Source organism: Mobula birostris, chromosome 2 (genome assembly GCF_030028105.1).
Source record: "Mobula birostris isolate sMobBir1 chromosome 2, sMobBir1.hap1, whole genome shotgun sequence".
Classification (NCBI taxonomy): Eukaryota; Metazoa; Chordata; class Chondrichthyes; order Myliobatiformes; family Myliobatidae; genus Mobula; species Mobula birostris.
The window spans coordinates 78,646,593-78,780,401 of NC_092371.1; the positions used below are offsets into that span (position 1 = coordinate 78,646,593).

General features: G+C 42.6%; 1 protein-coding gene across 4 annotated transcripts; it reads right to left on the bottom strand.

Moving 5' to 3' along the window:
- Positions 1–247: 247 nt before the first annotated feature.
- gss (glutathione synthetase) lies at positions 248–112,984 on the bottom strand. Of its 4 annotated transcripts, XM_072243756.1 has the most exons (13): positions 112,807–112,983; positions 97,430–97,564; positions 92,610–92,755; positions 84,829–84,904; positions 75,049–75,188; positions 53,090–53,206; positions 52,115–52,195; positions 43,464–43,541; positions 35,661–35,730; positions 27,054–27,248; positions 20,775–20,856; positions 12,844–13,033; positions 248–2,874 (listed from the first exon to the last, which is right to left on the bottom strand). In XM_072243756.1, exons 1-13 carry the CDS (start codon positions 112,876–112,878, stop codon positions 2,751–2,753), a joined length of 1,506 nt encoding a protein of 501 aa, XP_072099857.1. In that variant the 5' UTR covers positions 112,879–112,983; the 3' UTR covers positions 248–2,750. The 4 variants fall into 4 exon arrangements, with proteins under 4 accessions (XP_072099857.1, XP_072099866.1, XP_072099876.1 ...); XM_072243765.1 differs by lacking the exon at positions 97,430–97,564 and having other exon boundaries at positions 112,807–112,984; XM_072243775.1 differs by lacking the exon at positions 12,844–13,033 and having other exon boundaries at positions 2,764–2,874; positions 112,807–112,984.
- Positions 112,985–133,809: the final 20,825 nt, after the last annotated feature.

A 133,809-nucleotide genomic window follows, 5' to 3' on the forward strand; every position in this document is an offset into this window, starting at 1 on the left:
GAGGGTATGGTCCGTGTGCAGGTTAAATGGTTTGGCATGGACTAGATGGGCTGAATAGCCTGTTTCTACAAAAATGACTATTAAATTCAATCTGGTTACATCATTTCACAAGTAATTCAATAATTATGTTATGGATTTCTTTCCAGTTCATTTTGCAATGAATTATTCCTAATCAAGGGATTCAGAAGCAAATTCTTTACCGCAGTAGTGATAAGTAGATGAAACAATAACCAAGGAGAGCAACACATGTTGTTAAATAATAAATTTAGATGAATCATAATGGTGGTCAGAACACAAGTACACTTGTACACAGGACATTAGTCTATTACAGAGAATCCAGGTAATCAGATCACAGTACAGTAAATTTAGGTAAATTTGAGACCCACACTCCAAAAAAATTAAACCATTTCAATTCTATGTATACTGAAAAGATCAACTAAGTTTCCTTTATAGTTCAGACTAGAAAAGCAGCCCCTAAATCAGCCAGTGTGCTGGCTAATCTAGCATTGAAGAGCCACAATTGATCTGCTTTTCAGGAAGACGTCTGCCATAGGAGATTAGAGTCAGTTTCAATGCAATATCTTATCAGGCTGCTTGTGCCAGCAGAACAAAATCTCAGGCTGCCAATAACATTAACAATAACAAGAAAAATAAGTGTTAAAAATCTAGAAACAATTTTGAAGGAAAATAATAGTTAAGATTTAAGCTCAATTAGTTGGGCAGAATGGTCTGTTTTTGTTACTGGAGATCCCCATAGTTACATTTCAATATCTTCAGGAGTTTGGTCTGAAATAGGAAGGGTTGTTTAAAAGTCAACTGCCAAAAAGCATTTAAGATGCCAAGAATGAGACTGGAGCTGTGGGACAAAGATGCTAACTGCTTCACTACCATTTCTTAAAATAAGTGAGGTGGCTTGGAGCACAGAAAGCAAATAGAATTAACCAACATTGAAGTAACTGGTTACCAAGTTGGCAGGTGAACATTAGGTAGTCTTTTGTACAAGTTACTTTCCTTTTCATAGACCTGCATTGCCCTTTCACTAAGCTCCAGACCTTCAGATGCAGCTTCAACCCTTTGTGCACTCCAGTACATTCGGTACGTATAATAGCTAAGTGAAGCACATCATGGTATTAAGATCCATGTAGTAACCCACATCAATTAGTTAGATGTACAATTCTGAAAGGGTCAATTGCTTTAAATTTAAAAGGCTCGTGTTCTGTAAGTCTACATACATAGTTGCTAAGTCCTGCTTATCTAATAATACACTTCAATGCGATTCATTTTAAAATCATGTTTTACACAAAAAAATAAATGAACTCCTTCAACACCAGAGAATCAATAGATGCTGAAAATCCAGAGTAAAACACACAAAATACTGGAGGAACTCAGCAGGTCAGACAGCATCTATAGAGAAGAATAACGAGTTAGTATTTCGGGGCAAGAACTCGCACTCTCCACATATGCTGCCTGACCTGTGTTCCTCCAGCATTCTGAATGATCCCTTTGAGATTGGTAACCAGGTTATGGATATGGTCAAAATATTTGGTTAGGTTAGGCAGGGAAGATAAACTTATTGAAAAACAAAACTAATCTGAGGGTAGGCTATGTTATAGAGCACACACAGGGATCAGTGCCATTGGCCACACACAATATTATCAACAAATTGCAAATTAAAAGCTGCTATTTCCTTGCAGGAATAGCAGAAGGCGTTAGAAGGAAAAGGCAATGGTAAATCAGCACACACACAAAATGCTGCAGGAACTCAGCAGGTCAGGCAGCATCTATGGAATTGAAATAGTCAATGTTTTGGGCTGAGACCTTCATCAGGACTGGAAAGGGGGAAGAAGCCAGAATAAGAAAATGTCTATGTGTGTGTGGGGGGGGCGGGGGGGGGGGGTGAAGGAGTATCAGCTGAGAGGTGAAAGGTTAAAGAAAAAGGAATCTGATACGAGAGGGCACTGGACTATGGGAGAAAGGGAAGGAAGAGGGGAACCAGAGGGAAGTCATGGGCAGATGAGGAAAACAGAAGGGGTGAGAGAGGAACCAGAATGGGGAATGGAAAAAAAGAGAAGTGGGAGGGGAAAAATTACCTGAAGTTAGAGAAATCAATGTTCATGCCATCATCCCTCTCTCTCCACCTTGTTAATCTTGATGCTGCCTGACCTGCTGAGTTCCTCCAGCATTGTGTGTGTGTTGCAAACTGTGGAAATCCCAGTGACATACCTGGGGATAATAACTAGCAATTATCAATGCTGCCTGAGTAACATTTCATTTTTTCGGACACTGTCAACCCCGTTAAAAACCAAAGACATCTTACTCTTTACTTCAATGTTTTAGAGTTACAGTACGGTAACAGGCCCTATGAGCGCACACTGTCTAATTACACCCGTATGAGTAATTAACCCACTAACCTGTACCTCTTTAGAATGAGGAAGAAAACTGGGAGAAGCCCACATGATCCCAGGGAGAACATATAAACTGCTTCCAGACAGTGGCGGGAATTGAACACGGCTTGCTGGCACTGTAAAGGTATTAGGCTAATCATTACGCTACTGTGCTGCCCAGCTGTTCTGAATTGTATCGATTTGATTGGTCCATTTTATTTAAAATTAAGATTCTGAATCCTTCAGTAAATTATTAGTTGAAGGGCCATCATCACCTCTGCCCTCCTTCCACCTAGCAGGGAGGGTGGAAAAGTCCTTGCTGAATTTCCACAGCAGTCCGCACACACACTTCAGGACACCTGTGGTTCAGATGAAGTACGGCGTGTCGAGAACTGCCACTCCCGCAGCCACCCCTCCATCCGCAAACTCTGTGCTCTTTGTGCGAAGCAAGTACCCGGGGCATACATTCATAACCATCTTATTACAATTCCTACAAGAGAGAAAAAGAAGATTTAATGTAAATAAGCACAAGAGCTCAAGAATTCACAAGATGCCATTTCGCACTCTTTCCCCAAGTCACCCAGTCTGGTCTTTGAAACACTAACTCATCAGAATCATGCTTATTATGACTGACATACACTCAATAGCCACTTTATGAAGTACCTTCAAAACCTAATGAAATGGCCACTGAGTGTACATTTATGATCTTCTGCTGCTCTAGCCCATCCACTTCAAGTTTTGGCATGTTTTGCATTAGAGATGCTCTTCTGCACATCACTGTGGTAATGCATGGTCATTTGAGTTACTGTCACCTTCCTGTTATCTTGAACCAGTCTGGTCATTCTCCTCTGACACTCAAACCACCCTGTCTAGCATCAACAGTCACTCCACGATCAAAGTCACCTAGATCACATTTCTTCCCCATTCTGATGTTTGGTCTGAACAATAACTGAACCTTTTGACCATATCTACATGCTTATATGCACTGAGTTGCTGCCACATAATTGGCTGATTAGTTATTTGCAGACTAATAAGGTGGTCTGAATGTTTATCATGAAATGTGTTGTTTTTGAGGTAGCAGTACTGTGTACGGCATGAAAATTACTGAAGTTACAATAAAACATGAAAATGCAAAAAAGAAATATTGAAGTAGTATTCATGAGTTAATAGAACATCAGAAATCTGATGGCAGAGGGGAAAGAAGCTGTTTTTAAAATGTTGAGTCTGCATCTTCAAGCATCTGAAGGCAGTAATGAAAAGAGGGCATGTTCTGGATGGTGTGATTGTGGGTCCTTAATATGACCATAAAATATAGGAGCAGAATTAGGCCATTTGACCCATTGAGCCTGCTCCATTTCATCAAGGCTGATCCAATTTTCCTCTCAGTCCCAAATCTCCTGCCTTCTCCCCGTATCCCTTCATGCCCTGACCAATCAAGAATCTATCAACCTCTGCCTTAAACAGTTTCTCTTTCCATAGATGCCAGACCTGCTGGCTTGCTTCATTCTAGCCATCTTCTTCATATCATTTCCATCTTCAAAGAGAGCAAGAAAAAAAAATTGTGATTCCTGTACAGCAAATTTCTAATCTTTTTGTTTATTTGTTCATATCATGTGGGTCTCTCTGGCAAAGCCAATATTTATCATTCATCCCTCTCCTCCCCTTGAACTGAGGAAGCAGTTAAGGATAATTATCGCTAATATCTTTCCCTGAAGGACATTGTGTACTAAATGCAGACGTTTCTAATTTCTTTAGACGACGAGATAACATCCTGATGAAGGGTCTCAGCCCAAAACATTGACTGTTTACTCTTTTTCATAGTTGCTGCCTAACCTGCTGAGTTTCTCCAGCATTTTGTGTGTGTTGCTTTGGATTTCCAGCATCTGCAGATTTTCTTGTGCTCATGATGCATCCTGACCGGTTGCATCACAGCCACAAACAGAAAACTTATAAAAAGTAGTGGATACAGCCCAGCCAATCAAACTCACCAGCACTGAGAACATCTGCAAGGAATGTTGCCACAAGAAAGCAGCATCCATCATCAAGGACCCCCACCATCCAGGCCAAGCTCTCTTCTCGCTACTACCATTAGGCAGAAGGACAGAAGCCTTAGTTCCCATACCACCATGTTTAGGAACAGTTATTACCCCTCAACCATCAGGTTTTTGAACCAGCATGGATATTTTCACTCACTGAACTAATTCTACAACCTATGGACCCACTTTTAAGGACTCTACAACTTATGTTTTTGATATTTATTACCTATTTATTTAATATTATTAAAATATTATTATTTTGGGTCTCGTCCTGAAAAAAAAAATTGACTGTTTACTCTCTTCCATAGATGCTGCCTGGCTTGCTGAGTTCCTTCAGCATTTTGTGTGAATATTATTTATTTTTTGTATTTGTACGGTTTGCCTTTTGCACATTGGTAGTATATGGTGACATACATGTACTTTGAACAGCACTGTGTGAACTGTACCTCCTATACACTGCAGCAGTTCAAGATGGTAAAATAGACCCTTTCTTAGGTTCATTGTCATAGGGTCAGAGGTTCCGAACCTGGGGTCCACAGATCCTTTGGTTAATGGTGGGGATTCATGGCATAAGAAAGGTTGGGAATCCCTGTCATGAGCACAGACACAGACACACACACACAATAAATGCCATGAAAATTAGCTCTTTTGCATTGGCATTGGCAACGTAGTACAGTAGCGACAAGACAAACTTAGACACGGCAACAAAGGATCTGATGAGGTAGTCTTCATTAGTCAGGGGATTGAAAACCAAAAGCCATGAGGTAATGTTGCAGCTCTATAAAACCGTGGATAGACCATACTTGGACTATTGTGTTTAGTTTTGGTCGCCTCATTATAGGAAGAGTGTAGAAGCTTTAGAGAGTATAGAGGAGTACAGGGTGCTACCTGGATTAGAGAGCACATTTTCTGAGGTTCAGTTGAGCAAGCTAGTGTTTTTCCTTATGGAGCGAACGAAGGAGGATGAGAGGTGACTTGATGGAGGTGAACAAGATGACGAGAGGCACAAATTAAGTGGATAGCCAGACTTTTTCACAGGGTGGAAATGACTAATATGAGAGAATATAATTTTAAGGTGATTGGAGGAAAGTGAAAGAGGTGATTTATTTATTTATTTTCACATAGAGAGTGGTGGGTGTGTTGAACACACTGCCAGGGGTGGTGGTAGGTGCAGATACATTAAGGACATTTAAGAGACTCTTAGATAGGCATATGGATAATAGAAAAATGGAGGACTATGTAGGAGGGAAGAGTTAGATTGATCTTAGAGTAGGTTAAAAGGCTGGCACAACATTGTGGGCCATAGGGCCTGTACTGTGCTGTACTGTTCTATATTCTATAAGCAACTCAAATTAACAAATTATACATAACTTGAACAATAAAATAAGAAATATTGTCTGAGATAGTGTTAAGGTTTTTCGGGTCATTTCAAGAACCTGATGGGAGTGGGGAAGAAGTTGTTGAAGACCGGGCTCTTCAGGCTTCTCAAAGGCAGAATGATTTATCACAAACACTGATTGTGCCAGCAATGCCCAAGTCCCATAACTGACTACAGAAAGATTCCGGATTCTTAATATTCATTCAATATGAGTACTGTGTGTGAAAAGTAACAGAAAACTGCAGCAAGTTTTGATGCCTGCAGTAACCTCAAATTCAAAAAAGTCTGTTTATTATTGAAGTTTGTACATGTCACCATATACTACCTTGAGATCCATTTTCTTCCAGGTATTTACGGGAAAGTAAAGGAAAAATAGAATTTATGATGGGTCATATATTCTGGAATGGAGGTCAGTGACCTGTGGTATGCCTCAGGGATCTGTTCTGGGACCCCCTTTCGTGATTTTTATAAATGATCTGGATGAAGAAGTGGAGGGATGGGTTAGTAAATTTGCTGATGACACAATGGTTGGGGGTGTTGTGGATAGTGGGGAGGGCTGTCAGAGGTTACAGATAGGATGCAAAAGTGGGCTGAGAAGTGGCAGATGGAATTCAATCCAGATAAGTGTGAGGTGGTTCATTTTGGTAGGTCAAATATGATGGCAGAATAAAGTATTAATGGTAAGACTCTTCGCAGTGTGGAGGATTAAAGGGATCTTGGGCTCCGAGTCCATAGGACACTCAAAGCTGTTAAGCAGGTTGACTGTGTGGTTAAGAAGGCATACGGTGTATTGGCCTTCATAAATGGAGGATAGAGTTCAAGAGCCAAGAGGTAATGTTACAGCTATATAGGATCCTGGTCAGACCCCACTTGTAGTACTGTGCTCAGTTCTGATCACCTCACTACAGGAAGGATGTGGAAACCATAGAAAGGGCACAGAGGAGATTTACAAGGATGTTGCCTGGATTGGGGAGCATGCCTTATGAGAATAAGTTGAGCGAACACATCCTTTTCTCCTTGAAGCGACAGAGGATGAGAGGTAACCTGATAGAGGTGTATAAGATGATAAGGGGCGTTGATCGTGTGGATAGTCAGAGGCTTTTTCCCCCAGGGCTGAAACACAAGAGGGCACAGCTTTAAGGTGCTTGGAAGTAGGTACAGAGGGAATGACAGGGGTAAATCTATTTATTTATTTATTTTACACAAAGAGTTGTGAGTGTGTGGAATGGGCTGCTAGCGGCTGTGGTGGAGGCGGATATAATAGGGTCTTTTAAGAGGCTCTTGGATAGGTACATGGATCATAGAAAAAGAGGGCTATGGGTAACCTGCGGTAATTTCTAAAATAAGTATATGTTTGGCACAACATTGTGGGCTAAAGGGCCTGTATTGTGCTGTAGGTTTTCTATGCTTCTAAATACAAACAACCAATGTGCAGAAAGAAGGCATAATATTAAAAATATGAGTTGTTATTGTTGTAACCATCTTGCACTTTATGGTGCATTGGGCAGCTTTTTTTTTGCTGTTTCCATAGCATTTGACTTTTTTTGAGGCAGAGCTCAACCCAGCAGAGATAGAAAGTGTACAAGGATCTCCCTCGCTGTGGAATGGTAAAACAGATAGTCACTGTGTGTCCGAACGGCTAACAAGGGCAAAGAAGTGAAAAGTATGCAGGAGCAGCCTGTAGAAAAACCGTCTTGCTGCGTCACGAAACGGCATGGTGACATTCGATAGGTGTGTTTGTCCAAAGGCTGGAATCGCTCAGCACTGTAGTGTGGGGTATTTATTAGGTGTGTCCAAAAACAACCTTAAAAAAATTAGCAAGAATAGTGAAAAGGAAACTGCCAATGCTTATAAAAAGATATCTACCAGAAATTACAATAATAGCTGCATACTTTGTCCAGTGTGAACTCCTGGCAGCTTTGATCTCTCTCTCTTACCGACAGTGATGAGCCCTGGTACCCAGGATGTACCAACTTTAATTACCAATACGGTAAAGTTAACATAAGAATCATAATATGATGCACCCCACAATGTAGTTACAATCACATTTTATTATAAACAGAAGTGTCTACCTTAAATACTGTTTACAAACAACATTAAAAAATGACTTCATTAAAAACTGAGTGGATGAGCGTGTGCCTACAAAGACTTACTGTACATTCCCAAACCAAAAACATGGATGAACCAGGAGGTATGTCATCTGCTGAAGGCTAGATCTGTGGCATTCAAGTCTGGCAACTCAGGTCTGTACTAGAAAACCAGGTATGATTTGCGGAGGGCTATTTCAAGGGTGAAGAGACAATTTTGATCAAGGTTGAGGGCGACATGTGGCAGGGATTGAAGACATTACTTCCTACAAAGCGAAACCCAATAGCATGAATGGCAGTGATGCTTCACTACGAGATGAACTCAACGTCCCCACTTTGAAAGGGAGAATACAACTTCAGCTGTGAAGATCCCTGCTGCACTTGATAACCCTGTGATCTCCGCCTCAGAGGCTGATGTTAGACTGTCTTCAAAGAGGGTGAACCCTCGCAAGGCAGAAGGTCCTGATGGAGTACCCGATAAGGCTCTGAAAACCTGTGCCAACCAACTGGCAGGAGTATCCAAGGATATTTTCAACCTCTCAATGCTATGAGCAGAAATTCCCAGTTGCTTCAAAAATGCAACAATTATACCAGTGCCTAAGAAGAATAACATGAACTGCCTTAATGACTATCGCCTGATAGCACTCACATCTACTGTGATGAAATGCTTTGAGAGATTGGTCATGACTAGACTGCACTCCTGCCTCAGTAAGGACAAGGACCCATTGCAATTTGCCTATCGCCACAACAGGTCAATGGCAGATGCAATCTCAATGGCTTTTTTGACCACCTGGACAACACAAATACCTATGTCAGGATGCAATTCATCGACTATAGCTCAGCATTTAATATCATAATTCCCCCAATCCTGACTGAGAAGGTACAGAGCCTTTGTATCTTCCTCTGCAATTGGATCCTCGACTTGCTACTGCTCTACTCTCTCTATATGACTGTGTGGCTAGGCATAGCTCAAATACCATCTATAAATTTGCTGATGATACAACCATTGTTGGTAGAATCTCAGATGGCGACGAGAAGACGTACAAGAGCGAGATATGCCAACTAGAGGAGTGGTGTCACAGCAACAACCTTGCACTTAATGTCAGTAAGATGAAAGAGCCTTCAGGAAGGGTAAGGTGAAGAAACACATACCATTCCTCATAGAGGGATCAGAAGTGGAGAGAGTGAGCAGTTTCAAGTTCCTGGGTGTCAAGATCTCGGAGGACCCAACCTGGTCCCAACATATCGATGCAGTTATAAGGAAGGCAAGACAGTAACTATACTTCATTAGGAGTCTGAAGAGATTTGATATGTAACCAAATACAGTCAAAAACTTCTATAGATGTACCATGGAGAAGATTCTGACAGGCTGCATCACTGTCTGGTATGGTGGTGGGGGGTTACTGCACAGGACCGAAAGTAGCTGCAGAGGGTTGTAAATTTAGTCGGCTCCATTTTGGGTACTAGCCTACGAAGTACCCAGGACATATTCAAGGAGCAGTGTCTCAGAAAGACAGCATCCAATATTAAGGACCTCCAGCACCCAAGGCATACCCTTTTCACACTGTTACCATCAGGAAGGAGGTACAGAATCCTGAAGGCACACACTCAGCGATTCAGGAACAGCTTCTTCCCCTCTGCCATCCGATTCCTAAATGGGCATTGAACCCGTGAACACTACCTCACTTTTTAAAATATATACTATTTCTGTTTTTTTGCACAATTTTTAATCTATTCAATATACAAAGGCGAGGGAAGAGGACCGGGTCGAGACAACAGAGGCTTTTGGAGAAGAGAAGTTATAAGCCCTGTCTCCCCTCTCTTATCATGGGAAATGTGAGATTGCTGGGGAATAAAATGGACGAACTGACTGTGCTTGTCAGGAGTCAGAGAACATTTCGAGAGAGCAGTGTCATGTGTTTTACTGAAACGTGGCTGCACGAGGACATACCCGATCAAAGCGTTTCCATAGAGGGCTTCCAGACCGTTCGAGCTGACCGGAATTGCACTGAGAGCGGTAAGCGTAAAGGAGGGGGGCTGGTGGTTCCGGTAAATACCAGATGGTGCAATCCTGGGCATATTACGATCAAGGAACGGGTCTGTAGCCTGGATATTGAACTTTTTGCTGTTGGACTCCGGCCATATTACTTGCCAAGGGAAATCTCGCATGCAATTGTGGTTGTTGTGTACATCCCTCCCTCTGCCAACCCGACGTCGGCGTGTAACATCATTTACACCGTCATAGCCAGACTACAAACCCAGCACCCAAGTGCCCTCATTACCATCTCAGGTGACTTCAACCATGCTACCATGGCTAGAACACTGCCCAACTTCACGCAGTATGTGAGCTGTACAACCAGAGGGGAGAGGACTCTGAATTTGATGTACGCTAACGTTAAGGATGCATACAGCTCCTCTCCCCTCCCCCCACTGGGAAGGTCAGATCCCAACCTGGTGCATCTAAAACCCTGCTATGTGCCTCTGGTGAAGAGTAAACCTGCAACCTCGAGGACAGTGAGGAAATGGCCGGTGGAGGCTTATGAGGTGCTCCAGGGTTGTTTTGAGGTGACAGACTGGCAGGCACTCTGTGAGCCACATGGAGAGGATATTGATGGGCTCACAGAGTGCATCACTGATTACATCAACTTCTGTGTGGACTGCAATGTTCCGACAAGAACTGTCCTTTGTTATGCAAATAACAAGCCATGGGTGACAAAGGACATTAAGGACATCCTGAACGCTAAAAAGAGAGTGTTTAGAGATGGAAATAGGGAGGAGCTGAGGGCAATACAGAGGGACATACCACTTCCCCACACGAAACCACCACAGTGGGCTTCACAGCTCTACAGGTGAGAAGACAGCTGAAACGTCTCAACCCAAGCAAGGCTGCAGGACCGGATGGTGTCAGTACTAGGGTGCTCAAAGCCTGTGCCCCTCAGCTATGTGGAGTACTTCGCCATGTATTCAACCCGAGCCCGAGGCTCCGGAGGGTTCCTGTATTGTGGAAGACGTCCTGCCTTGTCCCTGTGCCGAAGACGCCGCGCCCCAGCAGCCTCAATGACTACAGACCGGTGGCATTGACCTCCCACATCATGAAGACCCCGGACAGACTTGTTCTGGAGCTGCTCCGGCCTATGGTCAGGCCACACTTAGATCCTCTCCAGTTCGCCTACCAGCCCCGACTAGGAGTTGAGGATGACATCGTCTTCCTGCTGAACCGTGTCTACACCCACCCGGACAAGCCAGCGAGCACTGTGAGGGTCATGTTTTTTGACTTCTCCAGTGCGTTCAACAACATCTGTCCTGCTCTGCTGGGGGAGAAGCTGACAGCGGTGCAAGTGGATGCTTCCCTGGTATCATGGATTCTTGATTACCTGACTGGCAGACCACAGTACGTGTGCTTGCAACACTGTGTGTCCGACAGAGTGATCAGCAGCACTGGGGCTCCACAGGAGACTGGCTTGTCTCCCTTTCTCTTCACCATTTACACTTCGGACCTCAACTACTGCACAGAGTCTTGTCATCTTCAGAAGTTTTCGGATGACTCTGCCATAGTTGGATGCATCAGCAAGGGAGATGAGGCTGAGTACAGGGCTATGGTAGGAAACTTTGTCACATGGTGTGAGCAGAATTACCTGCAGCTTGATGTGAAAGAGACTAAGGAGCTGGTGGTAGACCTGAGGAGATCTAAGGTACCGGTGACCCCTGTTTCCATCCAGGGGGTCAGTGTGGACATGGTGGAGGATTACCAATACCTGGGGATACGAATTGACAATAAACTGGACTGGTCAAAGAACACTGAGGCTGTCTACAAGAAGGGCCAGAGCTGTCTCTATTTCCTGAGGAGACTGAGGTCCTTTAACATCTGCCGGACGATGCTGAAGATGTTCTACGAGTCTGTGGCGGCCAGTGCTACCATGTTTGCTGTTGTGTGCTGGGGCAGCAGGCTGAGGGTGGCAGACACCAACAGAATCAACAAACTCATTCGTAAGGCCAGTGATGTTGTGGGGATGGAACTGGACTCTCTCACGGTGGTGTCTGAAAAGAGGATGCTGTCTAAGTTGCATGCCATCTTGGTCAATGTCTCCCATCCACTACATAATGTACTGGGTGGGCACAGGAGTACATTCAGCACTGAGCGTCATAGGAAGTCATTCCTGCCTGTGGCCATCAAAATTTACAACTCCTCCCTTGGAGGGTCAGACATCCTGAGCCAACAGGCTGGTCCTGGACTTATTTCATAATTTACTGGCATAATTTACATATTACTATTTAACTATTTATGGTTCTATTACTAGTTATTATTTATGGAGCAACTGTAACAAAAACCAATTTCCCCTGTGATTAATTAAGTATGACTATGACTATACATACACTGTAATTGAACTACTTTTCATTACTATTTTTTCTTCTTCTTTTGTATTTTGTGTTGCATTGAACTGCTGCTGCTAGGTTAACAAATTTAACGGCACATGCCGGTGATAATATACCTGATTCTGATTCACACATTTATACATCCCCGTTACTAAAGAAATGGAATATTCCACCATGTATGGCAGGAAAGGCACAATAAAGCCAACCTGAGCACATCGATCCATGACGAGAATATATTGGGGGAAGATAATGAAGAGTGTATACTCAGTGCAATGATAGCAGAATGACAAGACAATGTTTCTGTGGGTAAATGTACATGTGGAAGGAGTGTGTTTACCAAGCACTCTCTGTCACAGGTGGCTATCTCCACGATTGAGGTCTCAAGCTGTGTGCCTAACAGCCGTTTCCTAAAAGAAATCTTAGGCCTTGGGTTCGATGAGTAATTCTGGTTGAGCCACGATTAACACAGACGGTAAGCACTTGGAATGACACTTGTCCTACAGGCTCCCATACGCTAAATCAATAGATTTAGCAGTGGGGCAATGAGGTGAGAATGGATCAAAGTGTTAGGGGCACCTCCTTACCTGATGTAGACACCGAACATTCCCAATTCAACTATACACTCCTTCAGTTTCACAGCCGCGCCAGACCGCAGCAGGTAATTCTTCACTGCCTGTGGTCTGATCCGGTCCATCAGGATATAGGTTGATCGCTTTGATCCGTCTTTAATACTCAACAGAACCTGCTTCAGCTCTTCACTGAAAATGTTGTTACCTGACACCAACAGGAATAGCGAGAATTACACAATCACAGTATCACTTGTGTGGCCCTTTGGTGTGTTAATTAACCCTGTTCCATTAACCACCACCCTACAACCCCAGAAAGACCATAAGACACAAGAGCAGAATCAGGACACTTGGCCCATCAAATCTGCTCCAGCAGTCCTTCATGGCTGATTTATTATCCTTCTCAACCCCATTTTCCTGCTTTGTCCCCTTTCTCCATTGACATCCCTACTAATGAAGAGCCTATCAACATCCACTTTAAATATACCCAATGACTTGTGGCACTGTGGCACTGAATTCCACAGATTTACCACCGTCTCGCTAAAGAAATTCCTTCTCAGCTCTGTTGTAAAGGGATATCATTGTATTTAGAGGCTGTGCCCTCTGGTCCTAGACTCCCCAACTATAGGAAACATTGTCTCCACATCTGATCTATCGAGGCCTTTCAATATTTGATAGGTTTCAGTGAAATTCCCCTCATTCTTCTAAACTCCAGCAAGTATTGGCCCAGAGCCATCAAACACTCTTTTCATTCCTTGGGTCATTCTTGTGAACCTTCTCTAGACCCTCTCCAATGCCAGCATATCTTTTCCTAAATAGGGGGCCCAAACCTGCTCACAATACTCCCAGTGCAGTCTGCCCAATGCCTTATAAAGCCTCAGCATTAAGATTTAAGATTCAAAGTACATTTATTTTCAACATACATTTATTATCAAAGAATACATAAATTCTGCAACCTTGTTTGCTTACAGGTAGCTGCAAAGCAAGAAACCCTAAAGAACCCAATTAAAAAAACAAATAAAGACCAACCCCCAAATTCCTCTGCACACAGAGAAAGATGGGGGAAAAAACACAAAACAAATCATGCAAACAATAGAAGCAAGCAGCAACAACAGCATTCCAAACCAAATTGAGCCCTTAGATCCGAATCACTAGAGCTGCCTGGAGTAGGCCCAAAGCCTCGATATTCAGTTCATCATGTTAGTGGGGCAAATCGCTGCAAAGTTCGCAGACATGAAGCACAGCAGGCGGGGGCAGTTTCATAGCCTTCATGTCGTGGAGGAGTCCCAGTCTATTTGGGCCAGTGTTTAAATTGTCCAAACAGCAGCTCGCAGCTTGCAGCTTGCAATCGAATCCAGGATCCACCGCAGTAAATCACTTCGGGCTACATTTTGTCGCCGAAGGACCGCTCTTGTCCTCTACAAATGGTCCAGCCTTGCCCGACTCTCAACACCCTGCTTTTCCAGTCTATCTGGGCGGGTGCTTAAATTGTCCAAACAGCGGAATGTGCCTCGCATTAAGATCCCGGTCCCACTGTGGTGAATTGCTCCAGGCCCAGAACACACTGGCCAGTGATTCGCTTCGGGCCTAGATTATGCTGCTGAAGAAGCTGTTCCCGACCTCTCCAAATCAGATCGGCGCTTTAAGTGATCCACCCTCACATCGGGTTAGTTGGACGGGTGTCGAAACTCCTCTGTCTCGTCTTCTCCCCTCCGAATTGTCCACTCCAACCAGCATGGCTCGAACTCCGAAGTATGTCGATTTTGCAGCACACCAGCAGGGCACGCCCCATGAATTTGCTTTGCTTTCACTTCATTGTTTGAGATGTTAGTTTACCACAAATTACTTTTTTTAAAAAAGTGTTATCAGTAACATTTTTCATCAAATTTCTTTGCTTTCGAACCACCAGTCAATCACACGCGTTCAGTAGCGCCACCTTAAACAAGGAAGCAGAACCATTAGAATCAGGTTTAATATCCTGGCATATGTTGTGAAATTTGTTAAATTTGTGGCAGCAGTACAATGCAATATATGATAATATAGAGAAAAAGAAAACTGTGAATTACATTGTATAAAATAGTTGAATTAAATAAGTACTGCAAAAAACAGGAAATAAAAAGTAGTGAGGTAGTGTTCATGAGTTCAGAAATTAACTCTCAATTCCCTTTTGAAGGCCCTGACTGCTTCAATCACCTTCACAGGCAGAAAATTCCAGTCCGTAACTACACACAGCTCATTTTATCTCTTCATTAGAAAAAAATTTAGAGATATAGCACAGTAACAGGCCCTTCCAGCCCAACTTGCCTGTGCCATTTAATTACACCCATGTGACCTGGGTACCTGGTTTAGCCTGGTAACCTGTATATCTTTGGAATGTGGGGGGGGGGGAATTGAAGCCCAAAGCAAATCACAGGGCGTTGAGGTCAAGGTCCAGAGCGATTCACTGTGGCGGAGCCCAGTTCCTACTGTGAGGCACAATCCACTGTTTGGACAATTTAAAATTCGGCCCAGGTAGACTGGAAAGGCAAGATGTTGGGACTGGAGGAGTGAGTCGGGCCGATTTCACTCGCTCTCCCGCAATGTTCACACCTCTCCCCACGAAGCTGAGGCTGCGATTCTGTCCCCGGCTCCTGTGCTTCGTATCTGAGAGCTTTGTGGCGATTTGCCCCACTAATATGATGAACGGAGACTGAGGTTTTGGGCCTACTCTGGGCTGCTCTGAGGATTTGGATCCAAGGACTCGATTTGGTTCAGAATGTTGTTGCTCACTTCCATTGTTTGTATGATTTGTGTTTTTCTCCCCCTCTTTCTCTGTGCGCTGCCTGTAAGCAGACAAATCTCAAGGTTGTATAATTTATACATTCTTTAATATTAAGTGTACTTTGAATCTTGAAACTGGAGTACCCGGAATAAATCAGCACAATTTCAATATCCACAATGACATTGTTTACTTCAATATTTTGTGTCTGACAAATGGCTCCATTGAAGTACATACTTAGAGTCAGAGTATATTACAAGTGACAAGACTTCCTCGAGTGGAACATACAACTCTCTAGAGACAAAGGCGAACTGAATCTGGGTTACTGTAATAGAATTATGCTATGTGGTTTCTGATTGAAAGATTCAGTTAAGGGAACAGCTTCTTTCAATTTACCCCATCGAGGCTATTTGGGAATTGACAGACATGGGGCATCCTTTAGGGATTACCAAATAGGGGAGTCAGATATGAATACAAACAAGAACTAACCAGTCTTCAAAAGGCCCATTAAGTACAAACAGTAACCAGTTTTGAAATTCTATCCATATAGCACAGGCTGCCTGGCCCACAGGAGGAGGCTGGGTGCTTGAGGGATATGGTTTGTAAAGTGATGTGACTGTGAGCTGTCCTTGTCTGCATCAGCCAAACATCAGACAATGGCTTTAAGTACGAAGTTCAAAATGCTTTTATTATCAAAGTTTGTATGTATTATACAACCTTGAGATTCGTCTCCTTATGGGCAGCTACAAAACAAAGAAACCTCAAAAGAAGCCACTAAAAAAAAGGAACAAGACCGTCAAAACGTCCAATGTGCGAGGAAAAAAAAATTGTGTAAACAATAAAAGTAAGCAAATAGGTTCAGAACTAAAGTTTTACGAAAGACACCGCTGTAGCCAGAGCAGGCCACGGCATCAGTTCTTGGTAATTGACCTACATCAAGCCAGGCACCTAATGCTATTTTGCAACCTTCTTCAGAGATCGAGGAGAGCTACCACACCAGACGTAGCACATCAAACACAGTCATAGGCATATTGGCTGTATCAATAATTGGGATATTTGTGTTCCCTGAGAGCCAGTCTCACATTAGTAACCTTGAGTGTCTGGTTCTCTATCTTCATAAGCTTTTAGATCGTCTGTGTGAATTACTTTGTCCAAGAGGTGTTTGTACATCTAGGAGGTGTCTTGAACCTTACAACGTACTCCCACTATAAATATATGCTTCAAATGAACCATTTGTCAGACATAAAATAATTTATGTCAGCCTCTCTCAGTTTTAGAACATCTTTCAAGAGGGTAAACCCTCACAAGGTATCAGGCCCTGATAGTGTACGAGGTAGGGCACTGAAAACCTGTGCCAACCAACTAGGGCAAGTGTTCAAAGACATTTTCAATCTCTCATTGCTGCAGTCGGAAGTTCCCATGTGCTTCAAAAGGGTGACAGTCATAGCTGTGCGAAAGAAGAGCAGGGCGAACTGTCTCAATGACCAGTATCCAGTGGCACTCACATCTACTGTGACGAAGTGCTTTCAGGTTGGTCATGTCTAGAATCAACTTTCTGGACCCGCTGCAATTTTCCTATCACAATAGGTTTACAGCTGATCTAATATCACTGGCTCTTCACTCAGCCCTGGATTACCTGGACAATAGCAACACCTGCTCAGTGTTCAGCACCATCATACCTTCGGTACTAATCAACAGCTCCAAAATCTGGGCCTCTGTACCTCCCTCTGCAACTGGATCCTTGACTTCCTCATCAGAAGACCACAGTCAGTGTGGATCACTGCTCTGTTCTCTCTACACCCACATCTGTGTGGTGAGGCACAGCTTAAACACCATCTGTAAACTTACTGATGACACAACTATTGTTGGCAGGATTTCAGATGGTGATGAGGAGACGTACAGTAGTGAGATAGATCAGCTGGTTGAGTGGTGTCACAAAGACAAACTTGCAAAGGGTGAGCTGTTTCACATTCCTGGGTGTCAAAGACTCTAGCAACTTTCTGAGGATATACCAGCATTTTAATTGGTTGCATCACTGCTTGGTTTGGAGGGACCACTGCACAGGATCGGAAAAACTGCAGCAAGTTGTGAACTCAGCCAGATCAAACATGGGCACCAGCCTCCCCAGCATCGAGGACATCTTCAAAGGGTGATGCCTCAAAAAAAAAGTGGCATTCATCATAAAGGACCTCATCATCCAGGAAATGCTCTCTTATTGTTGCCATCAGGGAGGTGGAACAGGACCCTGAAGGCACAGTCAACATTTTAGGAACAGCTTCTTTTCCTCCACCATCAGATTTCCGAATGGCCAATGAAACCATGTACACAGCACCTCAATATTATTTTTAATTTTCTTTCCTTTTTTTGTACTACTTATTTAATTTTTAGAAATAAATCTTATTTTAATTTGTAGTTTCTTTTTAAGTATGTGTCAATGTACCGCTGCTGCAAAACAACAAATTTCACGACATATGCCAGTGATATTAAATCTGATTCTGATTCTGACCAATTGAAATTGAACTGAATCACCAATGTCACCATTGCCTTTGAGGACAAAAATGGATGCACTTTGAGTTTGGGAGACTCAACTAAGAGGCTCTCCAAGACAATGTTTGCTTGTTGTGATGAATAAAAACTTTCACATCAACTGGTTTCTCCAGTGACTCTGTAAGTGTCAACATAGACTAGTCATGATCTAACAGCCCTCTATCAAGTCTGTCAATCTTCCTTGCTCCCAAGTGAACAACCCCAACTTATCTATTCTAGCATTTCTCCTCATCTCTGGAACTCTGGACTATTCCAGGTAACATCCTCTGCATCTTCCCTCACACCTTTCCTGTCCAGAAACAGGTAACATTCCAGTTGCAGCCTAACTAGTGTCATATACAATTTGAAACGATTAGCTGGCCAGATTTGAAGCACTTTCATAAGAAACATAATAGTCATCTACTGTTTCTATTCCTTCACACCTGCTCCATCATTTAAAATTCAAATAGTACAAAGGAACTTGATAATAAAGCATGCATGCGTCATCATATACTACCCTGAGATTCATTTCCTTGCAGGCGTTCATAGTAAAACAAACAAATACAATAGAATCAATGAAAAACTACACACAAAGTCTGACAAACAACCGAAGTGCTAAACAAGACAAATTGTGCAAGTTCAATAACAGTAATAGTAATAATAATAATCTATTCCAAAAGTCACAATACTTAACACCACTAGAATAGTCTGAAAGTTCCTAGCAATTGGGAAACAAGTATGCTTGGAAATGCCTGTACCTCAGGTTTTACCAGATTGACCCGAGATAAAATAAAGGAATAATAAGAATAATAAAATAAATTAGTAAATAAATGATACTGAGATTATGAGTTGTAGAGTCCTTGAAGGTGAGTCTTTAGGTTGTGGAATCAGAAGCATCTAGACAGACACATGAACAGGCAGGAATGGAGGGATACAAAAACAGGAGATACTGCAGATGCTGGAAATCTTGAGCAACCAGACATAAAGTTTTATTGTTTTCCCTTGCACTACCTCAATACAACATTATAATGAAATGATCTGTACAGATGGCTTGCAAAACTAAGTTTTTCCACTGTATCTTGTTACACATGATAATAATACACCCATTTACCTTGGAATGTCTTGGTTTTATTAACGAAGCTTTATAGATATAATTGTGGATGAGGTATCCAATGGTTGCAACAACACTTCTATAATAGAAGCCAACGCTCTTGTGAAGTCGCACTGACATCTAGCAGCGAAAATCCTCTCTTTACTCAGATGTTATCTCCTGAACCAGTGTGGATAACAAGGATTGTCACTGTTGAGACAGTAGACAAATTGGAGTAGCTTCAAGTCACTTCGTAGGCAGGAGTTGATACGTTTCATCACCAACCTCTCAAAGCACTTCATCACAGTGGATGCAAATACTACTGGATGACTGTCATTGAGGCAGGTCACCATGTTCTTCTTAGACACCAGTATAACTGATGCTTGCTTAAAACAGGTCTGTACCTCAGAATGCTGAAACAAGAGGATCAAGGTATTGGTGAACACTCCAGCCAGCTGTTCAGCACAAGTGCTTAGTACTTGGCCAGGACCAAATGCTTATGTGGGTTCACCCTCTTGAAGGATGCTCTCAAGTCGGCCTCAGCGATTGAAATTACAGGTTCATCGGGGGCTGTGGAAGTTTGTGAAGGTTCCATGTTTCGATGGTCTAAGTGAGCATTAAAGGCATCGAGCTCATCTGGGAGCAAAGTCCTGTTGTCACCTATGTTGCTTGGTTTCACCTTGTAGGCGATGGCATTCATGCCCTGCCACAGCTGGCGAGCATCCTTCACTGATTCAAATTTGGTCCATATTTGCCACTTTGCATAAGAAGTGGCTTTCCGGAGATCATACCTGGATTTCTTGTAATTAACTTGGTCACCAGACCTGAATACCACTTATCTGCCCCTCAGATGATGGTGGATCTCAGGGTTCATCCAGGGCTTCTGGTTGAGGAAGAATCTGATGATTTTGTGGGGACACACTCACCAATAACTGTTTTTCATAGAGTCCGTGATAACTGTGGTGTATTTGTTCAGATCCTCTGATGCGTCCTTGAGCACAGCCCAGTTCACCGACTCAAAGAAATACCATAGCTGCTCATCTGCCTGTGGATAACTTCAATTACTTGAACTGATCACTTCCACAACCTATGGACTCACTTTCGACGACTCTACAATTCATGCTCTCAGTCTTAATTTTTTTAAACTATTGATTTAATATTATTTCTGTATTTGCACAGATTGTCTTCTTTTGCACTGGTTATTTGTCAGTCTTTGTTTATGTATATAGTTTTTCATTGATTCTAGTGCATTTCTTCGTACTACTGCAAATGGCTGCAAGAAAATGAATTTCAAGGTGACGTATATGTACTTTGATAATAAATTCAGTCAAAGGCACATGCTCAATGATTCAGGAACAGCTTCTTTAACTTTGCCATCTGATTCCTGATTGGACATTGAACCATGAACATTACCCCGCTACTTTTTTGCTTGCACTACTTACTTAATTTAACTATTAATCAAACTGGATGTTGGTGACCCTCTTGAACCAATACACTTCCTCTGTACTATGTGGAAGTTCTCAGCTCAAGAAATAACCCTGTTGTCTGATTTACAAAGAGACAACGTTATCTTACCTCCTCCTTCTCGCTGTGGTTTCAGCACGTAAGATTCTGGATCCTCCAATGCTTTTGCTATTATTTCATCACCCTCACGACCCTGCCACAGAGAAAGTTTTGTCTCACTTATTAAAAAAAAGTTTAAAAATGCAACATTATTATTGACATTTCCATTCAGCTTTCTAAACACTACTCCCATTAGATATTTCATAGATTGTTCCTGTTCTGCTTGGAAGAAACCATTTGCAAACGTTCCCATCCCAATTTAACAGCTCCGTGTTCTTCCTGTGTGGATCCAATGCTATCTACTGTTACCTTATTGTGGGCTGAAGGGCCTACACTATTCTGTGCTCCCTTCAAGCTCCCGTACCTCCCTCTCATTGTCACGATCAGGGAGGAGGTACAAGAGCCTGAAGGCACACACTCAACGATTCAGAAACAACTTCTTCCCCTCCACCATCCAATTTCTGAATGGACATTGAACCCATGAACATTACCTTAATACTTTTTGCACTGCTTATTTAATTTAAATATATATACATACACACACACACACACACATACACATACTTACAGTAATTCACAGTTTTTATTAACATGGTATTGCAATACACTGCTGTCACAAATTTCAAATGGCAAACTTCAGGACGTATGCGAGTGACCTAATCCTCTAATACAATCTCCCTGAACAAGGAGGCACAGCAGCACCTCCACTTCCTAAGAAGGTTGAGGCAAGCAAGGCACCACCTCAGTTCTTAACTGCGTTTTACAGGAACACTATTGAGAATGTCCTGATAAGTTGCATCTCCATCTGGTATGGGAGCAGTCGAGCATCAAACCAGAAGTCTCTGCAAAGGACTGTGAGAATAGCTGAGAGGATCATAGGGGTCTCCCTACCATCTATCAGGAGTGCTGCACACACAGGGCCCTTAGTATTATTAAGGATCCCACCCATCCATCCAGCATCTTCTCCAACTTTCTACCGTCAGGCAGGAGATTATGATGCATGAAAACAAGAACGGTCAGGATGAAAAACAGTTTCTTCCCCCAAGCCATTAGGCTTCTGAACTCCCCGCCGCTTCGTATTTGAAGTGTCACTGTTTAACCTGTTCCGTATCGCACAATATTTAATATTAATCCATTTAATTTGTTATTTATGTATGATCCATCTGTAGATTTTATCCTTACTTTTGTAAGTTATCATGTGCTATGCGTGTTATATAAGATGTTATATAGTGTGGGCACTTGGCCAAGTGGTTAAGGCATTGGACTAGCGATCTGAAGGTCGTGAGTTCGATCCCCAGCCCAGGCAGCGTGTTGTGTCCTTGAGCAAGGCACTTAACCACACAGTGCTCTGCGACGACACTGGCGCTGAGCTGTATCGGCCCTTGCCCTTCCCTTGGACAACATTGGTGTTGTGGAGAGGGGAGACTAGCAGCATGGGCAACTGCTGGTCTTCCATACAACCTTGCCCAGGACTGCGCCCTGGAGAGTGAAAACAAGACTAATGGATGCCTTTATGTGTGTTATATGTACTACTATGCTTTACACCCTGGTTTGAAGAAATGTTGTCTTGTTTCTATATACATTATATTGGTTATATATGTTATGTATTATATATATATTATATGGTTATATATGTTATGTGCATGTGCATAGTTAAATGACAATAAACTTGACTTGATATTAAACCTGATTCTGAACATGATAAAATACCATGAACAGAGCAGACAAGATGCAAATTAAGTACAGAAAAGCAAACAGAAACTACAGGACAATAACTCTCTACTAAAACTAAGATATGATTGGCTGCCGTAAATGAATGTTTCCATCACAGGTATGTTTACAAGCGTTAATGACCAATAGAAACTACATAGATATCTACAGAACCTTGTGGGCTGAGAGGCCTGTAATATGCTGCAGATTTCTATGTTCTTTGTTCTCTATAGTTTCTATTGGTCATTAATGCTTGTAAATGCACATAATGATTAGTGAGTTTATTCTTTGTCTGGCAATAAGGAATGAGGACGTGTTTAAGATCCTCATCTGGTCAATGCTTACATAAAACTACAATTCTGAGTGAAATTCTTTGGAGTAGCTCGGGATTGTGCTGCTCCCCTGGTGCACAAGGAAGTAAAGTTTAATTGGGAAATCATTACTAGTTGTCACAACCCAGTTGACCGGAGACAACAAACTCATGAGCTCAACAGGAATATTTTGGTTTCTCAGTTTGATGCCCACACTGACAAAAAGTCTGGTGATCAATAGAAAGATTGAGAATAAATGACTGTTTTATCAGTTTTTACTGCTTCCTCTAGGACAGGGGTTCCCAACCTGGGGTCTGCGGACCCCCCAGCTAATGGTAGGGCTCCAAGGCATAAATAAGGTTGGGAACACCTGCTCTACACAAATCAAAAGAAGTTGCAGGTAGTAAATCACTACACTACACTTTGCCTGAGAGGGCAATTAACCCGAGAGACTCCACTGTTATAAGAACATGAATTTCTGCAGATGCTGGAAATCCAGAGCAACACATAGCAAATGGTGGAGGAGCTTAGAAGGCCAGGCAGCATTTATAGAAAGGAACAAGCAGCTGACATTTCAGGCTGAGGCCCTTCATTAGCACTTGCTCTCTGCCTGAAAAGTTAACTGTTTATTCCTTTCCTTCCTGCCTGACCCGCTGAGTTCTTCCAGGGTTGTGACTGCACCATCGCAAATGACGAGCTTGCTGTTTTGATATGTAATGTTTGCAAGCAGCATCAAATCATCAGTGGTCACAGTCTTTCTCCCCTCCCAAGAAACTGGATGGGGAGTGGAGTCTCAAACTAGAAGCACAGGATTAAGTTGCGAAGAGGAAGATTTACAGGGGACATGAGGGGAAATATCTTCCCCACACAGAGGGCAGTGTATACATGGAATGAGCTGTAAGAGGAATTTCACATCATCAAAAAGCCAATGGCAATAAATCCATTCTAATTCTGAAGTGGTAGCGGTGGGCACCATTCTGAAGTTCCAAAGATACTTGGGCAGGTACACGGATAAGAAAGCTTTTGAGGGATAAGGGTCAAATGCAGGTAAATGAGATTACCATGGTCAGCATGGACAAGTTGGGCCAAAGGGCCTGTTTCTGTCCTGTGATCTCTATCCTCCACTTAGTGCACAGATCTGGAGGCTTTTCCTTGCTTTGAAATATAGTTTGATGATTCCCTTGAAATTATAGGAAATTAATGTTTTCTTGAAATACAGTTTGATGATTCCTCTGCTCTTTCTTGAATAAACTGATGTGTTTACTGTGTAACATACCAATCTCCAATTTGTTGTGTAACACCCACTCAGCGGAACTGAAAGTCACCTCTGCTACACGGTGAACCAGTTTTTGCTTTACCCTTCATGCCCACGGCTTAACCATGTGAATGCTGATAGTTGATAGCATCTTGTGTGTCTGTCAGCAGTTCAAAACAACTTTTTAAACACATCTTATGAGAAAAATAAATAAGAATAGCTTGTCCTGATCCAACCACATAGACACTGTGGCCAAGAAAGCACACCAGCAGCTTTACTTTCTCAGTAACAGGAATTACTTCTGAGGAAGCAGAGACAGTAAAAATATGAATTCATGTAATTCACATATATCATAGACTTTGCAGTATCCAAGATATCTTCAAGGAACAACGTCTCAGGAAGGTGGCGTCCCTCATTAAGGTCCCCCAGCATCCAGGACATGCTCTCTTCTCATTGTTACCATCAGGAAGGAGGTACAGAATCCTGAAGGCAAACACTCAGTGATTCAGGAACAGCTTCTTCCCCTCTGCCATCTGATTTCTGAATGGACATTGAACCCATGAACACTCCCTCACCACTTTTTAAAAAAGATTTATTTCTGTTTTTGCATGACTTATTTTAACTTAACTATTTAATATACCTAATTTAATTCAGTTTTTTCTCTATTTATCATGTATTGAATTGTATTGCTGTTGCAAAGTTAACATATTGCATGACATATGCCAGTGATATTAAACCTGATTCTCATTTTAAATTCATATAATTCATACATTGAAGTATGTTACTATATTTTAACAGTTCGTATAATATCGATATAATAACATGAATATTCAATATAATCCTACAATTCTACATGGATTCATCATCATTATGTGCCATGTTGTATGATGTAGGTGATCCTGGTCTCATGACCATGCTTGTCCTTGGCAAGTTTTTCTCCAGAAGTGCTTTGCCATTGCTGCCTTCTGGACAGTGTCTTTCACAAAATGGTGACTCCAACCATTATCAATACTCTACGGAGACTGCCTGCCTGGCATCAGTGGTTGTATGACCAGGAGTTGTGATATGCACCAACTGCTCATGACCCTGATCGGGGGGCTAAGCAGGTGTTACATCTTGCCCAAGGGTGACCTGCCAGCTAGTGTTACCCTTCCTTTGGTAGAGATGTATCTCCACCCCGCATCCCAGTAGGAATTATAATTCATATCCTATATCAATTATATTTATATAATTTCTAATTTACAGTACTGTGCAAATATCTTAGACACAAACAGTATATATATCTAGGGTGACTAGGACTCTTGCACAGTACTGTATTTGTCAATATGGAGCAGAGAGTTAGTTTGTAACTCTGGTGGGAGCAAAGGATGTCAGAATAGTGAGGGTGGAGTGCCATGGGAAGGATGTGGGACAGGTGGCAAAGAAAGCATGCCAGGGATTGGGAGGGGGTGAGGGGGGTGGTGGGGAAGAGGTGGTGTGGGTGCAGACACACCCAACCCTGAGACACCAGGCAAGGTAATTGATTCCAAACAATTGGCTTATTGATCATTACAGAATGTCCCTCTGGTGCTTCTCGCTCTCTCTCCTCTCCTAACCATGATTCCCCTCTCCCTGCCCCATTCCCACTCTCAGTCCACAATAGAGACCCATATCAGAATCAGGTTTATCATCAGTCATGTGTTATGAAATTTGTTTTTTTTTGTGGCAGAACAGTGCAATACATAAAATCACTACAGTACTGTGCAAAAATCTTGGGCACCCTAGCTAAATTTTTGTGCCCAAGACTTTTGCACAGTACTGCATACTATTTGTTTTTTTTTGAAAACCTTATGTACAAATTTGCATTCTACACCAAGAAAGCATCCTTTCTGAATGTGTCACGGTTTGCTAAGGCAACTGCTCTGTCCTGAACCGCAAGAAGCTGCAGAGTTGTGGACACAGCTCAGCACATCACATAAACCAGCCTCCCCTCCATGGACTCTGACCACACTCCTTACTGCCTCTGAAAAGCAGCCAGCATACCACTCCTCACAGAGGGATCGGAAGTGGAAAGAGTGAGCAGTTTCAAGTTCCTGAGTGACAATATCTCTGAGGATCTATCCTAGCCCCAACATATCAATGCAGCTACAAAGGTGGCACGGCACTGGCTATATTTCATTAGGAGTTTGAGGTGATTTGGTATGTCACCAAAGACATTAGCAAATTTCTACAGAGGTACCGTGGGGACCATTCTAACTGGCTATTGCACAGGATCAAAGTAAGCTGCAGAGAGTTGTAAACTTCGTGAGCACTATAGCCTCTGTAGTATCCAGGACATCTTCAAGGAGCAGTGCCCCAAAAAGGTGACATCCATCATTAAGGACCCCTATCATCTGGGTCGTGCTTTGTTCTCATTCCTACCATCGGGAAGAAGGTACAGAAACCTGAAGGCACACACTCAGTGATTCAGGAACAGCTTCTTCCCCTCTGCCAACCGATATCTGAATGGACACTGAACTCATGGACACTACCTCACTACTTTTTATTTTTATTTTTGCACCACTTATTTAATTTAACTAATAAATATATATACTTACTGCAATTCACATTTTATTTCTATTATCATATATTGCATTGTACCATTGCTACAAAGATAACAAATTTCATGACATATTAAACCTGATTCTGATAATCAAAGACCCCTCTTCACTCAATATTCTCTTTTGCCCGTCCTTAAAACATAACTGAAGTCTGAAAACATTACACCAGGCCTAAATCAACTTCTGTCCTGCTATTATAAAACCCTTGAATGGATCTCTTGAACATTGAAGATGAATTATTGACCTTAATGTACCACTGCTAATCTGTAACTGTTACACAGCATTCTCCATTCTGTTGCTGCTTTTACTTGCACTAGCTCAATTGGTCCTTATTGATGGCTTGCAAAGTTAAGTTTCTCCTCTGTACTTCAGTACACATGACAATAATAAACCAGATTCCAATTTGCCGCAGCTCATAAACAGCACATTTATGTACCTTATCGATGCTGTACAGGCCCACAAAAGTGGCACGGATTCGTTCGATGGCTTCTGGAGACTCGGACAGGTAGCTCTCGAGGACTCCAGCACGCACCAACTCCTGCTGTATCTTCTTGGTTCCCACAAGGTGGGTGGCAATATCTGGGCATTTAATTGCCAACGAACGCTCGATCATCAGTCGTGCCAACCAGCACTACAAAAACATTAAGCCGACACATCATTCCATGTAAAATACATGTCAGTAATTCTGAATTTGTCTCAAACTCATTGTTATCAAACATCATGACTAGGTTTACAGAGGGTGCAGTGGAGTTTTATCAGGGTGCTGCCTGTATTGGACAGCATGTCTTCTGAGGATAGGGTGAGTGAGCTAAGAAATTCAGCAAGTCAGGCAGCATCTATGGAAAGAGTAAACAATCGACATTTTAGGCCAAGACCCTTCACCAGTCCTGATGAAGGGTCTTGGCCCGATACATTGACTGTTTACTTTTTCCCCATGGATGCTGCCTGGCCTGCTGAGTTCCTCCAGCATTTTGAGTGTGTTACTTTGATTTCCAGCATCTGCAGATTTTCTCTTGTTTGTGAGTGAGCTAAGGTCTTTTTGAAAAATGCAGGAGGAAGATAAGTGACTTGACAAAGTTGTATATGATAATAAGAGGCATAGGTAGAAGACAGCCAGTGCCTTTTCCCCAGGCCAGCAAAGGCCAATACCAGAGGGCATCTTTTGAAGGTGAGCGCAGATTAGGTGTGATGACAGAGAGGAGTAAGTGCCTGCAATGCACTTCTGGGTGTGGTGGTAGAGGCTGATACATTAGGGACATATAAAACTCTTACATGGAAGAAAGAAAAATGGAGTGCTATGGGTTACATAGGAGGGGAGGGTCAGATTGATTGTGGAGTAGTTTAAAAGCACAACACTTTGCTGTACTAATCTATATTCTAGTTCTGGGTTCTTTCAAAAGAGATTTAGTATAATTCAGCACAAATGTTGTGGGCCAAAGGAGCTTTTTTTAAATGGTATACCATTCCATGTTTTATATATTTCCCAATCATATTAACCATTTAAGATGATTAGTCAATTTGTGGTCTTATTGCAATTTTGACACCATCCACAGAAAAGTAATAAATGCAGATCTGGCCACTAGGGGGTACTATGGGCCTATTTTTCACAAGCCATAATTTTGTACTCAGATGTTACTCCAAGCCTTGAGCTGAAAAAGCAAAATTTGAGGGGCAAATAGGCTATTTCTGTCATTCTAGAAAAAAAATCCTACCCTCAATTTAAAAAAAAGCCTAGGACAATGAATGACAGAAATACACAGCTTAACGCCACATTTGTGCACCAGTTCTGTAGACCTGCATGTCACAGCTCTGTTTATTTAGTCATAGAAAAGTACGTACAGCAACGAAACAGGCCTTTCAGACCATCTAGTCCATGCTGAAACCATTTGAACTGCCTACTCCTATCAATCTGCACTGAGACTATAGTCCTCCACACCCCTACCATCCACATATCTATCCAAACTTTGCTTAAACAATGAAATCGAGCTCGCAGGCACCACCAGTGCTGGTAGCTTGTTCCACACTCTCATGACCCTCTGAGTGAAGAACTTTCCCCTCATGTTCCCCTTAAACTTTTCACCTGTCATCCTTAACACATGACCTCTGGTTGTAGTCCGACCCAACTTCAATGGAAACAGCTTGCTTGCATTTGCCCTATCTATACCCATGATAATTCTGTATACCTCTATCAAATCTCCTCTCAATCTTCTACATTCCAAGGAATGAAATCCTAACCTATTCAATCGTTCCCTATAACTCAGGTCCTCCAGACCTGGCAACATGCTTGTAAATTGTGGCAATGAGCCCCAGACCCTCAATGAATGGTAAGTACTCAATGAATGGTAAAAAAACATTGAAAAAACAGTAGCCAGTGCGCAGGCAGGGAAAGCGTTAGTGGCTTTGATGGCAATGGAAGGCAGGCGGAGCACCACCAAATGTGTTGAGTTATTTCTCCTTGCATGGGCACTTTTCTTATTTTTTTAAAACCATAAAAGAAAGAGAGGGTCTAGCAGAGTGGCCGTCATTGGAGTGGGGGCAAGAGTCAGAGTGAAAACTTTAGAGGCTTTGACAAGAAGAGGATGAGGTCAAAGAACCAGGTAAGAAGGGTAGTTTTTTCTTTTTGTTATTGCTGATTTGGTCTTGGTTAACCATTGTACAAGTGCAGGCAGGGTAGCAGATATGGCAGTGGAATGCTCCTCCAGTAGAATGTGGGAATTCATGGAACCTGATGGTCTCCCTGATGACTACACCTGCAGGAAGTGCAGCCAACTTCAGCTCAGGAAAGACTGCATTAAGGAGCTGGAGTTGGATGAACTAAGGATCATCTGGGAGGCAGAGCAATTGATAGATAAGACTTTTGAGCAGTATAAGACTAGAGTGCAGAGATCAGGAAGTAGATGGGTGAACACCGAGAGAGGTAAAGGGAGAAGGAAGTCAGTGCACGATGCCCGTGTGGCCATTCCCCTCAGCAACAGGTATATCCCTTTGGACACTGCTGTGGGGGATGACCTATCTGGGCACGGCAGCAGCAGCCAGACCAACAGCACTCCGGTTGGCTCTGAACCTCAGAAGGGAAAGGTGAAGCCAGGCGGAGCGATAGTTAGGGGGACAGATAGGAGATTCTGCAGCAGATGACTCTGAGGCAGGAATGGCTGCTGAGTGTGCCAGGCTATAGACGTTTTTGAGGATGTCACTAAACACACTGATGAAGGTAGAACCGTAGATGTAGCGTATATGGACTTCAGCAAAGCATTTGATAAGGTACCCCATGCAAGGCTCATTGAGAAAGTAAGGAGGCATGGGATCCAAGGGGACATTGCTTTGTGGATCCAGAATTGGCTTGCTCACAGACAGCAAAGAGTGGTTGTAGACGGGTCACGTTCTGCATGGAGGTTGGTGACCAGTGGTGTGCCTTAGGGATCTGTTCTGGGACCCCTTCTTTTTGTGATTTTTATAAATGACCTGGATGAGGAAGTGGAGGGAAGGGTTAGTAAATTTACTGATGATAAAAAGTTTGGGGGTGTTGTGGATAGTGTGGAGGGCTGTCAGAGGTTACAGGGTGACATCAATAGGATGCAAAACTGGGCTGAGAAGTGGCAGATGCAGTTCAACCCAGATAAGTGTGAGGTGGTTCATCAATATGATGGCAGAATATAGTATTAATGGTCAGACTCTTGGCAGTGTGGAGGATCAGAGGGATCTTGGGGGCCGAGTCCATAGGACACTCAAAGCTGCTGCGGTTGACTCTGTGGTTAAGAAGGCATACGATGCATTGACCTTCATCAACCGTGGGATTGAGTTTAAGAGCCGAGAGGTAATGTTGCAGCTATATAGGATCCTGGTCAGACCCCATTTGGAATACTGTGCTCAGTTCTGGTCACCTCACTAAAGGAAGGATGTGCAAACTATAGAAAGGGTGCAGAGGAGATTTACAAGGACGTTGGCTGGATTGGGGAGCATGACTATTGAGAATAGGTTGAATGAACTCGGCCTTTTCTCCTTGGAGCGGCGGAGAATGAGATGTGACCTGACAGAGGTGTATAAGATGATAAGAGGCATTGATTGTATGGATAGTCAGAGGCTTTTTCCTCAACCACTTCTGCTGGAAGCTCGTTCCACACAGCTACCACTCTCTGACTAAGAAGTTCCCCCTCATGTTACCCCTAAACTTTTGCCCTTTAACTCTCAACATGTCCTCTTGTTTGAATCTCCCCCACTGTCAATAGGAAAAGCCTATCCACGTCAACTCTATCTATCCCCCTCATAATTTTAAATACCTCTATCAAGTCCCCCCTCAACCTTCTATGTTCCAAAGAATAAAGGCCCAACTTGTTCAACCTTTCTCTGTAACTTAGGTGATGAAACCCAGGTAACATTCTAGTAAATCTTCTCTGTACTCTCTCTATTTTGTTGACATCTTTCCTATAATTTGGTGACCAAAACTGTACGCAATACTCCAAATTTGGCCTCACCAATGCCTTGTACAATTTCAACATTACATCCCAACTCCTATACTCAATGCTCTGATTTATAAAGGCCAGCATACCAAAAGCTTTCTTCACCACCCTAGCCACATGAGATTCCACCTTTAGGGAACTATGCACCATTATTCCTAGATCTCTCTGTTCTACTGCATTCTTCAATGCCCTACCATTTACCATGTATGTCCTATTTTGATTAGTCCTACCAAAATGTAGCACCTCACATTTATCAGCATTAAACTCCATCTGCCATCTTTCAGCCCACCCTTCTAACTGGCCTAAATCTCTCTGCAAGCTTTGAAAACCTACTTCATTATCCACAACTCCACCTATCTTAGTATCATCTGCATACTTACTCATTCAATTTCCCACCCCATCATCCAGATCATTAATGTATATGACAAATAACATTGGACCCAGTACAGATCCCTGAGGTACACCACTAGTCACCGGCCTCCAATCTGACAAACAGTTATCCACCACTACTCCCTGATGTCGCCCATCCAGCCACTGCTGAATCCATTTTACTACTTCAATATTAATACCTAACGACTGAACCTTCCTAACCAACTTGAGTCATTTGCCAAGAAAGCTAAAAATAACATTGATAGTGGTTTCATTGCTACTTATAATATTTCCAAAATGATAGCAAAGTGTGGAAAATCTCATACAATTGGTGAAAGATTAATAATGCCCGCTCTATCAGAGGTGATCACCACTATTTTCAAAATGGATACCAGTATTTTTGAAAACCTACAGCACAATACAGGCCCTTCAGCCCACAAAGCTGTGCCGAACATGTCCTTACCTTGGAAATTTTAAAATCAATTCCTCTGAGTAATAACTGTAGCTCATCGTATTAACAAAATGAGTGAAGACACTGAGTATCAACTATGCACATAGCTACAAAAATCAGAATTTGGGATGCAAATGGATGAGGTAACTGTGCGAGAAAAGACATTGCTAATGGCATATATAGTTTATCAAAGATGGAAAAGTTTATGAAAAAATCTCTTTTGTAAAAGGTTAAAAACAAATATCAACAGAGAAACAATTTACAAGCTCAAAATGTATATTGAGGATAAAAGTATTCCAATAAGGAACATGATTTCTTTTGCAACAGATATGACAGGTCGTCATGCTGGTTTGGTGGCATTTATGAAAAAAGCAATTCCAAGTCTGTTTGCAATCCAATGTGTAATTCATCAACATCTCACAGCCAAAAACCTCAGCATGAGTCTTTTTTCAAGCACGACTCTTGTAATACCTGCTATCAACAAAATTAAAGCTCATCCATTACATAGCAGAATATTTTGCCAGTTATGCCAAGATAACGATGAGGAGTTTGAACACTTGCTTCTCCACATTGAAGTGCATTGGGGGTGAAAAGGCTGCTGCTTAAAATGTTTCTTTTATCTTTTTGACAGAGTGGTTGAATTATTGCTCAAAGTCAACAAGAGCTTGGGAAACAAGATAGAACTTCTACGTGGAGATTTGTTCGGCACGGACTAAAAGGGCCGCGATGGCCTGTTTCCGTGCTGTAATTGTTATATGGTTATATGTTATATGGCATACCTAGCCAATCTGTATGACAAATGAACATTCTAAATATGAAACTGCATGGTGAGAATTTCAATTTAATCCAGGCAAAAAGTGTAGTACACTTTTAGTGGAAAATTGGAAATATATAAGCAAAGCATTGGGAGAAGAATGCTCTCACAGCTTCCCAGCATAGAAAGTAAAGCACTCTCTTTCGCAGATGGTGATTTGCAAGAGTACTGCTTACACCTGCAGTCACTAAAGAAGGATTTTCAGAATTGATTCAAGGATTTGAACAATCTGGAAATTCCAGTCTGGGTAATTAACCCATTTCTTTGCAAGGTGGAAGAACAGGAAGAGAGCTTGCAAGGAGAAATTATTGAAATTCAGAATGATGAAGCAGCTAAAATGCTTTTCAAAAATGTCAGCTTCTGTGGAATGTGGCTACACTGTCATACAAAGTCTCCTGGTCTTTGGAGAAGAGCCAAACTGCTCTTCATTGCATTTCCATCCTCCTACCTTGTTGAAAGAGGCTTCAGTGCAGTGAACCACATACTCACAAAAACAGAAACCCCTTAGACATTGTTACGTATGGGAACTTAAGGCTTTTGCTGTCACAACTTGAACTAGATATTTCAACTCTTGCTAAAAACTATCAAGCTCAAGGATCACATTGATATCGAAGCTGCTGTACAGCGCACAGGTATTGTGTAAGCTAGGTTTAAAGACAAATAAAAAATTAAAGCGGAGTCATTTTTCTCATGTTAGCATATAGTAGACATGTTTTTACGCTATGAGGATGCTGGAAAGTACATTGTGCCTAAGAGGGGCATTGGCAAGAATGAAGGTGCTTTAGGTGGGGTGTTGGCAAGAATGAAAGTGCTGGGGGGGGTGGTGTTGGGCTAAAAAAATTGGGAAACACTGCTTTATACTCTTGTATAGCCAACGGCTTGGTGACTTTGACAAGCAAGAGCAAGGATATCAAGAACAAGTGACAAGATGAAAACAAGTTAAAGAAATCCTATCTGGTATGGTATGGTGGTTGTCTATCATATCCAATGATGACAGGAAACATGTGCAGGAGAGTACTTAAAAAGGAAAAGCTGTTGCCCTGGCACAGTTCCACTCTCTGGACCTCAGATGTCTAGGCCCAGTGGTATGAACAAGCATCACGAACTGGGGTCCTCCTTGGTTTCAGTGGATGATCATGACGTTTTCTGTGCCTTATCATGCCTTTTGCGCTCCATGAAATGTTGCAGAAACACCTTCCTGGCCAATGGATCTCACTGCAGATCTCATCTGCCCAGTTCGCCAGAGCTGACTTTACATGCTGGGGCAGGCACATTCCTATTTCACCAGGGTATGGCCGCTGGCTACCCTCACCTGCTTTAGCCTGCTTGTCAAAGTGCTGTACCTATCTACAAGAAAGATGCCAACAAGATTGAAAACGTATAGAGAAATTTTACAAGGATATCGCCAGGATTTGAGGACTTGACTTGTAGGGAAGTGATAGGTTAGCGTTGGATTTCCGGGGGTGGGGAGCACAGTAACATAGCAGTTAGCATAACACAATTACAGAGCCAGTGACGCAAGTTCAATTCCCACATCTGTCTGTAAGGAGTTTGTACATTCTCCCCTTGACCAGCACATCACACAAACCAACCTTCTGTCCTTGGACTCACTTTACACCGCACGCTGTCGGAGCAGTGCTGCCAGGATAATCAAGGACACAACCCATCCAGTCAATACACTTTTCGTCTCTCTTCCCTCCGGGAGAAAGCTCAGGAGCTTGAAGACTCGTACGGCCAGATTTGGGAACAGCTTTTTTCCAACCGTGATAAGACTGCTGAACGGATCCTGACCCGGATCTGGGCCGTACCCTCCAACTACCTGGACCTGCCTCTCGGTTTTTTTTTTGCACTACCTTACTTTCCATTTTTCCTATTTTCTATTTATGATTTATAATTTAAATTTTTAATATTTACTATCGATTTGTAATCCAAGGAGCAGGAAGCGCAGAATCAAATTTCACTATGATGATTGTACATTCTAGTATCAATTGTTTGGCGACAATAAAGTATAAAGTATGTTTCCTCCCACATTCCAAAAACAGAGATTTGTAAGGTTTAGTGAGTTGTAGGCATACTATGTTGATACTAAAAGCATGGCAACACTTGTGGGCTGCCCCCAGCACATCCTCAGACGATGTTGGTTGTTAACGCAAAGCATGCGTTCCTATGTATGTTTCAATATCCAGGTGACAAAGGTTAGGACCTTATTCCCTGGGATAAGGAAAATGAGGACGCCATAGTGGCATAGTGGTTAGCTTGACTCAGAGCGTCGCAGTTCGGATTGAATTCTGGCGCCATCTGTAAGATGTTCATACGTTCTCCCTGTGACTGAGCGGGCCTCTTCCGGGTGCTGGGGTTTCCTCCCACAGTCCAAAGATGTACCAGTTGGTAGGTTAATTGGTCATTGGAAATTGGCCCATGATTAGGCTAGGATTAAATAGGTGAGTTGCTGAGCCAGGAACGTATCGCTAAATAAAAATAAAATAAAATTTGATAGAGGTATACAAAATTATGAGGGGTAGGGATAGGGTAAATGCAAGCAGGCTTTTTCCACTGAGGCTGGGTGAGATGAGAACAAGAGGTCATAGGTTAAGGGTGAAAGGTAAAATATTCAAGGGGAACCTGAGGGGGAACGTCTTCACTCAGAGGGTGGTGTGAATGTGGAACGAGCTGCTGGCAGAAGTGGTGGATTGCTAAATTTCAGATGGGTTGGGATAAGTACATGGATGGGAGGGGTATGGATATCTAGTCCCACGTGTGAGTTGATGGGTCTAGGCAGAATAACGGCTTGACATGGACGAGATAGGCCAAATGGCCTGTTTCTGTGCTAGTCATAGTCACAATCATACTTTATTAATCCCGGGGGAAATTGTAGAGCTCTATGACTCCAAGTCAACAAAAACTACTTGTAATTAAATCACTGGCAAGTTTAATAAAAAAAAATATACCAACCTCTTCACTGTGGTAATCATCTGGACTGTATCCGGTTCGAAAATAGGCTATTGCAACTTCATAGCCATCTCTAAACATCAACACAACAAAGACAAATGTTACAGAACTTCCTCAAACAAATTTTAAAGTCAATGAAAAGCAACTGTACGACAGACACTGGAAATCAGACGTGAAAACAAAAGTGCTGGAAAATCTCAGCAGGTCAGACAGCAGCCACAGAAAAGAAACCTTTCATCAGAATGGAAAGTAAATCTGAATTAAAAGAAAATGATTTTGTTGATGTAGTGGGTGAAGGTGGAAGGGAGAGTGGGTGAACAAAGAGGACTTCAGTGATAGGATGAAGCAATGTACTCATTAAGTGGGCAGTTAAGCTCCTTTCTGTCTGTAAGGCATAGAAGCAGAATTAGGCCATTTGGCTCATCCATCATCAAGAAACCCCACCATCCAGGCCAAGAACTCTTCTCACTGTTGTCATTGGGATGGAGGTCCCACATCACCAGGTTCAGGAACAGTTCAACCATCAGGTGTCTGAACCAGCATGGATTACTTAACTCACCACACCGAACTGATTCCAAAACCTATGGACTCACTTTCAAGGACTCTACAATTCATGCTCATTATATTTATTGCTTATTGATTTATTATTATTATTTAAGTTTTTTATATTTGCACTCCACAACTCATGTTCTCAGTATTATTTATTTACTTATTGTTTCAAATTTGTATTGATCACCTTTTGCACATTGGTTATTTAACAGTCTATGTTTCTATGTAGTTTTTCATTGTTCTATTCTATTTCTTTGCTTTACTGTGAATTCCTGCAAGAAAATTAATTTCAAGGTAGGATATGATGCTATATGCATACTTTGATAACCATCTTACTTTTAACTTTGAAGTCTGTCTGCCATTTGATCATGGCTGATTTATTTTCCCTCCAAGCGATGTGCACCGCCTGTCTGACATGTTCCTAATACTGTGAAATTTAGGTGATAAGTAAGGGATGACAGCGAGTAAAAATGGCTACCCCCACTACAAACAGCGAGGAGGAGTTATCTGAAGCAGGAGAATTCAAAACTGACTGCTGCAGGCTGTTCGGGATTATTCTGGAGTAGTGAAATTACGTGAATGTAGCAGGCAGTGAGCACCTCTGCTCCATCCGCCAAAACCAGAACTTCCTGGTGGCCAAACATTTTAATTCTGATTCCCATTCCTGTTCCAGCACATTGGTCCACGGCCTGCTCTTGTCCAAATGGAGGCAAATGTCAATTCCTTGTTCTGGTAAAAAAAAATTCCTTTCCCCACTCTGGTCCATTAGCTCTTCTTACCTGCCTATCACTTCCCCCTGCATCCCCTTCTCCTATAGTCCACTCTCTTCTCCTATCAAATTCCTTCTTCTTCAGCTCTTTACCCTTCCTATCCACCTGGCTTCACCTATCACCTTCTAGCTAGCCTCCTCCTCCTCCCCCTACCTTTTGATTCTGGCGTTTTCCTCCTTCCTTTTCAGTCCTATAAAAGGGTCTTGGCCCAAAATGTTGACCGTTTATTCATTTTCATAGATGCTCCTTGACCTGCTGACTCCTCCCAGCATTTTGTGTATGTTGCTTTGCACTTCCAGCACCTGCAGACTTTCTTGTGTTAATTAACTCAAGTGACTAGTCTTTGGTTCTTAATGCAAGTTAAAAAAAACAGCTTTGCAAACAAACAGCTCTGTCTACGGAGCACACGCTTCTGGCCCACACCAGGCCGTTGGCTGCTAAATATGGACAATGAACCCATGGAACATGAGTGTGGTTGACAGTTGTGGCAGGACTTGAACGCTATCAGGTCCTGTAAAGTAAAATCAAGCAATATAGACAATAGCAGGGCTTCGCTTTGACATAAGCTCAATGCCTTCTATGCCTACTTTGACCTTTGAAACATGGAGGCACCATCACGAACTCCCACAGACCCCAATGATCCCATGATTTCAGTCTCTGAGGCCGATTTACGAGCATTCTTCAAGAGCGTGAACCTATGAAAAGTATCCAGCCCAGATGGGATACTGGGCTGAGTACTAAAAACCTGTGCTGCTCAACTGGCTGGAGTGTTCACTGAGATCTTTAATCTCTCGCTTTGGCAGTCTGAGGTACCCACCTGCTTCAAGCAGGCTTCAATTATACTGATGCCAAAGAAGAATGTGGTAACCTGCCTTAATGATTATTGTCCAGTACATTAACACTGAAGAAGTGTTTTGAGAGCTTGGTGATGAAACATATCAACTCCTGTCTGAGAACTGACCTGGATCTGCTCCAATTTACCTACTGACACAATAGATCAACAGCAGATGCTATTTCATACCACCATCCCCTCAAAACCAATCAGTAAGCTTAAAGAACTTGGTTCAATACCACCTTGTGCAATTAGATCCTCGATTTCTTCACTTACAGACCCCAGTCAGTTTGAATTGGCAACAACTTCTCCTTCACAATCTCCATCAGCACAGGTGCACCACAAGGCTGTGTGCTTAGCCCCCTGCTCTTCTTGCTTTGTACATATGACTGTGTTGCTAAGCACAGTTCCAGTGCTACAACCCTGGATTCATTTTCTTACAGATATATTCAATAAATCTATAGAAATAATAACCATAACAGAATCAATGAAAGACCACCCAACTTGATCATTCAACCACAGTGCAGAACAAACTGTGCAAGTACAAAAATAAATAATAATAATAATAAATAAGCAATAAATATGGAGAACATGAGATGAAGAGTCCTTGAAAGTGAGTCTATTTGTTATCCCCATTGGTTCAAGAGGCCGATGATTGAGGGGAAATAACTGTTCTGAACCAATGGTGAGGGTCTTTAGGCTCCTGTATCTTCTTCCTATCGGCAGCAGCGAGAAGTGAGTGTGTTCTGAGTGGTGGAAGTCCCTGACATTGGACGCTACTTTCCAGCGACAATGTGCTCAATAGTAGGAAGGGCTTAACCTGTGATGGACGAGGCTGCATCCACTACTTTTGTAGGATTTCCTGTTCAAGAGCATTGGTGTTTCTATACCTGGCTGCAATGCAGCCAGCCAATATACTCTGAGTTTCAGGCTGGAAAGGGTCCCGACTGTGTGGAAAACATTATGTGTGGTCCCAGTACCCAAGAAGGGCCAACCGAAAGTCTTTAATGACTACTGTCCAGTGGCCCTGACATCACACATCATGAAGACCCTAGAGAGGCTGGTCCTGGCTCACTTCTGACCCCTGGTCAGATCAGCCCGTGATCTCCTGAAGTTTGCCTACCAGGAGCATATTAGAGTTGACAATGCTGCCATCTACCTGCTGAACAGAGCCAACTCCCATTTGGATAAGCAGGGCAGCACTATGAGGATCATGCTTTTTTTGATTTCTCAAGTGCCTTCAATACCAGCAAGCCTTCATTGCTGGGGGAAAAGCTCTATTCAATGCAGGTTGCCACTTCTACTGTATCCTGGATAATGGACTACCTGTCTGGCAGACCACAGTTTGTGCAGCTTCAGAGCTGTGTGTCAGACATGGCTATAAGCAGCACTGGGGCCATACAGGGGACTGTATTGGTTCCCTTCCTGTTTACCCAGTATACCTCAGACATTAGATACAACACTGAATCATGTCATCTGTAGAAATTCTTTGATAATACAGCAATAGTTAAATGTATAAAGGGAGGACGAAGGATGAATACAGGGCCCTGGTGAAGGACATGGTCAAATGGTGCAAGCTGAATCATCGCAGCTCAGCACCAGTAAGACAAAGGAGATGGTGATGTACTTTGATAAGACTAAGCCTGCATTGCTCCCAGATACTACTGATGATGAGGATCTGGATATGGTGAGGACCTACACGTACCTGGGGTGCACCTGGATGGCAGACTTGAGTGGAGCACCAACATAGAGGCTGTGTACTAGAAAGGCCGGAGTTGCCTCTACTTCCTGAGGAGACTGAGGTCCGTTGGAGTATGAGGCTTCTCCTTCACATGTTCTACCAGTCTGCTGTTACCAGTAAAATCTTCTGTGCAGTGGTGTGCTAGGGCAATGGCATTCACACAGGTGATGCCAACGGGCTCAATAGCCTGATTAGAAAGGCTGGTTCTGTTAGAGGAGTCAAAGCGGACACACTGGAGGTTGTGGTAGAACAAAGGACCCTATGGAAAATCCTGGCAATTCTGGACAATGTTCCTCACCCCCTGCATGTCACCTTGGCTGAACAGAGGAGCACTTTTTTGTAATAGGCTAACATAGTTGCACTGCTCCTAAGAGGAGTACATGAGGTCATTCTTACCCTCGGCCAGTATAATGAGGCTTTACAATGAGTCAACCTATAGCCAGGAAAATGATGATCCCCTCCTCTTAGACTGTTTAAGGTAACATTTTTTTAAAAATTCTTTCTTACTTCTCTCCTAATATTTGTATATTTGTGTATCTGTGCACTTGTAATGCTACTGTGATACTGTAATTTCCTCTGGGATCAATAGAATATCTATCTACACATCTATAGAAGTTTGTCCAAATTTTAGATGTCAAGCCGAATCTCAGCAGACTCCTAAGGAAGTAGAGAACTTCTGTGCTTTGGCAGAGCAGACTCGATGGGCTGAATGGCCTAATTCTGCTCCTATTTCTTATGGTCTTCTTGCACTTATATGCTGGACCCAGGACAGGTCTTCCGAAATAATAACACCAAGGAATTTAAAGCTGCTAAACCTCTCCGTCTCTGAGGACTGGGTTCATGGACCTCTGGTTTCCTTCTCCTAAAGTCAATAATCAGCTCCTTAGTCTTGCTGACTTTGAGCAAGAAGTTGTTTTCATGGCACCACCCTGCTAGTGGTGACAACAACTGGAATGGCCAGTTGAATTGAACTTTCAAAGTAAATTTATTACTAAAGTACATGCAGTATGTCACCAGTATGCAAGATTTGTTTTCTTGCAGGCATTCACAGTAGAACAAATAAATACAATAGGATCTACATATAATGAAAATCTACGAAGAAAGACTGACAGACAACCAATGTACAACTACATAAGTCAATAATACTGAGAACACAAATGTAGAGTCCTTGAAAGTGAGACAATAGGTTGTAGAATCAGTTCAGTGTTGAGGTGAGTGAATTTATCCACGCTGGTTCTAGGTAATAACAGTCCTTGAACCTAGTGGTCTGGGACCCAAGGCTGCTGTACCTCCTGCTGATCACCATCAAAACTAGGTTCACAGTAAACTTGAGGACTGCCACCTCATATTTCATCTGGGCACACTGTAGCCTGCAGATCTCACAGCTGAGTTCTCCAACTTCAGATAACTTGCACTCAGTTTGTTGCAGAACTGGCCATTTTTGCTGCCACTCTCTTCTTTTGTATCTTTAATTTGTCGAACTTGGCCTGCTGGCCAGGTCCCATAAGACCCTGCTGTACGTTACCATAACATCACAACTTTAGCAGCACGTTATACAGACAAGTCAAATGAGCCCACCCGTCCGTTCACTAACTCCATTTTCTTCGGCAACACTTAATTCCACCATTGCCTGCCTCTGCCATCTAGCCTGTCCTGGCATTGAAGCTTTGTGTGTGAGGGAGAGAGAGTGGGAAAGGGGCTTGTTTTTATATGGTTGTTTTGTTCTGTTGTTGCTGCTGCCTCTGGTGTTTACATTGTGTGTGGCGCTATTGAGTTGTCAACATTGCGTATGTGCTATGTTGGTGCTGGAAAGTGTGGCAATACTTCAAGATTGTTCAATGTCATTTCCAGTATGCGGGCCGCCCTCAGCACATCCTTGGGCATGCTGGTTATTAACTCAAATGAGAGACTTCATTATGCTGTATATACACATGTGAAAATATACATGTAATTGTTAACACGTGTACATGTGATAAGTAAATCTGACTTTGAATCTAACTTCCATCATTGAAATGCTCCCACAATTAATGGAATCACTTTCAAGGACTCTCCATCTCACGTTTTTGATATTTATTATCATTCTTTCTTTTTGTATTTGCAGTTTGTTGTCTTCTCCACACTGGTTGAATGCCCACTGGTGCAGTCTTTCATTGATTCTATTATGGTTATTATTCCATAATAGATTTATTGACTATGCCTGTTAGAAAAAGAATCTCTGGTTGTATATGGTGACGTATATTTACACTGATAATAAATTTGCATTGAATTTGTTTTTTCTCTTTCTCAGTTTGGATGCATGATCTTCAACCCGAAATGATTATCCTTCTTTACATAGTTGATGCCTGACCTATGATTTTATGGACCTACTGAGTGCCTCCAGCATTTTAGAATTTTCACATTAGTTAGTCTAGTGACTGTCACCTACATTTCTCAAGTCACGGCTGGTAAGATCAACCTTGATTTGCCTATTCCCGAATGCTCTCAAGAATGTGGTGGTAAGCTGCAGTCATCCAGGGAAGTACTCTCACAGGCCTGTTGGGTAGGAATTTAGACTCAGTGACCATGAGGGACAACGCATTTCCAATTCAAGATGATGTCCAACCTGAGTTAGGAAACTTGAAAAGGTTGTGTTCCTACGAGTCTACTGCCCTCGTTGTGGTCAGGGTAGCCTTGACAAGTAACTGCACTGCAATTTGTAGATGGAACCGACACACATAATGTAAAATATTACAGGATCCAAATTCCTGTCACTTGCCTCCTTCCTTTTCAGTCTAGAAGAAGGGTCTTAGCCTAAAGCATTGATTGTTTATTCATTTCCATATAAGCTCCCTGACCTGCTGAGTTCCTCCAGCATTTTGTGTGTGTGGCTCCAAATAGAGAATTGGTTTCTTTAAAAAAAAAGTCAAGTTTATTGTCACCTACACAAGTCCATGTATGCACAGGTGCAATGAAGAAATTAATTGCAGCAACATTGCAGGCACATGGCACAAGACAAACATAAATCATACAAGGCCGTTGAAGAGATGTCTTTGAAGAGTACAGCAGAGGAATGGATCCATTTGGCATATTAAAACAAGACAAAGAAACAAAAGAAGTGTTCTATGGTGACATGTACTATTGATCACAAACAAGAGAAAATCTGCAGGTGCTAGAAATCTGAGCAACACACACAAAATGCTGGAGGAACTTAGCAGGCCAAGCAATATCTTCCTAGCTCTTTGCTTCAACCCTCCCCTTCCAAGTTTCACCTATCATCTGGCGTTTCTCTCTCCCCTTCCCCACACCTTTAAAATCTACTCTTCAGCTTTTTTTCTCCTGTCCTGCTGAAGATAGGAAGATGCTGCCTTGGCTGCGAAGTTCCTCCAGCATTTTGTGTGTGTTGCTGATTAGATATACGGGGCAGCACAATGGCGTGGTGGTTAGCAGAAAACTTTAACATAATAGCAACTTAGGTTCAATTCCCGCCACTGGTTGTAAGGAGTTTGTATGTTCTCCCCGTGACCGCATTGGTTGCTTCCGGGTGCTCCGGTTTCCTCACACATTCCAAAGATGTACTGGTTGCTAGGTTAATTGGTCATTGTAAATTGTCCAATGATCAGGTTAAGATTAAATCAGGGGATTGCTGGGCGTTAGGACTCGGGCCTATTCTGCACTGCATCTCAATAAATAAATAAATATTTGTTTTAACAAGCAGGTGTACCTAATAAAGTGGCCACTGAGTGTATATTCAAGTGCATTGTTTGATCTACTTGCCTGTGATGATACTGCAGCAGATTTTTCCATTGTACCTGTAGATTATGATAATAAACTTGACTTGAATAGAATTAAAATCCAAGCTAATTATTTAGTTTAATTTGTTTAGGCAACTGACGTCAACTCCTGTCACAATCGGCAAAAGGTAAAAGAAAACTCACATGTGAAGTCTTTTCTCTTCATCCAGACTCCCTCTCTCATATATTTCCATCAATTGCCTCCGTATTACACGAATATTTCTGTCCCAAAAAATAAAATAATTAATTGCTCAATAGAAAGCAAATGGAGTACAACAGGCAAGCTCACCAAATACTGAGCTATAGAAGGTTCAACCATTAAGACGTAAGTAATGAAAGGATTGAGTTTCCATTTAATTCTTACGCAATACGTTTATTTCCGATGTACAGTATTGTGTAAAAGTATTAGGCACATATGTGCTGTTGGGGTGTCCAAGACTTTTACACAGTACAATACTGTAGCAATTTTATGTATTACACCGTATTGCTGCTTCTGCAAAAAAAGTCAAATTTCATGACATATGTGAGTGGTGATAAATCTGATTCTGATATGGGTCTCTATTGAGGACAGAGTGGGAAAGGGGCAGGGAGAGCGAATCTTGGTTGTGAAAAGGGAGAGGGGAGGGAGTGGGAAGTACCAGAGAGATATTCTATAATGATCTATAAATCAATTGTATGGAATCAAATGATCTTGCCTGGTGTATCAGGGCTGGATGTGTCTGCACCTGCACCAACCCCCTGCCCAAGGCACTCCTTCTCTGACACCTGTCCCCCACCATTCCCACAGCACTCCACCCTTGCCATTCCCATCATCCTTTATACGCGCTAGATTTAAAAACTCGCTTTCCACTCCATGTTGACAAGTACAGTACTGTGCAAAAGTCTTAGGCTGTATATATGTGCCTGAGACTTTTGCACAGTATTGTACAATTTTCCATACTAGTTTATCACTTTGTCAACCCACTAGTGTAATGACAAAGTCAGGGACTCTCTCAGCATTAATATGCATTCAGCAGAGTGCAGTAATGTGTACAGTACACTGGTAGGATAGAACACACCCCGTTACTGCGTCAGCGTAAGGGGAGGCATATAGCAGACGGTGTAACACTGTTATAGCGCCAGCAACCCGGGTTCAATCCCGTCGCTGTACGGAGCTTGTACGTTCCCCTCATGGCCGTGTGGGTTTCCAAAATGTATGGGTTGCGGTGAGTAAATTGTGTGCGCATGCTATGATGGTGCCAGAAGCACGATGACATTTGCAGGCTGCCTAGATGAGTTGTCACATGGAATTTCTAATTGGGTTAGGAATGACTGAAGGGTTAACACGTGAGGAACATTTGACGGCTCTGGGCCTGTATTCACTGGAGTATAGAAAGTATAGAAGAACGTCGGGGGGGGGGGCGGGAAGGGTGGTGGGAGAAAAAATGTCTCATCAAAACCTACCAAATATGGAAAGCCCTGTTGGCAGCTGATGGAGTAGCATCGTTTTAGAGTGCTCCTATCCTACTTACTTTATTGTCTCCTACCAGTTTTTTTTTTTGAAACTTTACTAGCATAGTACTGCCCTACTATGGCTGGGAAAAGAACAAAAGTTTCTGCAAAAGAAAGAGAAACAGAAGATGAATCTCCAGTCACTTTGAATTCAATTAGTGATTTCCTTAAACGGCAAAAATTGGAATTATCGGAGGAGTTTCAATGACTTAATGGCAAATTGGATACAATCCAACAAACTTTAACTGAGCATGAGAACTGAATTCCAGAAAATACTGCAAAGCTGGTGACGCTTGAGGATGTTGAAGATACAATTAAACTCTGCAAAGAGTTATCCTTATCCAATGAGAAAATGGTGAAAAGGATTATCAGTCTAGAAAACAGAAACAGGAGAAATAATTTGTGAATTGTAGGTCTAGAAGAATCAATTGAAGGCGCTGACCCTACGAAGTTCTTTGCAAACTTTCTGAAACAGCTATTCCCTGCTTTATTCACTTCTGAGCCGAAGCTCAATTGAGCATATCGCTCACTGACTTCGAAGCCTTTGTTGTCGGCAGCGAGACCCAGGTCGGTCATTCTAAGTTTTCGTGAATTTCATATTAAGGACCATTTAATTCGCCATACCTGTTGACTAGGAATGATTAATTTCCATGGTTACAAGTCAGATTTGTGGAAGACTATTCGCCTGAAGTTATGGCTGATCGTATGAAATATAAAGAAGTTATGTCGGAATTTTACAATAAAGGATTTAAACCATCCCTTCGGTTTCCCTCCCGTCTGAGTACTGTTTTGAAGAACGGATTGCAAAAAAGAATAAAGTTGGTTGAAGACGTAAAAGAGTTTCTGAAGGCTGAAGTCTAAAACTTAGATTTCTTATTTGATCAATTTTTTTTTCTGTTAATAGGAATTTGAAATAAGGTTTCAATAAGCTTACGTTTTGGCTGTTCACATAGAGTCTTTTGTTATTTTTTTATATACTTTTTTTTATTATATCCCTTTTTGAGGCTTTATTTTAATATATCTTTCTTTGAATTTGTTTAAACTGATCCTTTTATATTTTCGATTACTGAGTTAATTTTCTTTTTATGTTGTGTGTTGGTAGGGACATATTTGACCTTGTAGGACCGGAGTTTCTGTCAACAAGATTTTTTCGGGAGGGAACTTAGTTCTTAGCTCGCTGACTGCCTATTGGTCAGCCTTCTGGCTTTGGGTGGGGGAGGGACTAGGGCCTCTTCCTCTCTGGGAGCTGTAGTGGGTTGATTATATGATTGCCTGTTTGACTACCTTACGGTTTGCCTTCTAGTTTTAATAACTTATGGCCAGATCTTTTAATTACATGATTATTTGTATTTAAAATGGTTCGAAATATTAACTTATTTAGTTTGAATGTGAAAGGGCTGAATCACCCCATTCAACGGAACAAAGTGTTTGCTTATATTAAAAAATTAAAAGCACCCATTATTTTCTTATAAGAAACACACATACGCAGCTGTGATAGCTTACGTTTTTTCACTCGGTGGAAGGATATACAATTCCATTCTTTGTTTAATGCAAAATCATGTGGAGTTTCGATTTTTATGGATAATACAGTTTCCTTTGTTCAGCATAAAGTTGTTTCAGATCCTAATGGTCGATTTATTATTGTATCAGGGAGTTTAGACAGTAAATTGATTGTTTTTGCTAATGTATATGCCCCCAACATAGACGATCCAGGATTTTTTGAATGTCTATTTTCATTTTTGCCAGATTTGTCTACTTACTCTCGTGTGATGGGAGGAGATTTTAACTGCTGGTTAGATCCAGTATTAGATCGCTCATCTGTCAAACCAGCCACACTTAATAAATCAGCTTTTTCATCCAATCCTTTCTGACTAAATGTGGTATAGTTGATGCTTGGCGTTTTCTTCATCTGATGGGCAGGGAGTATTCTTTTTTCTCTCATGTCCATCATGCTTATACCAGGATTGACTATTTTTTTTTATTGACAGTCAAATGATTCCGTTGGATCAATCAATCGAATATAAAGAGATTGCTATTTTTGACCACTCTCCTGTACTTCTATCTCTAAATCTTCCTGGTCCTATCCCTATGAGTAGATTTTAGCGATTTAATTTAACTCTGTTATCCGATGAGGACTTTTTAAAACCTATGAAGAATCAAATTACTCATTTCTTTTGAAGAAAATACATTGGAAGAGACGTCTAGTCTTATTATATGGGATACTTCTAAAGCATATATCTGGGGTCAAACTATTTCTTATACTGCAAATATCATTAAAAAAGCTAACAAAGAGAGAAACAAACTAGCTAATCAATTAAAACAACTGGATCATAAACATGCTTCCATACCAGATCCTGAAACATATAAGAGACGTATTGAAACCAAAACTAAATATGATTTTCTTTTAATGTATCCAATTGAAAACCAGCTTTTAAAAGATAGAAGTCAATTTTATATTCACAGAGATAAAACTGGTAAGCTACTGGCTAATCAATTGAAGCCATTTATAGCCAAGCAGCAAATTAAAGAAATACGTAAAACTAATGGGGATATGACAACTGACCACTCCCCCCTCCCCCTCCCACTTTCAAATCTCTTACTATCTCTTCTTTCAGTTAGTCCTGACGAAGGGTCTCAGCCCGAAACATCGACTGTACCTCTTCCTAGAGATGCTGCCTGGCCTGCTGCATTCACCAGCAACTTTGATGTGTGTTATTCTGAAACTAATGATGCTTTTAGGAAATTTTATTCTAAATTGTATTGTTCTGACTCTGTTAATGATAATATTGCAATGAATATTTTTTTAGATCAATTAAATATTCCCAATCTTTTGATGGACGATTGTAGGCAATTGGATTAACCCATTTCCCAGGAGGAAATTGCTCAGGCTATTCGAGAATTGCATTCTGGGAAATCCCCAGGACCCGATGGATTCTCTGGAGAGTTTTATAAGGCTTTTTCCTCCTTGCTTATACCACACTTATGTTCTACCCTTACAGATTTCGTCAAGGTAGGAAGATTACCGCAGTCTTTTTATGAAATGAAGCTTCCATTTCGCTTATTCTCAAAAAGAATAAGAATCCTACTGAATGTTTTTCATATAGACCCATCTCATTGCTCAATTTTGATACTAAAATTTTATCTGAAGTGTTGGCTTGCAGACTTGAAAATATTATATCTTCTATAGTTTTGGATGATCAGACAGGTTTTATTAAAAATTAATATTCCCATTTTAATATACAGCATTTGTTAAATGTTATGCATTCTCCATCTAAGGAAATATCAGAATGTGTGATATCTTTGGATGCGGAGAAGGCCTTTAACAGTGTTGAATAGAATTATCTTTCTACATCCTTAGAAAAATTTAATTTTGGACCGAATTTTATTCATTGGATTAAATTACTTACTTCCCTTCGCTTGGGTTCTTACTAATCTTCAGAATTCTAAACCCTTTAAACTCCAACGTGGAACTAGACAAGGTTGTCTTTTGAGCCCTCTGCTTTTTACTTTGGTATTAGAAGCCTTAGCAATTGCTTTTCGAGCGTCCAAAGAGATTACTGGTATTTTAAGGAGAAGTACTATTCATAAAGTGTTGCTCTATGCTGATGACTTATTGCTTTTTATATCTAATGTTACAACCCCTTTACCATTTGTGTTCCGTTTACTGACTAATTTTAGTCAGTTCTCAGGATATAAATTAAATTTATATAAGAGTGAACTGTTTCCTTTAAACAATTTAATACCAAAAAAACTTTCCTTTTAAAATTTTAAGAAAACAATTTACGTATTTAGGAGCAACAATTACTAAGAATTATAAAGATTTATTTAAGGAAAATATTTTAACTTTAATGAATTGTGTTAAAAAAACTTTCTAATTGGTCTCCTCTTTCTTTATCACTGATTGGCTGAATTAATTCTATTAAAATGAATATCTTACCTAAATTTATATATCTTTTTCAAGCTACACCTGTTTTTATTCCTAAATCTTTTTTCAACTCTTTGGATTCAATTCTTTCCTCCTATGTATGGAAGAATAAAAAACCTCAAATAAACAAAGCTCACCTTCAAAAAACCAAACAGAATGGAGGCTTTGCCTTACCCAATTTTAGATTATATTATTGGGCAGTTAATATACGACATATTACATTCTGTATATATTACATTAATCATGAGAATTGCCCTTTATGGGTTTCTTTGGAAGTCAACTCTGTTATGAAATTTTCCATTATTTCTTTACTTGGATCCTTGCTTCCTTTATCTTTAAATAAACTAACTTGACAATGTGGTGGTCAAACATAATTTGAGGATTTGGTTACAGTTTAGAAAATATTTCGGTTTATTGAGATTCTCCCTCTCGAGTCCCATCTTTTCTAATTGCTTTTTTAAACCATCTTTAATTGACCTATCTTTTAAAGAATGGAATAGATTGGGTATTAAACCATTTAAGGATTTGTTTGATGGAGGGATTCTCTCTTCTCCTGTGCAACTTTCAACGAAATTTCACCTTTCCAATACCCACTTTTATCGATACTTACAGATTAGAGATTTTTTAAGATCTCAATTACATACATTTCCTACAAGTCCATATACAATAGATATAATAGATACAATTTTTAATCTGAAACCCTTTGGCAACAGTTCAATATCTTACATTTACGGTCTGCTGTTGGGATTGAAAAAAGCCTCTTTAGATAAAACTAAAGGAGACTGGGAAAGGGATTTACAGATTTTCATATCTGAGGAGAGCTGGAAGATTATTTTAAAATTGATTAATTCCTCGTCACTATGTGCTTGTCATTCTTTATTACAATTTAAAATGGTACATAGGATCCATATGTCTAAAGACAAGCTCCCTCGTTTCTACGCAGATATTTCTCCCTATTGTGATAGATGTACAGGTTTCCCCCGCCATCCGAAGGTAGAGCATTCCTATGAAATGGTTCGTAAGCCGGAATGTCATAAAGTGAAGAAGTAATTACCATTTATTTATATGGGAAAAATTTGTGACCATTCGCAGACCCAAAAAATAACCTACCAAATCATGCCAAATAACACATAAAACCTAACATAACAGTAACATATAGTAAAAGCAGGAATGATATGATAAATACACAGCCTATATAAAGTAGAAATAATGTATATACAGTGTCGTATCACTTAGTGGAATTGGGAAGACAGCGCCGAGCACGCTGATGACGGTGTGTTAGGCTGAGTCGTCGGAGGTTGGGGTGGTGCAGTGGTCCCCAACCTCCAGGCTGCCGACCGATACCGATCTGCGAAGCATGCAGTGGTGCAGTGGTGGCCGGGACGCACCCAGCACATCTTTAAGAAAAAAGCCAGAATAAACAAGCTAATTAATTAGGTGCTGCCCAGCACATAAATGTTGGCCCAGATCAGAGATGACATAATCGGCAATCGCCTCTGATCTGGGCCGACATTTACGTGCCGGGCGGCACCTAATTAATTAGCTTGTTTATTTCAGCTTTTTTCTTAAAGATGTGTTGGGTGCGTGCCGGCTACCATTGCATTCTCCACGGCAAAGTATCGGTCTGTGGCCCGGGGGTTGGGGTGGTGGGACACTGGGGTGTCATCTCATCGTCGTCTGTTTCCATCAGGGCAGGCAGGTCATCTTCTTCTATGCCTGCCTGCCTCGATGTCGAAGGTCGAGGTTCGTTGTCTGCTGTGGCTGATGTGAGAGGCTTGAAAAACGACAGTATGCTTGACTGCTTAGCCTCGTGCATTTTTCTATCATCTCATGCAGTTGCTTCATGTTCAGTTCCTGGACGACTTCACTTTTGGTCTGTTCGCTACTGCATCTGGTTTCGATTGTTATCCTTTCCTCTTCCAAATGCATCAGCTCTTCATCTATCAGTTGTTGGTCATGGGATGCCAAAACCTCTTCAACATCATCTTCATCAATTTCCACAAGCTAAACTCACTTTGTCCTTACTTCGTTCACCACGATCGAAATGTTTAATTACGTCTAGTTTTACGCTAAATTTAACACCCTTACGAGCTCTTTTAGGCTTTTCCGATACCTTAGAACTCATCTTGCAAAAGGATGCTCAAAATAAATCAAGATAAAGCACAGATGCTCACAGGCATGTGTTTAAGCAATGCCGGCTAGAATGCAGTTCCGGAGGAGAAGCTTGGCTGCTCGGGGCACACGCTGCCTTTTATCGCGCGCTGCCTTTTTTCACATGCTGCCTTTTTTCGTAACAGTGAAAACACCTTCTGTTAGCAAAAACAGGTAACTAATGTAGGTCTTTCGTAACAGCGAGGTTTCGTAAAGCGAACGTTCGAAAAGCGGGGGGACACCTGTACTAATGGAGTGGCCACACTAATTCATATGTTTTGGACAAGTCTGAGCCTTGAAAAATTTTGGAAAGATGTATTTCAAACCTTCACTGTACTTTTCAATGTTAGTTTTAAGCCCAATCCTTTGACTGCTATGTTTGGTATTGTTGAGGATAGTACTACAAAACTGAAGCCATCTAATGTGCGGGTATTGGCCTTTATGTCTCTTATGGCCAGGAGGGCGACCTTGCTCAAGTGGAAGGATGCCGCCCGCCCACTCATGTTCAATGGTTATCTGAAGTTATGTTGTGCCTTGATCTAGAGAAGATTCGTTGTTCGATTTCTGATTCTAAATATGATTTTCTAATGTTATGGGGATCCTTTCTGAGTTATTTTCATAATCTTTAAACTGTTATTAAAGTATGGATCTGAGCCATTATTATTATAATATTATATGGTAAGGTATTTTTTTCCTTCTTTTTTTTTAACCAACCAGCTCATTTTCGTAGTGCGGGTAGATTTAAAAAAAAATACAATTATTTTATGTTATTTCATTTCATAATTCAATCTTTCTTTCTACATGATTGATTTGGAATATGGGATACTATGATCATATTACTGTGATTTAAATGTAATGTAATTTGTATTACTTGTATCCTTATGAATTTTGTATTTGTATTCATGTAATTCATATAATATTAATAAAAATATTGAAAGAGAATAGGGAGAATCTAGGGCCAGAGAGAACAGCCTCAGAATAGAAGGATATCTCTTTAGAACAGAGATGAAAAGAAGCTTCTTTAGCCAGAGGGTGGTGAATCTGTTATTGAGGCCAAGTCAGTGGGTATATTTAGAGGTGCAGTTAATAGGTCCTTGATTAGTAAGTGCATCAAAGGTTACAGGGAGAGAATGAGGTTGAGAGGGATAATAAACCAGCCATGATAAAATGGCAGAGATTCAACGGGCTGAATGGCTTAATTCTGCTCTTATGTCATATGGATACATACCTATTCCAAAGCTCCATTTCTAAGCAGCGCTGATCAAAGATATTCATCGGGACTCTTTCAACCAGGAAAAGAACCACTGCCCTGAAAGCAAAACAGAAAACACTGCAGATTAGAATCATGCAACAGGTACCAGCCAATCCACAAGTGCTTAGTTTGAAGGGACAGACGATAGGGCAATGCCAGCCTGATTTAACACAACACAGGAACAGACCCTCTAGCCCACGATGTTGGGCCGAACTATGTAAACTAATCACTTACGCTACATAATGTCCATTTCCCTCCATTCTCTGCATATTCTTTAGAGCAGAGACAAGGAGGAATTTCTTCAGCCAGATGGTTGTCAATCGTGGAATTCTTTGCCACAGACAGGTGTGGAGGCCGATTCATTGGGGATATTAAAAGAGGTGGTTGTCAGGCTTTTGATTAGTCAGGGCATCAAGACTGTATAGAGCAGGCAGGGGAATGGAGTTGTGAGGAATAATAAATCAGCAATGATTGAATGGTGAAGCAGACTTGATGGGCCAAATGGCCTAATTTTGCTACTGTGTCTTATGGTCTTACTCACATGTGTATCTAAGAGTCTCTTAAACACCTCCATTGTATTTGTCAGTGCATCCTAAGCACCTGGCACTCTGTAGAAACCTTACACTGCACATCATCTTTCCCCCCTCACCTTAAAATGCATGCCCTATAATATTAGGCACTTCATCACTGGGAGAAAAATACTGGCCGTCTACTCTCACATAATCTTATAAACCTCGATCAGGTCTCCGCTAAGCCTCCGTTGCTTCAGAGAAAACAACCCCAGCTTGTCTAAACTCTCCTTACAGCACATGAACTCTAATCTAAACAGTATCCTCTCCCTCAATCCCACTTCTAATGGAGGGTTTTTGACTTGGAGTGCTGACTGCTTTTCATTGCATGATGAAGTCTGCATGCCTTTTTCATTTTAGTTTACTGTGGTATAGTACTTACTCCGATGATCCATACAACTGCCAGGCTTTTGCAATTCCTTTGCAAATTCCTTTCGCTGCTTCGTTACTCTGGATCTTTGCTGCCTCCTGCGGTTTCCCCCAGACGTTCATTACATGCCTACAAGAATCACAGCAAGATAAAGCTTATGTTTAATAATTCTTTAAAAATGTTTAAAGTTCAAAGTCAATTTACTGTCAAAGTACCTATATGTCACCAAATCGTACTTCAAGATTAGTTTTCTTGCAGGCATTCACAGAAGAAATTCCTATATTTATATAACAAAATCAATGAAAAATTGCCATCAATCAAAGACTGACAAAGAAACAAAAAATATGCAAGACAGATTGTGCAAATACAAAAGGAGGTACAATCAAGAATCCACTAACCTCTGCCTTACATATTCGTAAAGACTTGGCCTCCACAGCTGCCTGTGGCAACAATTTCCACAGATTCACCACGCTCTGGCTAAAGAAATTCCTCCCCATCTCTATTCTTGAAAGTGAGTCTATAGGAGGAGTTCCCAACCTTTTTAATGCTGTGGATCAATAACCATCAAGTAGGGAGACCGTAGACCCCAGGTTGGGAACTCCTGGTCTATAGACTGCGTTCAGTGATCAGTTCAGTGTTGCAGTGAGTGAAGTTATCCACACTGGTTCAGGAGCTTGATGACTGAGGGGTAATAAACTGTTCCTGAAGCTGATGGGGTGGCTCATGTACCTCTTTCCTGATGCTAGTTGCCAGCCAGAAGAGAGCATGGGCTGGATGGTGGGTGGTCCTTGATAAATTTCAAGATGTTTTCTCTGAAGCAGCGGAGGCTTAGTGGAGATCTGATAGAGGTTTATAAGATCAAGTGAGCTGTAGAAGGCCAGTATTTTCCCTGCAGGGTCAAAATGCCTAATATTATAGGACATGCATCAAAGGTGAGAGGGGGAAAGTACAAAGATGATGTGCAGAGCAAGGTTTTTACCGAGTGCTGGGTGCCTGGAATGCGCTGCCAGGGTTAGTAGTGGAAGCAAATACAATGCAGACTCTTAGACTGACATATGAATATGACCATAGGACATAAGAGCAGAATTAGGCCATCTGGTCCATCAAGTCTGTTTCTCAATTCAATCATTCCTGATTTATTATCCCTCCCAACTCCATTCTCCTACCTTCTGTCTGTAACCTTTGATGCCTTTACAAATCAAGAACCTATGAACCTTAAATATACTCACTTTAAATATACTCAATGACTTGGCCTCGAGTATGTGGCAATGAATTCCACAGATTCACCACTCTCTGGCTAAAGAAATTCCTCATTCTGCTTTCACGTGGCAGCACTCCTTGCAGATGGGCTCAATGGTGAGGACAGCTTTCCTTGTGATGGACTGGGCTGTATCCACCACTTTTTGTAGGCTTTTCCATTCTTGAGCATTGGTGTTTCCATAGCAGTTAATTAATTAGTCAATGAACAGTACAAATGTATAGGGAAGCAAATGTTTGGGAGCTCACTTACACAAATCTGTCAAAGTCAACCCAACGGCAAAGTCATACAGCATTGAAGCAGATCCTTCACCATGTCTACACTAACTATTGCGAACCTATCCACAGCAATCCTACATTAATTCTATTTTACCCTCCGCACATTCCCATCAGCCTCCCCCCTCCCCAATTCAACCACTCACTTGCATATCAGAGCCACTTTACAATAGCCAATTCAACTACCAAACTGCACACCTTTGGGAAGCAGGAGGCAACCCGAGCACCCAGAGGAAACCCATTCAGTCACAGTCAAGCTCTGCATGAACAAACTGGAGACCAGGATTAGTAAATTGGTTCATTACTGTTACAGGTAATCAGGCTCAGGTTTATTATCACTGACACATCTTGAAATGTGTTGTTTTGCAGCAGCAGTACCCTGCAATACATAATAAAAGCACAGTAGCACAGTACTTAGCACTAGGTTCAATTCCCACCGCTGTCTGTAAGGGGTTTGCATGTTCTCGCCGTGACTGCATGGGTTTCCTCCAGCTGCTCCAGTTTCCTCCTACGTTCTAAAGACTTACCAGGTGGTAGGGTAATTGGTCTTGTAAATTGTCCCATGATCAGGCTAGGGTTAAATCGGGGGATTGCTGGGTGGCGCAGCTCGAAGGGCCAGAAGAGTCTATTCTGCGCCGTATCTTAGTAACTATGTAATCCTCTCACCATAGGCTTGTAATGAGTTAGCTATTACTGTGAATACAAACTACAGCAACATAACTCTACCATGCATGGGAATAACAATGAAAAAGCAATTTCCAGTAAATAAACACAAACATAAAAGTTTGAACGGAGCTCAGCAAAATAGAGGGCTATAGTTAACCCGAGGTAATTTCTAAGGTAAGGACGTGTTCGGCACAGCTTTGTGGGCCGAAGGGCCTGTATTGTGCTGTAGGTTTTCTATGTTTCTATGTTTACTTCTAAGGGAAAACTAAGGCAATTACTTGTATGGGTACTGACAGACACCTATGCAAATTTACCATTTGCCAGGAAACAATAATTTAACTCACACCAGTATAAACAATAATTTAGCTCACACCAGTTTAACCTATTACATACAAATTAGTCTATACTGCTGGAGCTCATTGTGGTGTAATCAATCCAGTTTGCTTCATTTCATTTACTCCTGGTTTTGCAATGATTAAAAAAACAGTCCAAGCAAAACATAAATAAATATCCATGCAACAGCGAAGAAAAAGGCGTTAAACTTTTGCCAAGGTCATCTAGCCATCTAAAAGTTATATGCACATTATCTGTGAAACCATAACCTGAATGAATCAGTATCTGTCCTTCCAAATGGGTTCTGTGAGTGTTTCAGCATGTTCTTCTGTGATGTTCATTATCTGTTTTCATATTCCTTCTCTACCCTCCCTCTAGAAAATGGCTCCCCCATTCTTTCCCCGTGCTCTCTCACAAAAGAAATGTTAAAAAGACAAATCCTATTGACTAATTCCACAAGCCTAACTTATCCAACTGAATTTTTATTTTTAAACAGCAAAAATGAAATCCTTGACTCTATAAAGGAATGCTTATTGCTTTTTAAGAAAATCCACAAGAAATAAATACCTGACAGCATAACTGTATTAATAAAATAAACATGATCTTTAACTGGGGTATTTCATTCTTTCCACACCAAAATAGGGATGTCCTCATGACTTTTATAAACCTGTGACACTTATCAAGCTCACTATTAATAACACAACATTTATACTCAGTAACAATAACAGTTATGTTCACACTTAAGTTCTGACAGTATTCAGGCATATGGGTTACAACATTCAAATGAATTAAGTGATTACAGGACCTCCAATCCATTTGTAAATGGATACAATATATCTTACCATTGGGATTGACACAGCACTCTGATTTCCAGATGTGTCATATGCCAGCCTACTTGGAGGTTTCCTGACTCTCTGTGATCTTATCTAAGCTTCAGTTTCTTCATCCTTTAATTGTTCATTCTCAGTCACTATTTCATCAGTTTGAGTCTTTTCATGTTTACTTTGAGGTGTCTCATCCAGTCAACTGGGGTCTTTGCAAAGGCAAGCACAGGTGCTTTTGTCAGCAACTCTTTAAACGTCTGAAATGCTTCTTCACACTTCGCATCCCATCTTTCTCTGAAAGGCTCCCAAGTGTTAAGATAAGGCTTGGCTTCTTCTCCCTTTCTTCTCTGAGGGGAGATAACCACACAGAAGTTGATTCAAAAGGTGACTCACTCTGGAGTAGTTCTTCACAAATCTTCGGTAGTATCCACAGAATCCAAGAATGATCACAGAGCACTCACAGTTTGGGTCTTGGCCATGTGGTTACTGCCTTTATCTTAGAAGGATCTGTAGCCACTCCAATCTCACAGACTATGTGTGCTACATAGTTGACTAACATTTCACAGAACTGGCACTTGTCCAGTGACAGTTTTAAATCTACAGTTTTAAGGCAATCTAACAACTTCAGTATTCTTGACTCGTGCTTCTCCAGTATCGACCCAAACACTATGAGGTCATCCAAGTACATAAGTACTTCAAGCAGGTTCATCTCTCCAACAGTCTGCTCCATGAGAAGTTGTAAAGTTGCCAGTGCTCCTGATATGCCCGGAGGCATCCTTTCAAAACTGAAAAAAAAATCCAAGAGGACAATATGAATGTTGTCTTCTCTATCAGATTCACTCATTGGCACTTGGTAATACCCACTTCCAACACATGAACCATTTGCTTCCACTTATGCAGGCCAGAGCATTCTCGATCTGTGGAACTGTATATTGGTCTGGGATTGTACGGCTGAACAGTGTGCTAACATTGCCACACATTCGTATTTTCCCATTCTTTTCCCTCGTCCTTTAATAGTTCATTCTCAAATCAAATCAAGTTTAATTATCATTCAATCATAATAGATTCAGTGAATGAAACAGCACTCATCTGGGGCAAAAGTGCAAAACAAACAAAACTGAACATTCAAAATAGCGAGTAAAGAAGCATATTCATGCAAAAAAAACAGACACATATTTCTAGAGAAAGAAGAGAGAGAAGGTAAGTCATTCTTTGAGAACTCTCACCAGTTCACAAAGAAATTGCTTGAACAAAGTAAGAGCGGGCAGCTTAACATCTCTCAACAAGAACTTGAGGATCACCTGGCAAGCACTTACTCTAACGAACAGCGGGAGGCTCCTTTGCTTGATATTTCAGGGCTTGTGAAGCCTACCGAGCCAGGAGTGAAGTTCGATCTGTCAGAACCCAGACTGTCAGAAAGGCAAAGTCAGGTTCACTGCTAGGACCCAATGGAGTGCCGTATAAGGTGCTCAAGAAGTGTGAAGAGCTGGGGATATAATTGTGGAGATTGTTAAAAGGTGGTGTGGAGATTGTTAAAAGGTGTTGTGGAGACAAGGTGTTGTTCCTTTGTCATGGAGTGAGGTGAAGGAGTATACATCCCGAAGGAAGAAAATTCTACTACATTGAATCAGTTCCGACCAATTTCACTCCTGAATGTAGAGGGGAAGATTATGTTTGGCATTCTAGCAAAAAGAATATCTCCATTTGTGATAGAGAATGGATTGGTAAATACATCTGTGCAGAAGGCAGGAATACCAGGCTTCCCGGGATGCCTTGAAAATACTAGTATGGTATGGCATACCATCCAGGAGTCGAAAAGGTTGAGAAATCTAGCTATGGTTTGGCTTGATCTTGCAAATGCGTATGGTTCTGTTCCCCATGCCCTGATTGAGTTTGCGATGGAATTCCTATGGATTCCTGCTAAGGTGAGGAACTTTGTCATACAGTACTGCAATGATTTCCAGATGAGGTTTTCCACTCAGCAGTTTACAACTAGGTGGCAGAGCTTGGATGTTGGAATCCCAATGGGATGTGTGTTAGCCATGGAGGTCACTGTGAGGGCTGCAGAATCAGTGGGACCAGGAGTCGCACTTGATGGTGGAGGGGAGTTACCAACAATACAAGCATTCATGGACTATCTCACTCTTTTGGGTCCTAGCACGGAGGCAGTGGAAAGTGTACTATCTAGACTCGAGGAGCTAATGGATTGGGGAAGAATGAAGTTCAGGACCAAGAAGTCAAGGAGCCTTGTTCCTAGGAGAGGAAACCTGGTTGACTTTCATTTCACCCTTTGTGGAGAGGAGATTCCATCCATTCAGGACCAACCAGTTAAGAGCCTCCGGCGATGGTACACAGAGGAGCTGAGAGACACCAAGAGGGTTCAAGAGACAGGAGAACAGATCAGCAGAGGTCTGATGTCTGTCGACAAGTGTGGCTTGCCTGGGAAGTTGAAGTTGTGGTGCTTCCAGTACGGACTGATGCCATGGATAATGTGGCCACTAACTGTCTATGAAGTGGCAATGTCCCATGTTGAGGCAATGGAACGGAAGATCAACAAGTATGTGAAGAAGTGGCTTGGAGTACTGAGCAGCTTCACCAACGTTGCAATCCACAGTAGCCAGACAAAGCTTACCATCCCAGTGCAATTCCTTGTTGAAGAGGTCAAGGTAGCCGAGGTAAGATCACTCTTGATGCTTCGAGACTCAAAATACCCTGTCATCAAGAACACCCAGCTGAATGTGAGTTCAGGCAGGAAGTGGTCAGCCCGTGTAGCAGTTGATGAGGCAGAGTCTAGATTGAAGCACAAGGAGATGGCTGGGGCTACCCAGCTGGGCCACCAGGGACATGGATGGTCAACCCACAAGTGGTGGTCATCTTCTACAGGTAAGGAGCGCTGTGAGCTTGTAACGCAAGAAATATGAGAGGTAGAAGAGGAAAAAAGGTTAGCTAAAACAGCTGGCCTGGCCAAACAAGGGGCTTGGACCTGGTGGGAAAGTGTTGAACAACGACGTCTATCTTAGAATGTTCTGTGGCAGATGGAACCACTCTGCATTTCTTTTCTATGCAGAGCAACGTACGACATGCTCCCAACACCTGCCAACCTCAGCGCCTGGTATGAAGGTAAGACAGACGTGTGCTGCTTGTGGCGAGAAGGAAACACTTCAACATATTTTGAGTGCATGCAGACTCAATCTTTCCAGTGGCATGTACACTTGGAGACAGAACAACGTTCTCAAAGTTGTAACAGAAGCGGTTGAGCAGAGAGTACTGCAGCACAACTTATCTCACAGTACCCTGGGAAGACAACATCGATGAAGCCCATGAGCGCAAGTTAACCAAGTATGCAGGATTAAAATCAGAGTGCAGAGACAGAGGGTGGAAGGCCTCATGCTATCCGTTCAAAGTAGGTTGCTGTGGATTTTATTGCATTCACTTTCTAGAAGTGGCTGTGTGACCTTGGCTTCACTAAGAAGAGAGATCAAATCAACCAGCAGGGCTGTAGCTGAGACAGGATCAGCATGGGTGTGGACCAAGTACGTCAGAGGGGCAGATAGTCGGACAGTGTATCCATCTTTTGCAAACCCTTCAGTAGTTGCACAGGTACCTGAAGAGTAGACTATCTGTTGGAGGGAAGCGACCAACAACTCTGATAGAGGCAGATGCCAAATTTTAAGCTCACCAGTGGGAGGTGGTGCTTTAGCACTGCTGGCCCACCACCTCGAGGGAGTCTTGATCATAAGCGGGCCGAAATTCCTGAAGACAGGTGGCAGATCAACTGATGATCCCACTGGTGATAGCACAGGACAGTTAACATCTCAGTCCAAGTGTATTTTCAATTCTAGTACAGAACCCTCAGCAACATGTCCTGCAATTGATGGTACAGTCTCCCAGCTGTGAGCAGATGCATGCTGTCTGTCATTCCACCACTCGAACACAGGAGGGCAGTACCGACGAGGTAGGCCAGCCCCCACCCGTGTGCAGACGCCCCACCCCACCGCCTCTGGCGTATTCTCACCTGGTCTGCAGCAACAGGCAAGCCCGCAGCTTGAGGCCTAGTTCTCACTACAACCAAGGCTACACAGCTTCCATGCCATCCTCCCACCAACAGACAAGGGTAACAGGGCTGCAGCAACTAACATTATTACAATGCAACACAGCCTTGTGATCACAAGTGAAATGCCCGAGACAATCTCCCATGATTATACTGCACGCAGCAGGCAGCCACATGGTCTGTAGCCAGGTCATCTCCTCCAAACCCAAACCAGCTCCTTTCCCAACATCCTGACTGGCTCCTCCGGCACCAGTCCAGCTACTCCAATCAACGAGCAGCTTACTGATGGAGTAGCCCTGCCGTATCTGAAGTTCTTGGAGTAGAATTGTCTTGCGATTGTAAAAAAAAACATCTAACAAAGAAAAAAGCACCTTAAGTTGCCCCCAGTTGGCCACTGCATGCAAATACACAGCAGATGTCACTATTTCATCAGATTTGTCTGTAACACTCAGCAAAACTGGCTCGTATTTATCTAGGGGAAACCCCGTCCGCCGCCCAACCTTGTCTCCCGGTTACGTCAGCTGCTGTATAATGCCACCTGATTCGGCCCGAAACATCAATCATCAGCCAGCACACAATGTACATTTTACAAATTACACTTTATAAATCTTACTAGAACTATGAGATTAATAGAGGTACAATACAAAAGGGAATGAAAAAAAAGGCGCCAGACTTATCAAAGTTCAATTTCTTCGTGCACAGTTGGAGCTCGGGACCTTCTTTCTTCACCCTGCGATCCACCCTGACCCCTTCGACTCGCAGCTTGGGACCACCCGAAGTGATCAGCCAAGCACTCCCAGTACGCCCATGGTCCTCCCGGTCTCTCCTCCAACTCTCCGCCAAAACCCAGCACGTCCGTCTTCCTCCCGGTCTCTCCTCCAACTCCCCACCAAAACCCAGCATGTCTGTCTTCCTCCCGGTCTCTCCTCCAACTCCCCGCCAAAACCCAGCACGTCCGTCTTCCTCCCAGTCTCTCCTCCAACTCCCCGCCAAAACCCAGCACGTCCGTCTTCCTCCCGGTCTCTCCTCCAACTCTCCGCCAAAACCCAGCACGTCCGTCTTCCTCCCAGTCTCTCCTCCAACTCCCCGCCAAAACCCAGCACGTCCGTCTTCCTCTCAGTCTCTCCTCCAACTCCCCGCCAAAACCCAGCACATCCGTCTTCCTCCCGGTCTCTCCTCCAACTCCCCGCCAAAACCCAGCACGTCCGTCTTCCTCCCGGTCTCTCCTCCAACTCCCTGCCAAAACCCCCGTTTCCCAGCCATATGAGACAGTATATCACCCCAAAAAATAACATGGACACCCATTGGTTCAATCACTCTCTTATCAATAAGATAACCCAAACAAACTGCAGTGAGAGGACCTTCTCAGCATTTAACATAACAAAGAAGCCATTTGATTAACATACGCAGTAACAAAAGATTAACATAACAAAGAAGCCATTTTGATTAACATACGCAGTAACGTAAAAGAAGAAACCCCTTACACGTCAGTTTGTCTCAGTCACTATTTCATCAGTTTCAGTCTTTCCTTGTGACTTTTCATGTTTACTTTGAGAGGTCTCATCCTGTCTATCATTTGTACCTTCCTGCAACTCAGTTCCTCCTGCCCTCTGACCTTCAGTTATATGGGAGTCCAGTTCCCTTTCATTATCTAACGTCATTTCTGGTTGTCCAGTGGTTGTATTCCCCACTATCCAGGTCTAGACAGAAAGGTTCTGACATCTCTTCAACTCTTCTTGAGAAATTTGCATAAGGCAGGTTATACCACATTCAAATTTCCTCATCTTCTGAGTTTGTACCATATTCGATGGATTCCTCTGGATTCTGTTCATGTCTTTCCACTGAAACCGTCTGATTCATCATCAGCTGTTTTTTTTTCTTTTCTTCTTCTCTATTGCAGAGTTCTTTTTCTAGGTGTAGGTCCTACATCAGACTCTGGTTCAATATGTACTCCCCACCATAGAGGTAAGAGAAGGTTCCAATGAAGAATTTTTGGTCCACTTCATACAGTGTAGAAATCCAGCCGTCAGCCAACTAATGCTTCTATTCTAGTCCTAAATTTCTTGTTAGAACATCTCCACGCATCATAGAACATAGAAGTCTACAGCACATTACAGGCCCTTTGGCCCTCAACATTGCGCTGACCACGTAACCTACTCTAGAAACTGCCTAGAATTTCCCTACTGCATAGCCCTCTATTTTTCTAAGCTCCATGTAGCCATCCAGGAGTCTCTTAAAACAACTATTGTACCACCATCGCCGGCAGAGCATTCCATGCACCCACCACTCTGTGTGAAAAACTTACCCCTGACATTCCCTCTGTACCTACTTCCAAGCACCTTAAAACTATGACCCTCATGTTAGCCATTTCAGCCCTGAGAAAAAGCCTCTGGCCATCCACACAATCAATGCCTCTCATCATCTTATACACCTCCATCAGGTCACCTCTCAATAATTGAGAAAATTTAGTCTTTTGATCGCAGCGCTTCTGGTTTTCTTTGTTTTGTTTTCTAGCCGAAACTGCTACTAATTCATTAAGCTTTTTGCAGTTCTTTCTTCATATTGGACACATACTTGAGATAAGTTTTCTGTGGTAAGTCTTCACTAGATGTTCCAAAACAAAGATCCACAGATAATCTCACTTCGCGTCCCAGCATTAAATAGTATGGCAAGTGGCCAGTGGTTTCACTCTGAGTAGTTATAACTGTACACCAAATGTCTCCATTTGCTCTTTTTCCTGACATCAAGAGTTCCTGGCATGTTGAACAATGCCCTGCTGAATCTCTCAACATAAGGATCGCCATGGTCCTCCACTTCTTGACTCCAAGCATGCTCAGTAACTCATGTATGAGATGGCTCTCAAAATCCCTTCCCTAATCACTGTACATCCTTCTCAGAAGCCATAATGAATAAAGTATTTCTCCCACAATACTTTTGCAATTGTGGATGTTTTCTGATCCTTTGGGAGAAAGGCTTGAGCATATCTAGTATAGTGATCAGGAATGACCATGATATTTGCAGTACTATTTGAATTGGCTGCTATGGAAAGAAAATCCATACACATCAGATCAGGTGGACCAGCACTTTGCATGTGAGACAATGGAGCAACTCTTTTAGGTAGCATCTTTCTCTGAATACATCAAATGCATGACTTACAATAATCTTCAACTTCAGGCTTCATTCATAGCCAATAGAAACAATCCCTGACTAATCCATTAGTCTTGTCAAAACCCAAGTGACCCGACTCATCATGAAGTGACCTCAGTACAATCTTCCTGTAGTTCTCAGGCAAAATCAACTGAGAACACACAATTCTGTTTGGAGAAGTAACCCCTTAATCAGTAGGGGTATAGTAGGATGTTTTGTCTTCTCAACTTTTGAAATATCTCCCCTGTAAACAGCTGATCAGATTTCACCTATGCAAGGGTCATCTTGCTGGGCTACTGACAATTCAGGTTCAAGGCAGCCAATTGTTTTGTATTCAGCATAGGCAGGTTGCATTTTCCTTGGGCAACTGCATGGCCAGGAGCACCCAAATAATCGAATGCTCTATCAGGCAGATCTACTGTTCTGCTCTTGGCCAGTTCCAGGTATCTCAATAGGTACATTTAATATCGAGAAATGTATACAATATACATCCTGAAAGTCTTTTTTTTCCACAACATCCATGAAAACAGGAGTGGCCCAAAGAATGAATAACAGTTAAGTGTCAGAGCCCCGAAGTCCCCCCAGCCCCCACCTCCCATGCACAAGCAGCAGCAAGGCATAAGAGCACCGTGATAACACATCCACAACAAAGTTCTGACCTCCCAGCCTATACTTAAGACTTAAATCATAGGCAAACAACTTTGCCAGCCAGCAATGACCAGTGGCATCCAATTTCGCTGATATCAAAATAAAAATTGGTAGGTTCTTGTTGATTCTCAGCCTGAACTTAGCACCATATATAGTCATTGAGTTTGTCTACCACTGCCCACTTCAATGACAAAAACTCCAATTTGTGAGCAGGGTCATTTTGTTTGGATGGCAAAAAGCTCCAGCTAATGAAAGAAATAGGCCTCAGGCCTTCACCATGGTCTTGATATAAAAAGCCATCTAACCTTGACAGCTAGCATCTGTGTGCAGTACATATAAGCAATTGGGGGGTTTGCAAAAGCAACCACAGGTGCTTTAGTCAGTAACTCTAAGCTTCTGAAATGCTTCTTCACACCGCATCCCATCTTTCCCTGAAAGGCTCCGAAGGGTTAAGATAAGCTTTGGTTTCTTCTCCCTTTCTTCTCTGAGGGGAGATAACCACACAGGAGTTGATTCAAAGGGTGACTCACTCTGGAGTCGTTCTTCACAAATCTTCAGTAGTATCCACAGAATCCAAGAATGAGCACAGAGCACTCACAGTTCTGGGTCCTGGCCATGTGGTTACTGCCTCTATCTTTGAAAGATCACCCAAGTACACAAGTACTTCAAGCAGGTTCATGTCTCCAACAGTCTGCTCCATGACAAGTTGTAAAGTTGCCAGTGCTCCTGATATGCCAGAAGGCATCCTTTCAAAACTGAAAAAAAAAATCATAGAGGACATATAGATGCTATCTTCTCTTTATCAGATTTACTCATTGGTATTTGATGATAGCCACTTCAAAACACTGAACCATTTGCTTCCACTTAAGCAGGCCAGAGCATCCTCAATCCATGTAACTGTACATTGGTCTGGGATTGTACGTCTGTTCAGTGTTCTATAACTAATGCACATTCATATTTTCCCATTCTTTTCCCTCACAACCACTGTAGGTGACATGTAGGAGCATCTTGACTCAATGATAATTCCAGTTTCATTAAGTTTCAGCAAGTGCTGTCAAACATCTTCAACCATCCGCTGGTGCTAACTGGCGAGACCCCCCCCCCCAAAAAAAAGATGTGTCCTCTTTCACTCTGATAGTGTGGTGAGTACTCTTGGAACAACCAACATCACAATTGTCAGTAGAAAAAATGCCCTTGCGATCCAACATTTTATCAGTTACTCTCTTTTTCCATTCCTCGGGTATTGATGAGGCAAAGTTGAATGACTTCCATATCAACCTTTCCAAAACAGAAGACTTTCTCTTTCATTTTCTTCACTGTAAAACTAGAAACTCTTGCCACAGGAAGGAGATGTGTAACCTGCTTGCCACGTCTGAGGGTGACATCTCTTCTTCAAGTGTTCCTAACAATCAATGTTATCCTGTTAGATTAGATTATGGGGACACTCAGTCCTCGTTTATTGCCATTTAGAAATGCATGCATTAAAAATGATACATTGTTCCTCCAGTATGATATCACAGAAACACAAGACAGACCAAGACTAAAACTGACAAAAACCACATAATTATAACATATAGTTACAATAAGACAAAGCAATACCATAATTTGCTAAGAGCAGACCATGGGCACGGTAAAATAAAGTCTCAAAGTCCCGATAGCCCATCATCTCACGCAGATGGTACAAGGGAGAAACTCTCCCTGCCATGAGCCTCCACTGCCGCAAGCTTGCTGATGCAGCATCCTGGAAGCACCCGACCACAGTCCGACTCTGAGTCCGTCCGAAAACTTCGAGCCTCCAACCAGCCCTCTGACACTGAGCATCAAGCACCATCTCTGCCCAGTGCTTCGACCTCGTCCTGGCCACCAAGCAACAAGCAAAGCCGAGGATTTGGGGCCTTCCCCTCCGGAGATTTCAGATCACACAGTAGCAGCGGCAGCAAAACAGGCATTTTAGAAGTTTCACCAGATGTTCCTTCGTGCTCTCATGTCTACCTCCATCAAATCAGAATTGTGCACGGCATCCTATTAGAACAGGAAGCCAGAGATGTCTGCAGTTCAGGTCTCACTAGCATTAATGCAGGTAAGCATGATTCTTCTTCCTGATCGACAGGAGCATGCACACGGGTGGGGTGATGGACACTCCTGCAAATTTGAGTGTTCGAGTCACTCTAACTACTCTGCTAGGATGTAAAGAGTCTGGTTCAGAGTGAGTATGCCACACAGTTCACTCAATGTCAGTAAGACTAAAGAGCTGTTTGTGGACTTCAGGAAGAGCAAGACAAGGGAATACGAATCAATCCTCAAAGAGGGATCAGAAATTAAAAAAGTGAGCAATTTCAAGTGCCTGGCTGTCAAGATCTCTGAGGACCTAACCCGGTCCCAACATATTGATGCAGCTATAAAGAAGGCAAGACAGCGACCATATTTCATTAGGAGTTTGAAGAGATTTGGTTTGCCACCAAAAACACTTGAAAACTTTTACAGATGTACCATGGAAAACATTCTGACAGGCTGCCTGACTGTCTGGTACAGGAGGGCTACTGTACAGGACAGAAAGCTGTAAAATTAGTTAGCTCCAACTTGGGTAATGGTCTCCATAGTACCCAAGACATCTTCAAGGAGTGGTGCCTCAGAAAGGCGACGTCCATTATTAAGGACCCCAATCAGCCCTCTTCTCATTGTTACCGTCAGGAATGAGGTACAGGAGCCTGAAGGCACACACATAACCACCGTAGCAACCATCACATCACAGGATCTGTAGAGTAAATTAACTTAAGAACATGTGTCATGTATGGCTCTAGCATAAATGTCTTCAATCCATTTGGATACATCACAGCTTGTTCCCACTGAGCCCTTAGGAATAGTGTTTTTCACTTCAGTATTTCTGTTGATACACTGATTGGAACGTATTTGCTCCATGGTGTCAGGCTGTTCCTTTACTGGGTCCCTCTGTAGTTTCCCATTTTCTTTTTCCATTTGATTAACTGTTGGTTTACTTTTCAAAGATTTTCCTGTCCCTCACAGTTTCACTTGAAATGCCCATCTTCTCCACATTTGTAGCAGAAAATACTAGACCTATCCTCAGTCAAGAAACCCTTGGCAGCAGCATTCCTCTGCTTTGTGATTTTCACAGGTGGGCTGGGTTCAATAGATTGGAGAAGAGTGGATAAAGTAAAAGGAAAAAGTGTGGATAAAGATAAAGTAAAAGCAAAAGTTAAAAAAGAGAAAAGTAGGGGTGGACTGTAGAAAAGTCAAGTGTGTAAGAGACAAAGATTCCTAGATTTTAAAGACAATGAGTGTAAGGGCACTTTATCTGAATGCCTGTAGTATTCATAACAAGGTCAGTGAACTTGTGGCACAAATCAGTATAATTTTGTGGCCATTACAGAAACGTGGTTGCAGGGTGGAGAGGACTGGGAATTAAATACCCATGGATATCAGGTAGTACGGAACGATAGGCAGGAAGGTAAGGGACATGGAGTAGCGCACTTAGTTAAGGATGAGATCAGGGTGGCAGTGAGAGGTGATACAATATCTAAGGAGCAGAACGTTGAATTCATCTGGGTGGAGATTAGGAATAGTGAAGGGAAAAAATATCACTGGCGGGTGTTGTCTGTAGGTGGGTGTTGTCTGTAGGCCACTGAATAATAATATAATATTACACTGGCAGGGGCAATAGACCGAGAAATATCTGAAGCATGTAAGAATGGAACAGCAGTTATCATGGGGGACGTTAACTCGCACACAGGTTAGGTGAATCAAGTTGGTGGAGGCAGTCTTGAGGAGGGCTTCATAGTACGCATACATGAAAGCTTTCTTGAACATCATGGTACTGAACCTACAAGAAGCATGCAATCTTGGATCGGGTCTTGAACAATGAAACAGGTAAAATGTAGTTAGGAACCCTTTTGGAAAGGGTGATCACAGAATGATTGAGTTTCTCATACAAATGGAGGGATGCAATAGTTCAGTCTAAAAGCAGTGTATTATGCCTAAACAATGGAGACGACAATGAGATAAGGAAGGATTTGGCTAGTGTAGACTGGTGGGACAGTTAAGAAACAGTGGAAGACTTTGAAAGAGATTTTTCACGGTGCTCAACCAAAGTATATTCCAGTTAAAAGCAAGGACAGCAAGGGTGGGGAGAACCAGCCATGGATAACTAAGGAAATAAAGGAAGGCATCAAATTAAATGCTTATGTGTACAAAGTTGCCAAGAGTAGTGGGAAACTGGAAGACAGGGAAAACTTTAAAAAGTAACAATGAAAGGGAAGACAGATTATGAAAATAAACTAGCACAAAATATAAAAATGGATAGTAAAAGTTTTTATAATTACATAAATCAGAAAAGAGTGGTTAAAGAGAATGTAGGTCTCCTGGAGGAGGAGAAGGGGGAATTGATGTTAGGTAATGAGGAAATGGCCGAGGCTTTGAATGACTGTTCTGTGTCGGTCTTCATGGTGAAGGACATATCTAACATGACAAAGAGAGATGTTATGGATGTGATGGGAGGTGAAATAGTGCTAATGAGGTAGTGCTGAGCAAATTTGTGGGCCTGCAGATAGATAAGTCCCCGGTCCTGATGGAATTCATCCCAAGGTACTGAAAGAAATGGTAGAGATTATAGTTGAGGCTTTGGTAATAATTTACCAACATTCTTTGGACTCTGAGCAGGTTCCAGTGGATTGGAAGGAGGTGAAAGTCACACCACTGTTCAAAAAAGGATGTAGGCAAAAGGCAGGTAACCATAGGCCAGTTTGCTTAACATCTACAGTTGGGAAAATGCTTGAAGCTATCATTAAAGAAGTAATAGCGAGGCATCTGAAAAGAAATGGATCCGTCAGGTAGAACCAGCATGGATTCAGCAAAGGCAGGTCCTGTATGACAAACTTACTGGAGATCCTTGAGGATATAACAAGCACAGTGGATAGAGGGGAACAGAGGAACATTATTTACTTGGATTTCCAGAAGGTGTTCAATAAGGTGCCACATAAAAGACTTATCCATAAAGATGTATAGAGTTGGATAAGGATGTATTAGCATGGAGAGAGGATTGGTTAAGCAATAGAAAGCACAGAGTTGATATACATGGGTGTTACTCCGGTTGGCAATCAGTGGTGAGTGGTGTGCTGCAGGGGTCGGTGCTGGGCCTGCAACTGTTCACGATATACATTAACAATCTGGAAGAGGGATCAGAGTGTAGTGTATCCAAGTTTGCTGATGACACTAAATTGAGTGGAAAAGCAAATGTGCAGAGGATACAAAGAGTCTGCAGAGAGATATAGATAGGTTAAGTGAGTAGGTAAGGGTCCTACACATGGAGTACAATGTTGGCAAATGTGAGATCATCCACTTTGGAAGGAAAAATGTAAGATTGGATTATTACTTAAATGGTAAAAGATCGCACTATGCTGCTGTGCAGAAGGACTTGGGAGTGCTTGTGCGTGAATCGCAAAAAGTTGGTTTGCAAGTGCAGCAGGTTATCAAGAAGGCAAATGGAATGTTGGCCTTCATCGCTAGAGGGATTAAATTTAAGAGCAGGGAGGTTATACTCCAACTGTATAGGGTACTGGTGAGGCTGCACCTGGAGTACTGCGTGCAGGTACTGGTCTCCTTACTCGAGGAAGGATATACCGGCTTTGGAGGCGGTGCAGAGGAGGTTCACCAGGTTGATTCCAGAGATGAGAGGGTTAGAGCATGAGGAGTAATTGAGTCGCCTGGGACTGTACTCACTGGAATTCAGAAGAATGAGAGGAGATCGTATAGAAACATATAAAACTATAAAAGGGATAGATAAAATAAAGGCAGTAAAGTTGTTTGCACTGGTAGATGAGACTAGAACTAGGGGTCATAGCCTCAAGATTCAGGGGAATAAATTTAGGATGGAGATGAGAAGGAGCTGCTTTTCCCAAAGAGTGGTGAATCTGTGGAATTCTCTGCCCAATGAAGCAGTGGAGGCTACCTCAGCAGATATATTTAAGACAAGGTTGGATAGACTTTTGCAGAGTTGAGGAATTAAGGGTTATGGGGAAAAGTAGGTAGGCAGAGATGAGGAATTATATGCAGAATTAAAAGGGCTAAAACCTAACTGACTTATTGGCAGCTTAAGAAGTCATGCTGTGAGAATAATGTATTAACAAAGAAGCGTTTATTCCATGAGAAGGCTTCTCGGTCTACTCTTATCAAACTATGTGATAACAATATATATATCTACAGCTCCACACAGTATTCGGGGCTCACTTGGCTGCAGATTTTCCCACGCTCTGTGAGCAGGGACTCTGTTTTGCCAACTGAGAATGCAACTTGCTAATAAACAGTACATACTTTTAAGTAAACTGTGTTTGACAGTTATTCTCTGGGTCTGAACCTAAAGGCCTCTGGTAGAGAGGCAGATTGACAGAGATGAGTCTATGGTCAGACCAACCATGATCTTATTGAATGGTGGAGCAGGCTCGATGTGCCAGATGGCCGACTCCTGCTCCTATTTCTTATGTTCTCATGTTTTCCAGTGGATGTGTCACATTTAGCTACAATATTAGCAGATATCAACTGAGTCATCTCAACTCGAATGATTTTCTCCTCATTTATCAAAAGCTATACTTCTGTGGCAATACGTGACCTTAGCAACTGAGGCTGCAATGGAAGACATTATTCAGCTTTTGGAAACATTTCGATCCTCAGTCAGGTTTTCCTCCTAACTTCTGAGTAACTCAGTAAAAGATGGAGGATCATGCATCTTGTGGGTCATTCGAATACACAGAACAATCATATCTTGTGATAGTTCACTCTTCACAACTTGCTCCACTCTTAAGTGATTTACCTCAATGCCCTCTTTGCAGCACAAGCAATGCAGCAGCTTATCAAATCTGAAAATGCAGGCAGAGAGTTTCTCTCTTGGAATATGTATCTGAACTTCACAAGGAGATCAGCTGAACTCTCAGTAGTACCAAAAGCATTTTCCAGACCCTGCATATAGTTAGCTGATGTGACTAAAAGATTTTCTGCCTTCAGCAAAAACTATATCAGCGTCAGGACCCCTTAAACTCTCTAACAGTCTCTGCTTCTTTATATTGTCTGAGTACTGCTATTCATCTAGTAAATGAGGTATCTGTTCAGCCCAAGCCTCATATTCTTCTTCCCCACTGGGTGTGGGCTTTACCCAGAATCAGAATCAGGTTTATTATCACCAGCATGTGACGTGAAATTTGTTAACTTAGCAGCAGCAGTTCAATGCAATACATAATCTAGCAGAGAGAGAAAAAAGTGATAAATAAAACATAATAATTAATAAGTAAATCAATTATGTATATTGAAAAGATTACTAAAAATGTGCAAAACATAAATACTGTACATTAAATAAAGGGAGGTGATGTCCACAGCTTCAAAGTCCATTTAGGAATTGGATGGCAGAGGGGAAGAAGCTGTTCCTGAATCGCTGAGTGTATGCCTTCAGGCTTCTGTATCTCCTACCTGATGGTAACAGTGAGAAAAGGGCATGCCCTGGGTGCTAGAGGTCCTTAATAATGGACGCTGCCTTTCTGAGACGTCCTGGGTACCTTGTAGGCTCGTACCCAAGATGGAGCTGACTAGATTTACAACCTTCTGCAGCTTCTTTCGGTCCTGTGCAGTAACCCCTCCATTCAAGACAGTGATGCAGCCTGTCAGAATGCTCTCCACAGTACATCTATGGAAGTTTTTGAGTGTATTTGTTGACATGACAAATCGCTTCAAACTCCTAATGAAGTATAGCCAGTGTCTTGCCTTCTTTATGACTACATCGATATGTTGGGACTCCAGGGAACATTCTCAGCTTTCCATAACCCAGGACCTCAGTGGGTACACTTTGGCACTTATCGACCAGTGATGTGATAGCAGATGCCAGCTCAGATTTTAGATCAACAGCTTGACGACTTAGTAGATTTTAACATCAGCCAGAGTTTTCCCTTCATTCCTCAGAAAAGAGAGCAACTTGAACTGGAAATCTTCACCCTCAGCAGCATCTGGAATTGTATTCTGTGCACCTCTAAACATATGAACTGGCCATGGCCCTGCCTCTCCAGGTATTTCCATCACATCGGGCAGAGTGAGTTCAGTCACATCACTGGAGATCTGGACCAGCACAAAATATTTGCCAACTGATTCATTCAAACTCTGGTCAATCCATGTAACTTTTACCGGAGTTTTCATCAGATTCAAGGCCTTAACTGAAATTACTTATATGAATACTGACACACCCATTCAAATTTACTGTTCTCCATGAAGCAAAAATTTAACTCACACTAGTATAAACTTAGATTGAAATAGTATTGACAAAATATTTTAAATTATAAAATAAAGAAGAAGGACCCATTACATATATATTAGTCTATAGTGCATACTAATCTTTGGAGCTCATTGTGGCATAATCAATCCAGTTTGCTTCACTTCATTTATTCAAGGTACTGAAACAGTTCTGTGCTTAAGAACAGTCCAGGCAAAACATAAAAAAAAATTCACACAATCCCGAAGGATAAGGTGTCAAACTTTCCCCAAGGTCGCATGCTAACTAGCTAAAAGTTATATGCACATTCTCCATGAGACCACTGCCTGCATGAGGATTTTCCGACATCACTATCTGTCCTTCTAAATGGGTCCTACGAGCGTTTCAGCATGTTCTCCTGCGATGCTCGTCGTCCATTTCCATTTTCCTTCTCTCCCCTCCTTCGATCCTGCACTCCCTCTGGAAAATGGCTCCCCCATTCTTTTCCCGCGCTCTCTTCCAAAAGAAGTGTTAAAAAGACAAATCCTATTGGCTAATACCACAAGCCTAACTTAACCAACTGTATTTTTATTTTAAACAGCAAAAATGAGACACACAACTTTATAATGTAATTAAAAGAACACAACGCATTTTGAGAATATCTGCAAAAAATAAATACGTAACAGCATTACTGTATTAATAAAATAAAACATGGTCTTAAGCCAAGGGATTACAAATAAATAAATACTACAAATTACAATGAAAAATAAAAATAAAAATAAATAAATAGCGTGAAAAGAGAGTAAAATACTGAGGTAGTGTTCACAGTGGGAGGCAGGGCAGAGAACGCCTCTACAAAGGAGGTGTAAGGCACCTCTTCCCACTGCTGGCCTGCAGGTCACCCTTGGGCAAAGTGTAGCTCCTGTGTAGCTCCCCACCCGCCAGTCAGGGTCATCTAAAACCATGGGGGCAGGTGGTGGATGGTTGTATCAGCAGCTGGTGCATATCACAAGTCCTGCTTATGTGACCACTGATGCTAGACAGACAATCTCTGAAGAGTATTAATAATGGTTGGGGGTCATCCATCCTGTAAAAACATTGCCCAGAAGTCGGCGATGGCAATCCATTTCTGCAGAAAGATTTACCATGAACAATCATGGTCATTGGATTATGGTCGCCCACGTCATACAGCAAGGCATATAATGATGATGAATGTTCATGGACCATTCAGAAATCTGACAAGAGGTACAAGGTCTTGACAAGGTGGATTGTGTGGTGAACAACAAGGCATATAATGATGATGAATGTTCATGGACCGTTCAGAAATCTGATTGGCGAGGTATCAACAGAGCTGCACCTCCAGTATGAGTGCTTAGCACACTGCGCTACACTCATGACTGCATGGTTAGGTACAGCTCAAACCCAATCTATAAATTCACCAATGACACCACTGTTGTAGGCAGAATCTCAGAAGGCAACAAGGAGGCATACACAGGAATGAGATAGATTGGGTGGTTGACTGCTGCTTTTGTTTTGCATGCCATTCACACAGATCATTTTATCCCTTCAGTGTACTGAGGTAGAATCAGAACCAGAGTCAGATTTAATATCACTGGTATATGTTGTGATATTTGTTGTTATACAGCAGCAGTGCATTGCAAAAGAGCTAGGTAAAACAATAACAGGGTTCAGAATAAAATGTTGCAGTGCTGGCAGACAAGAGGTACAAGGTCTTGACAAGGTGGATTGTGTGGTGAACAGTTCATCTTATTGTACTGGGGGACCACTCAATAGTCCTACACCCATGGGACAATTTACTAATCCTTACCTCTAGGAATGGTTCCTTAAGGTTGTCATAGCCGGGGTGGTAATGGGGACAAGCTCCCACTACCTATTAAATGTTCCCAATGTCGGGCACCTCAAATAGCCTCTGACAACCAAGTCCAGCTCCTGGCCTTCACGTGTGGCTTAGATACTAAGCCTGGTGGAACCATTTCTACTGACCAGAGAAAGGGCGGAGATGGTTACTGGAACCTTAAAACCAGCCGCTTTGGGCAGATGGGGCTCGTCAGCTGTAGTTGGCAGCTCATCTAGGAGAAGGAAAGCTCTCATCTCAAACCTCCTTTGCCTTGAAGCTATACCTATGCATGCAGAAAGCTTTGGGACTAAACCCCATGGGAAAAATCCAGAGCTGCAGTCCTTAAGGCAGTTCTACATTGAGTTCAATGCTGACTGGCAACTCCTGCGTCGCTGCTGGTGCTAAACTGTATCGGTCTCTGTCGTTCCTGTGGGTTCATCTGTTGCGTGGAGTTTGGGAGCTTGCTACACTGGCAACAGCTTGCTCTCCATATTGTACTGCCCTGGCTTGCGTACCTAGACAGCTAGGACACAACATCCATGGTCGACCCTGACTGACAGAGGTCTTACTCAATTCTAGAAGCAGTAAACTCAGAATTAATCAGTATTAATTAAACTAATAAAAAAAACAATAAAAAGGAAAGGTCAGAAAATCACTCAAGTGGAACCTTACCGATGCACTTCAGGAACCTTGTCAGCTAGCCCTGCAAAGCTGGCAGCAATGGTGTTAATCTCAATCTGTTTCAGGGTGACAGCTTGACCACGTTGTTTGTCAAACATGTAGTCTGATCTGTTTATACCCAAGGTAATTGGCTGAACAAGAGAATAAAAACAAGATGAGACCACAGCTTATACAACAGTAAGATTCCATTGGAAGAATTGCGCAGACGCAGTCGCTCATCATTACACAAGGCCGCCGAGAAGATTTAAAAAGCGAGGAGTTTCTTTCAGCGGGAGATTCGACTTGGAGAAATGCGCAGACGCAGTAGCTCATCACTGAGCAAGGCCGCTGAGAAGATTTAAAAAGTGAGGAGTTTCTTTCACTGAGAGATTCGATTGGGAGAAGTGCGCACTTGCAATAGCTCGTCATCGTGCAAGGTCACCAAGAAGGTTCTGGAATAACAGGGAGACTCTGCCTAGTGGAGCGGTCGTTGGAGTAGCACGAGTCCGAGTAGTAGGGCTTTGGCTCACCAGGGCTTCAGCGAGGATGGGCCAAGGTGAGGTATGGAGGTAAGCTACTTTCATATCTCTTTTTCCCTCTAACTTAAGTGGGCATGACTGCAAGGCCAGTTTTCTGCTCTGGGTGTCAGATGTGGGATATCCAGGAGACTTCCAGCCTCCCTGATGGCCATATCTGCACCATATGCATCGAGTTACAGCTCCTTAGAGACAGAGATAGGTAAATGGAACTGCAGCTCAATGGCCTTCTGCTTGTTACGGAAAATGAAGAGGTTATCGATGGGGGCTAAAGGTAGATAATCACACCGGGCCCACAGGAGACAGACAAGTGGGTGACTGTCAGGAGAGGGAAGGGAGAGCATCAGGTAGTGGAAAGCACTCCCGTGGCTGTCCCACTTAAAAATAAGTACTCCATTTTGAGTACTGTTGGGGGAGGGGGGGACTTACCTGGGGGAAGCAACATGGCCATGCCTCGGCCCTGAGTCTGGTCCTGCGGAACAGAAGAGCATGGCAGTAGTAACAGGGGAGTCTATGGTTAAGAGGACAGATAGGTGATTCCGTGGGCGTGAAAAAGAAACACAGATAGTAACTTGCCTCCGAGGTGCCAGGGTTCACCTGTTTCTGAACAGGTCCACAATATCCTGAAATGGGAGGGTGAGCAACCACAGGTCGTAGTATATATTGGTACCAATGACAAAGGTAGAAAAAGGGAGGGGCTCCTGAAAGCAAAATACAGGGTAGTAATCTTGGGATTGCTGCCTGTGCCACGTGACAGTGAGTATAGGAATAAAATGAAGTGGCAGATAAATGCGTGGTTGAGGGATTGGAGCAAGGGGCAGGGATTCAGATTTCTGGATCATTGGGACCTCTTCTGAGGCAGGTGTGACCTGTACAAAAAGGATGGATTGCAGCTGAGTCCGAGGGGGGACCAATATGTTAGCAGGGAGGTTTGCAAATGCTATTGGGGAGGATTTAAACCAGATTTGCAGAGGGGTAGGAACCGAAGTGAAGAGGCAGTTGGCGCACAAGTAGAGACAACTTGTAGGGAGTTTGTGAGGAAGGGTAGGCAGATGTTAGACCAAAGATGAATTCAGCCAGATGGTTTGAGATGTGTCTACTTTAATGCAAGGAGTATCATAATCATGGTGGATAAACTTAGAGCGTGGATCAATTTGTGGAACTACGACACTGTGGTCATTACAGAGACTTGGATGTCACAGGGGTTGGAATGGCTGCTGAGTGTGCCGGGCTTTAGATGCTTCAAAAAGGACAGAGATATAAAAGAGGTGGGGAGTGGCACTGCTAATCAGGGATAGTATCACGGCTGCAGAAAAGGAGGAAGTAATGGAGGGATTGTCCACTGAGTCATTATGAGTGGAAGTCAGAAACAGGAAGGGGACAATAACTCTACTGGGTGTTTTTTTATAGACCTCCCGGTAGCAACAGGGACATCGAGGGGCAGATATGGATGAAGATTCTCGAACAGTACAATAATATTAGGGCCGTTGTGATGGGTGATTTTAACTTTCCTAATATTGACTGGCATCTCCTTAGAGCAAGGGGTTTAGATGGGGTGGAGTTTGTTAGGTGTGTTCAGGAAGGTTTCCTGATTCAATATGTAGATAAGCCAACCAGAGGAGAGGCTGTATTTGATCCGGTATTGGGAATGAACCTGGTCAGGTGTTAGATCTCTCCGTGGGAGAGCATTTTGGAGGTAGTGTTCATAACTCTATCTCCTTTACCATAGTGCTGGAGAGGGATAGCAGCAGACAACTTGGGAAAACATTTAATTGGGATAGGGGGAAATATGATGCAATTAGGCAGGAACTTGGAAGCATAAATTGGGTGCAGATGTTCTCAGAGAAATGCACGGCAGAAATGTGGCAAATGTTCAGGGAACATTTTCATGGCATTCTGCATAGGTATGTTTCATTGACGTAGGGAAAGGATAGTAGGGTAAAAGAACCATGATGTACAAAGGATGTGGAAAATCTAGTTAAGAAGAAAAGAGAAGCTTCCAAAAAGTTCAAGAAACTAGGTATTGATAAGAGTTCTACAAAATTACATTTGCCAGGAAGGAGTTTAAGAATGAAATTCGGGGAGCTAGAAGGGGCCAGAGAAGGCCTTGGCGAGCAGGATTAAGGAAAACCCAGAGGCATTCTACAAGTATGTGAAGAGCACGAGGATGAGCCATGTGAGAATAAGACCAAACAGGTGCGATAGTGGAAACGTGCATGGAATCAGAATCAGGTTTATTATCAACCGCATGTTACGTGAAATTTGTTAACTTAGCAGAAGCAATTGAATGTAATACATAATCTAGCAGAGAGAAAATATAATAATAAATAAAATTTTAAAAAATAAGTAAAGTAAATCAATTATATATATTGAATAGATTTAAAAAATATAAAAATCAGAAATACTGTATATTAAAAAAAAAGTGAGATAGTGTCCAAAGATTCAATATCCATTTAAGAATCGGATGGCAGAGGGGAAGAAGCTGTTCCTGAATTGCTAAGTGTGTGCCTTCAGGCTTCTGTACCTCCTACCTGATGGTAACAGTGAGAAAAGGGCATGCCCTGGGTGCTGGAGGTCCTTAATAATGGATGCTGCCTTTCTGAGACACCGCTCCTTAAAGATGTCCTGGGTACTTTGTAGGCTAGTACCCAAGATGGAACTGTCCAGATTTACAACCTTCTGCAGCTTCTTTCAGTCCTGTGCAGTAGCCCCTCCATACCAGACAGTGATGCAGCCTGTCAGAATGCTCTCCAGAGTACAACTATAGAAGTTTTTGAGTGTATTTGGTGACATGCCAAATCTCTTCTGGAGTCAGAGCAGGTAGCAGAGGTCAATACTTTGCTTCAGTATTCACCAGGAAAAAGGACCTTGGCAATTGTGGGGATGATTTACAATAGACTGAAATGTTTGAGCATATATACATTAAGAAAGATGACGTGCTGGAGCTTTTGAAAAGCATTAAGTTAGATAAGTTGCTGGGACTGGATGAGATATACCCCAGGCTACTGTGCGAAGTGAGGGAGGGGAGACTGCCAATGATCTTTGCATCATCAATAGGGACGTGAGAAGTACCAGAGAATTGAAGAGTTGCAAATGTTGTTCCCTTGTTCAAGAAAGGGAGTAGAGATAACCCAGGAAATTATAGACCAGTGAGTCTTACTTCAGTGGTGGGCAAGTAGTTGAAGATCCTGAGAAGCAGTATTTATGAGCATTTGAGAAGACATAATTTGATTAAGGATAGTCAGCATGGTTTTGTTAGGGGCAGGTTGTGCCTTACAAGCCTGACTGAATTCTTTAAGGATGTAACAAAACACATTGACGAAGATAGGGCAGTGGATATAGGGTATATGGATTTCAGTAAGGCATTTCATAATGTATCGCCATGCAAGGCTCATTCAGAAAGTAAGGAGGCATGGGATCCAAAGAGACCTTGCTTTGTGAATCCAGAATTGGCTTGCCCACAGAAGGCAAAAGGTGGTTTTAGATGGTTCGTATTCTGCATGGAGGTCGGTGACCAGTGGTGTTCTGTAGGAATCTGTTCTGGGACCCCTCCTCTTTGTAGTTTTTATAAATGACCTGGATGAAGAAGTAGAAGGGTGGGTTAGTAAGTTTCCTGATGATGCAAATGTTGGGAGTGTTGTGGATAGTCTGGATGGTTGTCAGAGGTTACAGAGGGACATCGACAGGATGCAGAACTGGGCTCAGAAGGTGCAGATGGAGTTCAACTCAGATAAGTGCGAAGTGGTTCATTTCAGTAGGTCAGATTTGAAGACAGGATAGAGTATTAATAGTAAGATTCTTGGCAGTGTATAGTATCAGAGAGATCATGGGAAACGTGTCCAATAGGACACTCAAAGCTGCTGCGCAGGTTGACAGTGTTGTTAAGAAGGTGTGTTGTTTAGAAAAGTAGAGGGCTATGTGGTAGGGTAATTCTAAGCAGTTTCTAGAATAGGTTACATGGTTGGCACAACGTTGTGGGCCAAGGGGCCTGTAATATGCTGTAGATTTCTATATTCTATGTTTAAGATATCAGGCACTTTCCACACAAAACATTTTTGTTCTTTCATTTCTCAGCGTGTAGATTTAGGGTGAATGCTCACATTTTTAGAAAGCAGATGAGATTTACACTTCATTGTGGCAGCCCAGTAGTGTAACACTATTGCAGCGCCAGTGACCCAGGTTCAATTCCCAATGTTGCCTATAAGGAGTTTATACGTTCTCCTCATGACTGCATGGGTTTCTTCCCACTCTCCAAAGATATACGGGTTAGTATGTTAAGACCATAAGATATAGGAGCAGAATTAGGATATTTGGTCCATCGAGTCTGCTCCACCATTTCATCATGGCTGATCCATTTTCCCTCTCAGCCCCAATCTTCTGCGTTCTCCCCATAATCCTTCATGCCCTGACTAATCAACAATCTATCAATCTCTGCCTTAAATATACCTAATGACTTGGCCTCCACAGCTGTCTGTGGTAATGAATTCCGAAGATTCACCATGCTAGGTTAATTGACCACATGGGTGTAATTAAGCAGTGTGAGCTCGTTGGGCTAGAAGGGCCTGTTACAGTGCTGTATCCCTAATTTGTTGGAAATACAGAAAAGATCACCAACTTTAAACATTAACTTGGGCAGGTACTGGGAATTTAAACGTTAACAGTGGCAGGTACTGTACCAGGAATCTGAAAGGAGGCAAACAGTGTTGAGAATACTCAGCAGGTTAGACAGCATCTATGAAGAGTGAAGCAGAGTTAATGATTCCAAAAACAAATTGATGAAGGAACTCAGCAGGTCATGCAGCATCTGTGTGTCTCAATGTCCATGTGACAAATCTAGCTAATCTTTATCTCTTTGTAAATGTCCTGATGAAGGGATGCAGGAAATTGACCTGAAATGTTGACAATTCCTTTCCCACATTCAAGATCCACCAAATTCAAAGTTCAAAGTAAATTTATTATCAAAGTACATATATATCACCATATACAACCCGGCGATGAGCTTTCTTGCAGGCATATGCAATAAATCCAAGAACCATAGTAGAATCAAAGAAGCACCACACTCAGCAGGGCAGACAATCAGTGCCCAAAAGACAACAAACTGCGCAAATACAAAAAACAAGAACAAGTAGTAATAATGAAGCCACAGCTTGTGGGAACAGTTAAGTGATGGGGTGAATGAAGTTATCCCCGCTGGTTCAAGAGCCTGAAGGTTACAGGGTTACAACTGTTCCAGAGGCTGGTGGTGTGAGTCCTGAGGCTCCTATACCTTCTTGCTGATGCCATCAGCAAGAAGAGAGCATGGCTTGGGTGGTGATGGTCCCTAATTATGAATGGTTTTTTTCTGCAACAGCCCCCATGTAGATTTGTTTAATGGAAAGGAGGGCTTTACCCGTGATGGACTGAGCTGTATCCACTACTTTTTGCAGGCTTTTCCATTCAAGGGCATTGGTGTTTCCATACGAGGCTGTGATGCAACCAGTAAATATACTTCCCACCACACTGCTGTGGAAGTTTGTCAAAGCTTTAGCTGACATGCCAAATCTTCAGAAACTTCTAAGAAAGTAGAGGTGCCACAGTTCTTTCTTCATGATGGCACTTAAATTTGCAAGAAAAAATTAGTGGGCCCTTTGCAATTATGTGGGTTTCTGCATGAGTTACTCATAAATGTGGTCTGATCTTCATCTCTGTCAGAATATTAGACTAACACAATCTGCATAACTAATAACACACAAATAATTGTACTTTTTATATCTTTATTGAATACATTGTTTAATCATTCACAGTCCAGGCTGGAAAAAGTATGTGAACCCTTGTAATTAATAACTGATAGAACCTCCTTTAACACTAATAACCTCCACCAAACATTTCCTTTAACTGCTGATCAGACTCGCACAATGGTAAGGAGGAATTTTAGACCATTCCTCCATACTAAACTGCTTCAGTTCATCAATACTATTCAGGTCATGCCACAGCATCTCAAATGGATTAAGGTCTGGACTCTTGACTTGGCCATTCCAAAACATGAATCTTCTTCTTTTAAGCCGTTCTGTTGTTGATTTACTCTTGTGTCTTGGATCATTGCCTTCTTGCATCATCCAACTTCTATTAAGTTTCAGGTGATGGACCGCTACCCTGACATTCTCCTGTAAAATGTCTTGATACAATTTTGAATTCATTGTCCCTTCAATGACTGTAAGCTGTATAAACCCTGAGGCAGCAAAGCAGCCCCAATCCATGATGCTCTTTCCATCGTACTTCACAGTTGGAATGAGGTTTTGGTGTTGATGTGCGGTGCCCTTTTTCCTCCAGATGTAGAAGTGTGCATTTCCACCAAAAAGTTCCAACTTTTGTCTCATCTGTCCACAGAACATTGTCCTAGAAGTATTGTGGAGCATCCAAGTGGTCTTTTGCAATCCAAACACAAACAAGGGAAAAACTGCAGATGCTGGCAATCCAGGCAACGCCACACAAAATGCTGCAGGAACTCAGCAGTAGCATGCAGCATCTATGGAAAACAGTAGAGTTGACGTTTTGGGCCGAGACTCCCCAGCAGGACTGTTGAAAAAAAGATGAAGAGTAGATTTAAAAGGTGGGGGGAGGGGATGGAGAAACACAAGGTGATAGGCGAAACAGGGAGAGGGAGGGGTGAAATAAAGAGCTGGGAGTTGATTGGTGGAAGAGTTACAGGGCTGGAGAAGGGGCGAGTCTGACAGGAGAGGACAGAAGGCCATCGAAGAAAGGGGGGGGAGGAGCACAGAGGGAGGCAATGGGCAGGCAAGGTGATATGGTGAGACAGGGAAAAGGAGATGGGGAAATGGTAAAGGATATGGGGGGGGGGGTGGAAGAGAATTACCGGAAGTTCAAGAAATCGATGTTCATGCCATCAGGTTGGAGGCTACCCAGACGGAATACAAGGTGTTAGTCCTCCAACCTAAGTGTGGCATCATCATGACAGTGGAGGCAGCCATAGATAGACATATCGGAATGGGAATGGGAAATGGAATTAAAATGGTTGGCCACTGGGAGATCCTGCTTTTTCTGGCAGACAGAGTGTAGGTGGTCTCCCAATCCAAGTCCAGTCTCAGCAATATACAGGAAACCACTCCGGGGATACCGGACACAGTACATGACCCCAACACAGGTGACCCACAGGTGAAATGTCACCTCACCTGGAAGGTCTGTTTGTGGCCCTGTATAGTAGTGAGGGAGGAGGTGTAGGTACAGGTGTAACACTTGTTCCACTTGCAAGGATAAGTGCCAGGATGGAGATCAGTGGGGAGGGATGAATGTTGAGGGAGCTCTGTAGGGAGCGATCCCTGCGTGTAGCAGAAAGCAGGGGGGAGATGGAAAGACAGGGTAGTGAGGGAGGAGGTGTAGGGGCTGGTACTTCTGCAAACTTGAGATGTGCCACAATTTTTTTTTTTGGAGAACAGCGGCTTCCTCTGTTGTGTCCTTCCACGAAAACCACTCTTGTTCAGTGTTTTTCTTATAGTCGACACATGAACAGAGACTTTAGCAAATTCTAGAGACTTCTGCAGATCTTTCACTGTTACCCTTGGGTTCTTTTTCACCTCCTTCAGCATTGCACATTGTGCTCTTGGTGTGATCTTTGCAGGACACCCACTTCTCGGGAGAGTAGCAACAGCACTGAATTTCTTTCATTTGTAGACAATTTCTCTTACTGTAGACATGAACACTCAGGTCTTTAGAAATGCTTTTGTAGCCTTTTTCAGCTTCATGCATCTCTACAATTCTTCTAGATTCCTCTGAAAGTTGTTTTGATTGAGGCATTGTGCACATAAACAGATCTTTCATAAGAGAAGGCTCTGTCTGCAACCTGACTTTCTGTGTCTTTTTTAAGGGCAGGGCACCTCCACAACCCACAACTCCAATCTCATCTGATTGATTGGAACACCTGACTCCAAATAGCTTTTGTAGAAGGCATTACCCCAGAGGTTCACATCCTTTTTTGAACCTTTACTGTGATTGTTAAAATAGTGTACTCAGTATTGACAAGAAGTAGTACAATTGTTTGTGTGTTATTAGCTTAGGCAGATTGTGTTTGTCTATTATTGTGATTTAGGTGACGATCAGACCACATTTTATGAGTAATTAATGTAGAAAACTAGGTAACTGCAAAGTGTTCACAAACTTTTTCTTGCAACTGCACGTGCTGGGCCCAGGCCAGGTCCTCCAAAATGATAGCACCGATGAATTTAAAGTTGTTGACAAACAACTCCTCTGGCAGTTTCCTTTTTGAGATATGAATTCTGCTTCTCTCTCTCTACAGATACTGACTAACCTGCTGAGTATTTTCAGCTCTTCTTGTTTCCAGGTGTTCAGATTCTCAGCATCTGCAAATTTTTGCGAACAATCTCCTCCTTTCTTAGCCATTTTATCTTCAGGTGTCCGGGATATTATAGACAGAACTTTTAATATTGTTGAAAGTGAGCCAACACAATGTAGACTGCAACCATATCTCCACAAAACTTGAGTTAAGACTTTATTTCCTATAATGGTGGAGTTTAGGACCAAAGGGCACAGCATTAGTATAGAAGGATGTCGTTTTAGAACAGAGAAGAGGAGGAATTTCTTTAGCCACAGGATGATGAATCTGTGAAATTCATTGCCACAGATGGCTGTGGAAGTAAAGTCAATTGGTATATTTAAAGCAGAGATTGATAGTTTCTTGATTAACAAGGGTGTCTTAGGTTGTGAGGAGAAGGCAGCAGAATGGGGATGAGAGGGATAATAAATCAGCCATGGCAGAGCATACGTGATGGGACGAATGGCCTAATTCTGCTCCCATCTCTTATAGGTGGTAGTTGCCATCCCTTTCTTGGACAAGATCTGGACAAAAAGATTGGTTCCTTGAAAGTGGGGTCACTACTGGATGATGTGATAGAGGCAGTGTTGGGCATACTGGCTTTCATCAGTCAGTAATCTCTCCCAGGAGTTTATTTAATGTATTAACTAATCTTCTGAACTGGAAACCAATGCAACGTTCATGTGTACGTAGTGTCTTTTAACATGCCAGCATAAACGTCAGACAAAAAAGAAACCCACTCAAGTATAGAAGGCCAAATAACATTCTTTGTTGATCATTTGCCCACAAGTTTTAACAGCACTTCAGTACATTCTTGCTGAAACATTATTTCCCACATCAAAAGTTGTAATTCCTGATGGAAAGTAAATGATCATGTTGCTTTTTTTAAAAAAGAACCTCTTCTTAACAGGATGAAACTTAATCCATTACCTGGGTAATTCCTTCTTGAAGTACCTGATTGTAGATGTCGAAAAGCCGAGCTGTAAATTCATCTGCTTCTATGGTGCTGGAAATAATAGCAAGGAAAATGTATTGGATAAGATTTCAGTAATTCAGCAATCAATACCCACTCACTTTAATACTCTGTAATGGAAAAGTTAGAGCTTATACTGAATTCTTCCAAAAGCTAACGTTAATAGTTAAGATACATTTTCACGCTGTAATCCACAGATCTGATTTCTGTACACATTCTACACATTACTACAAAGACACTTAGCAAATTTATACAAATGCACAGTGGAGAGCATTCTGAGTGGTTGCATTGATATCTGGTATGGAGGCGATAATGACCAGGATTGGAAAAAGTTGCGGAGGGTTGTAAACTCAGCCAGCTTCATCACGGGCACTAGCCTCCCCACTATCGAGGACATTTGCAAGAGGCGATGCTTCAGGAAGGCTTCATCCATCATGAAGGACCTCACCATCCAGAACATGCCCTCTTCTCACTACTACCATTAGGGAATAGCTACCAGAGCTTTAAGAGCCAAACTCAACAGTTCAACAACAGCTTCTTCCTCTCAGCCAACAGGTCTCTGAAAGATCTATGAACATTCATTCATTCTGTGCCGTGCCATATGATGTGGGTGATTATGGTCTTTGACCATAATTGTTCTTGGTGAATTTTTCCACAGGAGCGATTTTCCATTGCCTTCTTCTGGGCAGTGGGGTGTCTTTACAAGTCGGGTGACGCCAGCCATTATCAATACTTTTCAGAGATTGTCTGCCTGGCGTCAGTGGTTGTATAACCAGGACTTGCGATATGCACCATCTGATACGACCATCCACCACCTGCTCCCATGGCTTCAAGTGACCCGGATTGGTGGGGGGGGTGGGGGGAGGCTAAGCAGGTGCTACACTTTGCTCAAGGGTGACCTGCAGACTAGCAGAGGGAAGGAGCACCTTACACCTCCTTTGGTAGGAACGCATCTCCACCCCACCACCCACTAAGAACACTTCCTCACGATTTTGCTCTCATTCTGCACTATTTATAATCTTACATATTCTTATTGTAATCTTTAGTAAATTTTAATGTACTGCACTGTACTGCTGCTGCGAAACAAGTTTCACAACATGTCTGTGATAATAAACAAGATTTTGGTAGCTTATCAAATCTTTTGGGGGAAGATACTACTTGTACAAAAGGCAAACACAAGGAAATCTGCAGATGCTGGAAATTCAAGCAACACACATCAAAGTTGCTGGTGAACATAGCAGGCCAGGCAGCATCTCTAGGAAGAGGTACAGTCGACGTACAGTCCTGACGAAGGGTCTCGGCCCAAAGCGTCGACTGTACCTCTTCCTATAGATACTGCCTGGCCTGCTGCGTTCACCAGCAATTTTTATGTGTGTTACCTGTACGAAAGGGATAGGTTGCACCTGAACTCTTGTGATCAGGTTTGCTTGAGCCATTCGGAAAGGCTTAAACTAGTTTGGCAGGGGGATGATAATCAGAGTGATAGTGCTGAGGATGAGGTAGTTGGTTTACAGAGGCAGTGTGTAGTGAGACTGCTAGCAAAGAGAGGGTGATGACAGGTCAAAAATAAAGTCAACAGGATAAGTTGCAATGAAAAAGGTGGACAAAATCAAAAAGGGTGAATACCAGACCGAAGGTGCTATATTTGAATGCACGCTGTAAATGGAATAAGGTAGATGAACTTGTGGCACAGTTACAGATTGGCACGTATGACGTTGTGGACATCACTGAATGGTGGCTGAAAGAAGATTATAGCTGGGAGCTTAATGTCCAAGGATACAAATTGTATCAAAAGGACAGGCAGGTAGGCAGAGGGGATGAGGTGGCTCTGTTGGTAAAAAAAAAATGAAATCAAATCATTATAAAGAGGTGACGTAGTGTCAGAAGGTGTTGAATGATTGTGGGTAGATCTAAGCAACTGCAAGGGCAAAATGACCCTGATGGGAGTTACATATAGACCCCAAACAGTAGTAAAGATGTGATCTACAAATTCCAACTGGAGATAGAAAATGCATGTCAAAACAGCAATATTTCAATTGTCATGGGGGATTTCAATACATAGGTAAATTGGGTAAATCAGATCCGTGCTGGATTCCAAGAGGGGGAATTTCTAGAATGTATTAGTCTGGAGTAAACAGAATTATGGAAGCATGAGAGAGGAGTGGGCCAGAATCGATAAAGGAACACTAGCGGGGATGACAGCATTGCAGGAATGGCTGGAGTTTCTGGGAGCAATTCGGGAGGAGAAGGTAGATTTCCAAAATCAGCAGACTTTCTTGTGTTTATGACAGGATATATACATCCCAAAGAGGAAGAAGTAATCTAAAGGCAGGATGACACAACCGTAACTGAAGAGAAGTCCAAGCTAACTTGAAAGCCAAATAGAAGGCATATAACAAAGCAAAAGTTAGTGGGAAGTTAGAAGATTGGGATGCTTTTAAAGAACCAACAAAAAGAAACTTAAAAAGTTATAACAAAGGAAAAGATGGAATATGAAGATAAGCTTGCCAATAATATTAAGGAGGATACCAAAAGTGCCTTCAGAGATACAGTATATAAAGTGTAAAAGAGATGCGAGAGTAGATATCAGACCATTGGAAAGGCAGCAGTGGAGGATAAACTGAATAAGTGTTAGTAAAAAAAACTCTTACTTCAGTGGTTGGTAAGTTGATAGAGAAGATCCTGAGAGGCAGGATTTATGATTAGCATTAGTTAGCATGGCTGTGCCAAAGGCAGGTCGCACCTTACGAGCCTGATTGAATTTTTTTTTGAGGATGCGACTAAACACATTGATGAAGGTAGAGCAGTAGATGTAGTGTATATGGATTTCAGCAAGGCATTTGATAAGGTGCCCCATATAAGGCTTATTAAGAAAGTAAGGAGGCATGGGATCCAAGAGGACATTGCTTTGTGGATCCAGAACTGGCTTGCCCACAGAAGGCAAAGGGTGGTTGTAGATGGGATATATTCTGCATGGAGGTTGGTGACCAGTGGTGTGTTTCAAGGATCTGTTCTGGGACCCCTACTCTTCGTGATTTTTATAAATGACCTGGATGAGGAAGTCGAGGGATGGGTTGGTAAATTTGCTCATGACACAGAGGTTGGGGGTGTTGTGGGTAGTGTGGAGAGCTGTCAGAGGTTACAGCAGGATATTGATAGGATGCAAAACTGGGCTGAGAAGTGGCAGATGAAGTTCAACCCAGATAAGTGTGGGGTGGTTAATTTTGGTAGGTCAAATGTGATGGCAGTATACGGTATTAATGGTAAGACTCTTGGCAGTGTGGAGGATCAGAGGGATCTTGGGGTCCGAGTCCATAGCACTCTCAAAGCTGCTGCGCAGGTTGACTCTGGTTAAGAAGGCATACGGTGCATTGGCCTTCATCAATCATGGGATTGAGCTTAAGAGCCGAGAGGTAATGTTACAGCTATATAGGACCCTGGTCAGACCCCATTTGGAGTACTGTGCTCAGTTCTGGTCGCCTCACTACAGGAAGGATGTGGAAACAATAGAAAGGGTGCAGAGGAGACTTACAAGGATGCTGCCTGTGAAATTTGTTAACTTAGCAGCAGCAGTTCAATGCAATACATAATCTAGCAGAGAAAAAAAATAAATTAAAAAATAATAACAACAAATAAACAAGTAAATCAATTACATCTATTGAATAGATTTTTTAAAAAACATGCAAAAACAGAAATACTGTATTTTTTAAAAAAAAGTGAGGTAGTGTCCAAAGATACAATGTCCATTTAGGAATCAGATGGCAGAGGGGAAGAAGCTGTTCCTGAATCACTGAACGTGTGCCTTCAGGCTTCTGTACCTCCTACCTGATGGTAACAGTGAGAAAAGGGCATGCCCTGGGTACTGGAGGTCCTTAATAATGGACACTGCCTTTCTGAGACACCACTCCCTAAAGATGTCCTGGATACTTTGTAACGGCTGGTGGCACCGGACTTCAGGGTGAGAGGTCCCGAGTTCAAATCCGGCCGGCTCCCTTGCACACTCTCCATCCGTGCCTGGGTTGAGTATCGAGCTAACAACTCAACCTCATAAAAAAAAACCTGGAGTGATGGGCTCCGCCAGGTTTCAGACACCCAAGACACGCAGTACAATGAGCATAAAAAAAAAGCCTGTCATGACGGCGCCCCGACAAGTCCACCAGGAGTTAAGAGCGCGTACACGTACACGCACACCCTTCCCCCCCACCCCCCCAAGATGGAGCTGACTAGATTTACAACCTTCTGCAGCTTCTTTCGGTCCTGTGCAGTAGCCACCCCGTACCAGACAGTGATGCAGCCTGTCAGAATGCTCTCCAAGGTACAACTATAGAAGTTTTTGAGTGTATTTGTTTACATACCAAATCTCTTCAAACTCCTAATAAAGTACAGTCACTGTCTTGCCTTCTTTATAACTACATCGATATGTTGGGACCAGGTTAGATCCTCAGAGATCTTGACACCCAGGAACTTGAAGCAGCTCACTCGCTCCACTTCTGATCCCTCTATGAGGATTGGTATGTGTTCCTTCACCTTACCCTTCCTGAAGTCCACAATCAGCTCTTTCGTCTTACTAACATTGAGTGCCAGATTGTTGCTGCAGCACCACTCCACTAGCTGGTATATCTCACTTCTATATGCCCTCTCATCACCACCTGAGATTCTAAGAACAATGGTTGTATTGTCAGTAAATTTATAAATGGTATTTGAGCTATGCCTAGCCACAAAGTCACGTGTATATAGAGAGTAGAGCAGTGGGCTAAGCACACGCCCCTAACGTTCGCCAGTATTGATTGTCAGCATGGAGGATATGTTATCACCTATCCTCACAGATTGTGGTCTTCTGGTTAGGCAGTGGAGGATCCAATTGCAGAGGGAGGTACAGAGGCCCAGGTTCTGCAACATCTCAATCAGGACTGTGGGAATGATGGTATTAAATGCTGAGCTATCGTCAATGAACAGCATCCTAACGTAGGTGTTTGTGTTGTCCAGGTGGTCTAAAGCCGTGTGGAGAGCCATTGAGATTGCATCTGCCCTTGACCTATTGTGGCAATAGGCAAATTGCAGTGGGTCCAGGTCCTTGCTGAGGCAGGAGTTCAGTCTAGTCATGACCAACCTCTCAAAGCATTTCATCACTGTCGATGTGAGTGCTACCGGGCGATAGTCATTAAGGCAGCCCACATTATTCTTCTTAGGCATTGGTATGATTGTTGCCTGAAGAGATGGCTGAAGAGATTGTGGAGGCATTTGTAATGATCTTCCAAGAATCAACTGATTCTGGCATGGTTCTGGAGGAATGGAAAATTGCAAATGTCACTCAACTCTTCAAGGGAGAGGCAGGAGAAAGGAAATTACAGGCCAGTTAATCTGACCTCAGTGGTTGGGAAGTTGCTGGAGTCAATTGTTAAGGGTGTGGTTTCAGGGTACTTGGAGGCAAATGATAAAATAGGGTGTAGTCAGCATGGTTTCCTTAAGGGAAAATCTTGCCTGATAAATGTGTTGGAATTCTTTGAAGAAATAACATGAAGGATAGACGAATGAGAATTGGTTGATGTTGTGTACTTGGATTCTCATAAGGCCTTTGACAAAGTGCCACACAAGGCTGCTTAACAAGTTAAGTGTCCATGATATTACAGCAAAGATACTAGCCTGGATAGAGCATTGGCTGATTGGCAGGAGGCAAAGAGTGGGAATAAAGGGAGCCTTTTCTGATTGGCTGCTGGGTACTAGTGGTGCTCCACAGGGTCTGTGTTGGGACCATTTCTTTTTATCTTAAATGTCAATGATTAGGATGACAGAATTGATTTCCTTGTGGCCCAGTTTGCAGATGATACAAAGATAGGTGGAAGGGGCAGGTAGTTTTGAGGAAGTAGAGTGGAGGAGACAAGTAGTTTTGAGGAAGTAGAGATGCAGGTAGTTTTGAGGAAGGACAGACAGATTAGGAGAATGGGCAAAGAAATGGCAGATGGAATACAGTATTGGGAAGGGTATGGCCATGCACTTTGGTAGAAGAAATAAAAGTACAGACTTTTCTAAATAGAGAGAAAATTCAAAAATCTGAAGTGCAAAGGGATTTGAGAGTCCTCGTGCAGGATTCCCTAAGGGTTAATTCGCAGGTTGAAATCATGGTGAGGAAGACAAATGCAATGTTAGCTTTCATTTCGAGATAACTAGAGTACAAAAGCAAAGATATAATGCTGAGTCTTGATAAAATACTTGTGAGGCCTCACCTGAAGTATTGTGAGTTTTGGGCCTTTTCTCTAAGAAACGTGTTGACTTTGGAGAGGCATTCAAAGGAGGTACATGAAAAAGATTCTGGGATTGAAAGGCTTGTCACGTGAGGAGCTTTTGACGGCTCTGCATCTGTACTCACTGGAATTCAGAAGAATAAGCAGTGATCTCAGTGAAACAAACAAATCTTGAAAGACCTCGAAGGAGTGGACATGGAAAGGATGCTTCTATGGTGGGAGAATCTAAGACCAGAGGACGTAGCCTCAGAATAGTGGCATGTCCTTTTAGAACAGAGATGAAGAGGAATTTCTTTTGCCAGAGAATGGCGATTCTGTGGAATTTGTTTCCACAGGCAGCTGTGGAGGCCAAGTCATTGGGTATATTTTAAGGCACAGGTTGATAGGTTCTTAATTAGTCAGGGCATGAAGGGTTATTGCACGAAGGCAGGAGATTGGGGCGAGGGAAATAGATCAGCCTTGATGAAATGGTGGAGCAGACTTGAAGGGCCAAATGGTATAATACTGCTCCTATACCTTATGGTCTAATAAACCTGCAAGAGCAGCTATGCTTATGAGCACTTAAAAAGGAGCCAGAAGACAAGATAGATGAAAGAAGAGGATGGGTTAAGGGTGGTGGGAGAGGAAGAGAGCACCGAACGAACAGGCAGCGAACAAAACATCAGATGGCCTAAATAATGTATGTACTTTGCACAGGTGGCCTCTCAAAATTCAAAGTAAATTCATTATCAAAGGACGTATATGTCACCATATACCACCTCAAGATTCATTTTCCTGCAGGCAATCACAGTAGAACAAATAAACACAATAGAATCACTGAAAAACTACACACATAGACTGACAAACAACCAATGTGCAAAAGACAAACATTGCAAATCCAAAAAGAACAAATAATGACAATTAATAAATGATATTATAAATAAATAATACTGATAACATGAGCTGCAGAGCCGTTCAAAGCTAGTGCATAGGTTGCTTAATCAGTTCAGTGTTGAGATGAGTGAAGTTATCCACTCTGACTCAGCCTCCTGATGGTTGTAGGATAATAACTGTTCCTGAACCTGGTGGTGTGGGAAGTCTCCTGTACATCCTTCTCGATGATAGCAGTGAAAAGAGAACATGGCCTGGATTGTGGTTGGGGGGGGGGGTTGGAGGTCAGGGGTCCTTGATGACAAAAATTATGGCTATTGGAAATTTCCCTCACATAATTCATAAATGACTACCCAACAATTTGAGATGCAGAATAAAATTAAAGATTAACTTCATTTGTCACATAGTTACGAGCAGGTTTGCATCAATGTACTGTGGTCACTATGTTTCTGCCGCTAACATAACATACAAGAAATTCACATGGAAAAAAAAATTAACAAAATTTATTTCCCCCTTCAACTGCATTTTGTGATTCTGCAGACAACTGTGATATGGGTAGTTTTCTTGGAACACAACCCCACCCCTAATACAAGGGTTGACTGTACATCACATCAAAGGGGTTTTACCTTGCTAGCGCTCTTCTTAGGAATTCGGAATCCATGCTGATTTTATCAACCAGCACGTTGAAGTCTTGCTGGACCTCAAACGCCTGAGTGAACAGCTTCGTAGGTACCGGCGATGGGAACAGACTGAAGGGAGCATAGCAGATTGTCTGTAGTGAGAAATGAAGTGAAAGATCTAAAGTGAGACATCAAATTTATCAACGTTAGTATCATAGTTAATACAGAACCTGGCAAAAAGGCAATTAAAAGCACTGGAAATCAGAAGTTGAAAATGACAGAAACAGACCTCTGGTTTTTCAGTACGTGTTTTAAGAGATGACAAAGCATTGGTTACAGACCCAGTTCTGACAGGTCTGTATTTAAATATTAACAACTTGCATTTAAATCATTAAACATTACCTTTATATATCAAAATACCAAAACATACAGTGAAATGCAGTGTTTGAGTAAATGATGTGCTGGGGGCAGCCCGCCAGTCATAATGGTTTTGGTGTTAACATAGCACGCCCACAACTAGCTAACCCTAATCCGTACGTCTTTGGAACATGGGAGGAAACCAGAGCAGCTGGAAGAAACCCATGTGGCTACAGGGAGAATGTACAAACCCCTTCCAGACAGCAGTAAGTATTGAACCCCAATCGTAATTGCTGATGCTTTTAAGTGTTACATGAACTGCTACACTACCTAAATAAAGGCAAACCAAATATTTGAATGTATACAGAGCCCTGCAGGTAGCTGGGGCACATGTATAGCTCGGGTGCCTAAGACTTCTGCACGGTACAGTATTTGTCACTGTAGAGCAGAGAGCATGTTTGTAAACCTGGTGGGAGCAAAGGATATTGGGATGGCGAAAGTGGAGCCCCATGACAGGAGTGTGAGACAGGTAGCAGGGGTGGAGTACCAGGGGCGAGGTGTGGCATGGGTGCAGACATACCCATCCCTGAGACACCAGTCAAGGCCATCTGATTCCAAACAATTGGTTTATTGATCATTACAGAATGTCTCTCTGGTGCTTCCCACTTTCCTCCCCCCTTCCCCCTTTTCCAACCATGATTCCCCTATCGCTGCCCCCTTCCCACTCAAACACAAAGAGACCCACATCAGAGTCAGGTTTATCATCACTCACATATGTCAGGAAACTTGTTTTTTTTTGTGGCAGCAGTACAGTGCAATACATAAAAATTACTACAATACAGTGCAAAAGTCTTAGGTGCCCTAACTATATATATGTGCCTAAGACTTTTGCACAGTACTGTAAACATGGTATTAACAGAATTGAAAACTGAAGGAGTTTATGATGGAACACAGAAGAAAAAGTTGGCCTACATTCAATATGATCATGGATGATCTGCTCCACACCTCATCTCGTCTTCTTGAAGCAGACGCACACCACACAAAAAACAGGCCGCTACAGCCCACCTCATCCATGCAGACTGTGATAACGTACCTAGGCTATTCCAAGTTACCTGCATTAACTCTTCTCACCTCTACTCCTTTCCAGTTCAAGTACCTGTCTGGTTATGGTTGCTCATCGTGTCCGCGATGACATGATACCTGTGTGGGAGAGTTTTTAAAATGTGGAAAAGCTGATGAACAGGGGCAGTTCCACTCCCTCAACCTCAGAGGTCTGGGCCCAGTGGTACGAACAAGCATCACCAACTGGGGTCTTCCTTGGTTGCAGTGGATGACAATGATGTCTTCTGTACCTTGTCATGCCCTTTGCTTTCCATGGAGCATTGCAGAAACACCTTCATGGTCGTTGGATTTCACTGTAGATCTCAGCCGCCTAGTCCACCGGAGTCCACTTCACGTGCCAAGACAGATATGTCCCTACCTCATTGGAGTCTGAGGCTGCCAGCTATCCTCACCTGGTTTAGCCTGCTTATTGAAGTGGTATACCGGGATGCAGCCACTTTTGCATGCAAACAGCTACTTGGAGCCACAGGTGAGAGCCGAGTGTCGGTGGGGACCAAAGGTGAGTGAACTGCCCCAGAATGGACATGACAAGCCCCTTCACCAGGGGAGCTAAGCCTCCCTGGACACTCCACCCATTTCTCTAATTACATTTTAAATATTGTACTAGAACCTGTATCCACTACATCCTTTGACAGGTCAGTGTGGATATTCACCACCCCCGTGTGAGAAACCTACCCCTTCAGATCTCCTTTAAACCTTCCGCTCTCACCTCAAACCTGCGCCCTCTGGTATCAAATTGCCCTGCACTGGTAAAAAGATTTTGCCTATCTAGTGCCAGTTCTCCATGGCCATCAACACCAAGATCTTTCAAAAAAAATTTCTCTTTCCTCCTCAAATACCTCCAGGGTTGAGAATTGTGAATGGCCAAGGCTTAGTACCCCTAAATCTTTAGTGAGTGTGGCGGGGTGGAGATGCATCCCTACCAAAGGAGGTGTAAAGCACTCTTCCCTCCACTAGCCTGCAGATCACCCTTGGGAAAGGTATAGCACCCGCTTAGCGTCCCCCACACCACCCCCATGATCACCTACGTCATACAACATGTCACATAATGAACGAAACCTTGATGAGACCATACCTGGAGCACTGTATACAGTTCTGTGTACAGTACGATGAACACTGTCTCACAATCTACCTCGTTATGATCTTGTACTTTATCATTTACCTGTGTTGCATTTAGCTGTAACTTTTATACTTTATTTAATGCACAGGATCAGGAAAAGCTGCAAAGGGTTGTAAACTCAGCCAGTTCCATCATGGGCACCAGCCTCCCCAGCATTGAGGAAATACTCAAATGGTGATGCCTCAAAAAGGTAGCATCCACCATAAAGCAACCTCATCACCCAAGCCATGTCTTCTCATTACTACTATCAAGGTGGTAAAGAGTACAAAGACACAAAATGAATGTTTTGGGAACAGCTATTTCACCTCTGCCATCAAGTTTCTGAATGGTCCATGAAAACTACCTTACTATTTTTTTGCACTACTTACATAATATATTCAGTTATAATTTATAGTATATTTTGTGTAATGCGAAGTACTGCTGCTACAAAACAAATTTCATTCAAAGTAAATGTTATTATCAGAGTATATATAATGTCACTACACCACAAAGCTGAGATTGATTTTCCTGTGGGCATACTGAGCAAATCTACAGAATAGTAACTATAACAGGATTAATGAAAGATCAACCAGAGTGCAGAAGACAACAAACTGTGCAAATTCAAATATAAATAAGTAGCAAAAAAAAAAATGGCAACATGAAATAACAAGATAAAGAGCCCTTAAAGTGATATCATTGGTTGTGGGAACATCTCAATAGATGGGCAAGTGAGTCTGGTTATCCCCCTTTGTTCAAGAGCCTGATGGTTGTGGGGTAGTAACTGACATATATCAGTGATAATAAACCTGATTCTGATTCAGTATTGTTATTATTTTACCTTATTCTAGCTCAATGCACTGGGTAATGATCTGATCTGTATAAACAGTAAACAAGGCAAGCTTTTCACTCTATCTTGGTGCATATACTGTATTGGATACAAAATGGTCTTTTAAGAGGCTCCTGGATAGGTACATGGAGCTTAGAAAAATAGAGGGTTATGGGTAATGTGATGAAAGAGGGTTACAAAAGTACACATAGACTAAGATGTTAACTGTCCTGTGCTAGCACCACTGGGATCAACAGTTGATCTGCCACCTGTCTTCAGGAGAGAGAGATAAGTAAGACAATGGAGCAGCATTTGGAAATGTTAATGAAGAGACGAGAGAGTTTAACGGAAGGAGACACCGGTCTGAGTATTGTCAAGACCGGCTCCTTTTGAACCCTGAACTGTTTGAAGTGTGATGGACAGGCGATACCCCAGCAGGGGGATAAAAAGGGGCAGGTTCGCTAAGACACCACACACGACACCACGAGGTAATGAGACCCTGGAAGCGGTGCGCCCCCACAAGTCGGTGGGAGTTTTGGAGGTCTGGTCGCGGGACCAGCCACAGACGCACAGGGTGGAAAGATACGGTCAGCGGGAACCTGGTGTGTGTCCGCCCTTGCCTGGGTGCCGGGTTCATCGCTGAAGAACGATCATGTCTGGAACGGAGGGGTCACAGTCGGTGACCTCAGAAGACATTACAAAGGGCTCGCCCGAAAGCTAACTGCGAGGAATATCGAAGGTCTGTTTGGAATCCGATTTGCATATACATTCGTTCCCTCTCTCTCTCCAACGGCACGACGGCGATTACTGCAAACTGAACTAAACTGAACTCTGTCACTTGTGATTGAACATTTTACCCCTAGACTGCGATAGAGCTGATTGACCCTATTATCCTAGTTCTGTGTACATGTGTGTTTATTCATTGCTAACCTGTTGCATTTATATCCTTACTATTAGAGTACTGTGTTGCTTATTTCTTTAATAAAATTTTCTTAGTTCCAGTAATCCAGACTCCAACTGAGTGGTCCATTTCTGCTGGTTTGGCAACCCAGTTACGGGGTATGTAACAGTAACCCTAGGTAATTTCTAAAGTAAGTAAATGTTCGGAACAGCATTGTGGGCCGAAGGACCTGTATTGTGCCGTAGGTTTTCTATGCTTTTAAATGTGACAATAATAAACCAATAACAGTACATGTGACTGAAAGTCCTGCAGTGTCTAAACATCAAAGAAAAATATCATTGACTGAAATGGGAATGACAAGAGGTTTTGAAAGATACTACATAAATGGAGGTTCTGCTTTGAGAGATGTCCAAGACACAGTGTTTAGGCAGAATAGATAAGCTAATAAAAACTTATCACACATTTGAGCATGAATGAACTGCGTATCATCAAAGTGAAAGCCCACACTCATCTAAACTCACCTCACTGCTGGCTGGATCCTCTTTTGTCCTCATGAGAATTCCCTGAAGAAGAGCAGCATCCTTAGCAGCAACCGTCAGGTGCTGGATAAGACTGCTGTTCAGAAGGACGTCATCCACTGCAAATGGGATCAAAAGCTGCAGAACAACAGAGCAATGCAAGAAACAAATCACACCAAGACATCTGAATTGTTGCTCCTCTTAACTTCCCATCACAACCTTTGGCAAACAATGCGGGAATATGATTCTGCAGCCATCCATAAACGACTTTGATCTGGATGGGAGGTTGTGTTGGAGTCATAAAAGCAGAAGGATAACATTATCCTCCAGAATATACAATTGTTACCTATTGTCCCATAGTCAGGAACATCTCAGGCCCAGCAGTTAACCATCTGAAGTTGGAAGTTTTGTGCCTTCATAGTCTTGGATGTAATAAACCATGGCAAATATCTCAAAGAGCCTATCTTTGGAAAACCTATTAAATATAGTTAAAAATTTCTATTGGGACAACACCAGAATACCTCATCAACTGATATATTGCAAATCTCTCCAGCAATGATGTTCAGCTGATACAATTGGAGAATTGTTTGGGCATGAAATTAAATCAATTCTATATACACTCAGTGGCCACTTGATTAGGGATACCTGCTCATTAATGCAAATATCTAATCAACCAATCATGTGGCAGCAACTCAATTCATAAAAGCATGCAGAGATGGTCAAGGGGTTCAGTCATTGGTCAGACCAAATATCAGAATGAGGAAGAAATGTGATCTAAGTGACTTTGACTGTGGAATGATTGTTGGCGCCAGATAGAGCTGTTCAGCATCTCAGAATCTGCTGATCCCCTGGGATTTCCATGCACAACAGTGTCTAGCGTTTACAGAGAATGGTGCAAAAAAAACACCCAGTGAGTGGCAGTTCTGTGGGCAAAAATACTTGTCAATGACAGAAGTCAGAGGAGAATGGCCAGACGGGTTCAAGCTGACAAGAAAGTGACTGTAACTCAAATAACCATGTGTTAAAACAATGATGTGCAGAAGAACAGCTTTGAATGCACAACACATCAAACCTTGAAGAAGATGGGCTTGACCATTGTGTTTGCAGTGCTGGTGAATGACACCCGTCTGGTGAATGAACTCGTTTGGACATTCTCCTCTGACCTCTGTCATTAAGGGGTGTGGGGAGAGGAGGGGTGTATACTTATTTGTGAGGAGATGGGGCCATTTAGTAATACCACACATCCTCAACCTCATGCAAACCAGCCTCCCCTCCACTGATTTCATTTATACTCTCTGCTGCATTGGGAAAGCAGCCAATATTATCAAGAACCCTGCCTCATTTTGCCCATCAGGCAGAAGACGCAAAACCACGGGAACATGTACCACCAGGCAAAAGGACAACTTCTATTCTGTTGTTATAAAGTACAGGTACAGCACAGAAACAGGCCCTACGGCCCAACTTGTCTGTGCCGGACCATTTAAACTGCCTACTCCTATTGACCTGCACCCAGACCATAGCCCTCCATATCCCTATCATTTATGTACCTATCCAAACTTCTCTTAAATGTTGAAATTTTGCACAACTTCTGTTACAGGACTTTTGAACAGAGCTCTTGTATGCCAAGATGATCTCTTGACCCTTGTGCTTTATTAACTGTACTTTCGCTATAACTGTAACAATATTTTTTTCACAAAATTCAAAGTAAATTATCAAAGTATATATACGTCACCATAATACAACCCTGAGATTCATTTCTTTTTGCAGGGATAAACAGTAAATACAAAGCGACCCAAACAGCATCAAAGAAAGACTACACACAAGATGGACAAACAACCAATGTACAAAAGACAACAAACTGCAAATACAAAAAAAACAACAAAATACAACAATTGAATATTAGATTAGATTATAAGGACACTCAGTCCTCGTTTATTGTCATTTAGAAATGCATGCATGCATTAAGAAATGATACAATGTTCCTCCAGAGTGACATCACAAAAAAAAACAGGACAAACCGAAGACTAACACTGAGAAGACCACATAATTATAACTTATAGTTACAGCAGTGCAAAGCAATACCATAATTTGATAAACAGCAGACCATGGGAATGGTAAAAAAAAATATGCAATTAATATCAAGATGAAGAGTCCCTGAAAGAGTCCATAGATTGTGGGAACAATTCAGTGTTGGGGTGAGTGAAACTATCTCCTCTGGTTCAAGGGCCTTATGACTGAGGGGTAACTTCTGTTCCTGAATCTGGTGGTGTGGGTCCTGAGGGTCTTGTACCTCCTTCCTGAAGAGAGCATGGCCAGGATGGTGAGGGTCTTTGATGATGGATACTGCTTTCCTGCAACAGGGCTTTATGGTGGGGAAGGCCTTTAACCATGATGGAATTGGCCGTATCCACTACTTTTTGTAGGATTTTCTGTTCAAGGGCACTGGTGTTTCCATATCAGGCCATGAAGCAACAATCAGTATACTCTCCCACGGCACATCTATGGAAGTTCCTCAAATTTTTAGATGTCATGCTAAATCTTTGCAAACTTTTTAAGAAAGTACTATGCTTTCTTTGTAATGCACTTTTGTGCTGGACCAAGGACAGATCCTCTGAAATGATAATGTGATGAAAGAGGGTTACAAAAGTACACACAGACTAAGATGTTAACTGTCCTGTGCTAGCACCACTGGGATCAACAGTTGATCTGCCACCTGTCTTCAGGAGAGAGAGATAAGTAAGACAATGGAGCAGCATTTGGAAATGTTAATGAAGAGACGAGAGAGTTTAACGGAAGGAGACACCGGTCTGAGTATTGTCAAGACCGGCTCCTTTTGAACCCTGAACTGTTTGAAGTGTGATGGACAGGCGATACCCCAGCACGGGGATAAAAAGGGGCAGGTTCGCTAAGACACCACATCACGAGATAACAAGACCCTGGAAGCGGTGCGCCCCAAGTCGGTGGGAGTTTTGGAGGTCTGGTCGCGGGACCAGCCATAGACGCACAGGGTGGAAAGATACGGTCGGCGGGAACCTGGTGTGTGTCCGCCCTTGCCTGGGTGCCGGGTTCACCGCTGAAGAACAATCGTGTCTGGAACGGAGGGGTCACAGTCGGTGACCTCAGAAGACATTACAAAGGGCTCGCCCGAAAGCTAACTGCGAGGAATATCGAAGGTCTGTTTGGAATCCGATTTGCATATTCATTCGTTCTCTCTCTCCAACGGCACGACGGCGGTTACTGCGAACTGAACTAAACTGAACTCTGTCACTTGTGATTGAACATTTTACCCCTAGACTGCGATAGAGCTGATTGACCCTATTATCCTAGTTCTGTGTACATGTGTGTTTATTCATTGCTAAACTGTTGCATTTTTATCCTTACTATTAAAGTACTGTATTGCTTATTTCTTTAATAAAACTTTCTTAGTTCCAGTAATCCAGACTCCAACTGAGTGGTCCATTTCTGCTGGTTTGGCAACCCAGTTACGGGGTATGTAACAATAACAATGTGGAATTTAAAGTTGCTGATCATCTCCACCTCTGATTCCCCCACTGGACCTCTGGATTCCTCCTCCTGAAGTCAATAATCAGCTCCTTGGTTTTGCTAACATTGAGTAAGAAGTTGTTGTGAAACTCCTCAGCCAAGTTTTCAATCTTCCTCCTATATGCCAATTCCTCACCACTTTTGATTCTGCCAACGACAATTGTGTTGTGAATAAACTGAAATATGGCATTGGAGCTCTACGTAGTCACAAAGTCATAAACTTAAAGTGAGTAGAGTAGGAAGCTAAGCGCACAGCCTACTGGTACACCTGAACTGATGGAATTTGTGGAGGAGATGTTGTTGCCAATCCAGACTGAGTGGGCTCTGCAAGTGAAGAAATCGAGGATTCAGTTGTCCAAGGAGGTATTGAGGCCTAGTTCTTGGAGTTTATTGATTAGTTTTGAGGGGAAGGTAGCATTGAGTACCAATCTGTAGGTGAAGAGCATCCTGATGAACACCTCTTCACTGTACAGACGTTCCAGGGTTGGGTAAGTAGACAATGAAACGGCAGCTCTGTTGACCTATCGTGATGGTAGACAAATTGGACCAGATCCAAGTCACTTCTCTGGTGGGAGATGATAATGTTTTATCACCAACCTCTCAAAGCACTTCATCACAGTGGATGCAAGTGCCACATTGCCCCTTTTATAATACCTCTTTGTACTTAATGCATAGAACGATCTGCCTGGATGGAAGACAAATATATGCTTTTCACTGCATCTGAGTACATATGACAGTAATAACCTGGATAATGTCATGAGCTGGACTGGTATGGAATACCCATTCCCCAATGTTTTATCCAAATACAAATTGGGCTCTAGCTCAAAGCATATTTCAGGCTGATGTCAGGATTCAGACACTGTTATTCAAGTATGAGTTTGGCATTGGTCCTGGTTTATTATAATCACATGTACTGAGATGCAGTGAATAGTTATCTTGCATACTGTTCATACAGATCAACTCATTACACAGTGCATTGACATAGAACAAGGGAAAGCAGCAACAGAATGCAAAATAAAGTATAACAGCTACTGATAAAGTGCAATATAGCAGACAATAAAGTAAAGGTCACTTATTGTACTAGGGAACTATGTAATAATCTTACAACAGCAGGATAGAAGCTGTCCTTGATCCTGGTAGTATGTGTTTACAGGCTTTTGTATCTTCTGCCCAATGGAAGAGGGCTGAAGGTCAAACCAAGAAATCGTAGGGGTGTGGGAGCAGAGGCAATGGGATGGGGAGAGGGAGGGGACAACAAGGAAGGGTATGGGAGGAGTAAAGGACATCTTAATCTCATCCAGTGAGAATGTAGATTCTGTACTAGATCTGTCTTCAGGTAGATCAGCTTTAACCGGTCTCGTGGTGCACAATGAGTTTTTAAATAAATCGCCCATTATTTTGAACACCAATTCCGTGTGGTCTTTCAGTTTGTTCCTACAATTGGGTTATTATTGTCACCGGTACCAAGATACAGTGAAAAGCTAGTCCTGCATACTGTTCATACCAATCATTACACAGTATGCTGAGTTACAAGGTAAAACTGTAACAGAATGTGTAGAAGCTACTGAAAAAGTGCCAGACCATAAAGAGGCAGGTTGTGAGTACGAGAGTCTTATCTATTGTACAAGAGGTCTGTTCAAGTGTTTAACCTGTTGGGGGTGGCATGGTAGCATAGCAGTTAGCACAATGCTTTCTAGTACTGTACTGACAACCCAGATTCAATCCTCGCTGCTGTCTGGAAGAAATTTGTACATTCTCCCTGTGACTGTGCCGGTTTCCTCCCACAGTCCAAAGACGTACTGTTGGTAGGCTCATTGGTCAGTTTAAATTGCCCATGATTAGGCTAGGGTTAAATTGGGGGATTGCTGGGATGGTGTGGCTCAATGGCCCAGAAGAGCCTATTCTGTGCTGTAAGTAAATAAATAGATAACTTGTGTGTTAAACCTGCACCTTAAATCAGGCTTTCATTTGGGGCTCAGTTGCCTTCAAAGCTCAGATCTAGACAACACATAAAGAAAACCACTCAAGGCAGCAGCAATCAGTTTCCTCAAATGAGTTGGTTTATTCTAGCCTGTTACAGTGTGCAATGGGGTGTACCTTGGGTGAGAACTCAAGGAAACATCATTGACTCAAAAAAAACTCCTGCAACTTGTAGTATTTGTGTCACAACAGTAACTTGCAGATTTTACAATTTCACCTTTTCATTCTTGGATTTGGTCTTTATCTTATCTCTGCTCCTAACTGCCTGATGATGAGAATTTGCTGTCCTTTAGCAGACCACCATATCCCCTCCCCATTCGCTGAGGACCATAAGAGATAGGAGCAGAATTAGGTCATTTGGCCCATCGAGTCTGCTCTGCCATTTTATCATTGCTGATCCAATTTTCCTCTCAGCCTCAATCTCCTGCCTTCTCTCCTGACCAATCAAGAATCTACCAGCCTCTGCCTTAAATATACATAAAGACTTGGCTTTCACAGCTGCTTGTGGCAATGAAATCCACATATTCAACACTCTCTGGCTAAATAAATTCCTTCTCATCTCTATTCTAAATGGACACCCCTCTATTTTGAGGCTGTGCCATCTCCTCCACCACAGGAAGCATCCTCTTTATATCCACTCTATCAAGGATTTTCACCATTCAATAGGTTTCAATGAGGTCACCTCTCATTCTTCTGAATTCTAGTGAATACAGGCCCAGAGCCATTAAACACGCTTCATATAACAAACCATTCAATCCTGGTATCATTTCCATGAACCTCCTTTGAACCCTCTCCTGTTTCAGCACATCTTTTTTACAATAAGGGGCCCAAACCTGCTCATAATACTCCAAGGGAGGCCTCACCAGTGTTTTATGAAGTCTCAACATCATTGCTTTAATTTTCTAGTCCTCTTGAAATGAATGTTAACCTCACCACAGATTCAACCTGCAAATTAACCTTTAGAGAATCATGTACAAGGACTCACAAGTCCTTTGCATCTCAGTTTTTTGTACTCTCCTTTTCATTTCTTCTACCAAAGCGCATGATCATACACTTCTTGACACAATTTCATCTAACATTTCTTTGTCCATTCTCCTAATCTTTCCTTCTGTAGCCTCTCTACTTACTCAAAACTATCTACTCCTCCACTTACCTTCATATCGCCTGCAAACATTATGACAAAGCCATCAGTTCCATCATCCAAATCACTGATCTATAACGTTAAAGAGAATTGGTCCCAACACAGACCCCGTGGAACACAGCTAGTCACCGGCAGCCGGTCAGAAAAGGCTCCCTTTATTCCCACTCTTTGCTTCCTGCCAATCAGCCACTGCTTTATCCATGCTAGAATCTTTCCTGTAATTCCATCGGCTCGTAGCTCGTTAAGCAACTTCATGTGTGGCACGTTGTCAAAGGCCTTCTGATAATCCTAGTACACAATATCAACTGATTCTCCTTTGTCTATCCTGCTTGTTATTTCTTCAAAGCATTCCAACAGATTTGTCAGGCAAGATTTTCTCCTGAGGAATCATGCTGACTATGGCCAATTTTATCACGTGCTTCCAAGTACCCTGAGACCTCATCCTTAATAATTGACTCCAACATCTTCCCAACCACCAAGTCAGACTAACTGGCTGGCAGTTTCCTTTCTTCTGCCGAGAAACATTGCAACATTCGTACGAGGTTAGAGGTGACATCGGAAGCACGACAACTCTGGTTGTGCTTGCAAGACATTACTTCCTACAAAGCGAAACCCAATAGCATGAATGGCAGTGATGCTTCACTATCAGATTAACTCAATGCCCTCTATGCCCACTTTGAAAGGGAGAATACAACTACAGCTGAGAAGATGCCTGCTGCACCTGATAACCCTATGGTCTCTGTCTCAAAGGCCAATGTTAGGCTGTTTTTAAAGAGAGTGAACCCTTGCAAGGTGGAAGGTCCCGATGGAGTACCTGGTAAGGCTCTGAAAACCTGTGCCAACCAACTGGCGGGAGTATTCAAGGACATCTTCAACCTCTCACTGCTACAGGCGGAAGTTCCCACTTGCTTCAAAAAGGCAACAATTATACCAATGCCTAAGAAGCAAAATGTGAGCTGCCTTAATGACTATCGCCCGGTAGCACTCACATCTACAGTGATGAAATGCTTCAAGAGGTTGGTCATGACTGGACTGAACTCCTGCCTCAGCAAGGAGCAGGACCCATTGCAATTTGCCTACACCACAATAGGTCAACAACCGATCCAATCTCAATGGCTTTCCATGCGGCTTTAGACCAAATGGACAACACAAACACCCATGTCAGGATGCTGTTCATCGACTGTAGCTCAGCAATTAATACCATCATTCCCAAAATCCTGATTGAGAAGTTGCAGAACCTGGGCCTCTGTACCTCCCTCTGCAATTGGATCCTCGACTTCCTACCCGGAAGACCATAGTCTTATGGACTCGTCATAATATCTCCTCCTCACTGACAATCAACACTGGTCCACCTCAAGGGAGTGTGTGCCTACTGCTCTACTCTCTATATACCCATAACTGTGTGGTTAGGCATAGCTCAAATACCATTTATAAATTTGCTGACGATACGACCATTGTTGGTAGAATCTCGGGTGGTGACAAGAGGGCGTACAGGATCAAGATATGCCAACTAGTGGAGTGGTGCTGCAGCAACAACCTGGCACTCAAAGTCAGTAAGACAAAAGAGCAGATTGTGGACTTCAGGAAGGTTAAGACGAAGGAACACGTACCAATCCTCATAGAGGTATCAGAAGTGGAAAGAGTGAACAGTTTCAAGTTCCTGGTTGTCATGATCTTGAGGTTCTAACCTGGTCCCAACATATCGACGCAGTTATAAAGAAAGCAAGACAGTGGCTATACTTTATTAGGAGTTTGAGGAGATTTGGTATGTCAACAAATACTCTGGAAAGCTTCTATAGATGTACGGTGGAGAGGATTTTGACAGGCTGCATTATTGTCTGGTATGGCATGGGGGGGGTGGGGGGCTACTGCACAGGACTGAAAGAAGCTGCAGAGGGTTGTAAATTTAGTCAGCTCCATGTTGGGTACTAGCCTACAAAGTACCTAAGACATCTTCAAGGAGTGGCGGCTCAGAAAGGCAGCGTCCATTATTAAGGACCTCCAGCACCCAGGGCATGTCCTTTTCTCACTGGTACCATCAGGCAGGAGGTACAGAAGCCTGAAGGCACACACTGAGCAATTCAGGAACAGCTTCTTCCCCTCTGCCATCTGATTCCTAAATGGACATTGAACCCTTGGACACTACCTTACTTTTTTAAAAAATATATAGTATTTCTATTTTTGCATGATTTTTAATCTATTCAATATATGTATACTGTATAAAGTACTGTATACTGAATAAGATTTATTTATTATACATATTTTTCTTCTATATTATGTATTGCATTGAATTGCTGTTGCTAAGTTAACAAATTTCACGTCACATGCCGGTGATAATAAACCTGTAATTCTCTATTCCTTCTTGAACACTGGAGTGACATTTGCAATTTTCCAGTCTTCCAGAACCATTCCAGAATCTAGTCATTCTTGAAAGATCATTACTAATGCCTCCATGATCTCTTCAGCCACCTCTTTCAGAACTCTGGAGCATACACCATCTGGTCCAGGTAACTTATCTACCCATCTTCAGACCTTTCAGTTTCCGAAGAACCATCTCTCTAGCGAAGCTTCTCACACTTTATGACTCCTGACACCTGGAACTTCCACCATACTGCTAGTATCTTCCACAGTGAAGACTGATGCAAAATACTTATTCAGTTTGTCCCCCATTGCCAGCAGTCCGATATCCACTCCTGCCTCTCTTTTACACTTTACATATCTGAAAAATCTTTTGGTATCCTCTTAAATATTATTGGCTAGATTGCTTTCGTATTTCATCTTTACCTTAATGACCTTTTTTGTTGCTTCTGTTGGTTTTTAAAACATTCCCAATCCTTTAACTTGCCACTACGTTTTGCTCTATTATATGCTCTCTCTTTGCCTTTTATGTTGGCTTTGACTTCTCTAGTTAGCCACGGTTGTGTTATCTTTCTTTTAAAATACTTCTTCCTCTTTGGGATGTATATATCCTGTGTCTTCTGAATTGCTTCCAGAGATTCCAGTCATTGCTGCTCTGCCGTCATCCCTGCCAGTGTTCTTTTCTAATCAATTCTGGCCAGTTCCTCTTTCATGCCTCTGTAATTCCCTTTACTCTACTGGAATACTGATACATCCGACTTTAGCTTCTCCTCAAATTTCAGAGTTAATTATGATCACTTGCCCCCAAGTGTTCTTTTATCTTAAGATCTCTAATCAATTCAGGTTCATTGCACAACATTGCCTGGCATGTAAATGTCGGCCCAGATCAGAGGCAAAACGATCGGCAATCGCCTCTGATCTGGGCCGACATTTACGTGCCCGGCGGCACCTAATTAATTAACTTGTTTATTTTGGCTTTTTTCTTACAGATATGTTGGGTGCACCCCGGCTATCACTGCACCGCTGCATTCTTCGTGGCCCGGAGGTTGGGGACCACCGATTTACATGTTGATGGCATGTTTTTGGCCCGATTGAGTGACCTGCCACTTTGCTGTCTCTGAGCGAGTTTGGTGAGGTTTCGAGCAGCCAAATGCCTGGAGACAGGGCGCAAGCCCACGATCAACTCCATTTCTTGTCGATCTCACCAATGAAACTTCGAGGAAGATTGAAATATCAAGATGAGTGTGGAAGGTGAGCAAGCGTTCACTGTAGTCTACCAGCCTCTCGCTTGCAGCTGTCGGAGGAAGGCATCTGCGTGCAATGGCCTCTCCCCCCCTCTCGTTCACTGCTCCTGAAGGGAGGCCACTGCATTCGAATAGTCTCTCTTCCCCTTGATGATGTCAGATGATGGTAATGAAGTTCTGGATCTGCAATTTGTTCATTTGGATTATTTTGATTTTTGTTTTTATGTTCTATGTTTTTGCTTGTTCTTGTTGCCATTTGCATGATTTGTTTTTTGCACATCATGATGTGTTTCTGGTCATTCCTATTTTTTTAAGTGCTAAATTGTGTGATTTTTTTCAGGGCAGACTGGCTCTGCGGCCTAAAGTCAACGATCGACACAGCACTAAACTGAAATGAATTAAATTGAACAGGCAACATAGATGCTGCCTGTCCAGCATATTGTGTGTTGCTTGAACATTCCTAGACTGTTTCAATGGTTTTGTGATTTGATGTTTTATATTCTATGCTATTTCGCTTGTTGGGTGTTTGTTGTTTTCTTTTGAGGGGTTTCATTGTGTTTTTGTGTTTTGTGGCTGTCTGCAGGAAGACAAATCTCAGAGTTGTGTACTATATACATATTTTGAATCTTTGATCTAAGTACTATCCTGTTTCTCTTAAATGACCTTCAAGCCACTTCCATGAATAGCGTATTTTCCCATTATCCATTTCTAATTTGTATGACACTTGGAGGTTAGCTTTCATTGTTACATGTCGATCATAACTCAAAACATACAGTGAAGTGCACTGTTTGTAACAACGTCCAACAACACAAAGATGTGCTGGGGGCTCTGCGTGAGTGCTGCTGCACTTCTGGCACCAACATAGCAAGCTCATTAATCTTAACCTGTACACCTTTTGGAATGTGGGAGGAAACCGGAGCACCTGGAGGAAACCCACACAGTCAAGGGGAGAATGTACAAACTCCTCACAAGCAGCGGCAGAAACTGAACTCAGTGAGTACTAGCGCCGCGAGGCGATGCCGCTAATGCTACGCTAACATGCACACCTTAAGTTCAAAGTATTATAATTTTCCCAATTTTCTTATAATTCCTGGAGATTCCTTCTTAAACACCCGACAGACGTTCCCATAAATGTTTAATTTATAATTTTCTTATAAATGATGCAATTACCAATGACACTGCTGCAAGCAAACTTTTCATTACACTTATGCATATGCATATTTACTTATGTACATAAACTGAGCTTTGCTTCTGGAATTGGGTCAGAAGTCTTTGGATGAAACCATGAACTGTTATTCTGTTACTGCACTTGAAAGTCCTGTACAGAGCCTGAATCTGATCTATTCTTACACAGTTAAAAGCTGAATTTCAAATCACATTTCAAAAAATTGGTGCAAACACTTAGTCTCTGCATAAACTATCTGGGACATGCTCTCTTCTCATTACTGAGATAAGGGAGGGGTACAGGAGCCTGCCCAGCTAACCTCACCAGCCAGCAACCCACCTATTTAATCAGAGTCTATCACAGCACAGAGGCCCCATGTGCCACCTAGGCACTAAGGGTTCAGACGACGATGAATAGGAGACAACTTATAATTTTGGCCAGTGCTATCATGTTTGCTGTTGTGTGCTGGGGCAGCAGGCTGAGGGTAGCAGACACCAACAGAATCAACAAACTTCTTCGTAAGACCAGTGATGTTGTGGAGATGGAACTGGACTCTCTCACGGTGGTGTCTGAAAAGAGGATGCTGTCTAAGTTGCATGCCACCTTGGTCAATGTCTCCCATCCACTACATAATGTACTGGGTGGGCATAGGAGTACATTCAGCCAGAGACTCATTCCACCAAGATGCAGCACAGAGTGTCATAGGAAGTTATTCCTGCCTGTGGCCATCAAACTTTACAACTCCTCCCTTGGAGGGTCAGACACCCTGTGCCGATAGGCTAGTCCTGGACTTATTTCATATTTACTGGCACAATTTACATATTACTATTTAACTATTTCTGGTTCTATTACTATTTATTATCTATGGTGCAACTATAACGAAAACCAATTTCCCCCTGGGATCAATAAAGTATGACTATGACTAACCTACTAACAGGTACATCTTTGGAAACATGGGAGGAAACCCACGCATTTATTGGGAAGGAATGGGCAAACTCCTTACAGATGACATGGGAATTGAACTCTGAATTCTGACACCCTGAGCTGTAATAGCCTCACGCTAACTGCTACACACTATGGCATACTGCTCATCATTTTTCAGAAACAGCTCCTTCCTCTCTGCAATCAGGTTTCTGAATGGTCCATGTTACTACCTTGTTATTCCATTTTTTTGTTATTTAGTTTTCTAGTAAATTTTGTCTTTGCACTGTACTACTGCCACAAAACAACAGATTTCGAATTTAATAATCAGTGATAATAACTCTGATTCTGAAAAATATACATCAGTTTTTCCACTAAAAGTGATTGCATAATGTTAAGAAAACATGACAAATATGATATTCATTTCTGCCTTCATTGCGGTGGTTTGGAGGAAGTGAAATTCCACAGTGGGTTTACATACAACTTCCAGGCCTTTTGTCAGTATATAGCCTGGTGGTGAATATTATCAACATAAAGATTGCTAGAGGCTAATTATCCTTTTGTGCGAATCACACAAGGACTTGGCAAGTTAGAGAAAAGTTGCTCAATTATTTGACTATCGGCTACATCTATCTTCAATTTAAAACTTGAGCTCTATTCACAAAAGCAGGGAGGTTCGCTGGTGCTACTCCTGAGCATTTAAACTGGCGAGGCAAGGACACGGTAGTCAGAATGACCGTGCAGCAGGTAGGGAGCTGAAAGCAGACAATAGTACAAACAAGTCCACTGAGAAGAGCAGGTAGAGAAAGGAGAGGGAAGCACAAATGCATGCTAAGAGCCTCATGGGTAACAGAGATGAGCTGCGGAGTCTAGATCAGCACATGGGACAATGTAATCATAGAAACAGGATTAAGGGAAGGGCTGATTGACGCCACTGTTATTGGCCGAATCAAAGGGGGTGACAAATCAACATATAGCAAGAAACCTGGGTGCAGTGTAACTCTGATTCCATGAAGTGTCAGAATTAGGTTTACTATCACCGACATATCATGAATAAAAAAAAATCACAATTTGTTACAAAAGATACATAGAAATAAACACTGAATAGTGAAAAAACTAAAAAAATAATGAGGGACTGCTTGTGGACAGTTCAGTAACTAGATGGCAGAGGGAAAGAAGCTGTTCCTAAAGTAGAAATGGTGGATTTTAATCTATTAAGTGAAATTTGGATAAGTACATGGATGGGAGAGGTATGGAAGGCTATGGATCACATGTGGGTCGATAGGATTAGGCAGAACAACGAAGGGCCTGGTTCTGAGCTCTAAGGCTCAGTCACTCTAAAATGTTGAGAGTGTGCCCTCAGGCCCCTGTACCTCTTCCCTGATGGTAGCAACAGAAAAGACCATGTTCTGGATGGTGAAGGGCTTTAACGGTGGGTGGCACCTTCATGAGGCACCATCTTTTTAAGATGACCTCAACAGCAAAGAGGATTCTGCCCGTGATGGAGCTGGTTGAGCCTACAACTCTCTGTAGCTTTTTAAAATTATGTGCATAGTAGTCTCCATACTGTTCCAAGTGGCAATGTACTCAGTCAGATTAGACTCCACCGCACACCTGTAGAAATTTGCTGGGGCATATGAAGTGATGAAAGTGACAGGAGGTGGAATTCCCCAAGTACAATTTTAAGAAAAGCAGATTAAGGAGCAAACAGGAGAAAATCTACAGATGCTGGAAATCAGAGCAACACACGCAAAATGCTGGAGGAAGTGGAGGGGTGGGGGCTACAGCACAGGATCCAAACAAACTTCAGAAAGTTGCAAGCTTAATCAGCTCCATCATGGGCACTAGCCTCCGTAGTATCCAGGACATACTTCAAAAATGTAGTGCCCATCACCCAGGACGTGCCCTCTTCTCTCCAGGAAGGCAGTATAGGAGTCTGAAGGCACACACTCAGCGATTCAGCATTCCCCTCTGCCATCCGATTTCTGAATGGACACTGAACCCATGAACACTACCTCACTACTTATTTTTTATTCCTATTTTTGCACTACTTATTTAATTTAACTATTTATATGTATGCTTACTGTAATTAAGGGTTTTTTCCTATTATTATGTATTGATTATATTGTACTGCTGCCGCAAAGACAAATGTCATGACGCATGTGTGGTAAACCGTATATATGTTGTAACTGGGTTAACTGTCTGGACACGCCCCTCTGCTGACTGCCCCTGTGGCTCCTCCCACAGGGTCCTGTATAAAGGTGTTTCGCCTTGCCCCTCCTCCTCAGTCCGGGGGCAGACACTCACCATGGAGGTCATATTGTACAGTGAATAAAAGCCTTTCAGTATTTTACCCAACCTCAGTCTTTTGAAGTTATTGAAGGTGCTTCAATTTAAAGTCTATTCTGATTCTCTTGCAGACATTTACGGGGAAATAAAGTAGTACAATAGAATTTATGAAAAACTATATACAAGTAATAAATAACAAAAGAAGACAAATTATGCAAATAGAAACATATAATACTGGGAACGTAACTCCTTGAAAGCGAGACTATAGGTTATTCAGAGTTGGGGTGAGTGAAGTTATCCACGCCGGTTTAGGAGCCCGATGGCCAAGAACTAACAACTGTTACTGAACAGGACCCAAGGCTTCTGTACCTTCTGTCGATGGTAGTAGAGAGAAGGTAGAGAGAGGATGGCGGGGAACTGAATTCACTTCATACAAGTCAGCGACAATGATCTTGATTCTAAGATTACTATTATGACCCTATGACTGATGGCCTGCAGGCCGGGCACTCCACAGTGACCGGATTCCAAAACCCATCCTTGAGTTACTCCCCACAGAACATCGACAGACCTAAGCCCCGTTACCCACCACAACTGCAGGGCCGATCGCGAACTTTGCACTATTGGAGTTACGGTTCAGGTTCAATCTCCGCGCCTCTCCATGCACACATGCACTGTCCTACAGGCAACACCTCCTGTCAAAAAATGTGATACAGCGACCTATATATTTGCAAGCTGTTACCTCGCTTTCGGACTTCTTGGGCAGAGTTAGGCTGGGCAATCTGCTGTTCACTGGGCTCCCGCTGGCAGACATCGCCTCCTTCCCTCACCAGGACCAGGGCCAAACCACGAGCAGGCCTTCGTCCTCCTCCCGCTGATTGACAGCTCCCCCAGCCACTGACTCCGGGCCGGAGAGGAGGCGGGGTCTCACCGTTTCCCCTTTCTCCTCGCGCCGCCCGACACGCAGCCGCGCTCCGGTTGCCAGAGCGATGGCGCGGCCAAGTCAGAAAACGGGGCGGGGTGTCATTGCCGGTGGGATCACGTGATCTACCCAGCGCGTCAAGTCGGAAGTTGGGGAGAGTTATTGGATAGTGGTTGTCGTGAAAGTGGGAAATAAAAGACAAAACAGAAATAAATTCAGAAAGTTAATTGTCATTTAGCCATACATGAATACCTATGAATACAACCGAACGAAACAGCGTTAATCCGGGGCCAAGATGCAAAACGCAGTACCAGCAGCCATACACAGCACAAGGCATATAGAACACATAAAAGATAGCAAGCATTTATAAGATAGCAGTAACATTCTGGAAATATGTCTTTCTTGTATGTATACTGCCTGTGCTGTTGAATATTTCCAGAACTCTCTGTTTCTTCAGAATCAGAATCAGGTTTATTATCACCAGCATGTGTCATGAAATTTGTTAACTTATCAGCAGCAGTTCAATGCAATACATCAACAACTCAATTACAGTATATGTATATTGAATAGATCATAATCATGCAAATGGAATACTATATATTAAAAAGTGAAGTAGTGTTCATGGGTTCAATGTCCATTTAGGAATCTGATGGCAGAGGGGAAGAAGCTGTTCCTGAATCGCTGAGTGTGTGCCTTCAGGATTCTGTACCTCCTACCTGATGGTAACAATGAGAAAAGTGCATGCCCTGGGTGCTGGGGGTCCTTAGTAATGGACACTGCCTTTCTGAGATTCCATTCTTGAAGATGTTCTGGGTATTTTTTTAGACTAGTACCCAAGATGGAGACGACTAAATTTGCAACCCTCTGCAGCTTCTTTCAGTCCTGTGCAGTAGCCCCCCCACCATACCAGACAGTTATGCAGCCTGTCAGAATGCTCTCCACGGTACATCTATAGAAGTCTTCAGTGTATTTGTTGACATACCAAATCTCTTCAAACTCCTAATGAAGTATATCCGCTGTCTTGATTTCTTTATAGCTGCATCGATATGTTGGGACCAGGTTAGATCCTCAGAGACCTTGACAGCCAGGAAGTTGAAACTGCTCACTCTCTCCACTTCTGATCCCTCTATGAGGATTGGTATGTGTTTCTTCATCTTAGCCTTCCTGAAGTCCACACTCAGCTCTTCATCTTACTGACATTGAGTGCAAGGTTGTTGCTGCAGCACCACTCCACTAGTAGGTGTATCTCACTCCTGTACACCCTCTTGTCACCACCTGAGATTCAACTAACAATGATTGTATCATCAGCAAATTTATACAGTAGATGGTATTTGAGCTATGCCAACCAAAAAGTCATGGGTATTGTGTTGCCCTTAAGGCATTTATTTGACTTTGTTGGGTCTACATTTTAAATGATTTGTTCGTAACTATTTTCTAGTTAAAGTTAAAGGTTGATAATTAAGTTACAGTTTAACAAAGGTAAATTTATTTTCTATGGTATAGCGTGGCATGCGATGATGTCACCTCCGGTTTCGCCGCGTCTTGTGTGTAGCCTCCGGATCGGGAAGGTGTGAAGGTGGGTGGCATGCGTGCGGCATGATCGTGAAGAGCTCCGTGTCCACCCACAAAGAAACATTATAGAAGCAACGCCGTAAGTTCATAAGAATGTATTTGAAGTAAAAATATTAACGCGGTTTCTGTTAAGGAAGGGGTGGTTGGGGCGGCGCGCGTGTCGGCTTTTCAGTTTGAAACGCGGGGTGGGCTCGAGGCCGATGGCGGTTTGACACGATCCCCCTCGCCCGCTACTCGGGGCAGCTGGAGGCACTCGCTAAAAGAGGTTGCGCGTGGTCCCCAGAATGAAACAGACGCCGTATATATTTGTATTTTTTTATCAACAGTTTTCACCATACGATGTTAATGTGGAAGAGTGAACAGTAAATGGTTAACCTTACTACGACTCTGTCTTCATTGGCTCCGGGTTAACTTGGTGTTTAGTCAGAGTTTCAACACACTGCACGGGAAGACTACAGGTATAAAGAGAGTAGAGCAGTGGGCACACACATCCCTGAGGTGCACCAGTGTTGATTATCAGTGAGGAGAAGGTATTATCATCAATCTGCACAGATTGTGGTCTTCCGGTTAGGAAGTCGAGGATCCAATTGCAGAGGGAGGTACAGAGTCCCAGGTTCTGTAGCTGTCGATCAGGATTGTGGGAAGGATGGTGTTCAACACTGAGCTATAGTTGACGAACAACATCCTGACATAGGTGTTTGTATTGTCCAGGTGATCTAAGGCCGTGTGAAGAGCCATTGAGATTGTGTCTGTCATTGACCTATTGTGGCGATAGGCAAATTGCAATGGATCCAGGTCCTTGCTGAGGCAGGTGTTCAGTCTAGTCATGACCAACGTCTTGAAGCATTTCATCACTGTAGATGTGAATGCTACGGGGCAATAGTCATTAAGGCAGCTCACATTATTCTTCTCAGGCACAGGTATAATTATTGCCTTTTTGAAACAAGTGGGAACCTCTGACCGTAGCAGTGAGAGGTTGAAAATGTCCTTGAATACCCCCATCAGTTGGTTGGCACAGGTTTTCAGAGCATTACCAGGTACACCGTTGGGGCTTTCTGCCTTGTGGGGGTTCACCCTCTTTAAACTATGACTATGACTATGACTGACTAAAGACAGCTTAACGTCAGCCTCTGAGATAGAGATCACAGAGTTGCCAGGTGCAGCAGGGATCTTCACAGCTAGTTATGTTCTCCCTCTCAAAGTGGGCATAGAAGGCGTTGAGTTCATCTGGTAGTGAAGCATCACTGCCATTTATGCAATTGGGTTTTGCTTTGTGGGAAGTAAGGTCTTGCAAGTCCTGCCAGAGTTGTTGTGCAACCGACGTCACCTCCAACCTTGTCCTTGTTTCTTTGCCCTTGAAATAGCCCTCCGCAAGTCATATCTGGTTTTCTGGTACAGACCTGGGTCACCAGACTTGAATGCCACAGATCCAGCCTTCAGCAGATGACATACAGTACCTCCTGGTTCATCCACAGCTTTTGGTTTGGGAATGTACAGCAAGTCTTTGTAGGCACACGCTGGTCCACACAGGTTTTAATGAAGTCAGTAACAACTGCAGCATACTCATCCAGTTTCGAAGATGAACCCCTAAATACGGTCCACACCACTGATTCAAAGCAGTCCTGTAAGCGCTCCTGTGCTTCCCTTGTCCATACCTTCTTGGTCCTCACTACTGGTGCTGCAGTCTTCAGTCTCTGCCTATACTCAGCTAGATGATCAGACTTCCCGAAGTGAGGGCGTGGAATAGCACGGTAGGCATTCTTGATGGTGGTGTTCCAGTGTGTTGTCAATATTGTGCTACCGCGCCACGAGGAAATGATATGAGTCAGCTGCACCTTTCCTCATTCCCTGTCACGCACTGTTGGACTCGAACATAGGGTTGCCAACTGTCCCGTATTTGCCGGGACATCCCGTATATTGGGCTAAATTGGTTTGTCCCATACGGGACCACCCTTGTCCCGAATTTCCCCCGCTAAGGTAGAGCATTCCTATGAAACCTTTCGTGCCGAAATGGCGTAAAGCGAAGAAGCAATTACCATTAATTTATATGGGAAATATTTTTGAGTGTTCTCAGATCCGAAAAATAACCTACCAAATCATACCAAATAACACATAAAACCTAAAATAATTCTAACATATAGTAACAGCATTAATGATATGATAAATACATAGCCTATATAAGTAGAAATAATGTATGTATAGTGTAGTTTCTCTTAACAGAATCGGGAAGATTAAGCCAAAACTGATTTGTAGGGGAAAAAAATCGGTGCGTACGTGCATGCACACAACACACATGCGAACGTCACGAATGCATGCACAAGAGCCCGCGCAAGGTTTCATGGTCATGATAGTCTTTCTCAGGGTAAAAAAAAGCGTCACGTCAGCACACACAAAAAATGCTGGTGAACGCAGCAGGCCTGGCAGCATCTTTAGGAAGAGGTACAGTCGACGTTTCGGGCCGGGACCCTTCGTCAGGATTTGACTGCTACTTTTGTCCCTTATTTGGGAGTGAGAAAGTTGGCAACCCTAACTGTAAAAGACGTGTTGAGGTGAGTTTAACCCTACTTGAACACCCCCCCCACCCCCCCCACCCCCACCCCCCGGTTGGACAGTCCGCAAGAATATTGCCAATATTAAACCGGTCCGTGGTGCAAAAAAGGTTGGGGACCCCTGCTCTAGTATTGCATGTGATCTGTTGATGGTAATCGCTTAGTGATTTTTTCAGACTGGCCTGGTTAAAATCCCCCAAAATGATGGTGAAGGCGTTAGGGTATATTTCATTTAAACCAATTGCTATAGTTATTTGTGTCTAGAACTAGTTGGTGGTAGCTGAAAACTTCACCAATTGAATGTCGAACACAAGAAAATCTGCAGATGCTGGAAATCCAAATCAACACCCACAAAAATGCTGGAGGAACTCAGCAGGCCAGGCAACATCTATGGAAAAAAGTAAATAGTTGACATTCCAGGCCAAGATGCTTTGTCAGGTCTGGAAAGGATCATAGAATCATAGAAATCTATAGTACATTATAGGCCCTTCATCCCACAATGTTATGCCGACCCATGTAACCTACTCTAGAACCTGCCTAGAATTACCCTACAGCATAGCCCTCTATTTTTCTAAGCTCCATGTATCTATCTTAGAGGCTCTTAAAAGACCCTATTGTATCCACCTCTACCACTGTCGCTGACAGTGCGTTTCATGCACCCAGCATTCTCTGTGTGACAAACTTACCTCTGGTACCCTCCTTGAATCAATTTACAAACACCTTAAAACTATAGCCCCTCGTGTTAGTCGTTTCAGCCCTGGAAAAAAGCTTCTCCCTATCCACACAATCAATGCCTCTCATCATCTTACACATCTCTATCAGGTCACCTGTCATCCTCCATTACGCCAAGGAGAAAAGGCCAAGTTCACTCAACCTGTTCTCATAAGGTATGCTCTCCAATCCAGGCAACATCCTTGTAAATCTCTTCTGCACTCTCTCTATAGTATCCACATCCATCCTGTACTGAGGTGACCAGAACTGAAAACAGTACTCCAAGTGGGGTCTAACTAAGGTCTAATATAGCTTTAACATAACCTCACAGCTCTTGAACTCAATCCCACAGTTGATGAAGACCATCACACCATAGGCCTTCTTAACAATACTGTCAACCAATTTCCCGCGGGATCAATAAAGTATGACTATGACTATGACTATGACTAACCCGCGCAGCAGCTTTGAGTGTCTTATGGACACAGACCCTAAGATCGCTTCGATCCTCCACACCGCCAAGAGTCCAAACATTAATATTATATTCTGTCTTCAAATTTGACCTATCAGAATGAACCACTTCACACTTAACTGGGTTAAACTTCATCTGCCAGTTCTGCATCCCATCAATATCGCACTGTAACCTCTGACAACCCTCAAGACTATCCAGAACAGACAACACCCCCAATTTTGTGTCATCAGCAAACTTACTAACCCACCCTTCTACTTCCTCATCCAGGTCATTGATAAAAATCACAAAGAGGAGGGGTCCCAGAACAGATCCCCGTGGAACACCACTGGTCACCAACCACCGTGCAGACTACAAACCATCTACAACCACCCTTTGTCTTCTGTGGGCAAGCCAATTCTGGATCCACAAAACAAGGTCTCCTTGGATCCCATGATTCAATACTTTCTGAGTGAGCCTCACATGGGGAACCTTATTAAATGCCTTACTGAAATCCATAAAAACTACATCCACTGCTCCTCCTTCATCTATGTGTTTTGTTACATCCTCAAAGAATTCATTTAGGCTCGTAAGGCATGATCTGCCCTGACAAAGTCATGCTGACTATTCTAATCAGACTATGTCTCTCAAATGCTCAAAAATCCTACCTCTCAGGATCTTCTCGATCAACTTGCCCACTGCTGAAGTAAGACTCACTGGTCTATAATTTCCAGGGTTCTCTCTACTCCCTTTCTTGAACAAGGGAACAACATTTGCAAGCTTCCAATCCTCTGATACTTCTCCCCTCCCTACTGATGATGCAAATATCATCACCAGAGGCTCAACAATCTTCTCCCTGGCTTCCCACAGTAGCCTGAGTTATATCTCGTCCGGTCCCAGCGACTTTCCTAACTTAATACCTTTCAACCTCTTTCTTAATGTCTATACACTCAAGAGTTTCAGTTTGCAGTAAGTCATCAATTGCCAAGGTCTTTTTCAGGGCTGAATATTGAAGTAAAGTATTCATTAGGTACCTCTGCTATCTCCTTTGTCTCCATGCAGGTTTCCAATATTGCACCTGATTAGTCCTATTCTTACAGGGCTCATCACCTTGCTCTTCACGTACTTGTAGAATGTCTTGCAGTTTTCCTTAATCCTGCTCACCAAAGCCTTCTCATGGCCCCTTCTAGCCCTTCTAATTTCATTCTTGAGCTCCTTCCTGACAGCCTTGTAATTTTCTGGAGGTCTAACAGTACCTACTTTCTCGAACCTTTCGTAAACTTTTGTTTTCTTCTTAATCGTAACTAGATTTCCCACATACTTTGTACACCATGGGTCTTTTACCCTACCATCCATTCCCTGCCTCAATGGAACATACTTATGCAGAACGCCGTGCAAATGTTCCCTGAACATATGCCACGTTTCTGCTGTGCATTTTCCTGAGAACATATGCTCCCAATTTATGTTCCCAAGTTCCTGCCTAATAGCCTCATATTTCCCCCTACCCCAATTAAATATTTTCCCAAATTGTCTGCTCCTACCCCTCTCCAGCACTATGGTAAAGGAGATAGTTGTGATCACTGCCTTCAAAAAAAGATATTACACCTGTCCAGGTTCATTTCCCAATACCAGATCAAGTACAGCCTCTCCTCTGGTTGGCTTATCTGCATATTGTATCAGGAAACCTTCCTGAACACACCTAACAACTGCACTCCATCTAAACCCCTTGCTCTAAGGAGATGCCAGTTAATATTAAGAATATTAAAATCACCCATCACAACAACCCTATTATTATTGCACCATTCCAGAATCTGCCTCCCTATCTGCTCCTCAATGTCCCTGTTACTATTTGGGGTCTACAAAAAACACCCAGTAGAGTTAAGAAGGGGAGAAGTCAGAATTAGAAGGTGGGTGGGAGAAGGAAAAAGTACAAGGTGGCAGGTGAAAAGTGAAACCAGGAGAGGGGAGAGAGTGAAATAAAGAGCTGGGAAGCTGATTGGTGAAAGAGATAAAGGACTAGAGAAGGGGGAATCTGATAGGAGACGGCAGAAGACATTGGAAGAAAGGGAAGGTGGAGGAGCACCAGAAGGAGATGATGGGCAGGTAAGGGGAGATAATTAGATGTTGACTTGGAGAGCCATCTTCTGCAATGGTACGTGGAGATGGTATCTGTACTCAAAGCATGGCAGCACCTCTACTTCCTTAGGAGTGGGCAAAGATTCAGCATGACATCTTAAGTGTTGACAAACCTGTATATATATGTGGTGGGGAATAAATTGACTTCCTGCAGCAGAGCCTGGTATGCAAACGTCAATGCCCTTGAATAAGAAAATCCTTCAAAAAGTAGAGGATTGGGCCCAGTTCATCATGAGTAAAGCCATCCCCATCATTGAGCAATTCTACACCGAGCATTGTTGCAGGAAAGCAGCATCCATTATTAAGAACCCCTACAATCCAGACCATGCTCTCTTCTCACTGCTGCCATCAGGAAGAAGGTACAGGAGCCTTAGGACCCACACCACCAGTTTATTACTTCGCAACCTTCTCAACCATCAGGCTCTTGACTCAAAGGGGATAACCTCACTCAACTTCACTTGCCCATCACTGAACTGTTCCGACAACCTATGGACTCACTTTCAAGAACTTTTCATCTCATGTTCTCAGTATTTATTGCTTATTTATTTATTAATATTTTAACTCATACTTGCACAGTTTGTTGTCTTTGCACACTGGTCAAAATAAACAATTATACAGTATCACAATAAACCAGTTACCTTGTCCATGCAGACTAAAGATGGGCTGTATGTTTAACCCATCTCTCAGCTCTCAGTCCACAGCCCTGAGTGATGATCTACATGAGGATTTCTTGCTCCACCAGTCTTTGAAGCATTAAGTTGCAATCAGACACAAGTTTCTGTCTATCTGGAATTTCCACATGACACTCCACCTGAGAACATGCGATTTTTCTGTGGGTTTCTCCCACATCCCAGAGACAGGTTGGTTGGTTTATTGTCCACTGTAAGTTGCCTCTGGTGTTTGTGGGAAGCAAGAGGGTCAAGAGATTAATCCACAAGTGAGAGAGAATACAGGGAAATAGGTGAGGGGGCTGAAAGGAATGCAGTGAGAACCAGTATTCCCGCTGCTGTCTGTAGGGTTGCCAACGGACAAGAGTAGCAGTCAAATACGTTGTTTACCCCGAGAAAGACTAGAATGACCACGAAGCCTTGCGCGGGCTCCAGTGCACATGCGTGTACGTGCCGATCTTCAAATCGTTTCTGGCGATTCTGTTCGGGGGGAGGGGTTAATCACGACCGGAATATAGGTGATACGTGGCTAATACACTCAATTTTGTTTCTAAAAGGGTTTATCTGATGAATTTAATATTAAACACACACCGCATATTTTCTTCGCATGAATATAGTGATGTCAATTATCAGTGGAGGACAGGGGAGCTTGAAGTAAGTGTTGAATGAACTTTCAGTAGAAGTGGTAGAGGCAGGTTCGATATTATCACTTAAATAAAAATTGCATAGGTATATGCACAGGAGAGGAATGGAGGGTTATGGGCTGAGTGCGGGTTGGTGGGACTAGGTGAGAGTAGCGTTCAGCATGGACTAGAAGGGCAGAGATGGCCTGTTTCCGTGCTGTAATTGTTATATGGTTATATAGGTCACTTACAAGTCAATAGCATCATAACATTTTAAGTAACGTTTGGATACTAAACACACAGCACATATTTTCCCTGTATGAACATATAAAATTATTGCAACACACCAATATCGCTGAATCAGTGGGAGCCCTGGGCTTGTTTTCCTGCAACAAGATGGTCCTATCGAGGGGTGATGGGAGACAGCAATACTCAAAGGGGGTTCCTTATGTCCAGTCTATTCTGAAATTTAGTTTTCGTTGCATTCATTGCAGAAAACTCCGCCTCACAGAAAAATACTGGAAATGGAAGCAATGTTTTCAGTGCTTTCGTGGCTATCTCAGGATATTTAGCCTTGACTTTGATCCAGAACGCCGGCAGAGATGTTATGTCAAACATACTTTTCAGCCCGCCGTCATTTGCAAGCTCGAGGAGTTGATCTCCTTCCCGCGCTGACATGGATGACGCGCGGGTTGACCTCGCATGCGTAATAGCTCAACAGTGGGCGTGACAGTGAATGAGGAAAGGTGCAGCTGACTCCTATCGCCAAATCATATCATTTCCTCGCGGCCTGGTGGCGCATGCTTTGCGGCCCGGTACCGGTCCGCGGCCCGGCGGTTGGGGACCACCGTATTACACTATCCTGCTGCCACAAAACAACAAATTTCATGACATATATCAACGATAATAAACCTGATTCTGATGGAGAATTATTGTTACTCTGGATCTGATGCAAAACAAAAAAAACAATAAGTGTAAAAACATAATAAATGTAAATATGAAAGCAATCCTATAAAACAATGAGTGTTGCTGTCCTGTATGTACATAAGATTAGCTTGTATACATAGACTGATTGTATGTAGAGGTCAACCTTCACTAATCCAGCACCATTGGGACCTGAGGAGTGCCGGATTACTGAAAATGCCGAAGTACAGAAGGATCACATTAAGCAATAGCTAACCAACTCATCATACCTTTAAAACATCATGTAAATCACTACAAGTTAGATAATAATGAAACAGAAATATTAGATGAGTAGCAAGTGAAATTTTAATAAAGTAATATACTGTACAGGCACAGTTAAAATAAAGGGTACAGGTAAATGTACAGGAATTAACTTGTACAGAAAAGTTGAGCACTTCCACTTCTAAAGTGAGACTTTAATATACCTTCAGGCAAAGTTACATGTCTGCAAGTGTGGGGTTGTCAGGATCATCAACATCTCCATCTTGAAAAATGAATGACGCATCAGGAACTGGTGCTGAAACTGGCACAGCAGCTTCTTCAAAAGAGTCTAGCAAAGTCAGATGATCTCTCAATGCCTTATACCCTGTTGGCAATTCAGCATCTGCTGTTGTTAGTGTTCTTCTTGGTGAACATCTCCAATACAAAGCAGTCTCATCAGCATTGTACACCTGCTCGGGACTTAATTTTTCATCGGAGACTAACTTGGCAAACACGTCAACAAACTCTGCTGCTGCTTCCTTGTCTGCTGAACGTTTTTCACAACACACTGAACAAAATTGTAAGCCGTGACGCTGCTTGAACTGATGAAGCCAGCCTTCACTATAGTCACCCTCATAATTTAGTCCTGGTTCTTCGTGAAACACTTTTGCTGGTTCCTTCACCATATCTCCAGATAGTTCAACACCTTCACTTACACTGTTACGAACTGCAACGTTTTAGACATGTGATTTCACACTGAGTCGGGTTTTAATGTTAAAACCACTATCTTTATTAGTAACTACTTATAATATCGTGACTTAACCAAGATAAACAAAAGTTAACAGTGTTATGTGTGGAATATAGCTCCCAAATTAAGTTAAGCTCGGGGAAATAAAGCTTAAAGTCTCAAGATGATAAAGGAGGGAAAGTTCAGTCATCTACGGAATAAGTGATAGGAGAGAGGTATTTGTAATCCAGGGTGAAATGTAGAGAAGAGGTAATTACAAAGTATTCCACAGATTCCACGATGGTAAAATGAGGTAACAGTCGCTGTAGATCTTGTCCGTCGTGTCGTTATCACCGAATTATCAGCGAAAGTGATCTGTCACAGGGATATCGTCTTCAAGGGATTACCACAGAACGTACCCAGGCAAGGGTTAACACGTAAATGGTCTCCATAGGGTATCACAAACAAAATCCTCTCCTTTGGATTATAGGAGTTGACAGTCCCACATTCATTGTGCACTCCGTGCCGATGTTTAACCCACCCCTGCGGGCACAATAGAGTTCCAAACCCCAGCTGTGACAAGCTGAAGCTATCGGCTTCCCAGTCTCTCTCCCTCTCTCTCTCTCTCTCGACTGTGACTGTCTGTGTCCTTGTTTTAAAGTTAAACAAGCTGCAAGTCAGTCAGTGAACAACATCATAGTCCCGCCTCATATAGGTGCTCTTAAAGTAACAATCCACAGTAAAGGAAACCTGTGGGTTCGTAACAACACGAAGATTAAACCACGTTATCAGCATTTTATCTAGTTCCGAACTTCTTCCATCTTTCATTGTTTTTCTTACGCACATCTGTTTCTTTGAGCCACTGTAAACTTACCTTTGCTGGATCAAATAACGACAGCACAAAAAGATCGTTACTTATCTTTTCACCCGTTTATTTCATCGAGCTCAACCGGTGAGTGAACTTGGACCCGACAACAGGGAGAGAATCTTTCTCATCTCCCCGGCGGTTCTACAAGTTCACTGCCTGATGTCAGAATTGTCAGAAGTTATAAGGCCACCGATACAAAAGAACAATCAGTTTGATAACCATTCCGGCCAAGTCAATGGACTATGGATACAAAAGTACAATCAATTTGTTAGACACTCCAGCCGCCTTAATTAAAGAAAGGAATGTCCTACCTGGTTTGCTGGAGCCACAACTTAATGACAAAGATAAGAACATCCGTCTAATTTGTGCTTTAATTAAGAAAGGAATGTTCTGTCTAATTTCCATCAGGTACTGCTTTTTGTTTTTGTCAAAATCAAAAGGTGTGAAAAGCCCAGAGAAATCTTATGTGGATCTGGGCGAACTTTAACCCTTATCTTGCTCCAAAGAAAGCAGCTGTGAGATATTATTCAAACACACCGCAGTCACAGACATAGTCAGTACTGAATCCATTGTTTACAGGAATCTGAGAATCCCCCATTCCCTTAAACTTTATCACCACTATCAGCAAAAAAAATGTAGCAGTTTTTCTTTCTGTTGCTTTATATTGTACACTGTGGAAGAGCCAGTGTTGTAACACTCGCACAAGCTTTTCACCGATACACCACTGTCCAGTTTTTTCAAGAGTTCAACCTTATCTTTAATGGATAATGTGCGGTGTTTTTGCTTCACAGCACAAGGTGCATTTCCTTTACTCACTGGGGCCATAATTGGGGCTAAAAAAGAGCAATGATATTAATAAATGCAGGAAAACAAGCAGGAATCGCCTGTCTGTGCTTACAAAAGCGTGCCAACACGTGAACAGATCTAGCGCAACTATAACAATGCGCAGCAGATTGGTACGGTGGCCCGGGAAATTTGAAATTACAGTTGCACAGAAAATTTGAAAACAGTGCCGGATTATCGAAGGTAGTCAGATTAGTGAGGGTCGACTGTACATAAAGTGATGCTTGGTGCAGGAGTATCTGAACATAAGGTGACGCTGATGGGAAATGATTAAGTGCCTGATGTGGATGTAATGGTTGTGGGGGGTGGCGGTGTGGGTTTGTGGGTGGAGACGTTGATCAGCCTGTCATCGTGGAGGAAGTAACTCTTGTTGAATCTAGTGGTCCTGGTGTGGATGCTGAGCAGCCTCTTCCCTGATTGAGTGGGACAAACAGTCCATAAACTGTTTGGGGAGACACAGCAGCATAATGGTTAGCACAGCACTTTAGAGTATCAGTGACCCAGGATCAATTCCTGCCGCCGTCTGTAAGCTGCTTGTATGTTCTCTCCGTAGCCACGTGGGTTTCCATAGGCTGTTTTGGTTTCCTCCCACTGTCCAAAGGCGTACTGCTTGATAGGTTAATTGGTCACTGTAAATTGTGAGTAGACGTGGATTAAATCTGGGGTCGCTGGTCAGCTTGACTCCAAGGGCTGGAAGAGCCATCTCGGCGCTATATCTCAATAAATAAATAAACAAACAGGGTGGGTGGGATCCTTCATGATGTTGCTGGCCCTTCTCCATTTAAAATTGTTTCTATGCTCTTTCTGAAATATTCTGAGCAACCAGAGATAATCATTTAATCATTTTTTCCCCTTCAGGTGAAGAAGTTGCAGAGACAGGCAATGGAACTAAGAAATTGATCTCACTCTTTTTGAGGCTGTGGAAACCTCTCAACTAGTCTGCCAATGTTGCTGACAATTGGGTCCCAGTTGGCTATCTGATTGGCGAGCTCTTATACACATTTGGATGTAATGTTTCTTATTTATGGTATAAGAAAGAGTTGAACACAAAACTTTGCCACCTTTATTCTTTTACTCTTTGCTTCTCCTTTCCCTTCTCCTACTACAACTACTGTCAGTTTCTATCAGCACTTAATCAAACGATCATGAAGGAACACATTTTATGCCTCATTCTTGACTTCTAAAAGAATTTTGGATAAAAAGCATCAGAATCCAACACCCTAGAATCCTTTGTTTGCATCTTTACCTTGTCTTGGTAAACAAATGTCTCTTTTAAGAGATTTCATACCTTGGTTGACTGCACACTATCTGTACATTATCTTGCAAAGTACAAAGTCAATTTATTATCAAAGTATATATATATATATATATATATATATGTCATCATATGGAATCCTTGTCTTGTCACAACACAATATCTTGCAAAATGATGGTCACCTTTCTCTATTCTGAAGTGTATGCACTACCGCTTCTCCCATCTCTCCCTCCACTCAGTGCTCCATCACACAATGCACCTTCCCCATGTTGTGCAGCAGATGATCTGGTATTTCTGTAATAGGAGAATGTCGCAGAGAAGATTGGAAGAAGGCACACTATTACAGCAAGCAGCTAGAGGGTCAGATCCTTGTTCAGACGCAGAGATGGCCGGGCAGCGTACACAGCTTGCAGGCAACCTGGTAGGTCAGAGCTGTGACTGAGTATGGATTTCAGCAAGGCATTTGATAAGGTACCCCATCCAAGGCTTATTGAGAAAATAAGGAGGCATGGGATCCAAGAGGACATTGCTTTGTGGACCCAGAACTGCCTTGCCCACAAAAGGCAAAGAGTGGTTGTAGACGGGTCATATTCTGCATGGAGTTCGGTGACCAATGGTGTGCCTCAGGGATCTGTTCTGGAACCCTTACTCTTCATAATTTTTATAAATGACCTGGATGAGGAAGTGGAGGGATGGGGTAGTAAGTTTGCTGATGACACATAGGTTGGGGGTGTTGAGGATAGTGTGGAGGGCTGTCAGAGGTTACAGCGGGACATTGATAGGATGCAAAACTGGGCTGAGAAGTGGCAGATGGAGTTCAACCCAGTTAAGTGTGAAGTGGTTCATTTTGGTAGGTCATATATGATGGCAGAATATAGTACTAATGGTAAGATTCTTGGCAGTGTGGAGGATCAGAGGGATCTTGGGGTCCGAGTCCATAGGATGCTCAATGCAGCTGCGCAGGTTGACTCTGTGGTTAAGATGGGCTTCATCAATTGTGGAATTGAATTTAGGAGCCGAGAGGTAATGTTGCAGCTGTATAGGACCCTGGTCAGACCCCACTTGGAGTACTGTGCTCATTTCTGGTCGCCTCACTACAGGAAGGATGTAGAAACCATAGAAAGGGTGCAGAGAAGATTTACAAGGATGTTGCCTGGATTGAGGAGCATGCCTTATGAAAACAGGTTGAGTGAACTCGGCCTTTTCTCCTTGGAGCTTCGGAGGATGAGAGGTGACCTGATAAAGGTGTGTAAGATGATGAGAGGCATTGATCATGTGGATAGTCAGAGGCTTTCTCCCAGAGCTGAAATGGCTGCCACAAGAGGGCACAGGTTTAAGGTACTTGGGACTAGGTACAGCGGAGATGCCAGAGGTAAGTTTTTTACGCAGCGAGTGGTGAGTGCGTGGAATATGCTGCCGGCAACGGTGGTGGAGGTGGATACGATAGGGTCTTTTAAGAGACTTTTGGATAGGTACATGGAGCTTAGAAAAATAGAGGGGTATGGGTAACCCTAGTAATTTCTTATTTTTTATAATTTATTTTTTATTGAATTTCATCATCAAACAAACATTTCCATAAGATGTATTTCATGTAAAGGCATCCGTTAGTCTTGCGAGACCATGGATCTGCACCTGGAAAGTCTTCACTCTCCAGGGCACAGGACTGGGCAAGGTTGTATGGAAGACCAGCAGTTGCCCATGCTGCAAGTCTCCCCTCTCCCCAACACCAATATTGTCCAAGGGAAGGGCATTAGGACCCATATAGCTTGGCACCAGTGTTGTTGCAGAGCAATGTATGATAAAGTGTCTTGCTCAAGGACACAACACGTTCCCTCGTCTGGGGCTCGAACTGACGACCTTCAGGTAGCTAGTCCAATGCCTTAACCACTTGGCCATGTGCCCATACTGATGTAGTTCAGATACTGTACATATATATCATATAATCATATTTGTCACAAATCTCCACATAATATTTATCTGACGTGTACTCTTACAGAAAGGAGAGGAAAGAAAGAACAATCGAAAGACGAAAACTATGTACGGAGTAGGGAGTGATCTTTTTTTTAACAGAATATTCATTGGCTTGTGAGAATAAAATCAGGCCTATGAGGTGTTATGTGGTTAAGCCATTTTTTCCAGTATGAATAAAATTGTTCCAACTTATGATTAACAGATGCAGTTATCTTCTCCATTTTGTAAATGTTCATTGTAATTTCCATCCATACATTTAAAGTTGGGCTCTCCTGTGATAATCTTTTCCTGGTAAGGGTCTTTTTACCAGCCACCAGCAGTACATTCATTAAATATTTATCTCTTTTCAACCATTCTTGAGATACATACACAAAATATATGGTCTTACTCTCTAAGGGTATTTCACATTCAAAGATGTCTTGTAGGGCATTATGTATCCCATTCTGATAGTCTTTGATAACGTGGCATTCCCAGAAAATATGATAACGGTTTGCATTTTGATTTCCGCAATTTCTTCAGCAAACAGGGCGGTTACTATCATAATGGGATTTCTGAGAGGGTGTAATAAAATATCTTATCAGGTTTTTCCATCCAAACTCCCTCCATTTCTGTGAACTGGTACACTTCCATTGATACCTCCATATTATTGTCCAGTCTTCCTCAGATATTATTATCACTCCTTCGTTCTCCCGTTTTGTTTTAATGTATGAAGATGAATGTGTTTTAAGATTTGACAAACCCTTATACACGCTTGAAATGATTCTACTACCGTTATCTGAATAATATGCTTTTCTAAATAGCTCTATCAGACATGTACTTGCCTTGGTTACATTTTTAACCTTCCTATTAACATACTGTCGCATCTGTAAATACCGGAAAAAGTCTTGTTTTTCTAATAAGTGTTTCTCTTTGAGCATTTCAAAACTGAACAGTGTTCCTTCTTTCATTATATTGTAAATAGCTGTTATTCCTTTCGCTGTCCAGTCCTTAAATCTAGCATCCAGTTTATTCGGTGTAAAATCCGAGTCATATGCACACCATTTAAGAATTGCAATGTCTCTCTCCAGTTTATATTTTTTTTAGATTATGAAGACAAACAGTCCTCTTTTATTGTCATTTAGTAATGCATGCATTAAGAAATGATACAATATTTCCTCCGGTGTGATATCACAAACACAGGACAGACCAAGACTGAAAAAACTGACAAAACCACATAATTATAAAATATAGTTATAACAGCGCAACAATACCATAACTTGATGAAGAAGTCTATGAGCACAGTAAAATTCAAATTCTCTCAAATGTCCCACATCTCACGCAGACGGGAGAAGGAAGAAAAACTCTCCCTGCCATGCCGACCACAATCCGACTCTGAGTCATCTGAAAACTTCGAGCTCTGATCAGCTCTCCGACACCGAGTACTGAGCGCCATCTCTGTCCGAATGATTCAACCTCCTTCTCGGTCGCCAAAAGCAGGCAAGGCCGGGGACTTTGAGGCCTACCCTCCGAAAGATTCCCGACCACGCAGTAACGACAGCAGCGAACGAGCGATTCAGAAATTTCTCCAGATGTTCCTCTGTGCTTTCACGTCCATTCTCCATCAAATCAGAATTGTTCACTGCCCCTATTTAACAGGTACAATATCATTTTTCTCCGGAGGGCTGCGCACGCGCAGTCGCGCCGTCATCTTCTCCTCCCGCATGATAATCTCTTTTATAATAGTTTTCCATATTTTAAGAGTCCATTTCACCCACAGGTTGTCAATATTATTTATATAACTTTGTAGGTTGTTGTCAGCCAAAATTACCTGTATGGGGATGGAAAATATCCTCTCCTCAATGTTTTTCCATTGAGCATCATATAATGGGTTGCACCAGCATATGATGGCTCTCAACTCTGCTGCAAAATAATAATCTCTAAGAGAAGTTAGGCCCCATCCCCCCTTTTCCTTGGCTAATTGCAAAGTTTTGAGACGAATCCTAGGCTTTTACCTTGCCATATATATCTTGATAGCATCTTGTTCCATTCATTGAATTGATTTTGGTTAATCTCTATTGGTAGGGTCTGAAAGAGATATAGTAGTCTGGGCAGTATATTCATTTTAATTGAATCAATCCTTGAACTGAGACCAAGTAAAGGAATTAGGTTCCATCTTGTTATATCTTCCTTAATTTTTTTAATATAGGCTGATAATCGCATTCTGATAATTTTGCCAAATCTTTTAGCATAATGATGCCCAAATATTTGACGGACTCTGTTTGCCATGCCGAAGGATATCTACTTTCAATTTTTCTTGGTGGGCTATAGTTATATGAAAGTAGTTGGGTTTTATCTATGTTGATCTTGTATCCTGATAATTAGTCATATTGTTGAATATATTCAATGTAGGTAAAGAGTATGTTGGTTTTCCTGGATAGATCAAAATGTCATCCACGTAACAGGCCAATTTATGCTCTGTCCCTTTAATAATAGTTCCCTGATATCTTCATTTTGTCTGATGTATTGAGCTAATGGTTCCAGATATAATGCGAAGAATAGCGGTGACCGTGCACAACCCTGTCTCGTGCCCCTTTCTAGGGTAAAACTATTAGATAAATATCCATCGATTTTAAGCCTGGCAGTAGGATTGTCGTATAGTGCCTGTATAGTTTTAATAATTGTGTCATGTAGACCAAATCTATGTAAAACTCTGTAAAGAAAGTTCCAATTAACCGAATCAAATGCCTTTTCAGCGTCCACGCTTATCACTATTGCTTCAATTTCATTTTTTAAAATATGATTCATAATGTGAAGTGTCCTTCGTATATTGTCTTGTGTTTAGCGTTGTTGTATAAAACCTGTTTGGCCATGATGGAGGTAAATATTCTATAATCCACATTAAGAACAGATATTATTCTAAATGACCCACTTTCTATTTTATCCCTGCCTTCTTTCGGTATAGCTGAGATTATCGCCTCCTTCCAGCTGGGTATCACTTGCGCTTTTCTTAGGGTCCAGTTCAGTGTGTGGAGTAAAATAGGAATTAACTCACTTCTAAACACTTTACAACAGGAATTCTGCAGATGCTGGAAATTCAAGCAACACACATCAAAGTTGCTGGTGAACGCAGCAGGCCAGGCAGCATCTCTAGGAAGAGTTGCAGTCGACGTTTCAGGCCGAGACCCTTCATCAGGACTAACTGAAGGATGAGTGAGTAAGAGATTTGAAAGCTGGAGGGGGAGGGGGAGATCCAAAATGATAGGAGGGGGAGGGATGGAGGCAAGAGCTGGACAGGTGATTGGCAAAAGGAATACGAGAGGATCATGGGACAGGCGGTCCGGGAAGAAAGACAAGGGGGGGGGAACCCAGAGGATGGGCAAGGGGTATATTCAGAGGGAAAGGGGGAGAAAAAGGAGAGTGAGAGAAAGAATGTGTGTATAAAAATAAGTAACAGATGGGGTACGAGGGGAAGGTGGGGCATTAGCGGAAGTTAGAGAAGTCGATGTTCATGCCATCAGGTTGGAGGCTACCCAGACGGAATATAAGGTGTTGTTCCTCCAACTGAGTGTGGCTTCATCTTTACAGTAGAGGAGGCCGTGGATAGACATGTCAGAATGGGAATGGGATGTGGAATTAAAATGTGTGGCCACTGGGAGATCCTGCTTTCTCTGGCGGACAGAGCATAGGTGTTCAGCAAAACGGTTTCCCAGTCTGCATCGGGTCTCGCCAATATATAAAAGGCCACATCGGGAGCACCAGACGCAGTATATCACCCTAGCTGACTCACAGGTGAAGTGTCGCCTCACCTGGAAGGACTGTTTGGGGCCCTGAATGGTGGTATTATTAACTTTATTAACTTTGCCTCCAACTTTCACCGTCCCCTCAAGTTTACCTGGTCCATTTCTGACACCTCCCTCCCCTTTCTAAATCTTTCTGTCTCTGTCTCTGGAGACAGCTTATCCACTGATGTCTACTATAAGCCTACTGACTCTCACAGCTATCTGGACTATTCCTCTTCTCACCCTGTCTCTTGCAAAAACGCCATCCCCTTCTCACAATTCCTCCGTCTCCGCCGCATCTGCTCTCAGGATGAGGCTTTTCATTCTAGGACGAGGGAGTTGTCCTCCTTTTTTAAAGAAAGGGGCTTCCCTTCCTCCGCTATCAACTCTGCTCTTAAACGCATCTCGTCCATTTCACGTACATCTGCTCTCACTCCATCCTCAAGTCACCCCACTAGGAATAGGGTTCCCCTGGTCCTCACCTACCACCCCACCAGCCTCCGGGTCCAACATATTATTCTCCGTAACTTCCGCCACCTCCAACGGGATTCCACCACTAAGCACATCTTTCCCTCCCCCCCCTCTGCTTTCCGCAGGGATCACTCCCTATGCGACTTCCTTGTCCATTCGTCCCCCCCATCCCTCCCCACTGATCTCCCTCCTGGCACTTATCCGTGTAAACGGAACAAGTGCTACACATGCCCTTACACTTCCTCCCTTATCACCATTCAGGGCCCAAACAGTCCTTCCAGGTGAGGCGACACTTCACCTGTGAGTCGGCTGGGGTGATATACTGCGTCCGGTGCTCCCGATGTGGCCTTTTATATATTGGCGAGACCCGACGCAGACTGGGAGACCGCTTTGCTGAACACCTACGCTCTGTCCGCCACAGAAAGCAGGATCTCCCAGTGGCCACACATTTTAATTCCACATCCCATTCCCATTCTGACATGTCTATCCATGGCCTCCTCTACTGTAAAGATGAAGCCACACTCAGGTTGGAGGAACAACACCTTATACTCCGTCTGGGTAGACTCCAACCCGATGGCATGAACATCGACTTCTCTAACTTCCGCTAATGCCCCACCTCCCCCTTGTACCCCATCTGTTACTTATTTTTATACACACATCCTTTCTCTCACTCTCCTTTTTCTCCCTCTGTCCCTCTGAATATACCCCTTGCCCATCCTCTGGGTCCCCCCCCCCTGTCTTTCTTCCCAGACCTCCTGTCCCATGATCCTCTCGTATCCCTTTTGCCTATCACCTGTCCAGCTCTTGGCTCCATCCCTCCCGCTCCTGTCTTCTCCTATCATTTTGGATCTCCCCCTCCCCCTCCAACTTTCAAATCTCTTACTCACTCTTTCTTCAGTTAGTCCTGATGAAGGGTCTCGGCCTGAAACGTCGACTGCAACTCTTCCTAGAGATGCTGCCTGGCCTGCTGCGTTCATCTAAACTCTTTATACCACTCTGCTGTATATCTATCTGATCCTCGTGATTTGCTTAATTTAAGCCTGCTAATTGCAGTTTTTAGTT

Bases quoted from the DNA above. Each gene is read 5' to 3' on its own strand.
- gss (XM_072243756.1), bottom strand. From the start codon at position 112,878: ATGTCTGCCAGCGGGAGCCCAGTGAACAGCAGATTGCCCAGCCTAACT. The intron at 20,857-27,053 runs GTACATAAATGT...TCTCTGTGGCAG, and splicing joins GCCTGTACAGCATCGATAAG to GGTCGTGAGGGTGATGAAAT. The intron at 13,034-20,774 runs GTAAGATAACGT...TGTTGGTGTCAG, and splicing joins ACCACAGCGAGAAGGAGGAG to GTAACAACATTTTCAGTGAA.